At 39.5% G+C, this 144,179-nt stretch overlaps 1 protein-coding gene and 1 pseudogene across 2 annotated transcripts; one reads left to right on the forward strand and one right to left on the reverse strand.

Annotated features, from left to right (window-relative positions):
• Window positions 1-1,408: 1,408 nt before the first annotated feature.
• Window positions 1,409-11,274, reverse strand: LOC100580421 (annotated as a pseudogene).
• On the forward strand, window positions 6,687-119,781 carry ADGRG4 (adhesion G protein-coupled receptor G4). Of its 2 annotated transcripts, XM_003272569.4 has the most exons (26): window positions 6,687-6,724; window positions 9,737-9,811; window positions 10,458-10,626; window positions 14,365-14,443; window positions 27,680-28,294; window positions 48,030-54,077; window positions 55,095-55,189; window positions 56,997-57,061; window positions 59,803-59,842; window positions 61,378-61,430; window positions 62,972-63,135; window positions 65,132-65,264; window positions 67,155-67,273; window positions 75,010-75,226; window positions 76,584-76,746; window positions 91,186-91,320; window positions 95,681-95,800; window positions 96,978-97,023; window positions 98,835-98,938; window positions 101,302-101,423; window positions 103,250-103,518; window positions 106,648-106,726; window positions 109,103-109,383; window positions 115,653-115,754; window positions 117,039-117,206; window positions 119,346-119,781. In XM_003272569.4, exons 4-26 carry the CDS (start codon window positions 14,374-14,376, stop codon window positions 119,381-119,383), a joined length of 9,246 nt encoding a protein of 3,081 aa, XP_003272617.2. In that variant the 5' UTR covers window positions 6,687-6,724; window positions 9,737-9,811; window positions 10,458-10,626; window positions 14,365-14,373; the 3' UTR covers window positions 119,384-119,781. The 2 variants fall into 2 exon arrangements, with proteins under 2 accessions (XP_003272617.2, XP_030662675.1); XM_030806815.1 differs by lacking the exons at window positions 6,687-6,724; window positions 9,737-9,811; window positions 10,458-10,626; window positions 27,680-28,294 and adding an exon at window positions 11,623-11,763 and having other exon boundaries at window positions 119,346-119,563.
• Window positions 119,782-144,179: the final 24,398 nt, after the last annotated feature.

Here is a 144,179-nt window from a genome sequence, read left to right on the forward strand (position 1 = left end):
CGCCATTGCACTCCAGCCTGGGCGACAGAGCGAGACTCCGTCTCAAAACAAACAAACAAACAAACAACGGCCTGCAAGCCCCTGTGTGATTTGGCTTTTTATCATCTCTCTCACGTCTTCGCTCACCGTCTTCCCCTTAGCTTGCTCTGCTTCTGGCACATTGACCTCAATACTGCCCTTAGAAAGGCTCTAAGCACCCTGCAGTGCTCAGGTTATATCCTCCTGCCCAGAACACTCTTTCTTCAAGTATCCCCATGGCTTATTCCCTCATTTCCTTCAGGTCTTTGTTCAAACGTCACTTTTCAGTGAGGACATCACGGATCACCCTATTTAAAATTGCATTCCCGGCTGCGTGCAGTGGCTCATGCCTGTAATCCCAGCACCTCGGGAGGATGAAATGGGTGGATCACCTGAGGTCAGGAGTTCAAGACCAGCAAGGCCAACATGGCGAAACCCCATCTCTATTAAAAATACAAAAATTAGCCAGATGTGGTGGTGCACGCCTGTAATCCCAGCTACTCAGGAGGCTGAGGCAGGAAAATCACTTGAATTCAGGAGGCAGAGGTTGCAGTGAGCTGAGATCATGCTGCTGCACTCCAGCCTGGGCCACAGAGTGAAAATAAAAATAAAACTGCATTCCCCACCCTCCTTCCAGAAATCTCTATATCCCTTTCCCACTTTGCTTTCCTCTATGGCTTTTTTTCACCTTCTAATATGTTACATGCTTTATCTTTTTTTTTGTTTGTTTATTGTCTGTCTACATCCAGTAGAACATGATTTCTAAAAATTGGTTAGTTAATTAATTTTAATTTTATGAACCAAAACTAAATAGAAACACAAAAACCCCAAAACTGTTAGAGACTTTTCTTTACATTTTTTTTTTTTTTGGCCTGTCGAATATTTACTCCACTGACATTATCTACAGAAGCACTTGGCCAGTTTGTACACCGAAAGGGTCTCCGCAAAAATGACACTATATACAAATCTGTACACCCATCCTCCAGAGCAATTCTCCAGCTCCCAGAGGGAGTTATCAACTTAAAGCAGGATATTTGAGGTTTCATGTCTTTAGTTGCCTTATCATGATCCCAAATATACATTTCAGGATTTGTTTCAGTTTTTAAAGACACTTTCCTTGAATATGTGCACTATGGTTAAAATTAAAAACAAAAGTAATAAAATAAAATGATTGCTGGAAGGAGCTGACCCTCCCCACCCATCTGGGAGACTTCATCTGGCTGCGGCACAGCGAGGACTGTGTGTGTCCCTGGACAGGCGCCCGGCATTGGGGTGGCCCCCGGTGGCGCACCTCTTCAGTGGAGTCAGCGAAGGCTCTCATTGACTTTTAAAAAGGAGGAGGTTGAAGAAGAAAAAAAGGAAAAACAAAACCCCAAATGCCAAAGGAATTTCAGTGGGATGAAGTTTCTCCACCACTTGGAGAATATCTGTGGAGCCGCTGCACCAGCCGGGCCACCATGGTGTCGGAGATGCCGGGGCACACCTCCTCCACCGGGTAGATGGCCCCTCGCAGCTCTTCAGTGGACCCCAAGTTCCCTCCGCACGCCTGGTTCTTCTTCAACTCTGCAAACAGAGGGAAAATAATTGTAGATAAACACTGAGAGAAAGCCCTCTTTGGGATGTCTTTCATCTTATTTCTGTCTACATCCGATGGCTGAAGAGCTCCATTCTCAAGATTCTTGGGATCTTTTTCTCGGATTGTGAAGATCCAGTCCCCAGAATCGCTGCCCCACTGAGGCTTGGCCATCTGCTTCCGAGTTGGAATCCTCGGAGCTCGAGTCTTCGTGGCTCTGCCTTGCCTTCCATCTCTTATACCTGTCTATGAGCTCGGTCAAGTAGGAAGTTTTCTTTGCTTTGCGTAGTATAAACTTGTGCTTCAATAACTCCTTAGCAGTGGGTCTAAAGCTCGGCTCTTCATTCAAACAGGCTTCCACATACTCCTTGAGGGGTTTACTGTAGTTTTCTTCCAACGTTGGTGGGTTGTTCTTTGGAATGAGGAATAAAACTTTCATGGGATGCAGCTTGGAATGAGGTGGTTCCCCTTTTGCAAGTTAAATAGTTGTTATGCCCAGGGAACAGATGTCTGCCTTCGAGTCACAGGCCGACTGTTTGATGACCTCGGGTGCTATCCAGAACGGTGTGCCCATGAAAGTTTTCCTTTTGGTCTAGGTGTCTGTCAGCTGGCTGGCCATGCCAAAGTCCGCCAGCTTCACCTCGCAGTGCTCAGACAGCAGGACGTTGGCCACTTTAACGTCTCTATGGATTTTCTTCTCCGAATGGAGGTAATCAAGTCCTTTCAGTATTTCTCTTAATATAGTAGTGATCTGGGTTTCATCTAACGGGCCAGGTTCTAACAGATCTAGTGTGGAGCCTCCATCAGGATATTCCATTATTATCCATACTTTTGTATCTTTCATACATCCTTCATGTATCCATAATATTTGGTTACGTATGGACTGCCACACTGACTCAACACTGTAATTTCTTGTTGAATGTCCTCTATCTCATCTTCAGCTTCTTCCAGATTGATGATGTTTATGGCAACCACTTTCTGAATCTGACTGTCAATGCCTTTGAACACCTCGCCAAAGGAGCCCTTCCCAATGTTCTCTAGTTTTGTAAAAAGCCTTTGTGGCTCTCTGTTTGGCTGTTATTGGTGTATAAGAATGCTTGTGATTTTTGCACATTGATTTTGTATCCTGAGACTTTGCTGAAGTTGCTTATCAGCTTAAGGAGATTTTGGGTTGAGACGATGGGGTTTTCTAGATATACAATCATGTCATCCTCAAACAGGGACAGTTTGACTTCCTCTTTTTCTAATTGAATACCCTTTATTTCTTTCTCCTGCCTGATTGCCCTGGCCAGAACTTCCAGCACTATGTTGAATAGGAGTGGTGAGAGAGGGCATCCCTGTCTTGTGCCAGTTTTCAAAGGGAATGCTTCTAGTTTTTCCCCATTCCGTATGATATTGGCTGTGGGTTTGCCATAAATAGCTCTTATTATTTTGAGATACGTCCCATCAATACCTAATTTATTGAGAGTTTTTAGCATGAAGCGTTGTTGAATTTTGTCAAAGGCCTTTTCTGCATCTATTGAGATAATCATGTGGTTTTTGTCGTTGGTTCTGTTTATATGCTGGATTACATTTATTGATTTGTGGATGTTGAACCAGCCTTGCATCCCAGGAATGAAGCCCACTTGATCAGGGTGGATAAGCTTTTTGATGTGCTGCTGGATTCGGTTTGCCAGTATTTTATTGAGGATTTTTGCATTGATGTTCATCAGGGATATTGGTCTAAAATTCTCTTTTTTTTGTTGTGTCTCTGCCAGCCTTTGGTATCAGGATGATGCTGGCCTCATAAAATGAGTTAGGGAGGATTCCCTCTTTTTATGTTGATTGGAGTAGTTTCAGAAGGAACGATACCAGCTCCTCCTTGTACCTCTGGTAGAATTCGGCTGTGAATCTGTCTGGTCCTGGACTCTTTTTGGTTGGTAAACTATTAATTATTGCCTCAATTTCAGGGCCTGTTATTGGTCTATTCAGAGATTCAACTTCTTCCTGGTTTAGTCTTCGGAGAGTGTATGTGTCAAGGAATTTATCCATTTCTTCCAATCATGAGTGAACTCCCATTCACAATTGCTTCAAAGAGAATAAAATACCTAGGAATCCAACTTACAGGGGATGTGAAGGACTTCTTCAAGGAGAACTACAAACCACTGTTCAATGAAATAAAAGAGGATACAAACAAATGGAAGAACATTCCACGCTCATGGGTAGGAAGAATCAATATCGTGAAAATGGCCATACTGCTCAAGGTAATTTATAGATTCAATGCCATCCTCATCAAGATACCAATGACTTTCTTCACAGAATTGGAAAAAACTACTTTAAAGTTCATATGGAACCAAAAAAGAGCCCGCATTGCCAAGTCAATCCTAAGCCAAAAGAACAAAGCTGGAGGCATCACGCTACCTGACTTCAAACTATACTACAAGGCTACAGTAACCAAAACAGCCTGGTACTGGTACCAAAACAGACATACAGACCAATGGAACAGAACAGGGCCCTCAGAAATAATGCCACATATCTACAGCTATCCAATCTTTGACAAACCTGACAAAAACAAGAAATGGGGAAAGGATTCCCTATTTAATAAATGGTGCTGGGAAAATTGGCTAGCCATATGTAGAAAGCTGAAACTGGATCCCTTCCTTACACCTTGTACTAAAATTAATTCAAGATGGATTAAAGACTTACATGTTAGACCTAAAACCATAAAAACCCTAGAAGAAAGCCTAGGCATTACCATTCAGGACATAGGCATGGGCAAGGACTTCATGTCTAAAACACCAAAAGCAATGGCAACAAAAGCCAAAATTGACAAATGGGATCTAATTAAACTAAAGAGCTTCTGCACAGCAAAAGAAACTACCATCAGAGTGAACAGGCAACCTACAAAATGGGAGAAAATTTTCGCAACCTACTCATCTGACAAAGGGCTAATATCCAGAATCTACAATGGACTCAAACAAATTTACAAGAAAAAAACAAACAACCCCATCAAAAAGTGGGTGAAGGGCATGAACAGACACTTCTCAAAAGAAGACATTTATGCATCCAAAAAACACATGAAAAAATGCTCATCATCACTGGCCATCAGAGAAATGCAAATCAAAACCACAATGAGATACCATCTCACACCAGTTAGAATGGCCATCATTAAAAAGTCAGGAAACAACAGGTGCTGGAGAGGATGTGGAGAAATAGGAACACTTTTACACTGTTGGTGGGACTGTAAACCGGTTCAACCATTGTGGAAGACAGTGTGGCAATTCCTCAGGGATCTAGAACTGGAAATACCATTTGACCCAGCCATCCCATTAGTGGGTATATACCCAAAGGACTATAAATCATGCTGCTATAAAGACACATGCACATGTATGTTTATTGCGGCACTATTCACAATAGCAAAGACTTGGAACCAACCCAAGTGTCCAACAACAATAGACTGGATTAAGAAAATGTGGCACATATACACCATGGAATACTATGCAGCCATAAAAAATGATGAGTTCATGTCCTTTGTAGAGACATGGATGAAGCTGGAAACCATCATTCTCAGCAAACTATAGCAAGGATAAAAAAACCAAACATTGCGTGTTCTCACTCATAGGTGGGAATTGAACAGGGAGAACACTCGGACACAGGAAGGGGAACATCACACACCAGGGCCTGTTGTGGGGTGGGGGGAGGGGGAAGGGATAGCATTAGGAGATATACCTAATGTTAAATGATGAGTTAATGGGTGCAGCACACCAACATGGCACATGTATATATATGTAACAAACCTGCATGTTGTGCACATGTACCCTAAAACTTAAAGTATAATAATAAAAAAAAGAAAAAATACCACAAAGCAGAATTCATAATATAACTGTGGTTATATATATATATAATATGTATTTTAGGGCTCTTCCTTGAAATAATTAAGAAAGTATTGATACAACCTTTTGAGGAGAGTTTTAAATTTCATTTATTGGATATATCTTCCTCTAGGTAATAATAAGAATACATAAAAGAAAAATTCATGTATTTTGGTCGTTACTGCAAGAATTAAAGAAAGAGGAAAGAAACATGAAAGGTGGCTTGCCAGTTAAGACAGGTTTATTTTAGAGAAAACAAACCCGAGAGGAGTCTTTTGGCTGAGTTAGGTTAGAGGCACACTTTTTTACAGACTAAGAATTTTTAAGGATTCAGGGTGGGAGAGTTTATTAGAGGCTTGGACTGCTTCTGTGTTTCTTTGTTGTGTTTATTTGGGAGGGAGAGTTGTGTGTTTGTTCCCATACATATTTTTTTGCAGCTGCAAGCATACCCCGCAAGTCTGCTTTCAGTTTCCCTATCTTAGTGCACCTGAAGGGAGAGGAAAAAAAAAAAAAAAAACCTTTCTGGATCTGCCTTTAGGTTCTGCATGCCACGCAGGCCCGACTGCACAGGGAGTGAGCCGTGACGCTCAGGACGTCCACTTCCTTGGACAGGACAGCCGGGTCATGGATCCTCGGGAGCCGAGAGGCCCGCCAGCCGTGCACAGCCCTCGGGCGGCTGGGCAGGCCAGAGCCCGAGGCCACCCCGGGCTCAGCGGAGAGTGGCCGGCCGGGTCTCCATGCACCATGCCGGGAGGGGCTGCGGGGGGGCGCCGGGCCTCCAGAGAACTGCCGCCGCCACTGCCTTGCCACTGCTGCTGGGCTGGAGCGGCTATGCCTAGACCTGCCTAGAGCCTTTTCTTTTCTTTCTTTCTTTTTTTATTATTATACTTTAAGTTCCATGGTACATATGCACAACGTGCAGGTTTGTTACATATGTATACATGTGCCATGTTGGTGTGCTGCACCCATTAACTCGTTATTTACATTAGGTATATCTCCTAATGCTATCCCTCCCTCCTCCCCCCACCCCACAACAGGCCCTGGTGTGTGATGTTCCCCTTCCTGTGTCCAAGTGTTCTCCTTGTTCAATTCCCACCTATGAGTGAGAACATGTGATGTTTGGTTTTATGTCCCTGCGATAGTTTGCTTAGAGTGATGGTTTCCAGCTTCATCCATGTTTCTACAAAGGACATGAACTCATCATTTTTTATGGCTGCATAGTATTCCATGTTGTATATGTGCCACATTTTCTTAATCCAGTCTATCATTGATGGACACTTGGGTTGGTTCCAAGTCTTTGCTATTGTGAATAGTGCCACAATAAACATATGTGTGCATGTGTCTTTATATCAGCATGATTTATAATCCTTTGGGTATATACCCAGTAATGGGATGGCTGGGTCAAATGGTATTTCCAGTTCTAGATCCTTGAGGAATTGCCACACTGTCTTCCACAATGGTTGAACCAGTTTACAGTCCCACCAACAGTGTAAAAGTGTTCCTATTTCTCCACATCCTCTCCAACACCTGTTGTTTCCTGACTTTTTAATGATGGCCATTCTAACTGGTGTGAGATGGTATCTCATTGTGGTTTTGATTTGCATTTCTCTGATGGCCAGTGATGATGAGCATTTTTTCATGTGTCTTTTGGCTGCATAAATGTCTTCTTTTGAGAAGTGTCTGTTCATATCCTTTGCTCACTTGTTGATGGGGTTGTTTGTTTTTTTCTTGTAAATTTGTTGGAGTTCTTTGTAGATTCTGGATATTAGCCCTTTGTCGGATGAGTAGATTGCAAAAATTTTCTCCCATTCTGTAAGTTACCTGTTCATTCTGATGGTAGCTTCTTTTGCTGTGCAGAAGCCCTTTGGTTTAATTAGATCCCATTTGTCAATTTTGGCTTTTGTTGCCATTGCTTTTGGTGTTTTAGACATGAAGTCCTTGCCCATGCCTATGTCTTGAATGGTATTGCCTAGGTTTTCTTCTAGGGTTTTTATGGTTTTAGGTCTAATATTTAAGTCTTTAATCCATCTTGAATTAATATTTGTATAAGGTGTAAGGGAGGGATCCAGTTTCAGCTTTCTACATATGGCTAGCCAGTTTTCCCAGCACCGTTTATTAAATAGGGAATCCTTTCCCCATTTCTTGTTTTTGTCAGATTTGTCAAAGGTCAGATGGTTGTAGATGTGTGGTATTATTTCTGAGGGCCCTGTTCTGTTCCATTGGTCTATATCTCTGTTTTGGTACCAGTACCATGCTGTTTTGGTTACTGTAGCCTTGTAGTATAGTTTGAAGTCAGGTAGTGTGATGCCTCCAGCTTTGTTCTTTTGGCTAAGATTGACTTGGCCATGCGGGCTCTTTTTTGGTTCCATATGAACTTTAAAGTAGTTTTTTCTAATTCTGTGAAGAAAGTCATTGGTAGCTCGATGGGGGTGGCATTAAATCTATAAATTACCTTGAGCATTATGGCCATTTTCACGATATTGATTCTTCCTATCCATAAGCATGGAATGTTCTTCCATTTGTTTCTGTCCTCATTTATTTCATTGAGCAGTGGTTTGTAGCTCTCCTTGAAGAGGTCCTTCACATTCCTTGTAAGTTGGATTCCTAGGTATTTTATTCTCTTTGAAGCAATTGTGAATGGGAGTTCACTCATAATTTGGCCTGAAGTCTCCATAATCTGATAAGTAACTTCAGCAAAGTCTCAGGATACAAAATTTATGTGCAAAAATCACAAACATTCTTATACACCAATAACAGACAAACAGAGAGCCGTATCATGAGTGAACGCCTAGAGACTTTTCCACCTCCCCCAGCTGCAACATTAAATGCGGAATCTTTGCTTACTGGGCTCATATCTATTAATGTGACCCGTTCCAAGTTTAAAACAGAAACTTTCTGAGGGGAGATAGAGTTATCTGTTTTGTTCGCTGCTGAATCCTTAGCATCTCAGAATGTTGCCTGTACACAGTGGGCACTCAAATGATTGCGGACTGTATGAATACTGTTATGCTTGAAAAATTAGTTTCAGAAGAATAGGTAATAATAGCTAATACTTAATAAAGCATTTATTACGTACCAGGTAGTGTTTTAAGTGCTTTACATATATTATCTCATTAATTTTATACAAATAATAGAGGTGGATACCATCATCACCATTAACTCATCATCATCATCATCATCATCATCATTTCCATGTTGCAGATGAGGAAGCTGAGGCAGTGAGACATTAGGAAAACCACGTAGTCTGGCTTCAGAGTCTGTTTTATTAGCTACTATGGTGTACTGTCTCTCTTGTGGTGTGACCACTTTTATAGTATGTTTAAAAGCATGAGCCTGGTGCAGTGGCTCACACCTGTTATTCTGGCACTTTGGGAGGCCAAGGTGAGAGGGTTGCTTGAGGCCAGGAATTTGAGGCCGTATGGGCAATATAGCAAGATGCTATCTCTACAAAAAATACAAAAATTAGCAAGGTGTAGTGGTGGATGCCTGTGGTCCCAGCTACTCTGGAGGCTGAGGTGGGAGGATTGCTTGAGCCTGGGAGGTGGAGGCTGCAGTGAACCTTGATTGCGCCAATGTATTCCAGAATGGGCAACAGCCAGACTCTGTCTCAAAGGAAATACAGACAGACAGACAGACAGACAGAAAGAAAGAAAGAAAGGAGGGAGGGAGGCAAATTTATGTGATGTTTAAAAACATGTAGTATCACTATGCAAAATAATACTACACACTGTTAAGGAATGCCCACATATATAGTGAAAATATTAAGGAATGCATGGGAATGACAATGAGCAGGTAATCATTGGTAGTTCGGTGGTAGTTTTTAAGTTGGCAATCAAATATAAGTGAAATTGTCCTTCAAAATCTCTTAAGGAGTTGTTAGCATAGATTATTTTTCCTCCAGCATTGGACCCTTTTACTGTTTCTATGGTTGAGCCCCAAATTCAATAGCTGGCTTGCTATTCCCCACCAATTGGCCTGGTGGGATGCTCACACCAGGAAAGGGAGAGGGAATGAAGATGGCTCGGACCTTCAACAGATTAAGGGTCTTTTCTAGTGTTAGAAACAGGGACAGAGTTGCAACAAATCAATCAGCTCAGCCCTCTCTGTGGGAGGACAAGTAAATCAGCAGAGCCATATGGCTATCTAGGCCTTTGAGTTTCCAGGCATGGATGGCTCATAATATCCCGTGATAGCCTTTTCTGGTGCTTATCAATTCCTATTGTCAATAATGACTTATTTATATCTAACTCACATCTCCCACTGCAATTTCAGCCAATTTCCTACTTCTCTGTAGATATGGAGAGCAGATGGTCAACATTCTCCTTATAAACTTCCAGGGAATGGAAGATACCTGTTGAAGCCCTTCCAGGTGACAAATGTTTTCCTGACAAAAGAGTTCCAATTTCTTTTTTTTGTACAAATTTAATTTTCTAGTCAATTATTTCATTTGTGCTATGTTGGATTTTTAACAAAACATAGTGTTTTTCTTTGAAAAAAATAACACATGCAGATGATTACAATTCTTACAGTACAAAAGCATGTTCAGTGAAAACTGAGGTTCTCTCCCACCCAAAACCCCTCAGTTTCCATCTCTAGAAGCAACTATTCTTACCAGGGTCCTTTTCCAGAGATATTTGATGACATATCTAAGTGTATATAAATAATTCTCCTGTAAATTCTTTTCTTCATTTCAGCAAACATTAATTAAGCACCTACTATGTGTCAGGCAGTGTGCTAACTCCTGGGGCAGGGCACAGAAAGAACAGGATGTGTTTCCCTGTCCTCAGGAAGCTTACACTCTAGTAGGGGAGAAAGGCATAGTTTATGAAGTATTGATTGAGCGCCCTCTATGTGCCAGGCAGCATGCGAACCACTGGAGAACATGGAGTTCCTGCCCTACCAGAGCTTAGTGTTGTGAGGGAGACAGATCAATGAGCAGGCATGGTGTGAAATATAAACACATGCCAGGGAAGTGTCATTATGTTTCTTGGTAATGGCTCCACATCTTCTTGTAGGCTGTGTGACCCCACGTTGGGGATAGGTCACAAAACCTAAGCCTTGTGCCTACTGGAAAGGAGAAGCAGTGGAGTCCTAGACAGGAGCAGTGGTGCTGGAACCTGGTGCTAGGTGCTGGGCCAAGCACTTTACATACTGTGTGTTATGTAATCTTCACAGCAATATGAGGTGAGTTCCATGGTCAGTATTTTACAAACGAGGACACTGGGGGCTCCAGAGATGTTAGGGAACTGGCCACAAGTCACACAGGTGGGACTCAAACTCAAGCCTGTCTTTCCGCAAAGCCTGGGTTCTTATTCACTACCCTGATCACAGTTTGTGGGTTTTGGGGTGAATCATGGATGATTCCAATACACCTCCTCCTTCTCCGTTCCCCTGTGAAGAATCCTGGCCTTAAGCTGGGTTGACTCAGCCTCCTATTAGACTGACTTTTCTGTTGAAGATATGAGATGAAGAGGAAAATGCACTGGTTTGGTAGTCAAGACACCTTGGTTCTGGCTCCTGCTTTACCTTTCACAAGCTCTATGACTTTGGACGAGTCGTTCTACCCTTGGGACCCCAGGGACCTCACCTGTGAAGTTCAGAGGCTGACAGGGATCATCTCTGAATTCTCCATGGGATTTGGTGGTATTTCTGTCACCCCTAAGGGGCTATAATGACACCTTCTGGGACAAAAACAACATCCCCTTCTTGAGATGAACATAAAGCCAGTTCAGTAAATCTATTTACTTTAGAGGCAACTTGAAGAATAAATGTCCAGTGAGAGTAAATAGCTGGCTTCACCTTACTGATGGAGTAAGATGTGAACATGTTCATGCCTCTTTGGCCTTTGCTTTCTGCTCATAGTTCTGAACACTACACCTCCTCCTCCCCACTTTCTCAATAAAGTGAAATGAGCCTTAGTCAAGTAAACAAGTACCCTTTTAATATATCCAATTTAATTAAAGCAATAATCAACTAGGAACTGAAGACAATCCTTAGTGAAAACTGGGAAAGAGGCTTCAAATTATTGGGTTATTGCAGGGTTGTAATAATCTGAGAACTTTGCCCATGCTGATTTTATGCTCAGGAGAGCAGCCCCATGACGTGCTACAAGCCGCAAAAAGAGGATCTACCCGGATCAATAAGCCCCATAAAGCTAAGAGCAGAGAGGCTGGTTTGATGCAGAAAAGAAGGTGACTGAGGCATGGACAGCAGAAAATGAGTCTCCTGTTTTGTGCTTCCTTCATTTCACATCAAACATAGGAATTTAGAGACAAGATCTGGTCAGTTGGGGGTGGGAAGTTAAAAGAGTCCAGTTCTCAGGTAAGTGTCTTTCTTCCTCCCTTCCTGCTTCCCTCCCTCTTTCCTTTCCTTCCTTCTTTCCCTCTTTCCCCTTCTCTCCTTCTTTCCCTTAAATTTTTCTGAACCACAAAATTAAGAAATACGCATCATAAAATAACCAAATTGCTTGAAATTGTGTGAGGTATAAAATTCAAGTCTTTAATCCTCACCCTTTCTTTCTCTTTTTCTTTACTTTTCCTCCTTCCTTCCTTTTATGTTTTTTCAAAATTATGAAAGTAATGTATGCTCATTGTAAAAGCAAACAGTACAGAATCACAGGAAGTACAAAGGAAACATTTAATTCCCATTTTTCCTTCCTATCTCTTTCCTCCCCTTCCTATCTTCCTTACCTTCCTCTCTCTCTCCCTTTCTTCCTTTCTCCTTTCCTTTGATTTTTAAAATTATGTAACTAATTTATAATCTTTGTAAAATAACCAAACAGTACAGAACAGTATGGAAAAGTCCTCAAGCCCCACACCCTTTCCTCAACCCACCTTTTCATGCCTTATATATAGACTTACCTTATTCCTTTTTTTTTTTTTTTTTTTTTTTTTTGGAGACAGAATCTTGCTCTATCGCCCCGGCTGGAGTGCAGTGGCATGAACACAGCTCACTGCATTGTCTGTCTCCCAGATTCAAGTGATTCTCATACCTCAGCCTCTCCAGTAGCTAGAATTATAGGCATGCGCCACCATGCCTGGCTAATTTTGTATTTTTAGTAGAGACAGAGTTTCACCATGTTGCCTAGGCTGGTTTCGAACTCCTGGCCTCAAGCGACCCAGCTGCCTCAGCCTCTGAAAGTGCTGTGATTACAGGCGTGAGCCACCATGCCCAGCCTTTATTCCTTTTAATGGTTGCATAGTATTCTGTTGTGTAAATGTCCCATGATTTATTTATTGGGCACCAGGTTAAGTTTCTGAAACATACGTTGAAGTTGTTATAGAAGTTTAGAGGAAATGGAATAAAAATATAAATTGGATTATTTGCTACTGAAAATCCCATTTTATAGATAGCAATCATATCCATTTCTATAGCACTTTATGCTTTGAAAATTGCCTTCGAGGTATCATCTCATTTGATCCTCTTTGAGAGCAGCTCTGGGAAATAGGCAGATTATTATCTCCATTTTTACAGATAAGGAAACTGAGGCCAAGGGAAATTAAGGAACAGAAATATGTATGGCCTCACAGCCAGTTACTGATTCTCAGCCTAGTCCTCTTATAGCCCTATAAATTTAAGCTGCATTTCATTTTGCAAGTCATAAAAGATTTAGACACCCCCTTACTTCTAAGCTCATAGTTTAGAAAATCCATCCAACTCATACAAATTCCCTTATTATTCTAATGAGAATGGTGGTAGAATCTTTGGTAAATATGAAGAGCCTGATTAATGGCTGGTGTTCATAGCAAGCTCAAGATTCATTTGACTTCCTAATTGGCTTCTGTTACATTAAATGTAAAGTGGGTCTATTCATTCCAAATCCCACTTGGAGGTAGAAAGAAATACAATATGTTGCATTATCCTATAGAAAAGGAAATGTTTAAATCAGTAGTAAATCATCCAGAAGTATATTTTATTTAAAATCAGAAATGCCCATCAGCACCCTACTGCCAATTTTCTGTAACATGTTTCAGCAGGATTTGCAGTTTTAACACCATTTTGTTTGGAGAAAAGAGGGTTTTCAGTGCATTTTCCACATAAGACACTATAGTTACAATTAATTAAGGAGAGAAGCTGGGTGAACGTAATGAAATGGTGATTAGATTTCTCTAAACAGATCTGCTTTAAAACTACAAATGATTTGATGAGTTACTTTCGTCAACAAGGTCTTCTTGCATAACATTTCTTCAAGAAATTTAGGATCATTACAACTACAAGTAGTTGAAGTTTATGCATTAGGGTTGAATGTATCACATTTTGGCTTTTTGTTTGTTTGTTTTTGAGACAGAGTTTTGCACTTCTTGCCCAGGCTGGAGCGCAGTGGCGCAATCTCGGCTCACTGCAACCTCCACCTCCCGGCTCCAAGCAATTCTCCTGCCTCAGCCTCCCGAGTAGCTGGGATTATGGGTGCCTGCCACCATGCCTGGCTATTTTTTTTTTGTATTTTTAGTAGTGATAGGGTTTCATCATGTTGGCCAGGCTGGTCGCAAACTCCTGACTTCAGGTGATCCACCCGCTTTGGCCTCCCAAAGTGCTGGGATTACAGGCGTGAGCCACTGCTCCTGGACTCACATTTTGTAATTATGCATTTAATGTCTGTCCTCCCCATAGGGCTAACTGTCCTATGATGGCATATATCTGTGTGTTGTCTTCTCAGCACTGTATTCCCAAGGAGCAACACAGTGTCCAGCACATAGAAGGGACTCAATAAAATTTATTGAGCTAGTATATAGATAAATCCATCAGTGAGGTTTCAGCCAGGCTGGATATCTCTGGTAAATGCCTATCGTGGTTGGCTGACATGACTTTAAGCAATAGGAAAAAAACCGTAGGTGGTATGCAAAGGAGAAGTGTGGTCACACACGCTTAGAAATTGTCTTTTCTGAATCTGAGCTGGGCATATTTTTGACTTTTTAAACACAGACTTAGACAATGAAACAACACATCATATATCAGAAGCTTTATGGATTGATTCTCATGTCGAGTTTTATCTTTCTCTCAGGTAAGAAAATGTATTCTTATTATCTCTTTCAATGTCTCGTGTATAGTAGGTTATAGAAATAAACCATTTGAAAAATACTACCAGTGGAGATTTGCTGGGCTGCCTCTTAATGGTCACCTTTTGGTCAATGTGGCTACAGAAGAAGCTGAAGCGTCAGTAAGTGAATTCATTCATTCAGTATTCTGTACTACTGGTAGAGAGCTGGCCTCAAGCAGGCAGTAGCTTGGACTACTGCCTTTGACATTTCTTAAAGCAACTCTGAAATGCCATTTGGCGGCTAATGCACACCTAACAGAAGATTTGGGTTTTCTTTTGGGCTGTTTCCTCTCCTCCATAATGCTTTATTTAAAGCTCTCTGAAGCATTGTGATATCATCTTTCTGTCTCCATTATATGTATATGGCAAGAATCATAGAGTACAGATGGGGAAACTGAGGCGTGCAAACAACTGGTAACAGATTCATAAAGCAATGAGCATATATTCAGGAAGCACCCAGCCCTTCCCTAGACTCTGTGACAGGAATGAAGATAATTTGTCTCTATTTTGCAGTAGATAATTAAGACAATTCACTGAAGTAGCTGGTAATTTAGAGACTTCAGGAGAAGGTCTTGGTAAACTGCAATTTTGTCCATATTAAGTAAATTCAGTTGGTAACATTGCTTATTTAGCACGTAAGTACTTAGCTAAAAGGTCATAAATGCCAGTGAGTGACAATGCCTGATGAAATTGACCTGGATTTAATTTGAATGGTCCTCAAGTGTAAGAGCTAATCTGCAAAAATACCAAATCATTATCACCATTAAGAGCAAACACTGGCTTCTTGCTGCATGCAGAGCCTGATGGGAAACGATGTTTCTTATAATAGAGATTGAAATGGGGCCTACGGGGTACAGTGGCAACTTTGTCACCTGGCCTGGCCTGCCTGCTAAAAAGTTGATTTATTTTTCCTCTACCTGTTTCCTCAAGGGCAAGAAACTGTATTTTCCCAATTTCTTTATCCAAAGCATCCAACACAGGCCTTGACACACAGTTTAGGCACTTGGTTCATATGTGCTGATTTAATGAATTCGTGCAATTTGAAATGATGAAAACTTTCAACATCTGTGTGGTGTGGGGTACATGACAAAAACTCCATTGGGTTTTTGTGAAGGGTATGGTATAGAGCAATCTAGAATAGTGGAATATGGGAATCTAGTGTAGTCATGGAATAAAAAGTGAAGAGTGTGTGGTACTGAAAAGTTTGCATGGGTTTGCGAGGAACGTCACTGGTCAGTGAAAATTATTATTATTATTGTTATTATTATTTTGAGACAGAGTCTCGCTCCGTTGCTCAGGCTGGAATGCAGTGATGCAATCTTGGCTCACTGCAACTTCTGCTTCCCAGATTCAAGCAATTCTCCTGCCTCAGCCTCCTGAGTAGCTGGGATTACAGGCGTCTGCCACCATGCCCAGCTAATTTTTGTAATGGTCAGTGAAAATTATGATAGATGTGCAGGTCCTCAACCTGCAGAGGTCAATTTAAGGCAGTCACAAGGTTTTCCAGACTGTTTAAGTCTCAAATTCATGAGTCAAACAAGTTTTTTTTTTGTAGGTTATCAAACATTTAATTATAATTGTTCTTTGATTACCGAGAAATTCATTACTTTTTTCTTGGAAAAAAAAGACCCTGTCCTTGGAAATAACAGCATAACTAAGGTTCAGTTCCCTTCAGGCTCCACATGAGTCACCAGCCTCCCAACTGTGAGGGTCATTACTGGGGAGAGATTAAGGCCAGATTAAGCAGAGGGTGACTCAGAGATGCTCTAACTGGGAGGAGCCAGAGTGTGGAGCAAAACTGTCTCCATAGAAGAATATCAAGGGTTGAGAAGGAGAAACCAAATCTGTATTAAAGTCTATGGGGTGGCAGCAGAGCCAGAAAGAAGAGATGAAGACTGAGGTCAAGAGCTGAATAGTTGAAGAATGGAGCAGGAGGTAAAAAATAAGGCATAAATGAGACAAGAGGGCCTAGGACTTAGGCTGTATGTGGGACTCGATTTCCTAGTGTTCTGTCTTAGTCTGCTCAGGATGCCATAACAAAATACTATAGATTGGATGATTTAAACCATGGGCATTTATTTCTCATGGTTCTGGAGGCTGAGGGTTCAAGATCAAGGTGCCAGATGATTCAATTCTTGGTGAGGGCCCTCCTCCTGGCTTGTAGACAGCTGCCTTCTCTCTGTGTCCTCGCAAGGCTGAGAGAGAGAGAGAGAGAGCTCTGCTTTCTTCCTCTTCTATAAGGGCACTAATCCCAACATAGGGGCTCCACCTTCATGCCCTCATGTAAACCTAATTACTTTCCAAAGGCCACACCTCCAAATACCAACAGCATTAGAGGTTGGGGCTTCAGCATAGGATTTTAGGAGAGGGGGAAACAAACATTCAGTCCATAACATGATTTTCCTCTTAATGGCGCTGGCTATTGGCTGTGTAATGGGTATGGTAGGTTTGGGTTGAAGACATAGGGCTATAGTAGTTGTCCTGAGGTCTTGCTCATACCATGTATACACACACACACACACACACACACACACACACACACACTCACACCCCAAGTGGAGTAGGACAGGCTTTGCTGGCTGAAAGAGTGTAACGTGTTCTGGAGCATTCTTGAGGTGGGAGGCTGGGTTTTTGAGGCACCTAGCCTCTACAGTCAGTAACTTTTGCTCCTATATTGGATAGGCAATTAGTCAATCTGGGCCAGAATCAACTTTCCTGAGAAGTTGTCACATATGCAAGAGACAACCTGACCAGAAATTCTTTTGACACAAGAGAGCCCCAGAGCCATGTCAGAAAATCAGCCCTTATGCTATAGAGACAAACTAGGTCAGGGCAGTCAGGACACAGTAGGAGTGTAGAGGTAAAGAAGTTCTTCTTCTGAAAGGTGTTTGTGTAGCCAGGGTTCAGGAAAAGCCCTATCTTTTCTTTTTTGAAAAAAAATTATTTTTTAAATTGTAAATAGACACAGGATCTTGCTGTGTTGCCCGGATTGGTCTTGAACTCCTGAGCTCAAGTGGTCCACCCACCTCAGCCTCCCAAAGTGCTGGGATTACAGGCGTGTCCCACCCTGCCTGGTCTATCTTTTCTTGAGAAACTAATTCCACGAGAAAGGAGAAGTGGAAGATAAACTTTGAGCAGAAACTAAATTTCTGTATGAATTCAAGAGTTGAGCTGTCCAATATGGTAATTACTTGCAACATGTGGCTAGGTTTTAGTTAATTAAAATTAAGTTAAAAATTCAGTTCTTAGTAATACAAGCCAGGTTTTAAGTGCTTAATAGCTACAGGTGGCTGGTTGCTACCATATTAGGCATTGCAGATACAGAATATTTCCATATCACAGAAAGTTTTATTAGACAGCACTGTTCTAGAAAGTTGTACAGACTGGCATTTGAGAAAAGACATTTGTTTTAAACAGCTTTATTGGGCTGGATGTGGTGGCTCATGCCTGTAATCCCAGCACTTTGGGAAGCCGAGGCAGGTGGATCACTTGAGCTCAGGAGTTTGAGACGGCCTTGGCAATATGGCAAAACCCCGTCTCTACTAAAAATACAAAAAAGAGCTGGGCATGGTGGTATGCATCTGTAATTCCAGCTACTTGGGATACTGAGGCGCAAGAATCGCTTGAACCCAGGAAGTGGAGGTTGCAGTGAGTCAAGATCACGTCATTGCACTCCAGCCTGGGCAATGGGAGTGAAACCCTGTCCCAAAAATAAAATAAAATAAAATAAAATAAAATAAAATAAAATAAATAAAATAAAATAAAATAAAATAAACAGCTTTATTGAAATATAATTTACATACCATACAGTTCACCCATTTAAAGTATACAATTCAATGGTTTTCAGTATATTTAGAGTGGTGCAACCATCACTACTATCTAATTCCAGAGCATTTTTATAACCCCCAAAAGAAGTACCATACTCTCCGTTCCTCCCCCAGCACTCCAGGCCTTGGCAATCAGTAATCTGTTTTCTGCCTCTATGAATTTGCCTATTCTGGACATTTCAAGTAAATGGAATCATACGATAGGCAGCCTTTTGTGACTGGCTTCTTCCACTTTACACAATGTTTTCAAGGTTCATCCATGTGTAGCATGCATCAGCAGTTCATTTATTTTTATTGCTGAACAATATTCAGTGGTAAGGATATGCCTCATATTTTTTTCCGTTCACCAGTTGATGGACATTTAAATTGTTTCTACATTTTGACTATTATGAATAATGCTGTATGAACATTTGTGTACAAGTTTTGTGTGGACATATTCTTTCATTTCTTTTGTGAATATACCTAGGAGTGGAATGTCAGAGTCAAATGTAACTTTATGATTAACATTTTGAGGAGCTCGCAGACCATTTTCCAAAGAGGCTGCATCATTTTACATCCCCACTAGCAGTGTATGAAGGTTCTGATTTCTCCACATCCTCACCAACACTTGTTATTGTCTATCTTTTTGATCATAGCCATCCTATTGGAAATGAAGTGATACTCCACTGTGGTTTTGATGTGCATTTCCCTATGACTATTAAGCATTTTTTCAAGTGTAAAAACAGACATTTTGTCTAACAATACTCAAAACCTTTCACCTGGGAAATTATGCCTTCTAGACTCTGAAGCATAAGTTCTTTCTTTTTAATTTTTTCAGATACATATTTCCTTGAGTTGGCACAGGCATAGCACATTTGTCCAGCATAGGACAGATGAAGAAGGCTCATATGATAGCCTGTTTGAGCTTGAGCATATCACTTAGGAGGGTAACTGACCACCATATTCTGTCTCAGGCTAGTAAGTTGTGCAAATTTCCTTCATCAACAGTAAAAATATTGGTAGGGAATTGCATAGGCTGAAAAGTAGGTCTGAAACAGTTTTCCCCATGTTGTTCATCGCCCAGAGGTGGATGGGCTTCTAGGATCCTTGGCTTGGATTTTTGTTACCTAGGTACTTTTGAGTTGGTCTATCAAGGTAGGGCTTATGGGAGCTGTTAGCATCACAACATAGAGACCTTAGTAGAGGGCCCAGTAATTCCACTGCCAGGTAATGATCAGTAGTCTTTCCTCTTCTGGAAATGGCTCCTCTGCACACACCATTATGCAATCTTGGGGGCTATCTTTCATTCTTCCCTTTCCCTCACCCTCCACATCTAATCCATTGAGTCTTGTTCATGCCACCTCAAAAACACATCCTAAATCTGACCGTTTTCTTTTCTTTTCTTCTCTCTCTCTCTTTTTAAATCATTTTAACTGCTTCCGCCATGGGCTGAGCCACCATCATTTTCTCTTGCCTGACTCCAGTAGCCTCCTAATGTTCTCCCTGCTTTCACTCTTGCCCTGCTACAGTCTATTCTCCACACAGCAGCCAGAGTGATCCTTTAATACATCAAGTCAGATCATACCACTCTTTTACTCAAAACTTGCCAATAAGTTCCTATCAAAATTAGAATATAATTCAAACTCTTTAATGAGACCTAAAAAGCACTACATGATCTGATCTCCCACTGCCTCTTGGGCTTCACTTACTACCATGCATCCTCTTTCTCCCTCTGCTCCAGACACACTGGCTTCCTACTATTCCATAAACACACCAAGCACAGTCCCACCAAAAGGCCTTTGCACGTACACTTACTCATGTCTGGGTCACTCTTATTCCACATCTTTGTACCCTGGCTCTTTTTTCATCCCTTGGGACTAAGCTAAAATGACTCTTTCTCAGAGAGGCCTTTCTTAACTATCCTACATAATGTAGACATTTCCTTTCCCCTCATCTCTGCTTTTCCCGTTACCTAACTCATCAACCTGTCAATTTCCTTCAGAGTACTGTATGTAATTTGTGTTTTTTCCTTTACTTGTTTATTGACTGCATCTGTCCCTGGAATGTAAGCTGACGAGCTCAGGGACCTTGTGTGTTATGTCTACTCTATTACTGCACTCTAACACTGATACATAGTCAGTGCTCAGTGACCATCACTGTTGAGTAAATAATTTTTTTCAGGGAGCTTCTGGCTTTATGAGTAAGGACATCTATTTTTTTGGGTGAGACATGGGCCTTGAATCCAAGATTTGAAGGAACAATCACATGACCTATGTGAGGATAATTCCTCTGTCTCCTATGCCAAGAACTCTTGGCAGGCCACATACGGAGTCAGCAGCCTAGGTACTAGAAGAAGGGATGTATTGGACAACTCTGTGGCTGGCGATTGGTGACAGAAATGTGGATGAAGGTTGGACGCTTCTATATCTGGTAGGCCTGGTTTATCTAAGGATTAGCCTGGTTACAAAACCAGTGGAAAGTGTGGGCAGTGGGTGGCAGATAGTAACTCTGATTCTCTGTGGTTGTGCACACTATGGCCATGGTGATGTGGGTAATGGAGCTCCCCAGTATCAGGCACCTATTGATTATATCTACTCAGACAGTCATGGGGCTGCTAGACCAGGGCCTGGTCTACAAAGTTTTTCAGTGCTCCAGAACGTTGAATTCCAAGGATTTGTGATTCTAAGAGCCAGATGACTCCCTGCTCAGGTGAGTATCTGCTCACCTGCCCTTTTATGATTGGGTAGTGACACTTCCAAGATAAGGTAGGCATGGAGTAGCCTTGGTAGAATGCTCACTCTCAGAGTGGCCAGATTCTTCAAAGTACAAACACAACTGATGCCTCTGGTGGGCCCTTTTCCTCAAATCTGCTCTGCAGCCTCACCTTGCTCTCATAGGTATTACCAGGTGGTTAGCTGGGTTCTGAGCCCTACACAGTGTTGAGTCAAGTTGTGTCTTCCCAGCATTCATATGTTGAAGTCCTAACCCTCAGTACCTCAGAATATGATCTTCTTTGGAAATAGAGTCATTGAAAATATAATTAGTTAAGATAAAGTCATACTGCAGTAGGGTGGGCCCCTAATCCAATATTACTGGTATCTTTATAAGAAGAAAAAGTGTGGACACAGACATGCACACAGGGAGATCACCATGTAAAGATGAAGGCAGACATCGGGGTCATGTGCTTATAGGCCAAATAACACCAAATATTGCCACAAAACCACCAAAAACTAGGAAAGAGGCATACAACAGATTCTCTCTCACAGCTCTCAGAAGGAACCAACCCTGCTGACACCTTGACCTTGGACTTCTAGCCTCCAAAACTGTGAGGTGATACATTTCTGTTGTTTAAACCACCCAGTATGTGGTATGTTGTTATGGCAGCCCTGGCAAACTAATGACATGGACACTGATGATCTGGCAGGCTCACTGGGTTAGAATTAAGAAGAGGAAAGCAGGTTACCTCATGGGGAAGAACAGTGACCAGATCATGCCCAAAGTACCTGACCATGGAAGAACCTCATTTGTCCTTTGCCCTGAAGGTAGTGCAGGACAGTGGACCTGGAATCACAGTCCCCCAAACTTTGAAACACTTGAACATTTTAAGGAGAAACTTTGTCTTCTAAGAAAGGGTACAAAAACCTGTATAGGATATGTCTGATGTTACTTAATGCTGTCATAAGCAGAAAACAAAGGGATTTTGCTGAAAAAAAAAAAAAACCATTCAGATTGTCTATCTCTTAGAGTTTTAAACCGTTTACTCTCTGACTTTTTATTTTATTTGTTTATCTATTTTTGAGACAGAGTTTTGCTCTTCTCGCCCAGGCTGGAGTACAGTGGCATGATCTTGGCTCACTGCAACCACTGCCTCCCGGGTTCAAGTGATTCTCCTGCCTCAGCCTCCCGAGTAGCTGGGATTAAAGGCATCCGCCACCTCGCCTGGCTAATTTTTTTATTTTTAGTAGAGATGGGGTTTCGCCATGTTGGCCAGGCTGGTCTCAAACTCCTGACCTCAGGTGATCCAAGATTGTACCACTGTACTCCAGCCTGGGCGACAGAGCAAGACTCTATCTTAAAAAAAAAAAAAAAAAAGAAAAGAAATGAAATGAAATGACACCAAAACCAAAAGCATGAGCAATAAAAGAAAAGAAAAATTCGATACATTGAATTTCATTAAAATTAAAAACTTTTACACATCAAAAGACACTATCAAGAAAGTGAAAAGACAATACAGAATGGGAGAAAATATTTGCAGGTCATAAATCTGATAAGGTTCTAGTATCCAGAATTAAAATGGGCAAAAGACTTGAATATGTATTTCTCCAAAGAGTCTATGCAAATGGCAACAAACATATTAAAAAAAAATGCTCAATGTCATCAGCCATTAGGGAAATACAAATCGAAACCACAATGAGATACCACTCCATAACGTCTAGGATGACAATAATAATAGTAAGTGGAAAACAACAAGTGTTGGCTAAGATGTGGATAAATTGGGGCCCTCATACATTGCTGGTAGGAGTATAAAATGGTACAGCTGCTGTGAAAAACAGTTTGGCTGTTACTCAATAAGTGAAACATAGAGTTACTATATGACCTAGCAATTCTACTCTTACGTTTATACCCCAAATAAATGGAAACATGTGTTGAAACAAAACAAATGACATGCATGTTCATAGCAGCACTATTCATAATAGCCAAAAGATAGAAACAATCCAAATGTCTATTAATGTGAATCAATAAACAGAATGTGATATATCCATATAATGAATCTTATTAAGCCATGGGAAAGGATGAAGTACTGATACATGGTACAACATGGATGAACATTATGCTAAATGAAAGAAGCCAGACATGAAAGGACACACATTGTCTAACTCCCTTTATATAAAATGTCCAGAACAGGCAAATCCAGAGACAAAAAGCAGATTAGTAGTTGTCAGGGGCTGGAGGGGAGGGGTAAATTGAGAGTGAGTGCTTAATGGGTACAGGGTTTCCTTTTTGGATGATGAAAATGTTCTGGAATTAGATAATGGTGATAGTTGCACAACATTGTGAATATGCTAAATACCACTGAATAGTAGACTTTAAAATGGTTAAAGTGGTAAATTTTATGTTATATGAAATTTCCCAGTACAAATAAAATGGTGCTTGGCACTCCTAGGGCAGTAACAGCCATTTAAGTGAGATTTATGATGAGTTTTTCCTAACACGGAAAACACTTATGCTATGAGTGAGAAAAGCAGGGGACCCAATTTTCCTTACAATATGATCTCAGCCTCACAAAAACAAGCAAAGCCTGTGCACAGAAAAAAACTGAGGAAATATACCAAAATGTTAATGGTGATTATCTCTGGGTAGTGGGACTCTCTGGCTGGCTTTGTTTTCATCTTTTTACTTTCTAATACTTTTCAGTTTTTCTTTAAGAAAATATGTACAGTATCACTTTTATAATGGAAAAAACACCTTAAAAACAGTAAAGAAGACAATAAATGTCATTTAAAATAAAAGGAAACAGTGGATAGAGGCAAAGAGACACAGAGGAGCCAAATCAAGAGAGAACACGCTTCAGGGGAGCAATCATGCAATTTGGACTTGAAAATTGCCAGGGAACAGATGGCAGCATCTAAGCAGACATCTGCAATAGATAGCGAAATCATATGCAAAGACACAAGTGGCCTTTGAAGCAGGCCCTTGAGAGGCCCAGCAGAGAATGCTGCTTGCCTGGCCAAACAGAAGGGCAAAGCCCCTCTCCACCTTGTCACAATCTGGCCTCCTCAGAGCCCTGCTGGAGGCCCAGAGGCTGCGGTGGGGCTCAGTTCAGTTGGGCTTCCATGTGTGAGGGTGCAAAAGAGGTTGTGGAGGAAGGAAGAGGCTTCTGATAGTGACCTTGGCAAACACTGCAGCTGACATTTACATGGGGTTGCACAGTTTATAAACATTCTCACACACATAACCTAAATGTTAGTTATGATTGCATCATCTTTTATCATGACCCTATGAGGTAGGCAGTTATTATTCCCATCTTACTATGGAAGAACGAGGCACGGAGAAGTGATATGAACTATTTATTTAACTTTTATATAGTGTTCCCTATGTGCCAGACACTGTGCTGAGAGCTTTCACAGGCATCTGTTGCCTTTGTTCACACAGCTAGTGAGAGACAGAACTGGGACTCAAATTTGGCTTTTTAGACTGCACTACACCACACTTCTGCTTATGTCTAAGCAGAATTTACCTATATCTGCAGAATCTTAAGGCCACAGTGATTCTATCATCCATCTATCTATCTATCTATCTATCTATCTATCTATCTATCTATCATCTATCATCTATCTATCTATCATCTATCATCTATCTATCTATCTATCTATCTATCTATCATCTTATTATCTGTCTGCCTATCCATTCATCCATACATCTCTCCATCCATTCATCTATCTATCCATCCACCCATCCATCTTTACTTTTTCTGATTATAGGTGTAATACATGATTGTTTAAAACATGCAAATATGCTGAAATAAGTAACATAGGAAGTAAAAAATTTCCCTAATCTCACACCTAAAGATAATCATTCTTAACTGTTTAATATGTGCTCTTCCAGACTTTTTTCTATGGGCATCCTACCTGCATATTTTTCTTTTACTTTTTAATAGGATAATACTGCACCTGCACTTAATGTTAACTCCCATTTCACACAATAGTAAGCCTTGAAAAACTCTCCATGACTATAGAGGCCTATCTTGTTTGTTTCACTATTCCATTGTATAGAGGTAGCAATTTTCCTAAATAGTCACTTATTGATAGACATACAGGTTCGTCAATTGTTCTTGATTATAAACAATGTGGCAATAAATATCACTGTACTCTCATCTTTGTCTATCTGTATGTTTGTCTAAAACGAATTCATAGAAATGAAATTGCTGGGTCAAAGGATACACACAATTATATACAATTAAGATTGCCATAGATAATGGCAAATTGCCCTTCAGAAAAATAATACTTAATTGGCACTCCCACTAGCAGCGTGTAAGAGTGACTCATTTCCCCACAGGCTTGCCAACGCTGAATATTCTGTCTTCTAAAATTCTATCAACCAAGTAGGCAAAAATGGTGTCTCCTTATTGTTTTAATTTGTGCTTAAAAATAGTAAGGTGGCATCTTTTTATAGTATTGGCCTTTATATTTCTGCTTTTGTAAATTGCTTTTTCCCTTCTTGTGGCAACTGGTTTTAAATTAGTATACTGCAGGCTGGGCATGATGTCTCACACTTGTAATCTCAGCACTTTGGGAGACCGAGGTGGGAGGATTGCTTGAGCCCAGGAGTCCGAGACCTGACCAGCCTAGGCAACATAGTGAGATATCATCTCTAAAAAGAATTCAAAAATTTGCCAGCCATGGTGGCATGCACCTGTGGTTCCAGCTAATTGGAAGGCTGAAGTGGGAGGATTGCTTGAGCCCAGGAGGTCAAGGCTGCAGTGAACCATGTTCATGCCACTGCACTCCAGCCTGGGCAAGAGAGTGAGACCCCCTCTTAAAATAAAAAATCAAAAACTAAATTAGTATACTGCAGAGAGGAGAGGCCCTTGTAGACCATATGAGATTATGATACATTCTCTTTTAAGGTGCAACTAAGCCCTGGAGGTTTATGCTCACCGTGAAACCAGTTCTTAAATGTATTTGACGTCATTTCAGAGGGCTGAACAGAAAGGCAGTTAACCAACAATAATTGAGATTTGGGTTTCATATCACTTATTGTCTTCTGGGATTAACTCTTGATTTATTAGCCACATGAAAGATGATAAAGTAATATAATCACAGAAGCCAGGGACAGAAATAAGCATTTGCTCATTCATCAATGGATAGTTCAGAAATAACTCCCTGGCAGGTGGATAGTATGAGTTCCTGCACATGGGAGTGTGTGATGCAGGTGGAATGTATATGAGTGTGTGTGGGGGCAGGCATATGCATGTTATTGTTTGCTTTTGGAGAATGTCCACTAGAGGAACGGAGGGAGAGAATACTATATGGTCAGAGAATATCTGGAAGCTTTCATTTGGCGGCATCTCCCAGAAGCAGAGAAGTATTTACTTCCTGCTAGCCTCTGTAGTGCTCTGTTATGGCTGTCACTATTTTAGAGTGGTGGTCCCAACGTTACAACTCTAATTCAGGGGGTGGTTACAATTCCAATTCTGCCATAGAGCTCTTTATCTTCTGGCTTAGGCTGTACTGGCACTGGAATTAGGTTGATAATTAGATAATCCTCAGATATTTACCTAGTAGACTGGGGGTATAAGGTTTGTAGTGGTGATAGTATCATCACTCATCTGTAGCTTCTTGTGAGACAAAGGGCATATCCAATGTAAAGTTTCAAAGACACTGCCGAATTACTTACCAAAAGACCGTACCCAATGGACATGTCCTTCAGCAATGTTTGACAAGGTTTTGCATACATCATCTCACTTAATCTTCAAATAATCTTGTAAAGTCATCAGGGAGAGGCTATTATCTGGCATAGACTATAATGTGAATGGTGGCCCTTAAAGTTGAACGGGCATACAACGCTGTGGCCCCAAATCTCCATTTTACTGAAGCAAACATTGAGGTATCAGGAGGATGAGTTACTTGCTCAAAGTTCCACAGCCGATGAGTGTCAGGGCATGGATTTCAACCCAGGCTGTCTGACTCCAGAGCCAGTGGTAACTGGGGTCTATGGCCATCTTGAAACCACTGCAGCGCCCTTGGTGAGGAGACAGAAGGAGGTCATCAGGATACACTCAGGGCAGTCCCATGTCTTCCATTCCTGAGTACAAACAAGTCCCAGAGTTTCAGTATCGTCCAGCTGGTCATTCTTCAGGCCTTTGTCAGTGCCTTTCAGTGAGAAGCAGTCCCCAGAGACAGAATAAATCAGATCATTTGGCTCAGGAAAAGGCATTGGAGAAACAAATTGCTGTTGCACCATGAATATAATAAGGCAGTTAGGTGGGCGGAAATAGTTCTCTTTTGATTATATGAGTGAGGATTATGTGTAGCAAATTTGAATTCCAAGCTGCCTTTTCCCTGGCCTCTTCCCTACCCTTTCACTAGCCATACATTTCTAACTGCCTCTCCAAGCTGTCCAGCTGGTATGTGCTCTGGGAACACTAATCTAACTTTTCATATTAGTCCAGGCAAAATATAATTAGGAAGAAACTCTTCTGCCAAAACAAAAATCACATGCTAATGTCAAATAGAGATGATTTTTTACATCTACTATTTTTGTTTATTTGCACCAGTATTGACTCATAATTATATTGTATAATCCAGATTTGACTATATTGCCAAATACAATAAAACAATTTTTAACAGAAACTTCATTTGTTTTCTCTTTCCCCTCCCCCAAATTTGGACAGATACACTTTCACTAAAAGGAAAAAAGCTGGATTTTTTTGGAAGAGGTGACACATATGTAAGCCTGATAGATACCATTCCTGAACTCAGCCGATTCACAGCATGCATTGATCTGGTATTCATGGATGACAGCTCAAGGTATTGGATGGCCTTCTCCTATATTACTAACAACGCCCTCCTGGGCAGAGAAGACATAGACCTTGGACTTGCAGGAGACCATCAGCAGCTAATACTATACAAATTGGGAAAGACCTTTTCTATCCGTCACCACCTGGCTTCATTTCAATGGCATACAATATGCTTGATATGGGATGGTGTGAAGGGCAGATTAGAACTCTTCCTGAATAAAGAAAGGATACTGGAAGTAATGGATCAACCACACAACCTGACACCTCATGGGACTCTGTTCCTAGGGCACTTTCTCAAGAATGGGAGCAGTGAGGTTAAAAGCATGATGCGTAGCTTTCCTGGCAGCTTGTACTACTTTCAACTCTGGGACCACATCCTGGAAAACGAAGAGTTTATGAAGTGTTTAGATGGAAATGTAGTTAGTTGGGAAGAAGACGTTTGGCTTGTCAACAAGATCATCCCAACTGTTGACAGGACACTGCGCTGCTGTGAGTAACTTATCAACTTTTTTCCTTAGCAAGGGTAGTGTTGACACAGTACTCCTCTGCTTGCTGTGGCCCCAGGTTGCTAGTTTTGTCATCACTTTTTAATGAGGAGCTCATACTGTTTTCTTTTATCTTTATTTTGATATGATTTCAAACTTATAGAAAGATTGGAAGAATAGAAGAACACACACACACACACACACACCACTTATTTGTTTCTAAGTCATTTGAGAGTAAGTTGCAGGCATAATTCTTTGTTACCCCAAAATATCTCAGTGTGTATTTCCTAAGAATAAGGAATTCTCTTACTTAACCACGCTATAATGATCAAAATCAGAAAAGTTGATGTTGATACAATACTAATATCTAATTCACATTTCACATTCATATTTAGCCAATTATCCTAGTGATTTCCTTTATAACTATTTTTTGCTTGGCCCAGGATCCAACTCAGTATCACACATTACATTTATTTGTCATGTCTCTTTAGATTAATTTGGAATAGATTCTCAGCCTTTCCTTGTCGTTCATGACCTAGACATTTTTAGCATACAGTCCAGTTATTTTGTCTCTCAATTTATGTTTGTCTAATATTTCCTCATAATTAGATTCAGGCTATGAATTTTGGTAAGAATACCACAGAAATGATGTTATATTCTTCTCAGTGCATCACATCAGTAGACACACGGTGACAATTTGTCTCATTATTCATAATAACTTTGATTACTTGATTTTGGTGATGTCTGTCAGATTTCTCCACCATAAAGTTATTATTTTTTCCTTTGTAATTGTTGAGTAATTTCTGGGGAGATATTTGGAGGTTATGTAACTATCCCCTTCTTACCATACTTTCACCCAATAGGTTTTACATCTATTCATGATTCTTGCCTGATTCACAAATCACTATGATGTTTGCAAAATAATGATGTTTAAAATTCCATTTTTTTACATTTATTAGTTGGCATTCTATTGTAAGAAAGAGCTTTTTCTTCTTCCATATTTATGTGTTTATTTATTTAAGACACAGGGTCTCACTCTAGCCAAGGCTAGAGTGAAGTGGCATGATCATAGCTCACTGTAACCTCTAACTTCTGGGTGGGCTCAAGTGGTTTTCCTGCCTCATCCTCCCAAAGTGCTGGGATAACAGGTGTAAGCCACCACACCCAACCTTATTTATGTGTTTATTTATTTGAACATGAACTCATGGATTCTCATTTTATTCAATGGGTTACAATCTGTTACTATCATTTATTTTGATGTTCAAATTGGCCCAGGGTTGGTCAGTGAGAGTTTTTCAATCTGGCTCTTGTGTCCTTTTGACACGTTCCCCATCATTCTTTGAGCATTTTCTTACTCTCTGGCACAACAAGATGTTCCAGGCTCTTCTTGGACGTTTTCTGCTCAGCCCAAGGAGCAGTCATTTTACTAAGGCGTCCCTGTTCCTTTTAGTGGGGAATGATATTTATAAACCAATTCATTTTTTCTTCTGAGAGCAATTATGATATTGGAGAACTCTTTGGAATGGAGTTCTTGTAAGGAAACTGGCTTCTTGGAATTACACCTGTATTTGTCTCCTCTAGAATTTGGGGAAGGAAAGATGAGATTGTTTTTCTCTGCATAATCCCACTCTGCTCTCAAATCCAGTCCTCTCCACTATCAGCAGCAGCAGTCTTTAGCACAGGTAGTCAGTGATAATAGCATCAAGACAAGATTGTTTTGCATTTCCCGAAATACTCACTTATTCTTGAAGGAGTATTATTGACTGTTCTTATGGGTTTTTTCTTTCCAGGAGGAAGCTGTTAGGAAAGGAATAGGGGCTAGATCCATGCCTAAAAGGGCTCTCTCAGACTAAGGGGATATGTTTTCACCAACAGTCTGGATGCTGTTTGAGTTAACGGCAGAGGCACATTCCAGGGGATTTCTGTTTCTCTGAGATTAGACCAATGCAAAGGAACAGGAAAGCTATTCCTTTGTGCTACTACCCAAAGATATTTGGTTTTTCTCTTTCCTGGGGCCTTAAAAGCAAAACAGAATATTCCTAGCTGGCTCTGATTACAAAACTGAGCTAGAGACTAGCAGATTAAGCCTGAACAGCTCACCCAAAGCAGTTTAAAGTAACTTTATCTTTGATGTAAGGAACCGGAAGTATGGCCTTATATCCATGTGCTCAGCAGTGGTCTTTTAAAACCACATCTGGCCAGCGAGTGGCCATGAGTTTTCCTACCACTTTGTGGGTAGATAGCTAAATCTAACCGCTGTGTTAAAGTACTAGACAACCCTCTTTTATTTTGCTCTTTTGTACTCTTTTTTTTTTTTTTTTTTTTTTTGAGATGGAGTCTCGCTGCGACACCCCCAGGCTGGAGTGCAATGGTGCCATCTCATCTCACTGCAACTTCTGCTTCCCGGGTTCAAGCGATTCTCCTACCTCAGCCTCCCGAGTAGCTGGGACTACAGGCGCGTGCCACCACGTCTGGCTAATTTTTGTATTTTTAGTAGAGACGGGGTTTCACCATATTGGCCAGGCTGGTCTTGAACTCCTGACCTCAAGTGGTCTGCCTGCCTCCCCCTCCCAGAGTGTTGGGATTACAGGCGTGAGCCACTGCATCCGGCCTGTTTCATACACTTTTTAATGGATGACCATTCTCTGGGTCTGTTTGAATCATGGTGGGCATAATGCACAATCTAACGTAACAAACAAGGAAATTATCACCTCAAACAAACAAAAAAGGTAGTAAATGTTCTCTCTACTATTCAGATCTCTTCAAGTATTCTTTCCAAACCTTGGACCAAGAGTTCCTAATCTAGGGGCCAGAATGGCCTTGAAGGAGTTGACAAAGCCCCTGAAATTACAACACCCTAAAAATACAGGGCAGATTTTTTTTCAGAGGATGCAGTCTATAGTTTCCATCACATGCTAACATATTATGGTAATTGGTGCCTTTTACTAAGTTCTTATTGTGTGCCAGGCATTTTATAGAAAAGGAAATAGGGGCTCAGAGAGGTTGAGTAAATTGCCTAATGTCACCAGTGAAATAAGTACTATAGCTGGGGTTTGAACAGATTGGTCTGGTTGCAAAGCACATTTTCTTTTCACCTCCCACCGTACAGGACTATCTCAAGTGAGTCTGTGGCCCCCAAAATGTTATGTTATATTACTATGTCTTAGAAGCTTCCTTTGGAGGTAATGGCTGGTTTGATAATTCACCTGGGGAAATTAGGCTACTAGCTGCAGTCATTGCCTGCCTCACCACTGAAGGATCTGTAAAATACCATAGAATTTCACCTATTTCGATTTTGGCTGTATGATATCTGGGACAAACGGGGCAATATATGAATAAATATGAGTGATTACAACATGTTTAGCTTCAGCTTTTGCCTAATAAATTGATATTTATGGTCCATAGAAGGATTATGACCTTTAAAAAATAAATTTTAATGAGTACATTGCTAGGTTACAAATCTCAATAAATCTATTTACACATAAATTATATATATATATATTTATATATTCATGAGAACAAGGCTTTTGGGGAACATTGCCTGAAAAACATGAACCCTACTTGGGTTTAATAAACAAGTATTCACTATAGTTGGAAATGTCTTGGAATATTAAACAACATGGTGACAAATAATAACAGTGAAATTTCTAGTCATTAGAAATTTAGTTTTCAAGTCGTTTTTAAGCACCTTTTCTTTATTTTTAAAAATTACAAATGTAATGCATGTGTTTGTGAATAAAATATATTTAAACAATACAAAAGCGTATGAAATATCAAGTAAAACTTACCCTTCACTATCCTCTTCACAGAGGTGTCTATTAAAAATTTTTTTCCATGGGTTTGTAATAAGTGTGTGCATGTATGTGCATGAGTGTGTACAGTTTTTAAAAAGGGATGGCATTGGGAGATATACCTAGTGTTAGATGACGAGTTGATGGGTGCAGCAAGTTGTGTAACAGACCTGCAAGTTGTGCACATGTACCCTGGAACTTAAAGTATAATAAAATAACATAAAATAAAATAAAATAAAATAAAATAAAATAAAATAAAAAGGACAGAGTGGGAAATAAAATAATAATAATATATACGTACATGTCGTTCTGCAACTTGATATATTTTAACTTAATACTATCATGGACAGACACAGAGGTATATTTAGATCTGTTTTCAGGGCTACATATATTCCATGCAACATAATTTACATGTAACATAATTTATTTAACTAGCCCATCATTGATGGCCATTTAAGTTGCTTTCAATTTTTTGCAATTACAAATAATGATACAGTAAATTTCCTCATACATACATCTTGGTACATTTAGGTTTGCAATTTTGTAAGACACGTTCCTAAGGGTAGAATTTCTCAGTAAAAGCCTATAAGCTGTTACAATTTAAATAGATTTATCATTTTTACTAGTTATTTTATTAATGTAACTATTCATTAAAAATTAATTGAGCTCTAAAAGTAAAATTACTAGATATATACGGTAAAAGATTTAAAAATACATAAAAGTACAAATCTAAAGTCTCCTTTCACTTCAATCTTTTACTCTATGTGTCTCTCCCCAAAAGCAATGATTGTTAATAATTTCTTATATATCCTTGTGGAAAAAATGTAAAACTTGAATTTATATGCAAATATATATTTTTTTCTTTTTCACAGTTGGGTTCATCATTATATGCATCATTTTCTGCATCTTTTAAAAATTTAATATTTTTGGAGGCATTTTCATATCAGAAAATATAGAGCTATCTGATTCTTTTTTGGGGAGGCTGCTGAATAGTATGAAAGAAAAGGGGTATGCTATAATTTATTCAACAAGCTCTGTTTGAAGGACTTTTAAGTTGTTTCTAGTTTCTAGCTATGACAAAAGTCTACAGGGCTTTTAAAAGTAGTGGGTGGTGACAGAAATATCTTGAAGCAACCGTAAAGAAATTGCCACAAGCTAAATTTCCTCTCAAGATATGGCCAGCATAATTTCCTAATCTCAACTCAGACACATGATCAAACAAAGGAATTTTTTTTGACCTGTGAATGTATGAAGAAAAAGAATCTTCCAAAGACATGCAGATTAAATTCCTTTTAGATCTGCATTTAAGAAATCCCTTCTATTGAAAAGAATGAAATAACCTGAACTGAGTTCATCCTGGGAAATCTACACTGTATCAAAGCATAGCATCCCTATATCTGCGGGGTCATTGATTTGCTGAGGTTTGTTAATTGGTCTAATGCTCCAGCTTCTTTGAATTAGTTTATGAATTGACTATTCTTAAAATATGCAGAGATGGATTATATAGTCTATGTCCTTTATAAAGGCCTTTATTTGGCTCACTATTACTTCCTCTATCCAATTATCAGCTCTGATAGGAAAAGTTCCATGGTGATGGGCTCTACTAGCTAAAAGGCAATTTGGTCTTGCCCTCATACATCAATTCTCTGTACTACCCTCCTTCCTCATCACGAAAGGTAAGCATGAGCTGTTTGTAGTTCACTCAAAGCCTTCTTATTTGTATTCTCCTTCACAGGATGACATTCTCCTGTAGACTCAGAGATAAAAGCTCTAGCTTGTCTGTCTATTGCAGCATTCGTTTTTCATGCTTTTGCCTGGAAACTGAATGCAGACACCACTTTGAAAAAAAAAAGTTTCCTTTTCAACTTAAAGATACTCATTTCATATTTTTTCTACCCCACAGGCAGATCTGTCTGTGGCAGTTTCTGGTCACCATTATCTCTCACAAATCTAATCAACATGCTGAATTATATTTATAGAAGTCCTGACTGAAAGAAAAACCAGATGTGCTATGTGGGCTAGAACGACACATAGATTTAATATGAGGTGATATACCCAAATCACAACCAGAATTTGGTACCTTAGAAAATGTTCTACTTAACATTCTGTTGGCAGGTACATCTGCAAGAAAATGACTCATAAATATTCAGCTACTCTATACCTCTGTTCTCCAGCTCCCAATGATTACAATAATACAATTTTGTGTAGAGTGAAAGAGCAAATGGCAATTAAGCCCACAGACCCCTGTGAATTAGCATGGATTATCTCCACTTTAAAATACAGAGACAGCAAGGCTTATGCAAATTATTTGTGCAGGTGATCACTTGTTCACAAACAGGAACAAAGTGAATATGGCAAATCATGTTTACGAGCCCTCCAAGGATGGAGGTCTGACCTCATGGCTTCTGTCCAATGTGAATAGATGGATATTCAGTGATTGCTGAAGCACAGTATCGGCTTTTGCATTTGATTTTTTTTTTTTTTTTTTGAGATAAGGTCTCACTCTGTCGCCCAGGATGTAGTACAGTGGTGCAATCAGAGCTCACTGCAGCCTTGACCTCCTGGGCTCAAACCATCCCCCTGCTTCAGCCACTCCCCCCAAGTAGCTAGGACTACAGGTGTGTACCACCATACCTGGCTAATTTTATTTTTTATTATTTTATTTTATTTTATTTTTTGGTAGAGACGGGGTTTTGCTGTGTTGCCTAGGCTGGGCATTTACTTTTTATTAACTGAATTTTTAATTGAGAGATAATTGTAGATTCACATGCAGTTGTAAATTCTTGTACACTTTGTCTAGTTTCCTCTAATGGTGACATTTTGCAAAGCTATAGTATAACAAACAGAACATTGACATTGATACAACCGACCAATCTTATTCAGATTTCTCTAGTTTTTATTATATTCATTTATGTCTGTGTATTAAGTTCTATACAATTTTATCACCTGGGTAAACTTGTGTATCTACCAGCATACTGATGCTGAACAGTTCTAACACTAGTAGGATCCCTCATGCTGACCTTTTATAACCACACCTACTTCCTTCCCACCCTTTCCCCCTACCCTGCTTCATACCTAACCCTTGACAACACTAATCTGTTCCCCATTTCTAAAATTGTGTCATTTCAACAATATTATATAAATGGAATCACACATTATGTAAACTTTTAGGATTACCTTTTTTTTTTAACTCAGCATAATTCTCTGAAGAGCCATCCGGGTTGTTGGGTGTGTCAATAGTTTACTCATTTCCATTGCTGAGTAATATTCCATGGTATGGCTATGTTACAGTTTATTCAATTATTCACCTGTTGAAAGACATTTGGGCTGATTCAAACTTTTTGCTGTTATAAAAAAAAATCCCTGCTATGGACATCTGTGTACAGGTGTTTTTTTTGTGAACATAAGTTTTTATTTCTCTGGGAAAAATGCCATGGCTTGGCTGTATGGTAGTTGCATATTTAGTTTTTTTCTTAATTTAAAAAATAATTAAATTTCTGTGGGCACACATTAGGTGTACATATTTGTGTGGTATATGAGATGTTTTGATACAGGCATGGAATGTGAAATAATCATATCATGGTACCCATCCCCTCAAGTATTTATCCTTTGTGTTATAAACAATCCAGTTATACTCATTTAGTTATTTTTAAATGAACAATTAAGTTATTATTGACTATAGTCACCCTGTTGTGCAATCTAATAGTAGGTCTGATTCTTTCTAACGTTTTTTTGTTCACATTAATCCCCTCCTCCCCCTCCCCCATGTCCCTCTCTACCCTTCCCAGCCTCTGGTAACCATCTTTCTACTGTCTATATCCATGAGTTCAATTGTTTTCATTTTCGTAGCCCACAAACAAATGAGAACATGCGATGTTTGTTTTTCTGTGCTTGGCTTATTTCACTTAACATAATGACTCCCCGTTCCATCCACGTTGTTGCAAATGACTGGATCTTATTTTTTTTGTGGCTGAATAGTACTCCGTTGTGTATATGTACCACATATTCTTTATCTGTTCATCTGTTGATGGACACTTAGGTTGCTTCCAAATCTTAGCTATTGTGAACAGTGCTGCAATAAATATGTGAGTGCAGATATCTCTTTGAAATACTTATTCCCTCTCTTTTGGGTATATACCCAGCAATGGGATTGCTGGATCATATGGTAGCTCTATTTTTAGTTTTTTTGAGGAAACTCCAAACTGTTTGCACATTTAGCTTTATAAGAAACTGTCAGACTGTTTACAGACTGTCAGACTGTTTTACAAAACTGTTTTGCAGTTTTACAAAGTAGCTCTATCACTTTATATTCCACCAGCAATGTATAAGGGATCTAGTTTCTCAGCATCCTTGCCAGCATTTGGTGTTGCCACTATTTTTCATTTTAGTCATTCCTGCAAATTTGTAGTGATATTTTATTGTGCTTTCAATTTGCGTTACCCTGATGATTCATGATGTTGAACATCTTTTCCTGTGCTTATGTGCCATCTTCATGTCTTCATCAGTGAAATGTCTGTTCATGTGTTTTGCCCTTTTACAAAAACTGGATTGTTTGTTCATTTTATTGTTGAGTTTTGAAAGTTAAAAAATTATTCTTTTTTTTTTTTTTTTTTTTTTTTTTTGAGACGGAGTCCGGCTCTGTCGCCCAGGCTGGAGTGCAGTGGCGTGATCTTGGCTCACTGCAAGCTCTGCCTCCCGGGTTCACACCATTCTCCTGCCTCAGCCTCCCAAATAGCTGGGACTACAAGCGCCCGCCAACATACCCGGCTAATTTTTTGTATTTTTTTTTTTTTTTAGTAGAGACGGGGTTTCACAGTGTTAGCCAGTATGGTCTCGATCTCCTGACCTTGTGATCCACCCACCTCAGCCTCCCAAAGTGCTGGGATTACAGGCATGAGCCACCGCACCCAGCCCTAATATATTCTAATTTTTTGTTGGGTATATCTTTTGCAAATATTTCCTTCTAGTCTGTAGATTTTTTAAAATTCTTTTTGTATGGATTACAGGCATGAGCCACCGCACCCAGCCCTAATATATTCTAATTTTTTGTTGGGTATATCTTTTGCAAATATTTCCTTCTAGTCTGTAGATTTTTTAAAATTCTTTTTGTATTTATGTATTTATGTATTTATTTATTTATTTGAGACAGAGTCTTGCTCCGTTGCCCAGGCTGGAGTGCACTGGCACGATCTCAGCTCACTGCAACCTCCACCTCCTGGATTCAAGTGATTCATGTGCCTCAGCCTCCTGAGTAGCTGGGACTACAGGCACGTGCCACCACACCCGGCTAATTTTTGTATTTTTAGTAGAGATGAGGTCTCACCATGCTGGCCAGGCTGGTCTCGAACTCTTGACCTCTTGACCTCAAATAATCCACCTGCCTTGGCCTCTCAAAGTGCTAGGATTACAGCATGAGCCACCACACTCGGCCTAAAAATTCTTTTTATATGGGCTTTCACAGAACAAAACCTTTTAATTTTGTTAAAGTCTAGTTTATTAATTAATTTTTTTAATGAGTCATGCTTTTGGTGTTCAAGTTTAAGAACTCTTTGCTTAGCCCTAGATCCCAAAGATTTTCTCCTGTATTTTTTCTAAATATTCCATAGCTTTGTACTTTACATTTAAGTCTGTGGTCCATTTTGAGTCAATTTTTGCATAAGATGTGTGAGGTGTAGGTTGAGGTTCATTTTCTTTCTTTCTTCTTTCTTTCTTTCTTTCTTTCTTTCTTTCTTTCTTTCTTTCTTTCTTTCTTTCTTCTTTTTGTCTATTGATGTCCAATTGCTTCAGTATTATTTGTTGAAAAGGTTATCCTTGATTTATTGAGTTGATTTTGTACCTTTGTCAAAAATCAGTTGAGCATATTTTTATGTGTCTATTTCTGAGTTTTCCATCTGTTCCGTTCATCTACATATCTATCCCTCTGCCAATACCACACTATTTTGATTGCTGTAACTTTACACAAAGCCTTAATATTGGGTAGAGTGATTCCTCTCACCTTATTCTTCTTTTCAAAAATTGGTTTAGTTATTCTAGGACTTGTGCATTTCCATAAAAATTTTAGACTAAGCTTGTCTGTTTGCATATAACCTTTATGGAATATTGATAGGAATTGGATTATATCTGTATATCAATTTGAAGAGAGCTGACGTCTTTACTATGTTGATTCTTCCAATCCGTGAACACAGCGTGCTTCTCCATTTTTAAGGTTTTCTTTGATTTGTTTCATTAGCATTTTGAGATACACATGCTTTGTTAAGTGTATACCTAAGTATTTCATTTTCATTGGAGCAATTGTAAATAGCATTGTGCTTTTGATTTCAGTTTCTGCGTGTTCATTTTTAGGACGTAGAAATGTGATTGCTTTTTGTGTGTTGATTTTGTATTCTGAACTCATTTATAAGTTCTAAGTTCTGGTAGATTTTTTTCTTGAAGATTCTTTGAAGTTTTCTATCTGGACTACTGCATAATCTGCAATGCCTTAAAAAATTTTTTTTGCCTTGTTGTAGTGCCTCTAACTTCCAGTACCACGTTGAATCATACTGGTGAGAGTGGACATCCTTGCCTTGTTCCTGATCTTAGCTGGAAAACATTCAATCTTTCACCATTACAGTTGATGTTAGCATGATGCCCCTTACCATGTTGCTAAAAATCCCCTCTATTCTTAAGTTGCCCAGAGATTGTATCGTGAAGGGATATGAGTTTTTGTCAAATGCCTTTTTTGGATCAGTTGATATGATCTTTCTTCTTTATCTTGTTGATATTGTGGGTTATATTGATAGATTTTCAAAGGTTTAGCCAGCTTTGCATATTTGGAATAGATCCCACTTAGTCATGGTATATAATTATTTTTATATATTGTTTCATTTAGTTTGCTCATATATTGTTGAGGATTTTTGTATTTAATTTCAGGAGAGATATTGGTCTGTAGTTTCTCTTTTTTTTACTGTCTCTGTCTGATTTCAGTATCAGGATGACACTGGCCTTATAAAATGTGTAGGAAAGTGTTTGTTCCTCTTTTCTGGAAGAGATTCTATAAAATTGGTGTTAATTCTTCCTTGGCAGCAAACTCCAGTGAAATCATGTGGGCCTGGAGATTCTTTTGTGAAGGCTTTTAAATTAGTAGTTCAATTTCTTTAATAGCTATAGGGCTATTCAGATTGTCTATTTCCTCTTGATGGAGCTTTGGTAAATTATGGGTTTTGAGAAGATGTCTATTTCTTCTAACTTGTCGAATTTGTGAACATAAAGTTATTCATAATATTCTCTTATTATCTTTTTAATTGCTGCAGAATAGGTAGTGATATTCTCTGTTTCATTTATGATATTGGTGACTGACTTGTGCTTTTCTCTTTTTACTTTCATCAGTCTTGCTATAGGTTTATCAATTTTATTGACTTTAAAAAATCATATTTGCTTCATTGATTTTTCTCTATTGTTTTCTTATTTTTAATTTCATTGAGTTCTTTTATGATCTTGATTATTTTTTTCTTCTGCCTGCTTTGGCTTTATCTTGGGTTTTTTTTTTTTTTAGGCTCTTGAGGTGGGACCTGAGATTATTGTTTTGAGATCTTTCCTCCTTTTAAATGTATGCATTTAGTGCTATAATCTTCCCTCTCAGCACTGTTTTAGTTGCATCTCCCAAATTTTTAAAATTAAATTTAATTTGATTAAAATAGTTTTATCTAATTCAATGTTTTAAATTTTTTTTGTTAAAATGTCTTCTTTGAGTCATGGGTTATGCAGAAGTGTGTTGTTTAGAACTTTTCTATGGTCTTTCTGTAATTGATCTCTAGTTTGATTTCATAATAATCAGAGAAAACGGTCTTATAAATTCAGTTCCTTTAAATGAGGTTTGTTTTATGGCCCAGTATATGGTCTATGTTGGTGAATATTCCATGAGTGCTTAAAAAATATATGTATTCTGCTATTGTTGAGTGGAGTGCTCTATATCAACTAAAGTCTGTTGATTGTGCTGTTCAGAACTTCTACATATCTGCTGATTTTCTGTTTAGTAGCTTTATCACTTGTTGAGACAGGGATGTTAAAATTCCCAACTATAATTATGGATTTACTATTTTTCCTTTCAGCTCCATCAGTTTTGCTTCATGTATTTTGAGGCTCTGTTGTTCGATATGTATGCATTTAGGATCACCATGTCTTCCTGGTGAAGCAATGCATTTATTATTATGTAGTGTCCTTTCTTGAGTCCAGTAATTTTCCTTGCTCTGTACTCTAGTGAATATTATTATAGCCATTTTTACTTTTCTTAAACTTACTGCTTGCATGGTATAATTTTTCCATTCTTCTACTTTCAGCCTACCTATATAATGATATTCAAAGTACATTCTTTTGTAAACAGCAACCTATGGGTTACTTGAGCATACTTTAATATTCCATCTTGATTTATTTATGGGGTTTTGAGTTTCTCTTTGCATGGTTTTCCTAGTGGTTGGACCTGGTATTACAATATGAAAATGTGACTTACCATAGCCTACTGTTGTCAACATTTTATCAGTTTGAGTGAAGTATGGAAACCTCACTTCCATTTTGGTCCTTTGACCTTCCTCACTTTTTAGATTTTTTTTTGAAGGGATCTCATTCTGTCATCCAGACTGGAGAGCAGTGGAGTGCAGTGGTATGATCATAGCTCACAGCAACCTCAAACTCTTGGGCTCAAGCAATCCTCCTGTCTCAGTTTCTGAAGTAGCTGGGACTATAGGTGTGCACCACCACACCCAGTTATTTTTTAAAAAAATTTTGATAGAGGTAGGGTCTCACTTTGCTGCCCAGGCTGGTCTTGAACTCCTGGCTTCAAGCAATCTTCCTGCTTTGACCTCCCAAATTTCTGGGATTACAGACATGAGCTGCCATACCCAGCCACTTTTAAATTTTGTTGTTTTAAATATCAGATGATGTTACAATTTTTGTCTCAATCATCAAATATGATTTATAAAGCTCATGAGGAAAAGGATCATCTATTTTATGTACTCATATTTTTGTTCTTTCCTTTGCTCGTTTTTTCTTTCTGATTCTCCGAGATTCTTTAAAAAAAAATTCTTTCTGTTTGAAGTAATTCCTTTAGCTAAACTTTTAAAGATAGGTCTGCTAGTGACAAGGTATCTTAATTTTCCTTCATCAGAGAATGTTTTCATTTCCACTTTATTCCTGTAAGATAGCTTTGCTGGATATAGAATTCATGGTTAACAATTATTTTCTGTCAGCTTTTGAAAAATATTATGACAGCTTCTTCTGGCCTCCTTAGTTCTGGATGAGAAATCTGTCATTTAAGTTGTTGCTGTTCTATAAGCAATGTTTGTTTCTTTCTGTCTGTTTTCAAAATTTTTTGTCTTTTAGTTTTCAAAAGTTCAATTATGATGTGCCCTGCCACAGATTTCTTTGGCTTTTATCCTTCTTGGAATTTGTTTAGCTTTTTGAATCTCTAGGTTTGTGTCTTTTGTCAAATTTGGGAAGCTTTTAGCCTTTATTTATTTTTTTTTAAATATACATTCAGCCCCATTGACTTTCTCCTCTCTTTTAAGGCTATGGTAATATGAATGTTGGATATTTTGTTATTGTCCCACAGGTCCTAGTGGCTATCTTCATTTTTCTTTTCAATGCATTTTCTCTATTGTTTAGATTGGGTGAATTCTATTATTTTATCATTATGTTTACCTGTTCTATCTTCTGTCATCTCTACTCTACTATTAAATCCATCCAGCTTGTCTTAAAAATTTGGTTTTGTATTCTTTCATTCTATAATTTCCATTTGGTTCCTTTTTTTTTTTTTGGTACAGAGTCTCGTTCTGTCACCCAGGCTGGAGTGCAGTGGCGCGATCTCGGCTCACTGCAACCTCCGTCTCCTAGGTTCAAGGGATTCTCGTGCCTCAGCCTCCGGAGTATCTGGCACTCAACACCACATCTGGCTAATTTTTGTATTTTTAGTAGAAATGGGGTTTCTTCATGTTGGCCAGGCTGGTCTCAAACTCCTGGACTCAGATGATCCGTCCGCCTTTCCTCCCAAAGTGCTGGGATTACAGGCATGAGCCACCATGCCTGGCCCCATTTTTTTTTCAAATAATTTCAAAAATTTTAAGTTCACGATTTGCAGGTTTGTTACCCAGGTAAATGTGTGCCATGGTGGTTTGCTGCACCTATGAACCCATCACCTTGATTCTTTCTTAACAATTTTTATTTCTTTTCTAAGATTCTATTTTCTTCTGTTCAAGAGAATTTGTAATTGCTTGCAGAATTATTTATATGATGATTGTTTTAATATCATTGTCAGATAATTCCAGTGTCTGATTCATCTCGGTTTTAGCATCAGTTGATTATCCTTTCTTACTCAAGTTGTGATTTTGTTGCTTCTAAATATGACAGGTAATTAAAAAAAATTGTATCCTGGACATTTTGTCAATTAGGAGATTCTGGCTCTTATTTAAATCTTTTATTTTAGCAGTCAGTCATTCTGCTTAGGCTTAGCACACAGGTCTTGGTCCATTTTTGTGGGCTGTGCTTCCAAATACAACTTAAGTTTTAGAGTCTTTGTGATGTTATTTCATCTTGCTTGGTTTATCTAGTACCCCTAAGGCTTCCACCTGTCTCTGCTGGTGCTTCTTGGGTGGGGAGCAGAAGGCATCTCCTTAGGCCAGGCCTCCAGCTGTCTCTCAGAGGGGGATGGATGTGGGGGCATCCCCCTACCAATGTCTCTTGGCTTCCACTTGTCTCCGGACAGGAAAGGAATATCTTGGGCTAGTTTTCGTAGACTTGGCCACCTGCTGCTGGACAGTCCCTTTTTCTTGTTTCCCCTGCCTGCCTTCATGTCTCTGGGTGAGGGAGGAGAATCTCAGTACTGCAGGGACAAAGAGACTTCCTGGATCAGGCCACTTGCTATTACTGGCTCCCTTTTTCCTCTTATGCCTACTTGCCTTGGTTTTTCTGAGTGGGCAAGGAAAACCTTGGGTTGGCAAAAACAATAGTCTTCCCAGACTGGGTTATGTTCAGCCAGTGTTTTTTGGTGGAGAGGGGAGATTCAGGCCTGGTAGGGAAGGAGAGTGCTTCTCTTAGTTGCTTATTGTTAGCAAGGTGCCCAGTCAGTCCCCCTTGCTGGAGTATCCCACTTGCCTGAAGTTGTCAGAGGGACTCCCATTTGATCCAGAAGGGGAATGAGCCTACTTGGACTGATTTCTGTTGCTAGATTGGGGATTAGGAAGCATAGGGCCTGGGCCGCATTTTTATGTTGGGTTTGGTGAGGGGGAGAAGATAACTGCCACTATGTTGTTCCTTTACTCTTGGGGTCCCAAACCAGTTTGTTTTATTCTTAGCACCTTTCATAGTTCTCCTTTGGTTGTCTCTTACACCATTTCCAGGATTTATAGTTGTACCTTTTGGGGAGGATCAGGGAAAAGTGGATCTATGCCATCTTGTTCAGTTGAGAAGTCTGCATTTGCTTTTAACATCAGTTCTTGGGCAGTAAAAGCTCTTGAGTGTGTATGCGTAGACAGATAGTGTGCAACAAAATGACAGAGATAATATCACTGGCATTGTAACTACCTTACTCACTTACAACATTTTCTTTTCTGAGAAGGACAGGCATTAAATTCAATGGAGATAAGTGTGCCATTTAGGATAAAAAAAATCCCTACCACATATAGGGAAAAGAGAAAGATTGATGAAGCAGAAGTAAAGTGAACCTCAATCATTAGAAATGATAGGTGCACAGAAAGTCTGAATTACTGAATTTAAGAAAAACAAAAGTATGTACAGATTAAGACAATAAGGTCACCAATAAACAAATTAAGTTATAAAAGAAATTTATATTCAGTATCAGCCTACATTATACAAAATGAACTTGAATGTTCAAGATCATTTTCAATGCCAACCCATTGTAATTAACTAGACTTAAGGTTTATAGGAATCTTTAATTCCAATGGATCCTGATTCTAAAAAGCTACTGATTGTTTGATTGAATTGTCTTTATCTGGGATATGAATGATTATTCAAGGCAGATATTATATCAGGGAATGTCCATAATTTGGGATCCCCAATGAGTTTTGATTCCTGGGCCAGCAAAGTCTCCTTGATGTTTTAGTTTAGCATTGCAATGCTGTCCTCTAAAGTTTGTTTCACTGTTTTGGGTGATTGCTGTTTCTTGCAGTGTTGAGCACTTGCAGAACTTGGCATTTAGTATCTAACTTTGTTTCTCCTTGGTACCTTCCGAAAAAGTCTCTTTCTTTCTTTGTTTCTCCTTGGATTGGGGTGTTTCCATGTAAATTGAGGGCATACATTTATGAGTGCTGGATAATTGAGGCATTGCTACATACTGTCTAATTTCTTCTCTAAATCTTTCATCTGTGAAAATCTCATCTCAACACTGCCCTTCTCTGGGCCTCATCTGTAAATGAAAGGATTGAATATAATCTCCAAGTCCTGGCTCTAAAATTCTGGGATTTTAATGAATGAAGACTTAGTCTTTATTAATACAGACTTTAGAGGAAAAATTTGATACAGCAGTCCTTCTGGAAGAAACCTTGCATCTGAAAGGTTTAATGGAAGGTTTGCTGAAATATACAAACCCAGGCTTTAGGTTAAAATGGAACAATGTAAGACGCATTATTTCTTGAGATCTCTGGTACTTAAAATGCCACCTGCTTGGCAATTTAGCTCAACTCATTTGTTTTTATCTTTCTAAATCTTATATTCCTCCTTGAGATGCTTACTGGAAGTGTTAATAACAATTGCTACATCTATGGCTCAGCCCTCTCTGATAAAATACCATGTCTAACTCCCATTCCCCGTCTTCTAAAAGAGTTTTCCACTACTTATGGATTACTCCAATAGTGCTCTTTGAATGCTGCATCAAAGAAGGTAACTTAGACTTTTATGGTATTTAGTGTTTTATTGTTTTCCTAAAAAGTGAATGCAGTTCAGTCATTAACCTTTTGTAAAGGAGAGGGAATTGTGAACTCTTCTCTCAACAATTAGTGCATTCATAGAGTGATTTCAGGCTCTAGGATGCCACACTCCTCAAATGTGCTAGAAGTGACACTTTCACAGAGGTTTGCTAAGCCAGTTGGCTGGTGTAAACCCATCTACAAAATTGGAAACGAAGATCCTGACAATTCTCCTTTCACGTGAAGTTATGGACAAATTTGAAAGCATAAAGCTTGAAATACACATTTGGCTGCTGAAATATACCAGTTTCTTGATAAGGCCTAACATAATGTGCATCTGTGATAATTGGAAAAATGTCATAAAATTAAGTGAAAAAGTACTTTTTATATAGCTTTGACTTTTCCCCTTATAAACGTGTGTACTTTTATCAACTCATCTATACAGTCAATTGGAGGATTGTTATTCATTCTACTTGCTAATGACCACAAAATCCTGAAGAGCATCCTACACACACCTCAAAATTTCTGGATATGCAAATTATAAGTAATTTTAATGCTCAAGACAGTGAAACAAATCAGTAGATTGTCTACTACCACAATTATTCCTACATCATAGGTAATATGCTTCTCAAATGGATAAATTCAAAATACTAATTTTGCTAAGGTAAACATGGATGTTTGGGTGATTTCAATTGGAGAAAGATCATGACTCAGTCTTGAATTTTACTATGTACCATTTTCACTTGGATATTCACTATCATCCTAAATTCCACTTATCCACGTCTGAACTGGGTGTTTTTCTTCTGAGTGAGGCTGCCTTCCCAATTTTTCTGTTTTTATGAATATTACCACTATTCTCCGAGTTGCCCAGAAGCAAACTTTGAGTTCTCTGAGATTTCTCTGTCTTCTTTATCTCTTAAACCTCTTTGTTATTATACCCTGTCAATTCTTACTTTCCAGTAGATATAGGGATAGGAATCTTCACACTGCCCTCACATCATTCCAAGACTTATTCAGTTATTCAATTAGCTTACAAATAGATACTAAACATCTACCATGTGCCAGGCACTGGGATAGACACTAAAGATACAATGATGGGCAACAAAAGATGAGGACTCTGTCTATGTGGTCTAGCGAGGAAGAGAGACATTAAAAATTACATGCAAACAAAGGTAAATATCCAACTATGATGCATTACATGAAGAAGAGGTATGAGGTGTCATAAGAGTCTAAAATAGATTGGTGTGAGCTAGTCATGAAAGTCAGGGAAGGTAGGCTTCCCTGAAGAGGTGATGCATGAGCTGAGAACTGAAGGATTGGCAGAAGTTAATCAGATGAGGAAGGTTGGGAAGAACATTCTAAGTAGAGGTTACAGCAAATGCAATGGTCTTGTAGTGGGAAAGAACCTGCCAAGTATTAGAGAACTAAAAAGAGGAAGAGTAAAAAAAAAACAGAGGGGACTTAGCACAAATTGAGACTGAAGAGACAGAGAGGGACCAAATCATGCATAGCTTTATATGCTTTATTAAGAAAAAATTTTCTTTTTATCCTATGAGGAATAGAAAGCAACTAAAGAGAGCTCAGTGTGTGGGGGGGCGGGGGGCGGGGAGGAAGGGGATCAGGTTGGCACTTAAAAATATCATTTTGGTTGTATTATGGAACAGATTAGAGGGGGTCCAAGAGTAGTGGCAGACAATTCAGTTGGGAGGCTACTGCAGTAGTCCAAGTGAAAGATGATGGTGACTGGTTAGGGTGGTAAGTGATGGAGATAGAGATAAGCTGGGGTGAGCCAAGAGATATTTAGGAGCTATGATCAATAGGACAAGATTATGGACTGGCTATGGCAGGTGAGAGAGAGAATGAAGGAGACAGAGGGAGAGAGAGAGAGAGTTGGAGCTTGCATAATTTAATGTATGATAGTGTAGGGCCAGTCACTGAAGGAATACCAGAAGAGGACCCAGTTTGGAGAGAAGCTAATGAGTTCAAGTTGGAGAATGTTGAGTTTGAGGTGTTAATGAGATATCCAAGAAATGATATCAAGTAAACAATTGGTTATATAAATGTGGAGCTCAAAATAGAGATCTGGTCAAGAGATATAACTGAGATTTGTCTGTGTATAGGTGTAAATTGAAATCATAGGTGTAGAGAAACTATACAGCCAAATGAGAAGAGGTCCTGGGACAAAGCCTTGGTTGGGTAAAATAGGATGAGTCTAAAAATGAGTGGACAGAGAAGTAGGAGAAAACGCAGGAGTGTGTTGTGTAATGGAAAGCAATGAAAAGAGGATTTTCAACTCATTACTTCTACTAAATAAGTGTTAATTTGGGAGTTCCAGATTAAAACATTTTCAATCTAGTGTTTAAGTGATCATAGAAGTTTGACCAAGTGAAAGTCAACTGTTTTTTGAGCACTTACCCTGTATAAGAAGCTATGCTAAGTGTTTTATGCACATTAACTGACTTAATCTCATAACGATTTTATAGAATAGGTGTTATTACAATCCTCATATTATAGATGAGGAAACTGAAGCACAGAGAGGTTAAGCAACTAGTCCAAGGTTATGTAATGGATGTGAAAGTGATGGAGCCAGCATTTAAAACTAATCCATTTGAATCTAAGGTTGATTTTTCTTTTTGGAATATTTTAAACTACACAATTCAATTTCTTTAATAGATATAGGACTATTCAAGTTATCTGTTTCTTCTTAACTGAGTTCTTATAGCTGTATCTTTCAAGGAATTGTATCCTTTCCCAAAGCTAATCTTCTTAATCAATGCACTACTGTGGCATGCATCCCTCTTTCAGGAATGTTTATATATTTTATGAAGATACTATGAAATGGATGTCTTCCTACCAGTTACTCAACCAGGGTGTTATGAGTGCCATATAGAGATCTTAGAGAGTAGAAAATTATCTTAAGGAAAATCAAGTGATCAAGTGATTTGATTATATCTGTGATACTTTCTTACAAAATGAAAAGAAATTATAGAGCTCTTTCTAATTGTCTCTAATTTCCAAAGCTGAATCCAAAATAACACATTCTTTCTGATTTTTTTAGTTGTTCCTGAAAATATGACAATTCAAGAAAAAATTACAACTGCTTCACAACAGATAGATATGACCACTCCTTCCCAAATTACTGGAGTAAAACCACAAAAGACTGCACATTCCTCTACACTGTTGTCTCAAAGCATACCTATATTTGCAACTGATTACACAACCATATCATATTCCAATACAACATCTCCACCTCTGGAAACAATGACTGCACAAAAAATCTTAAAGACACCGGTAGATGAGACAGCTACATTTACAGTAGATGTTTTATCAACTTCATCAGCCATCTCTCTGCCTACCCAGAGTATATCCATAGACAATACTACCAATTCCATGAAAAAAACAAAATCTCCATCTTCAGAAAGCACAAAGACAACAAAAATGGCTGAAGCCTTGGCTACTGAAATCTTTCAACCACCTACACCTTCTAATTTCCTATCCACATCCAGATTTACCAAGAATTCAGTTGTATCTACAACTTCAACAATTAAATCTCAGTCGGCTGTTACGAAAACATCTTTATTTTCAACTATTGAGTCAACATCTATGTCTAAAACACCTTGTCTCAAACAAAAATCCACAAATACTGGGGCACTCCCTATCTCCACAGCTGGCCAGGAGTTCATTGAATCTACAGCTGCCGAAACTGTACCTTGGTTTACAGTGGAAAAGACTTTACCTGCATCTACTCATGTTGGGACTGCATCAGCATTCCCACCTGAGCCTGTGCTCATCTCCACAGCTGCTCCAGTAGATTCTGTATTTCCTAGAAACCAGACAGCATCTCCATTGGCAACAACTGATATGAAAATAGCATTTACAGTCCATTCATTGACTCTCCCAACTAGGCTTATTGAGATCACACCTGCCCCAAGGACAGCTGAAACAGAGTTGACATCTACAAATTTTCAGGATGTCTCTTTACCCAGAGTGGAAGATGTCGTGTCTACTTCCATGTCTAAAGAGACCTCCTCTAAGACCCTTTCTTTCTTAACATCCTTTTCATTTACTGGGACTGAGAGTGTACAGACAGTTATAGATGCTGAAGCTACACGTACAGCCTTAACTCCTGAAATCACACTTGCATCTACAGCGGCTGAAACTATGCTTTCCTCCACAATCACAGGACGAGTTTACACCCAGAATACACCTACAGCTGATGGACATGTGCTTACTTTGATTTCCACAAGATCAGCTTCCACATCTAAGGCAACTGAGTCAGGTCCCATATCCACAACTGATGAAGCTGCCCATCTGTTCTCCAGCAATGAGACCATTTGGACTTCCAGGCCAGACCAGACCCTGCTGACATCTATGAACACAACCACCATACTCACATTTGTGCCTAATGAAAATTTTACATCAGCATTTCATGAGAGTACTACTCATACAGAACATTTATCCGCAACTACCAATATCACCCCACTGAAAGCATCTGCAGAGGGCAAAGGTACCACTACCAATGATGCTACTACAGCCGGACATACAACAGCTGTATCCAAATTGACATCACCATGGTTTGCTAATTTCTCCATAGTTTCTGGAACCACATCCATAACCAATATGCCTGAATTTAAACTTACCACTTTACTACTAAAAACAATACCTATGTCTACAAAACCTGCAAATAAACTTCCTTTGACGCCAAGGGAGACTGTTGTTCCATCAGTAGATATAATATCTACTCTTGCTTACATTCAACCAAAGTTTTCTACTGAGGAAAGTGCTTCTGAGACCACACAAACAGAAATGAGTGGTGCAATTGTATTTGGAGACACAACGACCCCTGTACCAAGGTCAGCAACAACACAAAGATTAAATGCCACTGTGACAAGAAAAGAAGCAACTTCCCATTATCTTATGGGAAAATCAACTACAGCAGCAGTGGCTGAGGTTTCTCCATTTTCAACAATGCTGGAAGTGACAGATGAATCAGCACAAATGATGACAGCTTCTGTCACTGTTTCCTCTTTTCCTGATATAGAAAAGCTAAGTACCCCATTGGATAATAAAACTGCAACAACTGAGGTGAGAGAAAGTTGGCTTTTGACAAAATTGGTGAAAACCACACCTAGGAGTTCATACAATGAAATGACAGAAATGTTTAATTTTAACCACACCTATGTAGCACATTGGACTTCAGAGCCATCTGAGGGAATTTCAGCTGGATCTCCCACTTCTGGGAGCACACATATATTCAGTGAACCCATGGGTGCTTCTACCACAAGGATGTCAGAAACCAGTTTCCCCACTACCCCTACAGACAGGACAGCTACGTCCTTGTCTGATGGTTTCTTACCTCCACAGCCTACAGCTGCTTATTCCTCAGCAACCCCTATGCCTGTTACACATATGTTCTCATTGCCAGTTAATGGCAGTTCTGTGGTGGCTGAGGAGACTGAGGTTACCATGTCTGAGCCTTCTACACTGGCCAGGGCTTTTTCTACATCTGTGCTCTCAGATGTCTCAAATCTATCGTCAACTACAATGACCACAGCATTGGTGCCACCTTTGGATCAGACTGCTTCCACAACCAGTGATATTGTGCCTACCCATGGAGACGTGATTCGTACCACTTCAGAGGCCACAGTAATCTCTGTCAGGAAGACATCCATGGCAGTTCCTTCTCTGACAGAAACACCATTTCCTTCACTGAGACTCTCCACTCCAGTGACAGCTAAGGCTAAGACCACCCTTTTCTCTACCTCAGTTGATACAGTAACCCCATCTACACACACTCTTGTCTGCTCAAAACCTCCCCCTGACAACATTCCTCCTGCGTCCTCCACTCATGTGATCTCAACTACGTCTACACCAGAAGCAACTCAACCCATATCTCAAGTAGAAGAGACTTCTACCTATGCTCTCAGCTTCCCATATACTTTCAGTGGTGGTGGAGATGTTGCCAGCTTGGCTACTGGCACCACAGAGACCTCTGTTGTTGATGAGACCACACCCTCACACATCTCTGCCAATAAGTTTACTACTTCGGTAAACAGTCACATTTCTCCGTCTGCCACACATCGTGTACACACACCAGTGTCCATCCAGTTGGTGACTAGCACCTCTATCTTATCTTCCGACAAAGACCAGATGACCATATCCCTGGGAAAAACCCCTAGAACTATGGAGGTGACAGAAATGTCCCCATCAAAGAATGCTTTTATTTCATACTCCCGGGGTATTCCATGTTTGGAAATGACAGATACAGGATTTCCTGAGACCACAAAAATTTCCAGTCACCAAACACATTCGCCTTCAGAGATTCCACTTGGGATTCCCTCTGATGGAAATTTGGCTTCATCTCCCACTTCCGGAAGCACACAGATTACACCTACCTTGACCTCAAGTAACACAGTAGGTGTTCACATTCCAGAAATGTCTACCAGTCTTGGGAAAGCAGCTCTCCCCTCACAAGCTCTGACAATCACCACTTTTTTGTCTCCTGAAAAGGAAAGCACGAGTGCCCTTCCAGCATATACTCCCAGGACCATGGAAATGATAGTAAACTCCACCTATGTGACTCACTCTGTCTCATATGGCCAGGATACTTCATTTGTAGATACCACAACTTCCAGCTCAGCAAGAATATCAAATCCTATGGACATCAATACAACTTTTTCACACTTGCATTCACTTAGGACACAACCTGAGGTGACTTCCGTTGCCTCTTTCATTTCTGAAAGCACACAGACTTTCCCTGAGTCCTTGTCTCTTTCCACAGCTGGACTATATAATGACAGTTTTACAGTTCTCTCCGACAGGATCACTACAGCCTTTTCTGTTCCAAGTGTACCTACAATGCTTCTTAGAGAATCCTCTATGGCAACGTCCGCTCCTATTTACCAGATGTCCTCATTGCCAGTTAATGTAACTGCCTTCACCTCCAAAAAAGTTTCTGACACTCCCCCAATACTGATAACTAAATCTTCTAAAACAATGCATCCAGGTTGTTTGAAAAGTCCCTGTACAGCCACTTCTGGGCCTATGTCTGAGATGTCCTCAATGCCAGTTAATAACTCTGCTTTCACACCTGCAACAGTCTCTTCTGACACTTCCACAATATTTGGGTTATTCTCTACTTTACTGTCTTCAGTTACCCCCAGGACTACTATGACCATGCAAACATCTACATTGGATGTCACACCTGTGACATATGCTGGGCCTACTTCAAAAAACAAAATGGTTTCCTCTGCATTCACTACAGAAATGATAGAGGCACCTTCCAGGATCACACCTACAACCTTTCTCTCTCCAACAGAGCCAACTTTGCCCTTTGTAAAAACCGTTCCCACCACTATTATGGCTGGGATAGTGACTCCATTTGTAGGCACCACTGCCTTCTCTCTACTCAGTTCTAAGAACACTGGAGCTATTTCCTCCATTCCAAAGACCACATTTTCACCATTTCTATCAGCAATTCAACAGTCATCACAAGAAGATGAGGCTACAACTTTGGGCATATTATCTGGGATTACTAACAGGTCCCTATCTACTGTGAACAGTGGCACAGGGGTAGCTCTCACAAATACTTATTCCAGAATCACTGTTCCTGAAAATATGCTTTCACCTACTCATGCAGATAGTCTCCATACTTCCTTCAATATTCAGGTTTCCCCATCTCTGACTAGCTTTAAGAGTGCTTCTGGATCCACAAAAAATGTTAAAACGACCACCAATTACCTTTCTTCTAATACTAGAAAGATGACTTCCTTGTTAGAAAAGACTTCCTTAACAAACCATGCCACATCTTTGAATACCCCTGTTTCATACCCTTCATGGACCCCATCCAGTGCAACTCCACCCTCTTTGACATCATTTCTTTATTCACCTCATAGTACTGAAGCTGAGATCTCTACTCCAAAGACCTCTCCTCCTCCCACATCCCAAATGGTTGAATTTCCAGTTCTGGGAACAAGAATGACATCTAGTAATACCCAACCTCTGCTTATGACTTCCTGGAACATACCCACAGCTGAAGGTTCTCAGTTTCCAATTTCCACCGCTATTCATGTACCTACATCCAATGAGATGGAAACAGAGGCTCTACACCTTGTTCCTGGGCCTTTGTCAACATTCACAGCCTCTCAGACTGGTCTAGTATCTAAAGATGTCATGGCAATGTCATCAATTCGTACGTCAGAAATTCTTCCTAACCATGGGCTTTCTGAGAACCCTTCATTATCAACATCTTTAAGAGCTATCACTACCACATTGGCTGACGTTAAGCACACATTTGAGAAAATGACCACATCTGTAACTCCTGGGACCACACTCCCATCAGTTCTTTCTGGTGCCACTTCAGGATCTGTAATTTCAAAGGCTACTACTTCACCCATTCTGACATGGCTCTTATCTAGTCTCCCTTCTGGCTCCCCTCCAGCAACTGTATCTAATGCCCCTCATGTTATGACTTCCTCTACAGTAGAGGTGTCAAAATCAACATTTCTGACAACTGACATGATGTCAGCGCATCCATTCACTAACTTGACAACACTACCCTCTGCTACCATGAGCACCATACTCACCCAAACCATTCCTACACCTACACTGGGTGGTATCACTACTGGCTTCCCAACTTCTCTCCCTATGTCTATAAATGTCACAGATGACATTGTGTACATTTCCACACACTCTGAGGCATCCTCCAGAACCACAATAACTGCCAACCCCAGGACTGTGCCTCATCCTTCATCCTTCAGCAGAAAGACTATGTCACTTTCTACAACTGACCACACTCTATCTGTTGGTTCCGTGCCTCTGCCTAGCTCTACAATAACATCTTCATGGAGCAGAATTCCAGCCGCATCATCACCCTCTACTTTAATTATTCCTAGGCCCACACTGGACTCCCTTCTAAATATAATGACTACTACATCCACTGTTCCTGGAGCCTCATTTCCACTCATATCCACTGGGGTGACATATCCTTTTACAGCAACTGTGTCTTCACCAATATCGTCCTTTTTTGAGACGACTTGGCTGGACTCCACACCTTCCTTTCTATTTACGGAAGCATCGACTTCGCCTATTGCCACCAAGTCCACAGGTACTGCTCCATAATGCATGTGGTGTAGCCCCAACAGAATTCATGCACTATGGGTCATGTGTTCTCCTAAGTGGCCCATTGTTGGAAGGCAGAAAAGAATGAAGAAGGGTGCAGGTGTTTCTTATCTCCTTCAGACAATGGGTACAGTGAGTACCTTGTCCAAATACAAAATTCTCTAGCCATCTTTCTTGTCTTTGCTTTACTGAAATATAATGTAAATGTATATTTTCACTCAGCATGACAATTTCTAAGCCTACTTTCTCCACCCGTTTTATTCTTGACGGTCTGACTCTGATTCTGCCAATGTGCACATGGACTACGAACCTCACCCCTTCCCAGTAAGAGAATCATATGGCCTTAGGTCTGAGCATGCTGACCACACACCAGAAAACACCAGAAAAAACACCAGAAGATATCTTATCTTGCCTTTTGGATTCCTTTTTGCAGGTCTCAGCCTTCTCCAATCCCTACCTGCAGCTGGCTAGGAGTGCTTGTCCAAGGCCAGGGAATATTTGGCTTCCATATTGTTCAAATTTTGAATGTTCCTGCAACTTTTAACATTCTACAATAGAAATTTGATAGGATACACAAGAGCAAAAGGGAAAAAAGGAGAGAAAAACCTAAAGCAGAAAGCAAGGCACAGGAAGAAAAAAACAGTTATTTTCACACGGAAAGTGATCTTCTGAGATAATGTTCAGTTTAGCCGTTGAGCGGACTGAAAGTCTGTTGGCCAATGAGAGTGGATAATTGGTGGGATTTGTGGAGTGTCTGTCAACTAGAAATCAAGGAAGTGCCCAAATAATTAAAGCAAAATTGGGATGGTAACATCCTGTTCTGCTTTTTGATATGGAGCCAAAAGTGTTGGTTCTTGACCTTGGAGTTAAATTAAGCTAAGTTCAGGCATGAGACATGATTATTTGGTTTACTTTAAAACAGAGAACACTTTTCACCAAATTTACAGAAGTCAAATTTCTTGAACTAAATGAATAAAATTAACCTCCTTATTTTTAGTTACAGTTTCTTTCTACAATGTTGAAATGAGCTTCTCTGTCTTTGTTGAAGAGCCAAGGATCCCTATTACCAGTGTTATAAATGAATTTACGGAAAATTGGGTAAAATAATCTTTTGCATATTTATGGCATATATAAATATATGTGAATATATACATGTATATATATGACAGAGTATATTAAAACTAGGCTTTACTTTTTTCTACCAATAATAAATTTCACAGCTAAGTAGTTTTGATTTTTTTTTTTTTTTGCTGCAAATCTGTCTACTCTGTAAGCAACATCATGAGAATGTATGCAATCTCTCTTTCACAGTGCCAATGCTGAAAGCTTTTATGGAACGTTATTATTTTCATTTGTTGAGATCTGTACATTTCCCTTTAGTGACACAAATTCTGAGTCTTTGCCAAATTTTCCTATTTGGGGGAAGTGGGAGAGCAGTGATAACAAAATGTATACTTAAATACAATGGTATTTAAGTATTATTGTTTTCTGCATTTTATCTTTTTCTTTTTCCAACACAATGAATGTTTTACTTATCCTTAATTTTTTTCTTGATATGACTAATACATACTCTCTGTAACAAAATCAGACATTGACATCAAAAACCCAGAAAGTAAATGTCCTCTCTAATACTGCTCTGTGCATTAACTCCTCTTAATAGTTTAAGGTACATTCTTTTAGATTTTTTTCTGTGCATATTATAACATTGATGCATGTGTGTTCTTTTAAAAAATAATTGTAATTGTACTAGTTATGCTATTTTTCAACTTGCTCCCCCTCCTCTGCACTTAACCATGTATCTTTGCACATATTCATGCTGGTAAATATAAATCATACACTCTAACAGATGCGTAGGATTTCACTACATGGTTGTAGTATAGCTTTTTTTTTTTAATCCATTGGTGGACATTTAAGTTGTTTCTATCTTTTTCTCTATTTAGAAACAATGCTGGGCTGGGCACTGTGGCTCATGCTTGTAATCCTAGCACTTTGAGAGGCTGAGGCAAAAGGATTGCGTGAGCCAAGGAATTTGAGACTAGCCTGGGCAACATGGCGAGACCTTGTCTTCTTTAAAAAAAAAAAGAAGTTTAAGAAAGAAACAATGCTGAAAACAATTCCCTAGAAATAAATTTTAGGGCACTTAAGTATTTTTATAGGATAAATTCCTGGAATTGGAATCAGTAGATGAAAAGATGTGAACCTTTCACATTTAAGTAGCTGTCACTAAATGGCCTCCCAGATAGGTGACACCAACTTGCACCATCTCCCAACAGCAAATAATCATATCTGTTTCCCTTCTTTCCCTGTCAGCACTCATTTTCAAGTGTCTATGGCTTGGTTATAAATCCTTGAAAGTGGGTGGGTGTGTCTTCTCAGGCTACCATAACAAGATACCACAGACTGGGTGGCTTAAACAACAGACGTTTATTTTCTCACAGTTCTGGAATCTGGAAGTCTAAGATTAAGGTGCTGGCGGAGTTAGTTTCTGGTGAGGCCTCGCTCCTTGGTTTGCAGATGGCCATCTTCTTAACTGTGTCCTCACATGGTCTTTCCTCTGTGCATACGCATCCCTGGTCTCTCTTTTTCTTCTTATAAGGACACTGGTCCTATTGGAGTAGGGCTCCACTTTTATGATCTTATTTAACCTTACATCCCCAAAGTCCTTATCTCTGAATATAACCACATTGGGGTTAGGGCTTCAACATTTGAGTTTTGGAAAGACACAATTCAGCCCATAACAGTAGGTAAAATGTAAATTGAAAAACTTAATGGAGCAGATGGAAATGTTGAGCCAGCTGAAATAATGAGTGCAGCTTAATGATCACACCATCCCAGGTGATTTTGCTGAGTTAAACTAGAGGAGCAGAATACTAAAACTGAGTTTTTTTTTTTTTGTCTTGTACAGTTGAATTCTATATTTCAGAACAGTGAATTTTCTCTTGCTAATCTGGAAACCCAAATTAAAAGCAGGTACGTGAATGACATTTACTGTGGGTCAAAGGGCAATTTGAGGGCATTTTGGGTCTGTTCCTATCTGGAGGGGATGTCCTATGTTTATGTCTGAGATTTAGGGCTGCCACATTTTTAGTTGCATTTTCCTTCCTGAGTAGGTTCTTTTTGGCATGAGGAAAAAAATTGTATTCCTATTGTAGGGTATAAAGCTAATGGGAGAACAAAACAAAAGAAAATCAATAGGGGAAGTCGTGCAGTTAGACTGAGTTACCTCTAATGCCCCTTTCATCTCTAAGATTCTATGAATCTGTGACTTATACAAAAATCATACCTTGAAGTGCTGTGTATGGACAATGCACGAGGATTTATAAGGCCTTTTATTTTGGAATGATTCACTTTCAGAAAAGAAAAATTCCAAAGTGAACTTGAAATGTCTAAAGCAAGAATGTTGACTAATCCAAGATTTGCTTGGGGCACAAATTTCAAAAGGTGATTGCAGTGAAATGGGCAGGCACTGAGTAGTATCATGGAAGCTATGGCAAAGGCAATTGCTCACCTGAGAAGTATTTCCTGTATTCTTTCCCTGCACATATACTAGTCCTCTGTAAAGGGACACCCCGCAGAAGCTCTTTGAAAAATAGGCATGGCTCTGTTAAGCCATGGCAAACTGATTTTTAAAACATAAAATGCTACTGCCTGTCTTCTGTACGTTGGGACTTTGGTTTCTCTTACATATCCAGGTATTAATTATTAATCAAGTATTAATTCATATAAGTATTAATAGGTTCAAGAAAATTCATATAAATGAATGGAGGTAAATCTATGGTAGGTTATTGTCTTAGTCAGTTTTGAGTTACTATAACAAAAATGCTATAGACTAGGTGGCTTAAGCCACAGAAATTTATTGCTCACAGTTCCGGAGGCTGGGAAGTACAAGATCAAGGTGTTGGCAGGTTCAGTGTCTGGTGATGGCCCTCTTCTTGCTGTGTCCTCAAGTGGCAGAAAGCAGAGAGACAGAAAGCTCTCCTGTCTCTTCTTATAAGGGTACTGTTTCAAAAAAATTCAAACTGTTTTTTTTCCTCTGTTGTCATACCAACACAACAATCAATATAGAAGACTTCTACTACCAAACGTGTGGGGATTTTCCCCCAACACACCAAGCAGCTGACACCAGCTGGTTGTTCTCTACTTCAATTCTATTCTGGTGCTATCCTCTCAAAAATAGCTTCAGATCTCACAGGTCCCCAAGACTGCCCCTCACCCCAGACACTAGTCAAAAGTCCAGGCCTCCAGAACTTCTGACTAATTGACTTCAACTTGGGGTTCCCGTGACCCACTCTTTGAGCTTGATTAATTTGCTAGAGCGGCTCACAGAACTCAGGGAAATACTTATGTGTATTGGTTTATTATAAAGGATACTTCAGAAGATACGAATGAAGAGATGTGTAAGGTGAGATAAGGGACAAGGGGAATGGAGCTTCTGTGATCTCCCTGGGTGCACCATCCTCCAGGAACCTCCATGTATTCAGCTCTTGGGAAGCTCTCCAAACCCAGTCTTCTTGGGATTTTATGGAAACATCATTATGTCAGCATTCCTTTCCCAAGTCTCATATGAGGCAAGACTCTTTCTGGAGAGGGTCTTAAGACTCACAATCAGAAAGGTGAAGAAAGATTAGAGTTCCGCCTTGGGGCAGGTGAAAGGAGGGTGGGAGAAGATCAGAGAGATTCTGTTTGCTGAAGCCAGCTTCTGAGGCCTAGCACACCTAACATTATAACAAAAGACTGTAACAAGGGCTATGGGAGTTATGAGCCAAGGACTGTGGATGAAAACATATGTGTACACACACACACACACACACACACACACACAGACACACATATAACACCCCAGGCACCGATCCCATTCATGAGATCTAATTACCCCTCAAAGGCCCCGTGATCTAATTACCCCTCAAAGGCCCCGCCTCTTAATATCATCACATTGGGATTGGACTTCAACATTGAATTTTGGGAGGACACAAACATTCACAACATTTAACCCACTAAAACAAAACTAGAGATGTCTGGGGGTATACAACATTCTTTTTAAAAACTGTGTCTATTATTTTTCCTTATTACAAAAGTAATATGTGACCACTGTAAAATCTTAGAGCTTTACAGAAATATATGTATATATATATATAACACGGACTGTAAAAATCTCTGAATACTTGCCTTCCCCCACCCCTCCAAGAACTCCTGTTAACAGCTTATTTTATTGATTTTTCTAGATTTGTTTTCACGCATTTACTAAGAGAATAAGATCCTCCTCTACATACTGTTTGACAACTTTCTTTTCATGCTTTATAATACATCATGTATGCCTTTTCAGGCCAATACATGCAGATATAGCTCATTTGTTTTAATAATTGTGCAGGATTCTTTTATATGGTATGCCATGATGTTTTCCTCCAATTATCTAATGATGGACACTTGAGTAATTTCCACTTGTATGTCTATTTTTATGCACTTTTGCTGGTACCATTATGGAATAGATTCCTGGATGCAAGGTTAATAAGTCAAAGGCTTGCCACCATTTTGGTATGCATATAATAAGCAAGCCCATTGGAAGCGTTCCTCTGGAGCCTCAGCATTATTTGAATTCCAGGCTGGGAGAAGTCTACTGTTCTGCCTCAGTGTTGCCTTTCTCCTGATCTTGTGCCCTGTGTACTTGGTACTATATTTCATTTTCCCATAATTTTGTAATGCTTTTGATACAGGGACATTTCAGAGGAAGAGATGGTCATGGATCGAGCTATTGTAAGTAATTTTTCAAAATGAATCTACTTGTGACCTATCCTATGCCTGATTAGATGTAAGTCAATAGCTCTTCCACCCAAGTGTATATTATCAGGCGAAGCTCTGTTGTGACAATTGGGGGTCAAATTACATTACTTCCTTTGGGATTGGCACAAAAAGCCATCAATAAAACCATCCCCTTCTTTTTTGAACTATCCCTGTGGCAGGTTTTTGAGGCACATTTTCTGGTCTACAGGGATTGTAAATGGTAAGTGAATTTCTTGGTTATAGATGTCTTGCAAAAAAAAACCTAGCTCTTCCAGGAGTGACACAATTGTTTGCAAGACTGGCATTCACACAATAAATCCACCCTCTATATGTCCAGATTTGAAGCCAGAGTGTGATAAAACTATCTCCCATCATCCTCGCCCCAATTCTCAGTTCTTGTTCCATTGCCTCAAAGCTTTACAACAGCACACTCTAAAATGAGTAGCAAGCACATAGCTTTCCAGGTATTTAAGTGTGAGGTAAGTATTTGATGATACAGAATACAATGAAGCCCACAGTACAGGGGCCAGAAGCAGTGACTCACACCTGTAATCCCAGAGATTTGGGAGGCTGAGGTTGGAGGATTGCTTGAGGCCAGGAGTTCAAGACCAGTCTGAGCAACATGGGGAGACCCCATCTCTACAAAAAATAATTTAAAAATATTAGCCGGTCACGGTGGTGCATTCCTGTAGTCCCAGCTACTGAGGAGGCTGAGGTGGGGGGATCACATGAGCCCAGATTTCAAGGCTGCACTACACTATGATTGCACCACTGCACTCCAGCCTAGGTGATAGAGCAAGGCTCTGTCTCAAAAAACAAACAAAAAAGTATAGTGCATAGTGCATTCCAAATTATCCACTATCATTAAAAATATTTTCTGTAAATAGCTGAGTCAGGAGTTTTGATGTATACACATTATAGCATGATCTAACTAAAATTCCTGTTAATAACAGGTGTAAAATCCTTTTGGTGATAATGTGGTCAAGCTGCCTGGGTTGGAACCCCTGCTTTTCCACTTCCTGACTATGAGACCTTGGGCAACTTAATTAACCTCTCTGTGCTGCAGTTTCCTCATCTGAAAGATGAGGACTGTTGGAAGGATAAAATGAGATAATCTATGTTAAGTGTTTAACACTGGGCTTAGAACATAGTAAATGTTTGATAATGTTTACAATTGTTAACAGCATGTTAATATCTAGATCCAGAAGGCTTAGATTCTGCTCCTAGTTCTGTGACTTGTCAACTGCGTGATACTGGGAAGACCATTTAACTTCTCTGTGACTCAGATTCCTCATGTAGCAAACAGGGTGACAATCCCTGCATTGCCCATCCTACAGGGTTGGTGTGAGGAGTAAACGCATTGATGTTTTTGAGGGTAGTTTGTAGATGGCAATGAGTTACATAAATATAAAGCATAATTATATAATTGTTGTTAACAATAAGCCCTGTACTCAGTTATGACATTTGTTTAAAGATTTCAGTGACTATATACTTTTCTTTTGCATTAGTTGGAACAGAGAGAAGGACAAGAAATGGCTACAATTTCCTATGTACCATACAGGTAGGAAGTAGGAACTGAGTTTATTAATAGCTGGCACATTTAGTTCTGATTTTCCTTCCATTTAATTCCGTATGTGCGGCCAGTTGGCCAGAGTTGTCAGAAGAAGATCAAAGTACCCAGTGATTATTTCACATATGCTGTAATTAAGCCCTTGCCTTCATGAAATATGTTGTTTCGGTTGGTCACGGCACAGGCTAGCAGCCAGCCTGCTGCCTCTTTGTAGTGAAGAGAAAATGGGGTGGTCATAATATGGGACGGGGGAGTGAAGTGTTTGTTGTGGTCAAAAAGGTCCACAAAATACTTGGCAGGGAAATTGGAAACAACAACAACATGCAAAGTAGCTTTGGTTCTGTTCAGACTCGTGGTCCAGCTCCTCCTGGAATGCTGGCTATTGTTGGTCTGTTTGATGCACATCAGGAAGAACATATAGACAAAAAAGGCCCATGAAGAGGTCTTTGAAATGGAGTAGAGGGTCTGTCGCAAGCAGGAGGAGAGGTTTAAAATGAAGACTCCTCTTCGGACTGGAAAGATGAAAGCTGAGAAGAGCTAGGCTCCAAAGGAAGGAGATAGGATGAGCAGGGACTTCACCAAATATAGATCAAGGGAGGAGCAGACATCACTTAGATTAGACATGGAGATAAGTTTTGAGCAAGTACAGGTATGTCCAACTTGCAACAGCTGGCAGGAAACTTAGCAAATGTCTTCTTCAAAAAGCCGTGTCTACAAATGGAAATGGAAAAAAGATATAGGTAAGTTTTTGCATCTGAAATGTGCTTCCTAATGGAATATTAGAGGAATTCAGAATATTTGAGGATCTTGCTGTAGAGGATAGAGGATGAAGTCAAGGACAGCTCTATCCTTTCATCAGTGATCTTTTAGTGGACATAAATACTGAGTGAGTCTTTGTGACCATGGGAAACGTTATTTCCCTGAGGCTGAGTTCCATCATCTGTATTATGGGAATAATAATAGCATTACCTCATACGGTCGTTGTGGGAATAAAGTGAATCAGAACATGTGGAGGAAGGGTTTCACAAATGTTAGCTACTATCATTATCATTATCATTATCATCATTATTACTTATTATAGAAATGAGCCTTCTTCAGAACACTTCTTTATAGACTAACTGAGCATCATATGCCTATTTGCCTGATTTCAGTAATGATGGGTAAATTGGAGACCAGAAGAATAAAAGGTTCTCTCTGAAATAATAAATCCTGAAAACCCCATCTTCTCTATTAATTATTACAAACTCTTAGAGAAATCTCAAGGCTAGCAATTGCAACACAATGCATATGTTACTGACCATTCTTTTGAAAATAGGTTTTGCATTGTCTGTTTTGGATAAGAGAAAATTTATCAGAACATTTCAGTATGCTGTCTTCCATCACTTCTTAAGATTGGCTGCTTAATAGCTGTAAAATGTTTGACATTTATGAACTACCAATTAAATCAGCTGTACAGAATTTCTGCATTGCAGGCCAAGTTGCACTCCCTTGACATAACTGCAACAATCTTTCTTTTTTATTCTGCTTTGTAGTTGTGTTTGTCAGGTCATCATAAAAGCCAGCTCTTCCTTAGCATCCTCTGAATTGATGAGCAAAATCAAAAGTAAAATACATGGCAACTTCACGCATGGAAACTTCACACAAGATCAATTGACGTTATTAGTAAACTGTGAACACGTTGCAGTGAAAAAACTAGGTAATTTTTTTGGGGGGGTGGATATTGCAGTATGAACTTACTCCTTTATTATAAAACTCATAATGCATACTTGGTTAAGGATTCTGAGTTCAGAAAGGAGAGAAGTCATCTTTATGTTTTTTTCCATATTCTTGGTACCCACTTGATCCGATGACCTTTCTACCTTTAAGAACTTATGGAAGAGCAGAATGCTGGAGGAGTTACCAGAGACTGCTGGTCAGCTCTGGATATTAGCAATGGTCAATCCGTCAGTGGAATGGGAGGATTTTCTCTCTTGCATAAATACCCAGAGACCTAAAGAGCTTCCTCATTAATACACAATAAATGCCCAATAGATATTTGCTAATTTATTGATTGATTCAGCCATCTTATTCATCTTGGCAAGCGATAAGGGAACTGTCCCAGATTTCTCTCATGGGGGCATTCTCTGATTAGCAAAGCTTTACTGGTAAAAGTGCAAGGCTGCCAGGCCACTCCACCTCATTCCCAGTGCAGCTTTGTTCCTTTTCCCCAATAGACTGCTGTAGAAATCATTGAGCTCACACAGCTCTAATGCCAGATAACACACACAGGCATTAGAGTGCACAATCCTTGGCAACAGACTAATTAAGTATCAGAGGGCAGCCTGTGATGGGTGCAGGGGTGTGAGTGAAATGGAGGGCAGAAACGTGTTGAAGCCACAGGCAGAGCCCAACATGTAAATGACACTAATGAATGTGTCCTAAGAATGAGAGGAAGGCACCTTTCACCCTCACTCAGAATGGAGACTGTGATAGCTGAGCAAAGCTGGCTGGGCCACTTCTCACAGCATTCTCTCAACACCTGAGGGAAATATTTCCAGAATCAGGGTCATGAAACCCAGTAAGTGCTCAGAAAAAATTGAGAATTTATCATATAGACTCAGCCCACGTCACATCTCCTTTCGTGTGACAGCAAAACCTTGCCTTAACAGCCCTATGTGGAAGTTTGCCCTGTCCCTCAGCACCAACATCAAAAACAGAGCTCTAGGCTGCGTGCAGTGGCTTACGCCTATAATCCCAGAACTTTGGGAGGGTGAGGAAGGAGGATCACTTAAGGTCAAGAGTTTGAGACCAGCCTGGGCAACAAAGCAAGACTCTGTCTCTACAAAAAATTAAAAAATTAGCTGGACATGGTGATGCATGCCTGTAGTGTCAGCTATTCAAGAGGCTGAGGCAGGGGGATCACTTGAGGCCAGGAGGTTGAGGCTGCAGTGAGCCATGATCACACCATTGCGCTCCAGACTGGGTGACAGAGTAAGACCTCATATAACAAACAAACAAACAAACAAAACAGAGCTCTCCTGTCTATATTGATCATGTCAGATACACTGAGTTTACTAAAACGAAATTCATCCCAGAGTCCATTAAGAAGGGGGCCAGAGAGAGAAGTTGGCCTATAGTCTCCTGTCTTTGGGCATAAAACTGATAACAGCGAGTATCTCAGAAGCTGGGCAATTGGTAGGTGGGAACTTTTGACTTTTGACTCTACACTCCACCATGTGGCTTGAAATTTTTCAATTCATATGTATTGTTTTAAAAACAAGACAGAACAATGTCAGGTGAGGTGGCTAATGTTTATAATCCCATATCTTTGGGTGGCTGAGGTGGGAGGATTGCTTGAGGCCAGGAGTTTGAGACCATCCTCTATAACACAGCAAGACACTGTCTGTACAAAAAATTTTAGAAAAACCTGTATCATCAATTGGTTGTTTCAATGAAAGGGACTAAATATGTGGTTATGCTGGGTGGTTTGTTATTTAAAAAAAAAAACTCCATATAATGATATTTTCAATAAGGCCTGGTCCAAATGGCTAGGTAGAAAAAGTTTTCTTTTTTACTTGCTGATCTTTACGTGCAGTGTAATAATGACATTCATAATAATATATAATATTATATTATTATATAGTAATAATAATAATGGATGTTCGTAATACTTTTAAGTGCCTCTTTAAAATGTGCATACATTTTCTCTGTAGAGCCTGGAAATTGCAAAGCCGATGAAACAGCCTCTAAATACAAAGGGACCTATAAGTGGCTATTAACCAACCCTACGGAGACAGCCCGAACTAGATGCATAAAAAATGAGGATGGAAATGCCACAAGATTCTGGTGTGTACAGGTCAAGTTCTAATTGCTGATTCAGATATACAAAGATCTGACTAATTGGGGACATGTTTCTATGTCATTTGTCTGAGCATGCTCCCTTCCTCCACCTCTAGTGCCAGTCTTTCTTTCTATTACCTTTTGGACCTGTTTAAACATATGCATGCAACATAATAAGAAAAATTTTAAAGGAGAAAAAAGATAAAAGTTACCCATCATCCCAGAAGAAAATTCAAGAAGACAAAAGAGAAAAAAGTCACCCATAACCCCACTGCCTGAACAAAGCTCTTTTTAGGTTGGCATATATTTTTTTCATCTAACCTTTCTCTGTATGTCTTTAAGTTTTATGTAGCAGTAATCACTGTCCTTGTATCAATAATGTAATTTACCATTTCATTCAATGGTTTATCAAACATTTTCCATGTTTTACATTTATTATCTTAATGTTCATTTCAAAAAACGACCTTGGAAACTTTCTCGTTGATGGGCTATAGTAATTTACTAAATCACTCTTCCATTGTTGACTTTATCATTTTCCTTTTTAAAATAATCAGCTCTCTTTTCTTACTCTCGGCTGTTCATGGTTTATGCCATTAACTTAAGTGGGCAAAACCAGAGGGGCAGCAGGTTTTGACAGAGGCTTAAAAGCACTCTTTTAGAAAGCAACATTAGGGGCTTTCCTTTTCCTCCCTGTGTCTAATCAGTCGGCAAGTCCTGCAGCTTTGACGGTCATAGTCAGAGCCCACATCTAGCCTTTCCTATCCAACCCCACTGCCACTACCCTGGTGCAAGCCCTTATTGCCCACTATTAGAGCGGTCTCCTTGCCATCTAACTTAACAGTACCCCTTACCCGCCTCCGCCAACTATATTCTACACTGCTGCCAGCATGATTTTCCTGAAGTATGGCTGCTATCATGCCACTGTCGTGCTCCAGCTCCACATTGCCTCAAGAATTAAGTCCAAACCCCTAAATATAGTCCTGACCATAGGCTTCCTCTCCTGCTGACTCACTCAGCATTCTCCCTCCCTTTATCACGCGCTCCAGTCAAAATGACCATTTGCTGTTCTGGGCTCAATAGGCGCTTCCTGGTGTCTCTTTCTCTGCCTGTGCTGTTTGCTCTTCTTGGGGTTGGGGGAAGAGATTTTTCTCTACCTCTGTCCTTTCAGCACACAGCTCAGCTCAAATGCTGAAAGTAACATCTCTTTCCTTGGTAGTTTGATAGATTCAGTTTTGTTTATACAGCATTTCATCTTATATTTGCCCTAAGTTTCGAGTAGTTACACTTGGAGTTTTAAACCCCCTAATTACAAGTTTCTTGAGGGAGGGATGAAGCCCTGCCCTGTTTGTGTGTGCTACCTATTACCATTCCTGGAACCGAATGGGTGCTCAATAAATGTGTTAGCTGACTTGAAATGAACTGGTTTGAATTGGGTGAGGCACAGGGGAGGGTGGATGATGAGGGCCAATGGGCTATCCAGGGCTCTATATTAATTGTCTTAAGTTAATATGCTGAGATAGAGACCACATTCCAACAGGAATTTCCCCTTAAAAGAGGAGTAAGAAGGGACAGTGAGAGGAAAGAGTCATGTCTAGAGGGCCAGAATCTCTGTCTGGACGCTTGGTCAGCAGGACAGTGCCATGCCCCATGCCCAGCTCCCTTACCTGTTTATACACTCCTCTTCCCCCTTCCCACATGTTGACCCTAGATTCACTTGCTCCCTAAGAGCAAAATTTCTTCTTTTCACAAAGAAGTACTGGGCTCCCACCTTTGCTATCTATGCCAGGAGGCTTGGGGCAGGCGAGGAGAAGGCATGCTAAGGATACACCCACCATTTGCTTTAAGACTATCTTTGCCTCATCCTCTGATGAGAAAGCTCTTTCCTCTCTTTTTCAGTTCAATCAGCATCAACACAGGCAAATCTCAGTGGGAAAAGCCAAAGCTTAAACAATGCAAATTGCTTCAAGAACTTCCTGACAAGATTGTGGATCTTGCTAATATTACCATAAGTGATGGTAAGATTGTTTTGTACATATAAGACAAATTATGGAACTTCAATTACTTTGCCTACTTGACCCCAAACCAGAGAGAGTATAGGCAAACCCCACTTAGGAAAATCTACCTTACGACAATCCAATTTCAGAACAAAGGTAATTAATGTTGGTGGAGGCGGTGGTGGGGCATGAGATGTTAGGACTATCAGTGTTTCTGTGATTTTTGTTTGTTTTTGCTACATATATATATATTTGAGATGGAGTTTCACTCTTGTTGCCCAGGCTGGAGTGCAACAGCGCGATCTTGGCTCACTGCAACCTCTGCCTCCTAGGTTCAAGCACTTCTCCTGCCTCAGCCTCCCTAGTAGCTGGGATTACAGGTGCCCACCACCACGCCCGGATGATTTTTTCTATTTTTAGCAGAGGCGGGGTTTCCCCATGTTGGCCAGGCTGGTCTCAAATTCCTAACCTCAAGTGATCCACCTGCCTCAGCCTCCCAAAGTACTCGGATTACAGGTGTGAGCCACCACGCCCTGCCTTATTTTACTTTTTTGGCTAATTATTGTTTTTATTTTATTTAAATTTTTAAAAAGTTTTAATAGGTAATACTTCACTGACTTCAATATTCAAAAAACAAAAAGGGTATGTGTAAAACATCTCCCTCCCACTGCTGACCTCAGCCATTCAGTTACTATCCACAGAGATATTTTATGGATCCATAATGAAATGTGTATACACATTTGTGTATGTGTATGTTGTATACACACATATACTTGCCCTCACTTTTTGTACACAAAGTGGAGCATGCTATACACACTATTCTTCACGTTGCTTTTTTCTCTTAACAATATATTGAAGAGATTATTATATCAGCATATAAAGAGTTTTCCCATTCTTTTTTCCCCCTCTGCATTGTATTATATATATCACAATAAATGTGCCACAATTTATTTAACCTGTTTCTTAAGGATTAGTATTTAGGTTGTCAGTAACATTTTTCTTTGAAAACAAGACTGTACAACTATTTTTGTGTTTTTTTCATTGTAGGGAAAATACTATAACATATTTAATAAAATTTTCACATTTTTGATAGTGTATAAGATGTTTTAGAGTTGGTATTGTCTAAGCAGCTGATATAGAAGGCTGCATTTCTTTCAAAAATACATTTGTAGACCATATTAGCTTTTATTTTTGTTTGTGACACTGTTAGCATAATTCATATTATTAGGTAAAAGAGATTCAAAATAAAGAGTACCTCTTTTAAAAAACCACTGCTTCAATGACTATTACATATATGTCACAATTTTGAGAAAGTAGGGGTATACCTAAAGCATAAATCCTTGAACGTGGAATTGCTGGGTCAATCATACTTTTGATGGTGTCAAAATGCTCTCTGTAATAGTTACAGCAATTTAGATTCCCACTTGCAAGTTATGAAAAGTACCTTTTTCGCAACTCCTTCATCAACACAGCATGTTTGTTATCAGACTTCTGGATCTTTTTGCGATATGATAAGCGGAAATTGATATCTCAATGTAGTTTACAAACTTTTTAATGGAGATATTCACATATCATAAAATTCGCTCATTTAATGCGTACAGTTTAGTGGGTTTTTAAAAGCATATTCACTTGATTGTGCAACCATCATCACTAATTCCAGAATGTTTCATCACCCCAAAAAGAAACCCTGTACCCATTAGCAGTCTCTCCATTTCTCCCCCACCCCAGCTCCTGGCAACCACTAATCTACTTTTTTGTCTCTACGAATTTTGCCATTTTGGGGCATTTCATGTTTCTGAGGTTCATCCAACGTTGTAGCATGTATCATTGCTTCATTCCTTTTTATGGATGCATTATATTCCATCATATAGATATACCACATTTTGCTTATTAATTCATCAGTTGATAGACATTTCTTTTCCATCTTTTGGCTACTATTAAAAATCTAGCTGTGCACATTTATGTACAGATTTTATGTAGACATATGTTTTCAATTTTCTCGAGTATACATTGAAGAGTAGAATTGCTAGGTCGTATAGTAACCCTATGATTAGCTTTTAGAGGAACTTCAAAACTGTTTTCCACAGCAGTTGTGCCATTCTACATCCCTGCCAACTCTGTATGAAGGTTCCAATTTCTTCACATCTTTGTAAACACATTACTATTGTCTGTCTTTTAGATTATGGCTGGTAATAATGCCCCCCAACACACCTTTATTCCTAATTTTAGTAATTTGTGTCTTCACTTTTTTTATCTTTGTCAGTCTAGCTAAAAGTTTTAAAATTTTGTTAATGTTTATAGACTTTATTTTTTAGAGCAGTTTTAGATTCACAGCAAAATTGAGTGGAAAGAACAGAGCTCCAGCATATGCCCTCCCCCAACCACATGCAGACTCCCCCACCATCAACATCCCCCACCAGAGTGGTATGTTTGTTACAATTGAATGTACACTGACACATCGTTATCACCAATAGTTCATAGTTTTACACTAGCGTTCACTCTTGCTGTTGTACATTCTGTGGGTTTGGACAAATGTATAATGACATAAATCCACCATTACAGTATCATATGGGATATTTTCACTGCTCTAAAAGTCCCCTATGCTCCACTTATTCATCCCTCCTTCCTCTCAACCCCTGGCAATCACTGATCTTTTTACTATCTCTGTGTTTTTGCTCTTTCCAGAAGGCCATATAGTTGGAATCTTGCAATATGCAGCCTTTTCAGATTGGCTTCTTTCACTTAGTTATGTGCATTTAAATTTCTTCCATGTGCCTTTTCATGGCTTGGCAGCTCATTTCTTTTTGGCACTGAATAATATTCCATTGTCTGGATGTACCACAGTTTATTTATTCATTCACCTACTGAAGGACATCTTGGTTGCTTCCAAGTTCTGTTAACTACGAATACAGCTATTATAAACATCTGTGTGCATGTTTTTGTATAGATGTTAAGTGTTCAACTCATTTGGGTAAAGAACAAAAGGTGTGGTTGTTGGATTGTGTGATAAGAGTATGTTTAGTTTTGTAAGAAGCTGACAAATTGCCTTCCAAAGTGGCTGTACCATTTTGCATTCTCATCAGCAATGAGAGCTCCCGTTGTTTCACATTCTTTCCAGCATTTAGTGTTGTCAATGTTTTAGATTTTGGCTATTCTAATAGGTGTGTAGTGGTATCTCATTGTTGTTTTAATTTGCAATTCCTTAACAACATATGATGATGAATAGCTTTTCATGTGCATATTTTCCATACTTATGTCTCCTTTGATGGGGTGTATTCTATAGGCTGAATGTTTGTGTGCCCCAAAAATTCATACGTTGAAATTCTAACCCCAATGTGATGGTATTTGGAGATGACGCCTTTGGGAGGGGTTTAGGTCATGAGGGTGGAACCTTCATGAATGAGATTAGCGCCCTTATAAAAGAGGCCCCAGAGAGCTTCTTTGCCCCTTTCACCATGTGAGGTTATAGCGAAAAAATGGCGGTTTATGAGCCAGGAAATGAGTTCTCACCAGACATTCAATCTGTTCTTCATAGACAACTTGCCAGACATGGTTCTACTGCATAAAATGGGTCCCTCCCATAGTGAAATGTCAGAAATTGAGGCACAGGCATTCCAGCGCCTCGCAGAAGGGCCAGGGAATTGGCCTTGAAGCAGTGAACTTCTCAGATCTGTTTTCCTTGCAGATGATGCAAGTTTGAGATCCTTGCTGAGGACTATCTAGAAGAATTAGGAAAGCAAGCACAGCTCTGATTATTTCTAGGTCAGAAACCAAGAGTCAGGGCAATAGGAAATGTTACAGCTTGAAGTGAGTGGGCAGAAAGTTAGAGGGTTTGTGTTTCACACTGACCTCCCTCCTTCTGAGTGACACATTTTTCTTTAGACATGCTAATAGAATTTTCTCTTGTGGAAGAAAAAGTTAATAAACAGTCATAACAACAACAAAAACACTGCACTGGGTTGGGATTTTTAGAAAATTGACTGTGAGAAGTCATTTTATATATATAAAAAATCTACTGCGGAGTAAAGGAACAGTTGGATGATGATTATAATGTATATAACTGAAAAGTAAACTATCAAGTTTATTATCTTTGGAAGAATCCTTCTATTCTACTTGTAAATTAGGGGCTTAATGAACAATGAATACAATATAAAGGAAAGAAAAATGTATTCACTTTGAAACAATTTATTTTCTTTTGCTTTCAATCTTGCTGACAAGCATTAGATATCTTGGTTGAAGAAAAACTCTTCAGCTCTCTCACTTAAATGCTCCTTTTTCTTAACTCTTTAATATCAGAGTTAGAAAAGGTACTTTTATTTCAAAGTTCTTTGGGTTCTCTTCTGTGCTCAATGTTTGTTACCTCCATGATATTAAAGATGCATCAGGCTCTAGTGAAGTTGACTAGAACTTTTCAGAAAACTTTTTCCTGTCTGTGTCCATTCCACCATCAGGGCAGGATAGTGAGCGCTGAAGAGAAAACAGTGGTATTCCCAGGAGGTCAGGTAGAAAGACTGCAAAGCACAGCTGTTCCAACCCCCAACACGGTGGAGAAAAGGGCCAAAGGCACAGATGCTGTAAAAAGTGATATTGAAGAGCTCAAGCTTTGGAGTCAGCACTGGGTTATAATATTTCAATGTTTTAACTTCTTAATCTATATAAAGAGGATAATGTGAGTACTTTCATGACTAATACAAAGGTTATTGTGGTGAATAGATGAGAAAATGCACATATAATGCCTTGCTGTTGTATCCTATCTCCAAAATGCCCACCGACTCATTCCCTCTTTGTCAATTGGGAGTTGAATCGGGGCTGGCTTGTGACTGCTTAGCCCAGTAGAATTTGGGAGAAGCGACTTTGCCAATGATGGGACTAATTTTTAAGGGGACTGGAAGTTTCTGCAACCTTTCTCTTGGTACACTCTCATTTGAGATGCTTCCTCAGAGCCAGACACCATGTTGTAAGAAGACCAAACAGTGGTGTGCTGAAAAATATTTAAAAACCAGCTCTACCCAAAGAAGGTGCTGATTTGTAGCTTTTGCCAGTTTTCATGATATAATACCCTCTCCTTCATGGCTGAATGCAAACTACAGTGTAATGTATAGTGACTGAACTATACAGTTGGTAAGAGATGCATGCACAGATACATTAGATATGTAAATAATCACAAGAGCATAGATTAGTAAAATGTAGCAAAATAATTAGAAAGTGAAGAGGTTTCAGTATCATTTTAAAATATAATTTATGCAATTATAAGTTTATATAATTTAATTTTTAATAATGGCCATGTTTAACAACTCGTGCACAGAATTCCTGAAAATTTAACAATTGGTTCTCACCAACTGGTAAAAGTTGGCTCCAGTACATCACAAGCCAGACCCAGCACACTACTGAGCCCACACCACTGGGGGAGGCCATGTGTAGGGAGTACAGCCAACAGCCTCAACTGACCAGTCAGCATCAATTGCCTGCCATGTGAGTGAGCCCTCTTGGACATCCAGCCCAGATTAGCCTTCTGATGTATTCAGCATCAGCTGCTACCTGACTTCAAGTGTATGAGACAATCCAAGTGAGAACACTCAACTGAGCCTAGTTAACACACAGAACCATGAAGGATAATAATACATTGTTGCTTTAAGCCAGTAAGTTTTAGGGTGATTTGTTATGCAGCAATAGATAACCTGGAACACTGGCTCATAGAAATTGCTCAGTAAATAGCAGATATTATTATTTTGAATGTTGCAATTACTGGCAGATTAACTGTAACAGTATTTCAAGGAATGAGGATCAATTTATTCTACAACAAATAATGGAGAAGTCCCTTTATTACTTTTGCTTGAGGACCAGGAATTTTTACACGATGAGTGTAATTTAGCTTGAATTTTCCTTAAAAACTATACAACTCCAGAGAAAAAGTCTATAATTACTTTCCACAGTATAGTTAGTCTCCCATTGGCCTGCTGTTTACTTTCATTCTGCCACAGCAGGGACTATGTGAAAGTGAAATTGTACCACTGAAGCCCAAAGAATCATGACTAGGCAGCTCTTGCTATTCCATTTTCAGCAAAGTCTGAGCGATTTAATAAGAGCAGTAGAAAGGTCCATGAACGAGCTTACTATCTTTTTCTATCGTGCCTAGTCTTAATATTTTCTCAGCTTCTTTAACTTACCAGAAGATAGATGTTAACTGGGACAAAATGTTAATTGAGAAACAACTACAACCTTGTTTAATCTCCTCTCTTCCTCCCATCTCCTCAGGGAGAACTCTGTCTTTGCTAGTTCTTTTCCTATGTGAGCCATTGTTGGACAAATTGGGGTAATGGTTGGGAGGAATTGAGAGGATCTCAGTTATGATTGCTTAATTTACATTGATGAGAACAGAAAGTTGTTTGCAGGAAAAAAAAGAGAATAAAGAAAGAAAATGAAGAGGAAAAGGAGAAAGCAAAAAGTAGCCTGTGTAGGCTTTTGAAGGTGTTAAGTTGTGGGGAGCTTGGGGTAGGAGAAAGATTTGAGGAGATGCTGGTAACTATGGAGGTCATTGAAAGAGAGGGAGGAAGAGAAATACAGACAGAGAGAGGGGATGAATTTTATGCTGAATTATTTTGTTTTCTGAAACAGAGTTGACTATTTGTAGTATAACCTGGGTTAAGTGTGTTATGAGCGTTAGCTCTCTCTGGAATTTTTCTTAACAAATGGTATTTTTTATTATTTTCCTTTATATTTTGGTTATTGGAGTTGAATGTGAGTGCTTTAAGCTAGGAAGACACGACAAGAAAGCTCAGCTTTATACGTGTTATATTCAACTAAAATCGAATTTGTGCTGTATTCATTTAACAAAGCTCTTCACTTTAAAAGTGAGTCATGATTCAAACAAAACAACTATTTAGAAGAAGCATTTATGAGATAAGAACTTTTGGGCACCGACAGGATATTTGATGATTTTGAATATTATTGCTAATTTTTAAATTTAATTTGTTATTGTGGTTGTGACATGTAAAAATCATTTATTTTAGAGATACATACTAAAGTATTTATGGATAAAATGATATCATATTCAGGACTCGCTTTGAAATAATATGGGGTTGGGGAAAAGGTGAGTGGAAGTGTAGAGAAAATGAGATTAGCCATTCATTGACACTTGTTGAAGTTGGGTTATTCATGAGGAACATGGAGATTCATTATACAATTCTTTCTACTTTTGTGTATGCTTGCAAATTTCCATAATAAAAAGTGAAGAAAAAAGTGGGCGAGTTAATATCTATTGTTCTTACTCTCTGGAAAATCTGAATTAACTGCTTTTTATTATGACGTAGTCCATATTTGCTTTTTTTTTCCTGTGGTTTGATGGTTCTTGACAGGAAAATGTAACCATCACCCTTAATTATGAAAACATAGACTGAGTGTTTGCTGATATTTGAGTATAAGGTGGGATCTACTTAACACAATCCAATACTAAAAGTCTCAATTTAATTAGAATCAAATTTCAAGATAATTCTTCAGGGACAAAACGATTTCCCTGGTGCATTCGAAAAAGGATTTAATGAATGAAAACTTTTTAATGAATAAAAACTTGACTTATGTTCTACTTTCTGGGACTACACCTATTGTAGAAACAAAGGGCCAATATTTTCCTTCTGTAAACATGTTACCTTGGTAGGTATTCTCATCTCACCCTCTTTACTCTTTAAAGGGAAAGAAGCACACCAGAATGGCAGAAGACTAAGTCATGCAGCTTTTATGTCTCAACTTTCTTTCCCCAGAGAATGCTGAGGATGTTGCAGAGCATATTTTAAATTTGATAAATGAATCCCCAGCCCTGGGTAAAGAAGAGACAAAGATTATTGTTTCTAAAATATCAGATATTTCACAATGTGGTGAGATAAGTATGAACCTAACTCGTGTTATATTACAAATAATCAACGTTGTTTTGGAAAAGCAAAACAATTCCGCCTCTGATCTGCATGAAGTAAGCAATGAGTAAGTACTAATACTTTCGTGAAAGACATTATTTATAAAAAATTTAAAATGCAGTTGGCCCTCTGTATCTGTGCATTCTTCATTTGTGAATTCAAACAACCACAGACTGAAAATATCCTTAAAAAAATCTTGCATCGATACTGAACAAGTACAGAATTTTTTCTCATTATTCCTAAACAATACAGCATAACAACAATTTACATAGCATTTATATTGTATTAGGCATTATAAGTAATCTAGAGATGATTTAAAATATATACTGATGTGCATAGGCTATACAAAAATACGACCCTATTTTATATCAGGAACTTGAGCATCCGTGGATTTTTGTATTCATGGAAGTCCTGGAACAGATCCCTCAAGGATACGAATGGATGACTGTATATATTACCAATTTCTTGGCATATAGTCATCATAAATTTTAAAAGTCAGGTAGCTACACATTGAAAGCTCAGTGAGTACAATGCAATGGGGTCACTTTACTTGAATGTTCATTGTGAAAGGATGTATTCGCATTTGAATTGAATCTTAGTGATAGCAAGCTTTCAAGTACACAGTTACCCCAAACCAAACCCCCAGTCTATTCCCCCAACTTTTGTGCTCCCTCAGTGTTCTTAATGTCTATAAAATGTATCCAACCAGTGCTAAAGTGGAAAACTTGAGAATAGTACTAGTTAACTCCCTCTAACTCACAGCCAATTAATAACCAACTCTTATATGCGGCACTGGACATCCATTTTTAAAATCTCTTAAATATTTCAGTGGAATTCATTTACTTTTCTCCATCTCCACCACTACCACCCTATTCCTAGCCCCGTTTCTCTCACCAGACTGTCTATAATAACCTCCTAAATGGTCTCTCTGCCTCCATTCTTGACCCTCTATGGGTCATCTTCTACATAGCACCCAGAGTAATCTTTTAATGTATGTATCAGATCATGTGCTTACTTTACTTTAAAACCACTCGGTGGCTTTTCCATTACACATAAAATAAAATCCGAATGTCTTTTAAAGTCCTACGAGGCCCTGCAGGGTCTGGCTCACGTGTAACAATTTCATTAATTTTCACAACAATCTTTAGAGATGAGTGTAATATTACTTTTGACTTTGCAGGTGAGGAAACTGAAGCTAAGTGAGATTACTTTATTTGCCCACAGAGTTAGAAATTAGGGGAGCTAAGATTTAGATGTCAACTTGTCTGATTCCAAAGCCAGTGCTCTTATTTAGTAATTCCTAAATGATATAAAGATAGTGATTAAAACTCAAAGAAAAGTCTTGCAATGAGGAAATCTTGCAAGGAGGATGGGTTTTACTTTTAAAAGGTAGGATGCTCTTCTCCATCTGTGGTTTCTTGCAGAATTCTGAGGATAATTGAGCGTACTGGTCACAAGATGGAGTTTTCTGGGCAGATAGCAAATCTGACGGTGGCCGGGCTGGCTTTGGCTGTGCTGCGGGTGGACCACACGTTTGATGGCATGGCTTTCAGCATTCACTCCTATGAAGAAGGCACAGACCCTGAGGTGAGTGCAGCTCAGGGAACTGAGAGCCAATCAGCCAAGCAGTTTCAAGTCTTCATTCATTTACTCCTTGGGAGAGAGAGGGCGCTCTGTTACTGTTTTAAGGGGACCTTATGGAAATACAGACATCCCAGCGAAGATTCATATATAATCTTTAGTAGGCTAACGTCTTGGTTGGAATGGTGTCTGGGAATTGTGCAATGATACCATCTTTGGCCCTGTGACCCCAAATTATCTCAAATGTCAGTTTATTATTGGCCACCATTTAAGGAACACATTATATGTTGGACATTGTGATACTGTCTCCTTTGTGCAGATAAGGAAACAGAGAAGTAATTTGCCCAAGAACACATAGCCTAATGGCTAAGCCAGGATTGAAACCTACATCTGTCTGGCTTTAAAGCCTGGGCCCTTTCCACCATATCATATTACCTTAGCCTTTGGCATGTTATAGGCTGCCAACCCTACTCAAAACAATTTCAGGGGTTAGATTTTTTTTTACAATTAAAAAGTAATAAAATGTACATATAAGAAAATGCACAATTCCTAAGTATACACCCTCTGAATTTTGACAAATACATACATCTATGTAATCCAAACCCCTATTAAGATATAGAATGTTGGCCAGGCGCAGTGCCACACCCATAATCCCAGCAGTTTGGGAGGTCAAGGTGGGAGGATCACTTGAACTCAGGAGTTTGAGACCAGCCTGGGCAATATAGTGAAATCCCATCTCTACAAAAAAATTAAAAAATTAGCCAGGCATGGTAATGTGTGCCTGTGGTCCAGCTACATGAGAGGCTTAGGCGGGAGGATCGCTTGAGACCAGAAGATCAAGGATGCAGTGAGCCCTGACTGCACCACTGCATTCCAGCCTAGGCAACAGAGTGAGATTCTGTATTTTTAAAAAAGATATAGAATATTGCTATCACCTCTGAAAGCCCCCTTGTGCCCTTTGCAAGTGAAGCTCTGAAACTACTACCTGCAGTGGCAATCACTGTTCTTATATTTTTCTGTGATTGTTTCTCCTGTTCTACAACGTTATATAAATGAAATCTTATAATATGCACTGTTTTGTATAAGGTTTCTTTCATGTAGCATAATGTTTTTTTCATCATCCTTTTGTTTCAGTAGTTTGTTCCTTTTTATTGCTGAATAATATTCCAACGACTGGGTACACAACAGATTCCTTGTCTATTCTCCTCTTGATGGACATTTGGGTTGTTTCCAGTTAGAATATTATGAATAATCCTGCTATGAACCTTTGTGTATAAGTCTTTATGTGATCATATTATTTTTATGTCTTGGATAAACACCTAGGAATGGAATTGCTGGCTCATAGGTACATGTTTATAATTTATTTATTTATTATTTATTTTTTGAGATGGAGTCTCGCTCTGCCGCCCAGGCTGGAGTGCAGTGGCACTATATCTGCTCACCACAACCTCTGCCTCCCAGATTCAAGGGATTCTCCTGCCTCAGCCTCCCATATAGCTGGGATTACAGGCACTCACCACCATATCCAGCTAATTTTTGTATTTTTAGTAGAGACGGGGTTTAGCCATGTTGTCCAGGCCAGTCTCAAACTCTTGGCCTCAAGCTATCCACCCACCTCGGCCTTCCAAAGTGCTGGGATTACAGGCGTGAGCTACCTCACCCGGCCTGTAGGTATATGTTTAAATGTATTAGAAACTGTCATAGTGTTTTCTAGAGTGATGTGGAGTAATTTTTCATGTTCATATTTGTTATTTGTATGTCTTTGGTGAAATATCTGTTAAAATGTTTTGCCCATTTTTAAATTGGGTAGTTTTCTTTCTTTATTGCAATAGTTTTTGGGATACATGTCGTTTGGGGTTACATGGATAATTTGTTTAGTAGTGATTTCTGAGATTTTAGTGTACTCGTCACCTGAGCAGCATACACTCTGTACCCAATATGTAGTCTTTTATCCTTCACCCCCCCACCACTCTTTCCCTTGAGTCCCCAAAGTCCATTACATCATTCTTGTGCCTTTGTGTCCCCATAGTCTAGCTCCTACTTATAAGTGAGAATATATGATATTTGGTTTTCCATTCCTGAGTTACTTCACTTAGAATAAGAGCCTCTAGTTCCATCCAAGTTACTGCAAAAGACGTGATTTTGTTCCTTTTTATGGCTGAGTAGTATTCCATGGTGTATATATACCACATTTTCTTTATCCACTTGTTTGGTTGATGGACACTTAGGTTGGTTCCATATCTTTGCAACTGTGAGTTGTGCTGCTTTAAACATGTGTGTGCATGTGCCTTTTTCATATAATGACTTCTTTTCCTTTGAGTAGATACCCAGTAGTGGGATTGCTAGATAGAATTGTAGTTCTCAGTTTAGTTCTTTAAGGATCTTCATACTGTTTTCCACAGTGGTTGTATTAACTTACATTCCCACCAGCTGTATAGAAGTGTTTCCTTTTCACCACATCCATGCCAACATCTATTGTTTTTTGACTTTTTAATTATGGCCATTCTTGCAGAGTAAGGTGGTATCTCACGGTGGTTTTAATTTGCATTTCCCTGATGATTAGTGATATTGAGCATTTTTTCATATGTTTGTTGGGTGTTTGTCTATCTTCTTTTGAGAATTGTCTATGTATGTCCTTTGCCCACTTTTTGATAGGATCATTTGATTTTTTCTTGCTGATTTGTTTGAATTCCTTGTAGATTCTGGATACTAGTCCTTTGATGGATGCATAGTTTGCAAATGTTTTCTCCCACTCTGTGGATTGCCTATTGACTCTGCTGATTATTTCTTTTGTTGTGCAGAAGCTTTTTAGTTTAATTTGATCCCATTTATTTGTTTCTGTTTGTGCATTTGCTTTTGGGGTCTTAGTCATGAATTCTTTGCCTAGGCCAATGTTCAGAAGAGTTTTTTCCAATGTTATCTTCTAGAATTTTTATGGTTTCAGGTCTTATAATTAAGACTCTTATATTTAAGACTTTGATCCATCTTGCATTAATTTTTGTATAATGCGAGGGATGGGGATCCAGTTTCATTTTTCTCCGTGTGGCTTACCAATGATCCCAGCACCATTTGTGGAACAGGGTGTCCCTTCTCCACTTTATGTTTTCACTTGCTTTGTCAAAGATTAGTTGGCTCTAAGTATTTGGCTTTATTTCTGGGTTTTCTATTCTGTTCTATTGGTCTACATACCTATTTTTATACCAATACCATGCTGTTTTGGTAACTATAGCCTTGTAGTATAATTTGAAGTTGGGTAATATGATGCCTCCAGATTTGTTCTTTTTGCTTTGAATTGCTTTGGCTATGTGGAGCTTTTTTGATTCCATACGAATTTTAGAATTTTTTCTAGTTCTGTAAGAATGATAATGATATTTTGGTGGGAATTGCATTATCTATAGATTGCTTTTGGCAGTATGGCCATTTTCACAGTATTGATTCTTTCCATCATGAGCAAGGGATGTGTTTCCATTTGTTTGTGTCATCTATGATTTCTTTCAACAGTGTTTTGTAGTTTTCCCTGTAGAGATCTTTCACCTCCTTGATTAAGTATATTCCTGGGTATTGTATTGTATTGTGTTGTGTTGTGTTGTGTTGTGTTGTGTTGTACTGTATTGTATTGTATTGTATTTTGCAGCTGTTGTAAAAAAGATTGAGATTTTGATTTGATTCACAGCTTGGTTGCTGTTGGTGTATAGCAGTGCTGCTGATTTGTGTACATTGATTTTGTAACCTGAGACTTTACTGAATTCATTTATCAGATGTAGGAGCTTTTTGAATAAGTTGTTATGGTTTTCTAGGTATACGTTCACATCATTGGTGAACAGCACCAGCTTGACTTCCTCTTTTCCAATTTGGATGCCCTTTATTTCTTACTCATGTCTGATTGCTATGACTAGGACTTCCAGTACTATGTTGACTAGAAATGGTAAAAGTGGGCATCCCTCTTATTACTGAGTTGTAAGTGTGCTTTACACATTCTGGATACAAGCAATTTATCAGATGTATGTTTTGAAAATGTTTTCCGTATGACTTGCCTATCTATTTTCTCAATAATGTCTTTCGATGAGCAGTTTTTTGCTTTCTTATTTTCTTTCCTTTTTTTTTTTTTTTTGTTGTTGTTTGAGAGCGAGTCTCGTTCTTTCACCCAGACTGAAATGCTGTGGGTTGAACACAGATCACTGCAGCCTTGACCTCCTGGGCTCAAGCAATCCTCCTTCCTCAACCTCACATGTAGCTGGGGCCACAGGCACGCACCACCATGCCTGACTAATTTTTTAATTTTTTGTAGAGATGGGGCTCTCACTTTGTTGCCCAGACTGATCTCGAACTCCTGGGCTCAGGCAATCCTCCCACCTTGGCCTACCAAAGTGCTGGGATTACAGGCGTGTGCCATTGTGCTCACCAAAAGTTTTAAATTTTCATGATGTCTAATTTATCGTTCTGTTTTCTTTTATGAATAACCATATATGACTTGTCTATGATACCTTTGTCTATCAGGAAGCCATGAAGACATTCTCTTATGCTTTTCTTTAAAAGCTTTATGATTTTAGCTTTTATGTTTAGAACTCAATTAATTGATTTATGTATTTCATGAGGTAGGAGTTGAGGATCATTTTGTTTTACGTGGATATCCAGTATTTCCACCAGCACCATTTGTTGAAAAGACTTTTCTTTCCCCATTGGCTTGCTTTGGTACCTTTGACAAAAAGTCAAATAGTTGTACAAATGTAAGGCTATTTCTGGACTTTCCTATTCTGTTTTTTTTTTTTAAACTCGTATGTTATTACCAGGTCCTCTTGGTTCCTGAAGTGTTGAAGTCAGGTAATATGAATACTTCAACATTGTTGCTTTTCAAGATTGCTTTGGTTATTCTAAGCCTTTTGCATGTCCATATAAATTTTCAAATCTGCTGATCAATTTGTATAAAAAACTTGTTGAGATTATGATTTAGATTGAGTTGAAGTTATTGGTCAATTTTGGGAGAATTTATTTCTTAGTAATATTGAGTCTTCTAATCTAGGAACATTTATTTAGTTCTATTTACATTTCTCTGAGCAATGTTTTGTAGTTTAGGTGGGGAGATATTGCATGTCTTTTGATAAATTTATTCCTAAGTATTTTGATTTTTGATACTGTTGAAAATGGAATAGTTTTAAAACTAGATATTCCAATTATTTGCTGCTAGTATATGAAATGCAATTGATTATATATGAAATATTATTTATATTATATGCTATAGATATACACATTTTGTTTCTTATGCACTTGCTAAATTCACTTATTGCTTCTAGTAACTGTTTTAGAGATTCTTTAGAACTTTCCAAGTAAGCCAACATCATCTGACAGTAGAGAGTTTTATGTATTCTTTACTGATCTTTATTTCTTTTATTTCTTTTTGGGGGCCTGTTCTGATGTTTAATACTTCCAATAAAATGTTGAATAGAAGTGGTTGAAGTGGGCATCCTTGTCTTATTTTTAATATTAGGAGAAAAGTATTCACTGTTTTTCCATTACTGTGATGTTACCCATGTTTTTGTTTTGTTTTTTTTTAAGGATGTTCTTTATTTGATTGAGGTAGTTACCTTCTATTCTTGGTTTCCTGAAAAAATTTATCACAAATTGTTGTTGAATTTTGTCAAAAGCTTTTTCTGTATCTCTCGAAGTAATCATTTGGCTTTCCTCTTTATTCTCTTAATATGGTAAATTATATTGATTTTAAAATATTAAGCCAATCTTGAATTCCTGGAAGAAACCCTACTGGTCATGATGTGTCATCATGTTTATGTATTGCTATTTTCTAAGTGCTTATGTTTTGTGAAGTATTTTTGCCCTTACATTCATGAAGAGTATTGGCCTGAAATTTTCTTTTTTTTGTGATTTCTTTGTCAGGCTTTACAAAGATTTTGGCAACATTCTAAAAGTGAGTTGGGAAATGGTCCCTCTTCTACTTTCAGAAAGAGTTTGTGTAACATTGCTGTCATTTCATTAAATGCTTGATAGGGTTCACTAGGAAACCCTCTGGGTCTGAAATTTCTTTGTGGAAAGTTTTTTGATATCAAACTAGATTTATTTAGTGGATAGAGAGCCATTCAGATTTTCTGATTCATCTTGTGTCAGTTTTTGGATAGCTGTATTTTTCTAAGAGTTTATTTAATCTAACTTGTCAAGCTTATTGGCAATAATTTATAATATTTTCCTATTTTTTTAACATCTGTAGGATTTATAGCAGGAGTCAGCAAAGTTTCTGTAAAGGGCAGATAATAAATATTTTAGGCTGTGCAACCCACAGGTGGTCTCTGTCTGCTGAATGTTCTTACATGTTTGTTTTTGTTCTGCTCTCTGTTCCTCTTGCCCCCGCCCTCTTCTCTCCTTCTTTCTCTTCTCTCTTCTCCTTCCCTCCTTTCTCCTGTCTTCTCCTTCCCTCTCTTCTCCTCTCCTCTCCCTCCCTCTCTTCTCCTCTCCTTTCCAGCCCTCTCTTTTCCTCTCCTCTTCTTCCCTTGCTTTCCTCTCTTTTCCTTCCCTCTCTTATTCTCTCCTCTACCTCTGCTTCTTTCTTTGTGCAACCTTTTAAAAATGAAATGTATGTTGTGCAACTGTCACCACCATATGTCTGCAGAACGTTGTTCATCTTCCCAAAGCTACTGGAGAGGTCAGCCTCCCCAGTAGCCAGTGCATTGAATAACAAGTCCCCATTCGTCCCTCTCCTAGCCCTTGACAATCACAATTCTTCTGGTCCCTGTGATTTTGACTACTCTAGGTACCTCATGTAAATGGAATCATACCATATTTGTCCTTTGTGACTGGCTTTTTTCACTTTGCAAAATGTCTTCAAGTTTCATCTATACTGTAGCATGTTAGAATTTGCTAATATTTTAAGGCTGAATAATGTTCCATTTTATGTATTTACCGCACTTTGTTCATCCATTCATACAGGGGTTCTTTTGGAAGTGATGGAAATATTCTAAAATTGATTGTAGTGATAGTTGCACAACTCTGAATGTGGTGAAAGCCAATGAACTGTATACTTTAAATGGGTGAAGTATATGGTATGTGAGTAAAGTCTCAATAAAGCTGTTACCAAAAAAAAAGAAACTTAAAAGTGACATGTAAAATCTATTCTTAGCTCAGAGCAATATAAAAACAAGCCTTAGGAAGGATTTGGCTTGCTGATTCATTTGTCAACTTCTGATTTATAGTAATAAATCCTCCTTCATTTTTGATATTGGTAATTTCTTTTTTTGCTCCTTTATTTTTGATAGTATAGGGATTTTTCCATTTTGTTGATCCTTCTAAACAACCTTTGGCCTTGTTAATTTTCCCTATTACTTGTTTTCTACTTTTTGATATCTGATTTTATGTTTATTACTTCCTTTCTTGTACTTATTTTGGTTTTACTTTTATCTTCTTTACATAGCTGCTGCTGCTGCTGCTGCCTCCTCCTCCTCCTCCTCCTCCTCTTCTTCTTCTTCTTCTTTTAAAATGAGGTCTCTCTGTCACCCAGGCTGGAGTGCAGTGGTGTGACCATAGCTCACAGCAGCTTTGAACTCCTGGACTCAAGCAATCCTCCCACCTCAGCCTCCCCAGTAGCTGGGACTACAGGCACGTACCACCACACCTGGCTAATTTTTAGATTTTTTATTTTTGTAAAGACAGGGTCTTTCTTTGTTGCCCGCGGGGTCTTGGACTCCTAGCTTCAAGCAATCCTCCTGCCTCAACCTCCCAAAGTGCTGGGGTTACAGGTGTGAGCTACCACCCCTGGCCTGTCTAGCTTCTTAATGTGGATCTACATATCATTCATTTTAGACCTTTCTTCTTTTCTAACATAATCCTAAAAAGCTGTAAATATCTTTCTAAGCACGGCTTTAGCTGTAGTCCACAAATTTTTATATGTTGTATTTTTATTATATCAGTTCAAAATGCTTTCTATTTTTTTTAGTCTGTGGATTATTTAGGAGTGTATTGTTTAAATTACAAGTATTTGGGGCTATCTAAGATATTGTATTATTATTTTTTCAGACAGGATCTCACTCTGTCACCTAGGCTGGAGTACAGTGGCACAATCACGACTCACTGTAGCCTCAGCCTCCTGGGCTCAGATGAGCCTCCTGAGTAGCCTCCTGGGCTCAGATGAGCCTCCCGTGTAGCTGGGACCACAGGTGCATGTCACCACACCTGGCTATTTTTTAAAACATTATTTGTAAAGATGAGATCTCGCCATGCTGCCCAGGCTGGTCTCAAACTCAGCCTTTCAAAGTGTTGGGATTGCAGGCATGAGCCACCCCACCAAGCCTAAGATATCTTATTGTTATTGATTTCTTGTTTATTTCATTTTGGTCACAGAATATACTTAGTATAATTTCAATCCATTTACATTTGTTGAAACTTATTGTATTAGTCAGAGTTCTCTAGAGGGACAGAACTAGTAGGATATATATGTATGTATATATATATGTATATAAATACACAGACACACATATATATATATATATGAGACTTTATTAAGTATTAACTTACATGATCACAAGGTCCCACAATAGGCTGTCTGCAAGCTTGAGGAGCAAGGAGAGCCAGTCCGAGTCTCAAAATGGAAGAATTTGGAGTCTGATATTCTAAGGCAGGAAGCATCTAGCACAGGAGAAAGATGTAGGTGGGGAGGCTAAGCCAGTCTCTCCTTTTCACGTTTTTCTTCCTGCTTTATATTTGCTGGAAGCTGATTAGATAGTGTCCATCCAATTAAGGGTGGGTCTGCCTTTCCCAGCCCACTGACTCAAATGTTAATCTCCTTTGGCAACACCCCCACAGACACCAGGATCAATACTCTGTATCCTTCAATCCAATCAAGTTGACACTCAGTATTAACCATCACAAGTCCATCCCTTTTCAAGTTGAACCCATATACATTTCCTGAGACCATACATAATCTTCAAATAAAGACAACAATAAGGTCATAATTATGCCTAACATAATACAACTATCCTTTGTACAACTGGAAATGCACAAATCCCCAACACAAATACTATTACATAAAATTATCATACTTAAATGCTGATATGAAGTCAGTAAATCCTATGTCACATGATAAAGGAAAAAAGAAATAAAATGAAGATATTTTCTTAGTACAAGTGTATACATGCACAAACATGTTTTTAACAAAAGAAGGAGGAAATATTCATGACAATTACAGTCTCCATTTTTGTAGCTGGTCACGTGGTCGTAGCTGGTATTGATGTCTACCTCCTTCTGCTACCCATTCTCTATTCCCTTTGCCTTCAGCAAGCACCTCTGCAGGTCGTGGTTTTTTTTCTGGTGGAGTGACCCAAGCCTTCATTTTTGAAGGGTCTGGCCATTTGTAGTGCTGCCTGGATTGGGCTATTGTAGTTTCCCATTGACCTTAATCACAGGGCGTGGTAATTCTAAGAGATGCCCTAGTGGATCTCCTGTATTCCATGCATACCTTACCTCTGTTGTAGAGTAGTAGACTGATTTCATCTTGATAGTCAGGATCAATCACCCCAGCCAACACTGTAACTCCCTTCTTAGCCTATTGACTTAAAGGCGGGAGGAACCCAAAGTGTCCAGCTGGCAATCTTAACTTCCAGTTTAAGGAGATCGATGTTATGTCTCCTGGTGGCAGCGTTCCTCCCTCTGGAACTAAGACCTCTAGGCCAGCAGAATGTAATGTCGTGGGAACTGGAAGCAAAAATTTTGCTAGTGGATCATTAGGGGTGATGGTGAGTGGTGCCACTTCCACTTCCAACTCTTGATTCCTGGAACTGTGAATCCTGGCTATGGGAAAAACAGTACCATATATTGGACGCTGATTTAGAGCACTTATTTTATATCCCAGTGTGTGATTTATTTTGATGAATGTTTCACATGGACTTCAAAAAAAATGTGCCTTCTACAGTTGTTGGATATAAATAGCAATTAGGTCAAGGTGCCAGCAGTGTTGTTCCAATCATCTTTGTTCTATCCTAGTTGTTCTCTAATTGAGAAGGGTGTTAAAATCTCTAACTTTGTGCAACTGTCTATTTCTCCATTTAGTCCTTTCAAATTTTGCTTTGCTTATTTTGGGGCTCTTTTACTAAGAACGTATACATTTGTGTTGGTTTGTCTTTCTAATACTAATCCTACCCCTAAACATATTTATCATTATTAAATATCCCTCTTTATCTCTGATAATACTGTCTTGAAGTTATTTTATCTGGTTTTAATATAAAAAACCAAGTCATCCAAGCCTTCTTATAGTTACTCTAAAAGGTATATATGTATATTTTATATTCATTTGCTTCCTAGCTGTCTTTATGTTTAAAGTGTACCTCTTGTAGATAGCATACAGTTTGTGTTTTATTTTTTACCCATCCTGATAATATCTGACTTTTAATTGGAGTGTGTAGTTTTTCAATATTTAATGTAATTATTTATGTGGTTGGATTTGAGCTATCATTTTATTTTAATTTCTGTCTATCCCTCTGGCTTTTGTTCCTCTGTTCCTTCTTTCCTGTTGTCTCTTGCTTTATTTTAATATTTATTATAGTTGCTTTTTAATTGTTTACTGACTCTTAATTATATATATTTGCCTGCCTTTCTTTCTTTCTTCCTTTCCTTTCCTTTCCTTTCCTTTTTTTTTGGAGTCTCCCTCTGTCACCCAGGTTGGAGTGCAGTGGCACGATCTGGGCTCAGTGCGACCTCCACTTCCCGGGTTCAAGTGATTCTCATGCCTCAGCCTCCGGAGTAGCGGAGACTACAGGCATGTGCCACCACGCATGGGCTTTTTTTTTTTTTTTTTGTATTTTTAGTAGAGACAGGGTTTCACCATGTTGGTCAGGCTGGTTTCAAACTCCTGACCTGAAGTGATCCACCAGCCTCAGCCTCCCAAAATGCTGGGATTACAGGCGTGAGCCACCATGCCTGGCCTGCATTGTTTTCTTAATGGTTGCTCTAGAGATTATAATATACATTTGTATATTTTTTTTACAGTCTACTTAGAGTTAACGTTGGACTGCTTCATGTAAAATGTAGAAACTTTAAACCAGACATGTCAATTTATACCCCCTGTTTTTTATGCTATAATTGTCACACACATATTTTACACAAGAAGATTATAAACTTCACAAGACAATGTTATAGTCATTACTTTAAAAAGTCCTATGTTACTTAAAAAATTGAGAGAAAAAATGGTTTTTTACATTTACCTAGATATGTATTATTTTTTATGCTCTTCACTCCTTTCTGAAGATCAGAGCTCTATTTGGTATCACTTCCCTTCAGCTCAAAAAAATTCACTTATGATTTATTGTAGTGCAGGTCTGATGATGATAAATTTTTTGAGTTTTTAATTTATCTGAAAATGTCTTTATTTCATCTTTATGCTTGCAGGATATTTTTGTTTGCTATAGGATTCAGGATTGGCAAGTCCTTCCCCCAGCCCCCAGTATTTTAAAGATGTCATTCCACTCTCTTCTGGGCTTTATGTTTTCTGAAGAGAAATCAGTAATCATCTGAGTTCTTGTTTTTCTGTATATAATGTGTAATTTTTATCTGGCTTTTAAAAATATTTTCTTTGATATTCTGCAGTTTGACTATTATATGCCTGGGCACTTTTTTTCCTTTGTACTTATCCTGCTAAGGGTTTGCTGAGCTTCTTGAATATGTAAATTTATACCTTTTACTGAATTGGGGGAAATTTTCACTGTTATTCCTTCAAATACTGTTTCCTCACCATTTTCTCTTTCCTCTCCTTTTGAGACTCCAATTACTTGTATATAAGACCTTTTGATACTCCCCCACATATCCCTGAGACTGTTCATGTTTTTAATCATTTCACTATCTATTCTTCTGAAAGGATCATTTCTATTATCTACCTTTAAATTTGCAGACATCTGTTGTTTTCGTGTTACCATTGGACCCATCCTGTGCAATTTTTTAAATTGTACTGTTTTTAGAATTCATGCTAAATGAATAAATTTTAGCTACTCTTGCCATAAAAACAACAAAAAAAGAGGTAACTATGTGAGACCATGGATATGTTAATTTGCTTCACTATAGTAACCTTTTAACTCTCTATATGTATCCCATAACATCATGTTATATACCTTACACACAATAAAGTTTACTTTTTAAAAATTTCAATATTATACTCAAAGTTTAGAATTTCTATTTTGTTTGTTTCTGTTTTTTAACTATTATTTCCTCTCTCCATTAATTGCAAGCATATTATCTTTTAAATACCTCAGCGTAGTTATACTAGCTGCTTTAAAATCCTTGTCTGCTAATTCTAATATCTGGATAATCTCAAGGTTTAACTTCATTGATTGTCTTTTAAAAATGGGTCACATTTTTTCTTCACATATTGAATAATTTTGGACTATGTCCTGGGTTTTATAAATGTTATATGTGAACACTCTAGATTCTACTCTATTCTTTTGTAGATTATAGATTTTTGTCATAACAGGCAATTAACTTGGTTGGACTATACTGTAGACACCATCTCTTGATTGGCAGTTCAAATCTCAGTTAATTCCTTTATTCTTAGTGGAAGTCTGTCCTGTACATATGTGGTCCAGAGGTCAGGCATATATTTGGGCAGAATTTATACTTAGAATTTTGGATCCCGCTTTCCATTCCAGATGTCCACCACAACCCCCATCACCTCCCAGTGGCTAAGGTTGCCCTGGGTTTTGTTTCTGGTTCTTCATTCCACAAAGACTGCAATTAAAAAAAAATCAAAGTTTTAGATGTCCTTCACAGCATTAGTTTCAGCCTGCCATCAGGCTACAAGATGTAAAAACGGGTACCCCACCTTATGATGTTACCTTTTTCCAAGTGTTTACTCTTCTCCAGAAACTGTCTGCTTTTGGTAATTTTCCAGTGCCTTCAAGTCTTTGTTACTTTGTATTGTTGTTATATGCAGGATGGTTGAGTTTATTAGGAGCTACTTAGCCATACTGAAACAGAGGTTGAATTCCCAGTGTATTTTGTTTACAATGGGGTTTTCTATCATAAATCTTGGTGGAGAGACAAACCAAACAACACCAGTTGTATTGTTGGTACCAAACTGCTTACATATTGAAGCTAAATCATGACCTCTCCATGGTACTTGATTGCCCTAGCAGAGTTCATTTCTGCTTAGCAAAGAGCCATATGGGTTTTGGGACTACAAGTCATTTTTAGAAATATTATTCACTTTTAACCTCCGTTATACACCCAGCTAGATAATAGCAACTTGAGAGGCAGCATAGATAATTTTTAAAAGTGGGCCAAAATCGCATATATCTTTGTTCACCCACATCCCAGTTGTGTGATCCTAAGCAATTCACTTAATCTTTCTATGCCATTTCCTGTTGCCATAATACAACGTACCTCTCAGAGTTGATAGAGAGATTAAATGGGAGAATGCAGGTAAGTGTGTCCACATATTCTGTTTTGTATAGGAGAATCCAGATTTATGGCTGTGGACTTAGTGTAATTATTACCAAAGCCCTTTTGACTGTCAAAAATGTTCCAGTACTTGTCAAATACTATTACCAATCAACTCAGCAAATACTTCTAATAGTGGATGTCTTATTCCATTTTGTGCTGCTATAACAGAATACCACAGAATGGATAATTTCTGATGAACAGAAATTTATTGGTTCACAGTTCTGGCGGCTGGGAAGTCGAAGATCAAGGGGCCACCCGCGGTGAGAGCCTTCTTGCTGTGTCATCCAATGGCAGATGTGCAAAGAGAGGGAGAGAGAGAACAAAAGATTGAACTCACAGCCTCAAGCCCTTTTATATTTGGCATTAATCCATTCAACAGGGTGGAGCCTTCATGACCTAAACATATCCCATTGTGCCCCAGCCCCCATTATTATCACATTGGTGATTAAGTTTCCAGTACATGCTTTTGGGGGGACATATTCAAACCATAGCTGCGAGCATGCAGCAGAATTGCTAAGCGCTAATGCCTCACTTCCCTGCTTCAATTTTTAACCAAAACATTGCTCCATAAACTATGAGGAAAGTGCCTAATATCATTGTATTGTGTTTTTTGTTGTTGTTTTGTTTTTTCCTTTTAACATATGGAGGAAGGTAGCCTGATTTCCAAGACTGGTTTTTATTTCTGATAATCAGGGCAAATGACCTAATTTGTCATTTCCTTCTTATCTCTACTATTACCCAGGTGAAAGGAGATCAAAGGGAGAGAACCTCAGCAATAGGCTTAGAAAGGAAAAGATGATGTGTGTTTGTGTCTATGTCTGTGTGTACCAGGATCATATCTTGGCCTGTGATTGTGTGTGTGTGTGTGTGTGTGTGTGAAAAGTATCTCATCTCTTATGGAGCTATTTCCCACCTTTCAGTCCTTTGAGTGATATTCTGAGGCTGAGCTGGGGTGGGAGGTGGGCAAGACTTCACTATGATGAATGAAGACCCCAATTTTCATTTTTTGGCTTTTCTTGGCAGATTTTCCTAGGCAATGTCCCTGTGGGAGGGAATTTGGCTTCCATATATTTGCCTAAATCACTGACGGAGAGAATTCCTCTTAGCAACTTACAAACGATCTTGTTTAATTTCTTCGGCCAGACTTCACTCTTTAAGGTAAATTCTTGCCCGTGGTAACTGTGATGAACTGGCATATGGTGACTCATTGTAATTATGAACTCTTGCTATTTTCATGATGTTCTGCTTATTTTAGAATATGCTGATTGATTCCACAAGTCTTCCAACACAACCCCTGCCCCTTAACATGAATCAACGTCTACTTTAATGATGTTCTACAGTTTTTAATTTTCACAATATCTCAGCTTTGGAAGGAACCTTAAGGATTATCTGGTGGCTAAACAGAGGCCTCAAGATGTTTCAAAGCCAGAAAAGAACAGCGAGTTCTCCTGATGAAATGATGTTTCGGCTTATCGGTGCTTTCCTCCCAAATCTCCCCTGCTCCTCAAAGCCAACATGTCCACTATTCTTGGCCAAGTCCTCTGAAGTTGGCTGGTATCCAGAAGGACATTTGCCTGCAGGCATTTGTTGCTACTTCCCACAGCCCCCACAGAACTTTCTCTGAAGGCTGCAGTCCTCACCCACTAGAAAACAGAGGCAGCATGATGTGATGCTGAAGAGTGTGGACTCAGGGGCAGGCTGGTTGAATTAAAAGCTGGCAATGCCATATTCTGCCTGTGTGCTCTCAAGCAAGTTACTTAACCTTCATGTGCCTTAGTTTCCTTCTCTGTAGTATAGGGTAATAAGAATTCCTTATAGAGCTATTGAAGGATTAAAGGAATTAGTGTATTTAAAGTGCTTACAATACTGCTTGGCGCACAAGTACCATGTTAAGTGTTTGTTCTACTATTATTATTATTATCCTGTCTTAGGTCTCGGCCTAACAAAAGGCTCATTCGTTTAGACCACTCTGTCTCGTCTAGCTATTGGGAAGACAGTAATCAGAGTTTGCATGAATTTGAAGATAATGAACACTATTAATTGTTAATATTTATATTTATTATTTCATCTACTTCTCATGAGAAGCTGATACTCAAAAAGGTTAAGTAATTTTTCCCAAGGCCACATACCTAAAAAGTGGCATAGCTAGGAATCAAACCCAGGCTATCTGACTTTAAAGTTCATGTATTTAAGAGGTCAATACATTAATTTTCCCAGATGTGTTTGTATTTCTAAAGAGGTTATCCAAAGTAATGAATTTCTAATGGTCAAATATTCATATTTCTTTTGTGGGAGGTTGTACTGGGCCAACTCAAAATATAGCACATACCCATACCACACGCCACCTCAAATATACCACGTCACCTCCAGCTATGTCTGTAAGACTTTCTGTTCCCCTGGAGTTCTCTAGCCACTCCTTTCTCTATCTAAATTCTATTTGTTCCTGTGGGCTTAGCTCAAATCCCACCCAGGATGGCTGCCTGGAGTAAGTGAGTCTCTGCTCTGCTTCCTGCCTCCTGGGCAAAATATTTAGTGGGCAAAACATTTTAATAAAAATTAAAAATATGATCCATAACACTTTGACCCTTTTGGTAGGCTTACAATTTCTCTTTGTCACCTGAAATGCCATTATTTTGGTCTTCATTTCTCTCCTTTTTTCAGAGGGCTGTGCTTCTCTCATAGAATAGGAGATAAACTTGTTTTGCATAGATTTCACACTTAATAAGTCATTTTTATTCACTAACACTTTCTACTGGAAGAGATTAAAGATCTTTGCCAAAATTAAACAGCAAACGTCATAGTACCAGACGAAGAAGGATTATAACTAGCCTGCTTCAAATTCAGAGTCGAAAGGGCCCTCCTAACTCATATCATCCCATCTATTCATTTTACCATGGGTAAAAGTAAAATGGATATTGAGGACCTCAACACTCAGAGAGGGGAAAGAATCTGCTGAAGGTGCCACAATTTATTCATTCATTCACTCAATCATTTATTCATTCAGCAAATATTTATTTAATTCCTACTGTGTGTCTTATATGGTGCTGAATGCTGAGGATGCAATGCTGAGCAAGATACATAGTGCCTGCTCTCATGGAACTTCCAGTCTGCTGGAGGAGAAAAGAGACCTAAATGTTTTAACATCGAAGGGGTGACCCTTGGCTGGGATCTGTGCCACTGGTTATGGGGGAAAGAGTACTTACAAAAATGCTGCTTTTTAATTCTATTTTTCTTGAATCCCCGAGTATCACAGCCTTGCTTTCACACTACTTTCTCTAACATTTTTTGATCAAAATCTTAAGCCATTATGACATATAACCTTAGAAATTTATTTGTTTGTTTGTTTGTGTCTTTTAAAGACAGGATCTCGCTCTGCCATCCAGGCTGGAGTGTAGTGATGCAATCACAGCTCACTGCAACCTCGAACTCCTGGGTTCAAGAGATCCTCCTGGCTCAGCCTCCCAAGTAGCTGGGAATATAGGTGCTCACCACTGTGCCTGGTTAATTTTCGTATTTTTTTGTAGAGATGGGTCTCACTTTGTTGCCCAAGCTGGTCTCAAACTCCTGGCCTCAAGCCATCCTCCCGTCTCTGCCTCCCAAAGCGTTAGGATTACAGGCGTGAGCCACCATGCCTGGTCCACAGAAATTGTTGATAAGGCACCACTCTTGGATAATATGTGTCTCCTCCTCTACACCTCCACTAGCTGTGATTCTCAGGGAGACGGACAGGCACTAGGCTGTTACAATATGGCACAGGGGCTCTGGGTGCATAGAAGAGGGAATCTACCACTCATCTGGAAGATCAGGAAAGTGCAGTGAGAGAAAGGTCTCAGCGGAGCCCTGAAGTTGAGTAGGAGCTCAAAGATGAAATAGGGCAAACAGAAGGAGGGAAGAGAGTTTCAGATAGAGGGAATAGCTTGTCTAAAAGTTCAGAGGTGTAACAGATAAAACTTGAGCCTACAGTGCAAAGGATGGAACGATGAGGAAGTTTCTGTTCCTTTCATGGCATAGCTACTGTTTTGTAGTAAGGGAAATGAAACCAGAGAAAAGGCTAATTAAGTCTTGGATCATAGTGTGTGTCTCATCCTTCGGCCTTTTCACTACAGAAAACTGTGTCTCTTAGACTAAGTTGGGAGGATCATTAAATAACATCTAGTCTGCCATCTTTCCTAGTGTCACCAATAGACCAGGAAGGGGTAATAGGGCTTAGGAGGAACAAGAGAGCTAGGGTTAGCACTTGGCCTTTTGAGTGTCAGCAGGGCCCTTCCCATTATATGTTGCTGCTGGCCATCTCTAAATCAGGTTGCTCCAGGCTGGCTTTGAATGAACAGAACAGGTCAGAAACAGGAAGTAAGTAGAGTCCTAGTGGAGCCCCAGGCTGAATTTGCAACTACCCAGGCTGCAGGGCTCAGGTGTGTAGGGTAGGTAGTAGGGACTGCACACTGTTTCTTCAGAAATATGAAGCCTTGGCATCTTCTAAAAGTGGCCCAGCAGGATCTCCAAGGAATATCATCTGGGTTCACGTCCTCTAGGCTTTTGTGCGGAAGTCCTCAGATATTTTTCTTCCTCTCCCTCTTGTCTGGTATCACCAGCCCTACCTGTGGCCTCTTCACATGTGCCTGTGCCCCAGAACAGGCAGCATCTCAGCTGACTTGCATCCTGGAGCCTTGGCCTGGGGTACTTCGGCACTGTTAGTTAGCAAGCCCCACTTCTCAACAGATAAATTCTAGTTTGTTGCCTTTAAACCAATATTTATTAAGCATTCCTGCCCTGTCATCCACTAGCTGAATGACCTTTATCTATTTAGGCACTGAGCAACTCAAGCCTCAGTTTATCTGAAAAATGCTTATATGGCTTCAATGAGGACTGCAAATGGCATGTGCATGAAAAGCACATAATAAGTGGCTCACCGTGGGCACAAGACACCTGCTGTGTGCTAGGATATGTGAGGAACACCAGGCTATACAATGCCTGGGCTCTGGCCTCAGAGCTCACAGTCCCCTAAGAAGGCGATGGCTGTCCTCTGAAATTTGTTTCAAACTGGGTGTTGATCAACCTGCTTCCATCTCTGTCAGAATAGAACAAGAAGTGGTTTATAACTTACACATGATAGATTTAGGTTTCTTATAGAGGAGCTCCCTAAAAGTAAGCAAGGATGGTTGAGAGTTAGAACTGGGATAAATTGTGAAATGTCAAGGTCCAGAAAGTTATCAAAATAGAGAATAGTTTCATTTTGTTGCTAGTGCAGTACTGAGTAGCAGGTGCAAAACAAATGCGTGCTAGATACACATTTGGTTGGATAGATGGATGGATTAATGAATTGTTCTAGCTTGGTATAATGGAGACCTTATGTGAAGACAGGAGATGAGCTGAATAACCTTTGACCTTAGCTTGCAATTTTATTTTCCCCATTTCTGTACCTAATGTTGTGTGTAGCGCTTCAAAATTCCAGATCGATTATTAATATGTAAGTAATTAGAAATTTAGGTCCTGAACTCCTCTTTTGTTTCATCTGCAGACCAAAAACGTCACTAAAGCATTAACCACATATGTTGTGAGTGCCAGCATTTCAGATATGTTCATTCAAAACTTAGCTGACCCAGTGGTTATCACTCTGCAGCATATTGGAGGAAACCAGGTAATATATCCATTTTCAGCTCAGAATCAAATGGCCTCAGGAACTCTGCACGATTTTTCTGTTAAAAGTAATTTGTTAATTAATAGATGTGATTCTAACACTTAATGAAGAATGTCTTATTCCAGGTAGCAAAGGTATGTTATAATTGGAACCTTCTAGAAGTAATGCCTTATCCTAAAGTGATAGGGAATGATGGGCATTCTAGCACTGTGACAGATTGGTGGGGCAGTGACTGGATCTTTTAGATGTCCCATCACACTAAATGACATGTGATTCCATTTATTTTTGAGTGAGGCAAGCAACTTCACTCAAAATTATTGAATATTTGTATTACTTGAATTTCCATAAATAACATTAAAATGTGTATGAATTATCACCAAAGAACTAAAAGCATAGTCATATGGCATAACATAAGGTATACATTACTAAATAATCAAATTTAGCCTAAGTACAAGTGTGAATGACTATTCCATTATTTGACATTAATGTATGGCCAGTGTGACATCTCAATAGATTTCTCAGTTCCCAGTCTAAAAGACCATGTAGTTCAGCATACTTTTCACTGGTCCTAATTCTAGAAGGGAAGAAGAGAAGGAAGAGAGGAAGAGGAAATTTAAAGAAACAAATACCAAATGAATCATGTTAGACAGGTAAGATCTCTCAATTTGGTCTGGGCTACAGCACTTCAATTATCCCCAGTAACTAATTGCTCCTTGCCTGCAGTTTCCTGGAGACTATAGGAGCTGGTGACGTCTTAGGAATGTTCTGTAGGCCTAATGATGGGGCAGATCAAATTTCTGTCCATAAGCCTTGATCTCAGCGGTGAGCCCCGAATGCCAAAGCTCCGGAAGGAACACATCAGCCCTGCATTGACTATCCATAGCCTTGTACCAGAAGGGCATGGCAATTTTTAATACTACCAGATATTTTAAAGGACATATCAGATCATCAGCCAGTGACATGCTGTTTTCTCACTTGTAAATCCAGAGTTAGTTGGAGTTAGTCTAAAAGCCAATTCACAAATGGCCCAAATGTGTATGTGTATGTGTGTGTGCATGTGAGTGTGTGCATGGCTACCATGGGAAAAAATATTGAGAAGAAAACACTTGTGTGTATATGTTACTATATGGTAAATATCACAAGGCAAGATGTTTACCTCTGATTTCTTTTTTTCCAGAATTATGGTCAAGTTCACTGTGCCTTTTGGGATTTTGAGAATAATAGTAAGTATTTTTGTTAGCAACTTTGACTTTGCCCCGGACCATTTTCCCACTTGGCAGTTAAATGGGAGGGGGTTGTGCTGAAACTACTGTCTTATCAGACCCTACAGAGCATTCTGAATGACCAAGATACAGGATATGATTTTTATATCAAATTAGGGCATGGGAATTAAGACAATTTTCCTTTTTGATAGGGAAGATCTCTCAATTTGTGCTGGGGCTACAGTGCTCCAATCATGCCCAATAACTAATTGCTCCTCACCTGCAGTTTCCTGAAGATTATAGGAGCTTATTATAAGTATCTTAGGCTCCAAAGATAATTATTTGGGAAATCAGAAAAATTACATAACTCGAGGGTAAGCAAAGTTGGAAGAAAGAAATTTGGAAGGCCCAGCGCAGAGTAGCCTTGAGCTGTTTGAAGAAAGTTGAGGAAGGAATACCTGGTTCTCTATCTGTGCTTTCCCACAGGGTTTTGCAAGATCTGTGATCTCCTTCCCTTTTTGTTCCCTCACCTCTTTTAGACTGACTGTGTGACCTTGGGTAGACAATTTACCCCCTCTGAGCCCCAGTCTTTTTATCTTTTCATTGAGGAGATGAAACTTCTTGGTTGGTCTCTAAGGACCCTGCTTGCTTGAATAAGCGTGAGTCTTTGGAGACAGACAGTAGAAGACTGGGAATGGTCATAGCTGACTGGGTTGCTCTTAGGATTGCCATCTTCACTGGAAATATCCAGGGTTATCACCAAATCTCAGAGAATTTCCACACAGAATAAATTTCCCTAAGAACGCCAGGAGTGGCTAAGTGAGGAGTCCTTCTGCCTGTGGAAACTCTGCCTGGAACCTTTCCCTTTTTCACTATCCTTGGAATTCTGGGACAAAATGGAAATTCTCTTCCCATTCAGCTCCCCAGAGTATAAGAATACTACTTCTTTCTGGCAAACAAAAATAACACTGCCCTTTCCTGATCCCCTCCAAGTCTCTCAGGATAAAACTCCTATAAAGTGACCAGCTTTGTCCCCTACAAACTCAATACGTTGATCTCTATGTTCATTAACGCAAATTGCTGGGGTACTCCCAGGTCACCCTTTGCCCCTGCACCTCTGCCCCGTGGATCTAGAACCTCTGGAATCTATGGCATTACCCCAGATGGACAAATGTTGACCAGACTTAGCTGCCTGACCGGGGATAACCCCTTTGGTCTAGTGCCACTCGGGAAGTTCTACTCTCAATCTGATCTAGTACCTGAGATCTACAGGTTATGGAGGTATGAGTGTTAGTTCTAAACCCTGAGTGTGCTCAGAAGAAACTAGCCAGATGTCCAGCAGAGCAGAGGCTCTAATTGGCCCTGCAGAGCCCCAGACCATGATCTGACTTTGATTGAAAGCACTTGAGACCCTTTGAATTGCGGGTTCAGCTGGGTGTTCAGATGTCTATTCCAGTCCCTCTGAGTAAGCTCAAGTGCCAGCTTATATTCCATACATCTATGTCCTTAAAAAGATTCTAGATCTGCTTGCTTCCTATTTATTGGCTACTTTAAAAAAAAGTTCACGGTTAGAGTCTGTCCTAATTTATAGAGGTATGGTACAAGAACAGGAAAAGGGAGAGCCAAAGAAGTTATGCCATTTATGAAGTCCCCAAAAAGTCAATTTAGTCTATTAGACTTAATTTAATTTCAGTGTTCAATTATACCCCTAATCTTGCTGTCTTAGCAAATAATATTAATTATAACACACGTTTGGATAGTGAATATAATGAAAAGTTAAATATTTCTGAGAAAAACAAAATTGCTTTGAAATTTCCTTCTGTCTCCTACAGATGGGCTGGGTGGATGGAATTCGTCAGGCTGTAAAGTAAAGGAAACAAACGTAAATTACACAATCTGTCAGTGTGACCACCTCACCCATTTTGGAGTCTTAATGGTGAGTTGTCTCTTAGTCACTCCTCGATGGAAGTTTGACAATTTTTATTAGACCAGTAATATATGTGTGAACTGTTATTAAAAAATGGTATGCATTTGGAAAAAAAAGCCCCCTTCCAATTTGTTCATCCAAAGTAGATCAGATTGAGACAAATATTTATTTTTTCTCCTTATAAAATTAATGCTTGCTTCTCAAATTTCAAACAGTACAGAAAAGGTCCCTGTAACCTCCCTCCCAAGTGATCACCACCTTTAACAGGCTAACATGTATATTCATTTAGGTTCTTTTCCTGTGTGTATAGGAATGTATGTTTTTGTTTTATAAACATGGTATCAAATTATTCGTACTGTTTGTACCAATTGCTTTTTTCATTTAACAATATATATTGCACAACTTTCAGGCAAATGTGTATGTATCTATTATACTTCAATTTTTAAAATACCTTTATAGTATACCATTGCTTGGGTTTAACACAGTAAATTTAACTAATCCCTGACTGGCGGACATTATAGCTGTTGCTGTTTTTCTCATTATGAATATTGCTGTAATACACATTCTTACTCATGTATCTTCAAACATTGGTGTAAGTATTTTTGCAGGATAAGTTGACAGAAGTAGAATTGCTGGATTAAAGGGTCTGGTCATTAAAATATTTAAATTTCAGAAGGATCATAAGTATTTGCTGAGTTTTTCTTCCAAATGACTCTCAAATGTATTCCTTTTTCTCTACCCACATCAGAATACTTTCCTGGATTTCTTAGGTAACTTTATTACATACTGTTATCTGAATGTGTCATATGTTACTTGTTCCTACAAAGAACGGTTAGCTTTTTGAGGGCTGTGGGTCTGTTTTATATTTGTTTATTTTACATATATATATATATATATATATTTTTTTTTTTTTTTGAGACGGAGTCTTGCTGTGTCGCCCAGGCTGGAGTGCAGTGGTTCAATCTTGGCTCACTGCAAGCTCCGCCTCCCTGGCAGAGGTGGGAAGAATCACCTGAGTCCAGGGAGGCTGAGGCTGCAGTGGGCCATGGTCAGGCCACTGCACTCCAGCCTGGGCAAAAGAATGAGACCCTGTCTCAAAAAAAAAAAAAAAAAAAAAAGAGAGAGAGACCAGGGTTCTTGTTCCAGCTCTGTCTGTAACTAGCTATGTGATCTTGGTCAGGTTGCTTCCCTCTTTTGAATCTTAGATTTTCTTCTGAAATGTGAATGACTGGAGTACACTAGGGTTTCTCAATCTTGGCACTATAGATATTCTGACCAAATAGTTCTGTCTTTTTTTTTTTTTTTTTTGACGGAGTCTTGCTCTGTCACCAGGCTGGAGTGCAGTGGCGCAATCTTGGGTCACTGCAACTTCTGTCTCCTAGTTTCAAGTGATACTCCTGCCTCAGCCTCCCCAGTAGCTGGGATTACAGGTGCCCACCACCACACCCAGATAACTTTTGTATTTTTTAAGTAGGAACGGGGTTTCACCATTTTGGCCAGGATGGTCTCTATCTCCTGACCTCGTGATCTGTCCACCTCAGCCTCCCAAGGTGCTGAGATTACAGGTGTGAGCCACCCCGCCCGGCCCCAAATAATTCTTTGTCGTGGGGGGTTGTTCTGTGCATTGTGAGAAGTTTAGCAGCATCCTTGGTCTTTCCCCACTAGATGCCAGTAGCACCCTCCCCAGTTGTGACAACCAAAAATGTCCCCAGATACTGCCAAATGTCCCTGGGAGAGGAGTAAAATCACTCCTGGTTGAGAACTACCAAAGTAAACACTGCTTCTTAACCTTTTATGAGTCATGAATCTCTAATCAACTGATGAAAGCTATGGACTTTGTTCTTAGACCAGTGCACACATATATTCAAATAATTTTGCATGTCATTTCAGATCTTTAATGGTACTTAATTAATAAATTACTGAACTTTGTGATCTCTAAGGTCCATTTTGCTTGTTAATTTTGTGAAGGCTATTTAAGGTCTAAGGAAAAGGACTTTTTTTTTTTTTGCTGTTCTGTGTAGTGTTTTGAGATGCTCAGTTCAGATAATTATTCACTTTGCATCCCAAATTCACATCTCTCAGCTTGGTTATATTTTAAATATAGAACATGTTAATGATGATGAAGCCAAGGACCAAATGTTCTTCCAATGCTATTGATGTCTCCCCATGCCCTGTACACAGTCAGTTGGACTAGGCACACTCAACAAACAATATTTGGTCTTATCATATATCCATTCACATAATCTGGTTTTAGAAGAGCTATGGCAGAAATGTTATACATTCTGGGAACTTCCCGTTAGTGAACACTGGAAGCATTTTGCCATAAACTTGCTCTGGTGTATGTGTAAAACACAACACATTGTGTTCTTTAGGATTTATCCAGGTCTACAGTGGATACAGTGAATGAACAGATATTAGCGCTTATAACATACACCGGATGTGGAATCTCCTCCATTTTCCTGGGAGTTGCAGTGGTGACATACATAGCTTTTCAGTAAGTTGATACAGCCTTGCTCTGAGCATATTTAATTTGGTTTGATGGATGCTATTACCATTGTAACTTTGTTAATTTCATGAACACATCACAATAGGAAGAAGTCAGATCCATTAGATTATGAAGTGGACAAGTTAAAAACAAAATATCAAGGCTCCTCTAAAAATATTTTAATTGGATTTTTGTAAAACAAGGGAGTTGAGATAGGAAAAGATTTCTGTATAGGATATAAGAACACCAACCCTTAAAGAAAATTTGATAAAGTAGACTTTATTAAGAACTTCTTTAATCAAAAGACACAATTCAGATAGTGAAAGGCAAACCTTACATAGAGAGAAGATATTCACAATGCATATATCAGATAAAAGACTTGTATGCAGAATGTATTAATAACTCTCACAAATCAAAAAGCAAAAGACAATAAAGTTTATAAATGGACAAAAGACTTGAACAGGCACCTCACAAAAGAGAATATCCATGCCTAAGCCTAACCTTTACCAAATGGCCAATAAGCATATGACAAAGTTCTTTACATCATTACTCATCAGAGAAATCCTAATTACAACCACAGTTATGTACTTCTCTGCACCCACCAGAATGGCTAAAATTAAAAATAATGACAATAGCAAGTGTCAACAAGCATGTGGAACAACTGGAACTCATACATTTTCTAGTGGGAATGTAAAATGGTTCAGACACTTTGGAAAATTCTTTGGCAATACCTGTTAAATATAAATATACATCTCGCTGTTGACCCAGAAATTTCACTCTTAGATATATACTCAAGACAAATGAGTACATGTATCCACTGAAAGATATGTACAAGAATATTTATAGCAGCTTCAGTCACAGTAGCTTCAAATTAAAAACAACTCCAATTTACATTAACAGTTGATTGGATGAATAAATTGTGATGTATTTGTAAAATGGAATGCTACACAGCAGTAAAAAATGAATTACTTCTATACAATGCAACATAATATCTAAATCTCATAGACATAGAATTGAGCAAAGGAAGCCAGAAAAATAAGACAACATACTGTGTGGTTCCATTTACTAAAAGTTCCAAACACACGTGAAATCTATGGGGATAGAAGTGAGAGTATTGGTTACCTCTGATGGGTGATATTGAATGAGAGAAGCATGAAGGAGCCTTCTGGGATGTTGAAAATATTCTATCTCTTGATCTGTGTCGAAGTTCCACAGGTATATACATATGTAAAGATCCATCAAGTTATATTGTTAACACTTGTGCACTTTACTATTGATCTCAGAAAAAAATTCACACAAAATGAAAACAGCAAAATTTAAATCAATGAATATTTAATAACAGTGTAAAATAATCAAAGGGGGTAATACATATTTTTTTATTTTGAAAAATACTGGGTGAGTTTCTGCAAAGTAAAGTTGCAATCACTTATTCCATGAGGCCTTATGTCGGGATCTTTAGAACTATCCAAGTAGCTCTACTTGGAATCGTTTCCATAGTCATCCTGCTATTTGGTAATATGTAGCTCCAGCCTGCTAAAGCAGTGGTGATAGACTCACAATACCCAGGAAACTCCTTCCTTCTTTCTAAAAGATAAAAAGAAAAATAATAGCCTCTCTCAACTGCGTAGTTGAGAGAGGCTATTATTATTTCTGTTAGTTAAGGTCACTATATTTATTATGCTTTGACTCTACCTGGAAAGAGAATGAGGGACTTCAAAGTATAAGCAAAGATGAGTAATTCTTTTATTCTTTCACATATTATGTAGATAAGATGTGGCAATGTTTAATTAAAAAAAAACAGACTTTACCTAACAACATTGTACTTTCTCTTTTAGCAAACTTCGAAAAGATTATCCTGCCAAAATTCTGATCAACCTGTGCACAGCACTACTGATGCTAAACCTGGTATTTCTGATCAATTCTTGGTTGTCATCATTTCAGAAAGCGGGAGTTTGTATCACAGCTGCAGTGGCACTTCATTACTTCCTGCTTGTTTCTTTTACTTGGATGGGCCTGGAGGCAGTCCACATGTATTTGGCTCTAGTCAAAGTCTTCAACATATACATTCCAAATTATATCCTTAAATTTTGTCTAGTTGGTTGGGGTAAGTATATCTGCCATTGTTTTTGATATTTATGTCTTAAGCCTGTCTTTCTAATTCTAGCTCTGTTAGATTCTGTTAATATCATAGGTCAAAAATTAAGGATCGCTTTGCTGGTGTTTGGGCATGCATCTTTTTTTTCTGCCTGTATTGCTCTATAAATTCAATTTTTAACCTTTATGGCGAGGAGTTGGTGCAGAAATATTTATTGAGCACTTATTGTGTGTTGTGCTAAGTGCTGGCTCTACAGTAGTGAACAGATTTTATCTCTTCCTTTACAGAAGTTACAGTCACAACAAATACTGATAAAACAGCTAACACTTAGGTAGCACTTACATGTGCCAGATGCTATTCTAAGTGCTTTACATACACATTTAGTCCTCATAATATCTCCACGGGATAGATTCCATCATTATTCCCATTTAATAGATGAGGAGACTGAGGCACAGAAAGATGAGGTAATTTGCCAAAACTCACTCAGCTAGTAGGCAAGAGAGCTGGGATTTGAGCCAGGAAGTTTGTCTCCATAGTTTGGACTTGTAACCTCTATGGTCTTTCCATATTGTTTAAAGAATAGGGAAAAGACTTGAAATGGGTGAAAGAGTGCTGGGTCAGCCAGAACCTGACTCTCATCACACCTCATGACTGTGACGATCACTGCTGGCCTTGGAAGAAGCCAGGAATGGTCCTCAGCATAGATCTGTCTGAATACAAATGTCATTTCATTGGCTTGCTTTCCTGTATTTCTGACTAACATGGTCAGCTCGGCTCCTTTCCTCTCTCTCCCTTGTGTATTCAAGGCAGATTTTGGGTTCAGAAAATGTGTTCGATGTGTAGGAGATGTATATTAAGTAGCATACCATGGGTACATAGGAACACAGATTTTATCTTCCACTGCCTTTGTGAAGACAATACCCTTCTAATTAGCTACTCATCCCTTTAATGAGTTCATTAACATAGTACATGCTTTCACTGGATACACAGTCAGTGCTATTATCTATGCTAATATGGGGAGCAGAGACAGGCAAATACTGAACAGATCATAATCTAAAAGCTTGTTTTCGTACACTTCGGAATCCATCAGAAACACAGAGACAAAAGTAGTCGATACACTCCCCTTAGTGCCTTGTGTCCCTCATCTTGATTCAATTAGAGGATTGAAAAATGTGGAAGAGGCTTCATGAATAATCCAAAAAGCAGATAACCCACGTATGGCCCATTGTGAAAGGGCTGTAAATATCATTTCATCCTGGCTTTCCTTCTCCCTCATCATCACTCATTCCCAGCTTCTTTTTTAAACCCTTCCTCCAGGACTCACTTCTTATCTCTTTGATCTTCTAATTTCATACACATTTCTTGGGTTACAAGGAGAGGCAGGAAAGGCTAAAGCTTGGTACTTGGAAGCAGGAAAACTTTAGTTACACACACAAGCTAAGAAGTCTGACTGGCTTAATCAGTAAAGAAAGATACAATAAGCCACTCTTACGTTCAGTTTATTACTTACATAAACTGTGAAAGGAAGAGTACCTAAAAGTGCCAGCTTTCACATTCTTGTCCCCACACTAAAAAGAACAACCCCAAAACAAAGGGAATGGATGACTGCCACGTGAGTTGTAGGATTCCTGGTGGCTGAGGAGCTAGTTTTAAATGGAAGTGATGCTGTTTCCTATTCTGCAGCCCTATTCTAAGGGGGCAGGGTACAAAGGCCCACACCTCTGCAGAACCCTGGGAGATGATGAGAAGCTGTCTCCTGACAGCCTCCTGGAGGAGATAGGGAGGTGAGTAGAAGATGGTCCCGGAGCACCTCCTCACAGGCCTCTCATCTTCTCGAATTTGTGGAGGCCCACAGGGCACACCGCCCAAATTCAGATAAGCCTTTACCTGTGTGGTCTATGTGGATACATGCAAGGTCACCAGGGAGCCACAGCTGAGCTGTCCCACTACAGGGAGTTTTGGAGCATTTCAATATTCGACAAAAGCAATCAACTGTAAGGAAAATAGATATTAATATCTGTTTATGTTTGAAGCTCTGCCTTATGAATGCCAAAGCAACCTGTTGGAAAGGTTTATTACTTTTAATGACAAAAACCACAATTACTTTTGCACCAACTTAATGAATCCCTGTCCAAGACAGTAGATTTGTTTATATTTTTAAAATAACAACAGAAGGGATCTTTTTTTTAATTTTCAATATGTAAACACAGCTTGAAGACTGCTGCACAACTTCCATCCTAAATATGAGGCCTTCCCCTGTCTCTCCCTTCCAGCCTTCTATTTTAAAAAACATCTGCAGCATTCTAGGTGCTGTGCTTGGGGTGGGCTATACAGATTTAAAGTGACCATCCTGTTTATCACAGAATGGGACAGTGGAGGATTTTTCAAGATATTTGGCATTCTGGGCTTTGGAACAGCTTTGGGAAGCATGTAACAAAACCCCTAAAATGTATGTAGGTGTATGCGCTTAGTCTAGGGGAAATACAACTGAGAGATAAAGAAATCATTTTTTTTTTTGCAAATGTACAAGAAATTGGATTTTTAAACCCTGTGTCTACACTCTCCTCACGTTTGACCATTTTGACTGAACTGATTGCTTTATTATAGTCTGACTGAATTGAGTGGTTGTTAACTGGTCGATCTAGTCAAAATGTCAAACTAGTAACGAGTGTGGAAACAGTTTCCCTGTCAAAAAAGCACTGAAGGCTGCAGCTGATTGCCTGTGCCCTTCTCCTAAGGTGACCTAGACAAAAAGCTATTGGGAACGAAGGGGCGATGTGAAAGGGAGTAAAAATTAGGGGCTCATCATCTAAGAAGAAATGCTTGATGCGAACTTGCATTCCAATCAACTAGATACTTCTTTTGCCAAGTTGATTTTCTGGCACTTGAACTATTTTTAATAACTAGTGGGCGTTGTATTGGAGCCATTGGCATGCTGTCTAGTTTAGCAGATTGGAGAACTCCTTGAAATGTTTAACTTGGAAGAATTCACAAACATTTTGCAAACAATAGTATTTTGATGCCCTCACATCTGTGGCTCATTTAAACAGTGTCTTAATGTATCATCACCCACAGTCATTGATTAGGTTGCCTCCCTGCTACCTGATGAAATGCCTTTGACTTGCTTTCCCGCTGCAGGAATCCCAGCTATCATGGTGGCAATCACAGTCAGTGTGAAAAAAGATCTGTATGGAACTCTGAGCCCAACAACTCCATTGTAAGTACCAGCATCTCTGTTTCTCTGGTGGTGGGGCTGTGGCCCAGCAGGGTATGGTAAAGTGTTCTTGGCCTGGGATTGGTCTTGACCCTTGGCTTCAGGAAGAAATCAACCTAAGTCCTTTTGCCCTAAACATAGGCCACATTTATGTGATGGTAGTTGCCCGGGTCCTCTATGACCTTGGGCAAGTTACCTTACCTTTTAGTTCAATTTCCTCCTCTGGAAAATGGGGATAATAATGTTTTCTCTTAATGTCCTGTGTAAATTAAAATGATATCATGTATGTAATGTGCTCAGCATATTGCCTATTCTATGGCAAATGCTGTGTAACTGGCACGTATTATGATTACAAAGCTCACACATCAGGTCATTGCAAAGAGTGGCCACTACAAGAAAATTCTGAGATGATTTGGGAAACATTTTTTACCTTTCAACAACAAGGGTCTTCCCTGAAGAACGCTGAACAGCTTTCCTTTGTAAACGGCCTCGGCTTTGTTGTTCTCTTGTTTCTTTCCATTTTTTTCCTTTTCTCCCATTTGATGTATAAGCTCATCTCTTTAGTTCTCTCAACCACAATCACACGAGAGTAGCAATTCACTTCACCCCACCTCTCCAGAACCTTCTTTTACAGGCGTGTAGGTGTGTAGATGGTTGCCCTGTAGTCCTTTAGGCTGCACAATCTCATTTTACACTTCTGATTGTTCCATTCTTTTTATCATTGCCTCTCAAGTTCTCTTCCACTATAGATTTCCTCTCCCACTGGACTGGAATTAAATGTAGAAGGTCCTGCTCCAAGACTCCCCCATCTTTCATACTGAGATGACAGTTACCAGGGAGTCAAAATTATTTTGCCCTTTGCAGCAGATGCTTTCTAATTAAAATTCCTTGTTATGTTTTCTTTCTCTTCCATTTTCTCTTCCCTTCCTTCTCATCTCCCCCTCCATCCTCCCCCTTTGCCTGTTTTGTGACTTAAAAGGTCCCCAGTGTCTACCTAATGGTGACCCTTCTTGAACCATCAAAAGCAAGAGCAAAAGCAAAACCAGAACAAAATCAACTCCACTTTTTCCCAAAAGAGACTTTTCAGATGTGACTTGGTTAGTAAGAGGCCAACTGCTCTAATAGTTTTTTTTCAAATTATATTTTGAAGAAGTAATTCATGCACATGGAACAAAATCCAAACGTACAACAGGGTAGAGGATGAAAAGTAAGCCCCACTTCCAACCCCTAGCTACCCAGTTTCCCTCCTGAGGTAACTCTTATTACCAATTTGTTACCAATGATCACATTTGTATGGCTATTTTCTTGCATACTTTGTTACCCAAGTGGTAGATATACACCATTTGGCACCTTGGTCTTTCCACTTAACAATATATCTTGGAGGTGATTCTCTACCCAAACATATAACACTATCTCATTTTAACAGTTTTCTATAGCGTCCTTTAAGGATGCTGATGATATTCAGGGAACTCTAGGTGTCAGAATCTATTAGGAAAATTAAATGTTTTTTAACATGTTTGCAACACACACACAAACTCACACATATGTGAAAGTATCCACGCCAACATAAACAATGTGACCAAAAGAGATTTTCCTGGTTTTAGAAAAGAGAGCTCAGCTAAGTTGACACACATTTAAATTAGTCAAGCTTCTCTGTGTTCAAAAATCAGGGAAAATGCCTCCAGTAATTGCAAATGTTATTAAATGGAATATCTGTTCATATGAATCACTGCATATTTTTTCTTTAATAAAAATTGTAGAGTCGTTAATCAATCCAGTAGCCAGTGTTGCCTTTGTCTTCCAAATACATCATATTTTAAAGCAGTACACCTAGAGCTCTTCTCTTTTTGTAGCATTTTCATTAACTTTCATAATTTCACCATTGTTTGATATAGCTTTCAGAAAAGCCATTCATTGCTCACATCCTTTCACTGTGATATTTATCTTGTAAAGTAGAATTAATCCTGCAAATAAGAGCCTAGATATAAGGTGGTGGCGGGGTGGGGGGCGTGCGGGGGCAGTGTGGGGAGCACGGCGATGGAGAGCCACTTTGGGGGAAAATGTATCATTCGTTTTTCTGCTGTTAACGAAGAGAACCGTTTCCTAGGGAATTGGACTGACAGGTTTCTGCATATGTAGGGCAGAAACATCCTCTAAGATTTCTGACTTAGTGTTGGAAAGAACCCTGAACTGGGGCTCAGGAGATTGAAGTTCTTGTCCCAGCTCTGCCTCCAGTTGGTATGAGTGAACTCTGTCCAGTTCATTTCTCTAGGGCAGATGCCCTTAGGGTGAAATACAATTCACTAGATGATCTTCAGTCTCTGAGAAATAGGACTTTATGTTTCCCTATCTCATGATAGTCTTCTTTGTTTCTTACAGTTGTTGGATTAAAGATGATTCGATCTTTTACATCTCAGTGGTGGCTTATTTTTGCCTCATATTTCTCATGAATCTCTCCATGTTCTGCACTGTTCTTGTTCAACTGAATTCTGTGAAATCCCAAAGCCAGAAGACTCGGCGGAAGATGATCCTGCATGACCTCAAAGGCACAACGAGCCTGACTTTCTTACTTGGCCTCACCTGGGGGTTTGCCTTTTTTGCTTGGGGACCCGTGAGGAACTTTTTCTTGTATTTGTTTGCCATTTTTAACACTTTGCAAGGTAACTGCTGCTTTTTTGCCTTTTCTGTGGCCAGCTACACCTCCAGCAAAGCTTTTGTTGCTTTGGAAAATAATCTCACCTGTTGGAAACATTAACTAGATGTTAGTCTTCATTAAATGCACATACAGCCCACTCTCTCTTGCTCAGTGGTATAGGGAGAAGCCCAGATAGGTAACCCAACTTTAGGTAGTTGGAAATGTCTATATCAAACACTGATTGGCAATACTTCTTATAGTGTTCATTGTATCAACACATTGTGATAGAAAATGTACAGATTCACACTCACGTTGACATTTTGAAGTACACAATCCAGCTAAATATAGCAATTAACTGGAAAGCAGAAACATTAAATTTTAACCCCATAGGCTCTATCTGCATCTGATATCCTAATATTTTGGGAAAGAGCCAGGCTAGACTATCATAGAATCATACAGGAATGAAGGTTAAAAGCAAAGGGCTGTGGGAAAGGCCAAGGTTATAGCCTTGAGTTTGCTATAAAACAGCCTTTAAAAAAATTACAACAATTGGTTGAATTAGATGATCCTAAGCTAAAGGCCCTAGAGTTCTTTTAATTATTTTCCTTTATTCTGATGAAATGAACAAATAATCAATGAAGTGATGAAATGGTAGACAAAAGATGGCATGAGAAGTAAAACTAGGGGCAAGGTATGATGGCTCATGCCTGGAATCCCAGCACTTTTGGAGGCCGAGGCAGGCGGATCACTTGAGGTCAGGAGTTTGAGACCAGCCTGGCCAACATGGTGAAACCCCGTCTCTACTAAAAAATATAAAAATTAGCTGGGCATGGTGGTGTGTGCCTGTAGTCCCAGCTACTTGGGAGGCTGAGGCAGGAGAATTGCTCAAACTCTGGGAGGCAGAGGTTGCAGTAAGCTATGATCGTGCCACTGCACTCCAGCCTGGGCAACAGAGAGAAACTCTGTCAAAAAAAAAAAAAAAGCTAGAGATCTGGTTCATATAACTCTGAATAATTGCTGATGTTCATTTTAACTTGATTTTGCCTATTAAAAATATTGGGGGGAAGAGGCATGCAAAATGATTTTGTCTGAGTCTCTAATTCTACCCCATACTTTTATCCTCAAGTGTCGTCCAGTCCATTTGGGCTACTGGGACAGGCTGAGAGTCAAGTTGGCATTTCATTGAGTTAGAGTCTCCCTTCATGCTCTCCACTATTTTTTTTTTCATTCAATAAACCCTTATTTTCCATACTGAAGCCCACTGATGGTACCATGGGATGCTCCCACAAGGAAAAAGTTCTATGGTCAAATAACTTTGGGAAATGTGGCAAATTACATTCTCCCTTTCTTGGAATAGCACTGTATACATTAGCATGGTAAAAGCTCTATTTTAAAATGCCTTTAAAAACTTGTTTTAATGTAGTGTCTTAAAAACCTCTGAACCTTTTATTGTGGTCATTGTTAATCCTTGAGGAACCTTGAGAAAAATAAATTGACATGCAGTCATTACATGACAGGCACTTGCAAAGTGCTGCGGAGTCGGGGGATGGGAAGCAATGTAGCAGAAGGCATGGTTTTTTATGTTTTAGGACTCAAGAAACCATCTTATTTTAGAGCAATGAGGTGGATCAACGGAAACTTTTTGTCCCATCAGATCCTGCCAACCATATACAGCCATGTTCTAACTGGAATGTAAGAAGTCACAAAATGTGTTGCTCTTCCTTCGCACGCCGTTTTTATTGCCTCTGGTAGTAGGAATGGAATTTTTAGAAACTCTCAATACCACCCTCGCTTGGTTCCCTTTGAGGCTACTGGCACTTGGTTGAATTCTAGTGTAGAACTGAAGGTTGTATTCTAGTGTAGGACTGAGGCCCTGGTGATGGTTCTACACTTTTTCTCTGGATAGAACTGTCTGGCCCCACACTACAGTATTCTAACTCGATGCTCTAACCTCGAGAACTAACCAGTCATGGTGTAGAATGTCCACGGAAACGGTTTAGAACCCAGGTGCCTGTGAAGGCTTCATCCACGGTGGTAACTCCAGGCTTCTCTTTGGCTCAGTGATTCTGAGGAGAAATGTACTCACTCTGTGGAAAGAGGGGTTAAAGGAAAGCTGGCAAAAGATCAAGAAAGCAAGGCAATTTCTAGCTTAAAAGGGAGGGGCAGGGGTGTTTTCAAAACCATTCTTAGGGTGGAAAGTAGCATCTAAGGAAGGAGCCTGCATGGATAGAAGCAGAATTTAATAGGATATTTCTTTTCTTTTCAATTTTTATTTCAGATTCAGGGGGTAGATGTGCAGGTTTGTTAGCTGGGCATATCATGTCATGTTGAGGCTTGGGGTATGAATGATCCCATCATCTAGGTAGTAAGCATAGTACCCAATAGTTAGCTTTTCAACCCTTACTTTTTCCCTCTTCTCCCCTCTAATAGTCCCCAGTTGTCTACCGTTGCCATCTTTATGTCCATGTGTACCCCATGTTTAGCTTTCACTTTTAAGTGAGAACATGCAGTACTTGGTTTTCTGTTCCTTCATTAATTCACTTAGCATAATAGCCCCTAGCTTCATCCATGCTGCTGCAAATGACATGATCTCATTCTTTTTTTATAGCTGTGTAGTATTCCATGGTGGCTATGTAGACACTTCCTTTATCTAATCTACCTTTAATGGGCACCTAGTTTGATTCCATGTCTTTGCTATTGTGAATATTGTTGCAATGAACATTAGGGTGCATGTGTCTTTTTGGCAGAGTGATCTGTTTTCTTCTGGATATATACCCAATAATGGGATTGCTGAGTCAAATAGTAGCTCTGTTTTAATTTCTTTGAGAAATCTTCAAACTGCTTTCCACAGTGGCAGAACTAATTTACATTCCCACCAACAGTATATAAGTGTTCTAACTGGGTATTTCTTGAAAACTAAAATCAAAGTCCCATAGATCCAGCACCAAAAGAGCCAAGCTGTTTCTGTCTGTCAGATATGCCTTATGTCCATCAAGCACAAAGTCTTGCCAGTCCTGCCTAAAAAGACTGCAAGATAGCATGTGCCATCTTGTAGCAAGGGAGTTTTCAGAGCTCAGAGTTTCAAATTCAAGACACACACACACACACAACCCGAATAACCCCCAAAACAAACGGTGGAACGAGTGAACAAAGTAGTCATTTAAAAGACAAATGACAAGCTTGCAATGCTGGCTGAAGGGGATGGGGGTGACCTGTGGTCAAGTGGGAAAAAATTATGCTCATGATGAGCTATTTGTGAAGGAGGAATGCACAAATAAAAATGCAGGTGACAAAAACCTGACATCTTCCCTCATGCCTGTGTTTTCCTAGTGAGTAAGCAGATCAATCTGTTATGGGAAAGGAAAAGGAAAGCTGTCAGGCAGAGGGGGAGAGTTGGCAGGCAGCTCATTGGAATTCACAGAATAACCTTTTAAGTCTGAAAACTAAACTCCATGCAAGAAATCAGAGTAGTAATAGGTGCTTGATGTCACTGTCACCCCTTGTACATGCTGAAGTTGGAGGAGTTTTGCCTGCTCTGAGACTGTGGTTTGCTCTCCTCGGGGTGCTGCACCAACTTCCAGGTGGCTGCTGCTCAGAAAAACAGCGAACACTGCTGAATTCATCCCCGCAGTTGTTTGGTTACACATGGAGATAGAGCCCTTGGGAGAGTTAGCGAGACATGCCATTCCATTTAGCCTCCAGATTGCTGCCTCCCACCTGGAATCCGAGTCTCAGGGCTGGGGCTAGGGAGCCAAGATCTTCCCAATCAAACTTCCTATCGAGTGATAGGAAGTCACTTGCCTCTGCCCGAAACTTTCCAGGGACTAAGAGCTCACCATTCTGTAAAGCAAAGCATTTAACTTCTTATCAGCTCTGATGTGATACCAGTTTTCCTTACCTGAGGCTAGTATAGTACAGTAGTTAAGCCCTTGTGTTCTATAGTCAGACTGCATTCAGAGCTGGTGCTGCCAGCTTAATGTTAGCTCTGTGACCTGGGTCAAGTTTACTAGACTTCTTGGACTCCGAGTTCCCTCAACTATAAAAATGAGACTAATAGTATAATACCTATCATATACTAATTGCTAAATAAACACTAGCTGTGGTTTGTTAGTACATGTTGCTCTGAAACTTTCTTCCATTGCTCCTGGTTCTAACCGGGCAACTGTACAGATACAAGCCTAATTTGTCCTTTTCATGACAGCCCTTTCAGATCTGTGGCTAAGTAAGCATCTCTTCTCACCCTATGTTTTCCACTCCAAGTTTTTTTTTTAATCTAGATACAATATCCCAACTCTTTCAGCTTTTCTTCACTATCCTTCTTCACTGTATTCTTGAATACTTCTGTTTATCATCTTCCTCTTAAAACAAAGCCTTCCAAACTGAACATGGTGCTGGTGGGAGGTATGGTCAAACAAGGACAGAATATGGCAGGAGACTGTCACTCGCCTCAATCAAGATTCTTTACTTCCAGTAGTGCTCAAGCTGAAATTTGCTTTGGGACATTTACAATAGACTGGTGCTCAGTTTACAATGGGTTAAGACCTCTTTGATACTAATCATTTACCTTCAGGACAACCGGCCAATTTAGAGGCAAGGTGAACCTGTATAGAGAATAAAGGTTTCCAAACTGCACTTGGATCAAAATAAATATTTTGAGGCTCAAGCAGTTATCACTATGTTGTAGGTGGATGTGAGAGTTTGTGTATCAAGTGTCTTGGAGTTCAAATCAACATACATTTATTGAGCTGCAGCACTTAGTGTATTAAAGACAAAAGGCAAAATGACATAAATATGAAAAGGAAACATATCTCGGCCCTCAAAGACTCAACAGCTAGGTGGAGAAATGGGAAATAGATGAATAATTGTATGGCTACATATAGCAAATAATACAAGAAACAAAATGTTATGAGAGTTCAGAAGTGGGAAAAATGAGTTTCAGTTTGAGGCATCTGGAAAGATTTTGTGGATAAAGACTTTTTGTAGTGGACCATAAATATAAGTCAGGCTATTGACAGGAGTTATTTCTGCCAATCCTACCCCTAACTGCAGGAAATCTAATTGGTCCTCCAGGGAATTTGCAATCAAGATAATGTGTTTTTTTTTTAAGACAGAGTCTTGCTCTATCGCTCAGGCTGGAGTGTAGTGGCTCAATTCTGGCTCATTGCAACCTCCACCTCCCGGATTCAAGTGATTCTCAGCCTCCCAAGTAGATGGGATTACAGACATGTGCCACCACACCCAGCTAATTTTTGTATTTTTAATAGAGACAGGGTTTCTCTATGCTGACCAAGTTGGTCTTGAACTACTGGCTTCAAGTGATCCACCTGCCTCTGCCTCCTAAAATGCTGGGATTACAGGCGTGAGCCACCACGCCTGGCCAAGATAATCTTAAGTCATATTTTTATCTTTCAAGGACATATTTTAGAGGGTGGGAACAAGAAATGGCCAGCACTGCTGGCAAAGACTTTCAGCCCCTCCCTCGCCATTGCAGGACAAAATCAGGGCTGGCATTAGAAGTTGAGGGTCAAATCCATGGTTTCCACATGGTGTCATTATGCCAAAAAGCATGTGTAATAGTTATTTATTGCTATATAACACATTAACAATTTTTACCAGCCTAAAACAACAAAAATTTATTATCTCACACAGTGTCTGAGGATCAGGAATTCAGGAGCAGCTTAGCTGGGTGTTTCTGACTCAGGGACTGTCGTGGAGTTGTAGTCAAGCTGTCATTGGGGCCTGCAGTGATCTGAAAACTTGACTGGGGCTGGAGAATGTGCTTCCAGGGAGGCTCATCCACATGGTCGTGGACTGGAAGCCTCAGTTCCTCACCATGTGGGCCTCTCCACAGGGATGCTAGGATGTCCTCAGGACAAAATTCTTGGCTTCCTTCAGAGTGATGAGAGAGGGCTCGCTCTTTTATAACCTAACCTTGGAAGTGACATGCCATCCCTTCTGCTATATTCTATTGGTACAATGTGGAAGTAAACTACACAAGGATGTCAGTGCCAGGATGTGGGGATCATTGAGAGCAATCTCAGAGAGGGGCTACCTTACGTCTCACACTCTAGGATGAACAGCAGCCCAGGGGCAAAACAGTAGTTGACATGAAGTCTTGATACAGACATTTTTGCCTTTGGGAGGGAGTCTACAAAGACAAGATCAGAAAGCCAGTAATGGCCCTGGGGTTCCTTGAAAGTAGTATCTCTCGTGACAGGAGCAGGCCTGAATCAGGGCATTGGTGACAGCTGGTGAAAGAAACCGAAAAAGACTGACCTTCTTCTCCTGGCTTAGGATTCTTCATTTTTGTGTTTCACTGTGTGATGAAGGAGAGTGTGCGGGAGCAGTGGCAGATACACCTCTGTTGTGGGTGGTTGCGATTGGATAACTCTTCTGGTAAGATGTCAGTTTGGATGAAGTTTTGAATTTTACATGTTTTACAAAACTGATCAGATTAATTTGTCTCTTAACTTGAGTACTTACAACATATCAGCATCAAAACACAGGCTGTTTCCATGTCATAAAAATGATTTGTGCTTTTGAGCTGAGATGAATGAAGTCAAGTGAAGACTGTGACTTGGGCCATATTTTAAACTAGGGATGCTTTTGTTTTGGCCCAGATTCCCTGGATTGCTTACCCTCACTGTCACATCAGTCTCAATTCAATTAAAAGAACACTGAATGCGTGCCTACTGTGTTCCAGGCACTGGGTCTCAGGGATTTCTGGCTGGTAGCCAACAGTGTGTTGAGTGGATGTAGGAAGCAAGGAGTGGTGGTGGAGATGGCGAGAACTTATAAACATTCCTAAGATGCCTGGCCAGTGGGCTGCACAGGTGTACTGATGGCCCACAAACTGGGGGATGTAGTGAACTCAGATGTTTCCTCTTAGCCCTGGTGCTTCCCTTGAGAATGTTTCCAGTGCAGGCAAACTGCTGTTCTATGTATCAAAAGGATCTTCCATCCAATTCAGGCAGCTTCTCTCGGTCTCAATACAAAGCCTAATCCATTTTCTTTAGTGAAGGCAGCACTTGAACTCTAAGATTCTACAAGTAGCACTGAGATTCCCCCCATTCCCCACTTTATGTTGGCCATATCAGCAACCTGCTGGTCCTTGTGCTCTGGGAAAAGCAGGCATCCTTGGTATGTGAATTGTCTCTTCCTATACCACACATTACCGTACAAACCTACTTCTTACAACTTCATAGAAAAGCTGACTCCTTCAGGTACCCAGAATGAACACTGTGCATCAAGCTTTGGTATTTTGTTTTGTTTTGTTTTGAGACAGAGTTTTGCTCTTGTTGCCCAGGCTGGTGTGCAATGGCGTGATCTCGGCTCACCGCAACCTCCGCCTCCCGGGTTCAAGCGATTCTCCTGCCTCAGCCTCCCAAGTAGCTGGGATTACAGGCATGCGCCACCACTCCCAGCTAATTTTGTATTTTCTAGTAGAGACGGGGTTTCTCCATGTTGGTCAGGCTGGTCTCGAACTCCCGACCTCAGGTGATCCGCCCGCCTCGGCCTCCCAAAGTGCTGGGATTACAGGCATGAGCCACCGCGCCTGGCCTAAGCTTTGTATTTTTAAACTAGATTATTGAAGTGTAATTTATATACCATACAATTCACTACTTTAAGTATAGAATTTCATGAGTTTTATATTTGTAACTTTTCTTGGTATCATTTCAGATGGGAGCAGCCGGTGTCAGATAAACGTTGGATATAAACAGGAGAGACTAAAGAAAATCTTTGAGCACAAACTGTTGACACCATCTCTCAAGTCAACTGCAACTAGCTCCACTTTCAAATCTTTAGGCTCTGCACAAGGCACACCTTCAGAAATAAGCTTTCCAAATGGTAAGAAAAAAAGGCTGTGTTGTCTATATTTATATTCCAGAGATACTGAATTAACGTGAGACCACATACTGGGTCTTGGATGATACTTCCTCTTCAAAACTAAATGCACATGTGGGTGTGTATACCTCGACTCATTCTTGGCTGAGAAAGTGTGTATAGAAGCATAGAAATGTGACAGAAGTGTGTATAGGTGTTTCTGTGCCTAGTAAATTTAGTAAGTATGAATGTGTTATTAGACTAATAGAGGAAAGAAGAGATGGGAGGTTAGAAAATTCATAAGTAATTAAAAACAATTGTCACAGACCGTTAAAACCAGAAGGAACCTTAGACATTGTCTAGTCCAATCCCTTCATTTTATAGTTGAGAAACCTCAATCAGAGAAAAGGAAAATGCCTTATTGACAGTCACTGAGCCCATCCTTACCATCCAGTAGAACTGGGGCCAGTCACTTAGCCCTCAGCCCTCAGCCATCCAGCAGAACTGGGGCCAGAATTCAGGTCTTCTGGCTCTCAGGGCTAGTCCTATCAAGAAAACTCTCAGAGATACACATCACTCTTAGATGCTGAGCTTCTTCCATAGGAAGCCATATTTCTAAGCTGAGACAGATGTTCAGTTGGGAATGGGGCATTGTACCTAATTATGTAAAAAGAGAAAGTGTAGGAAAAGGATTGACCTACAGGCTTAAAGTAAAGAGAAAGGCAAAGTGAGCAAGAACTTAAGAACTTCAGGTTGATACTGTGATGATTCTGCATTGTGTGCTTCTAGTTAGATGATAATGCAGTGGTCTTTGGTTGCCTTTCTTTAAGACCAAAGTATACTCCAGTTCACACACACTTTGGTGGCCTGGATGTAGTCATTCTCCTGCCTTCTAAGTGCTGGAGGTAGGGGACTGCCTCATTCGCTAGTATTTTTCTTTATGTTGGCTCCAAAAACCAGTTCTATGTCCAAGGGCTGAAGGCAATCTGGAAGCAGCACGGTGGGTTAAAAAAGCATCAGACTTGGAGTTGGAAGGCTTTGGTTCAGGTTCCAGTTCTGTCAGTCACTCTGCGACCTTGAGCACATCACTTCTCTGCTTGGAGCTACATTCTTTCTACCTTTAATATGAGGGGACTAGAATGGATAATCTCTTGAGAGCCCGCCAGTTTCAGGACCATGTATGGGGCAACGCTATTTTCCAGTTTAGTCTGGTTGACTAGTGTATAGCGTCTCAGTCTCCCATCTTTGTGTGGGAAAATTAGTGATGCACATGAGAAAAACCTTTCCCTGGCCACAAGCATTTATCAAACTCTGGCCAACTAACCTGTGGATATGTCTTGGTGCTCGTATAAAGTCACTGGGGTGCCACGACATAGACAAGCCATGGGTTGTGGAAGCTCCTTAGTAGATAATAGTTGGGGCTGGTTGGGAAATAACATTTTTCAAGAGGGTTATTTAGCATTGGATTTCTTGATGTCCCTGGGGACTATTTAATTAGCAAATATACAGCCCAATGTGTACATATTTTGCTTCAGAGGATCAGTAGCAAATACCATATCCAGGATATTGATGTTGTCTTACCAAGCAATTGACCTGGAAAACCAACACTAAAGTGCTCATCAGTTGAGAGGAACTGAGCCAGTGGGGCAGGTAGACCTGCCACAGGTTCTAAAACTGAAATCTGGGTCCTTCCATTGTACTAGTGGCAGCCAGAAGCTTGATTCTATTGGCAGAGAGTGAAAAATCATGCCCTCTGTACCACCAGGTATTCTCAAGCTTGAGAATTAGCCAAACTTTCAGTGCAAGAATATCAAATCCGTAAGGGATATAAATGTGTATATTCACATTTTATGTCATCTTCTCTTGAAGGCCTCCAAGGTTTGTACATAAATATCCTCTCCTAGGTTAAGGTTAAGGTCAATAATGCTGCCTCTTATTCACAACGTAGGAAGAACATATGCACTGGTTGTCCAAACGGTGCTGTCAGGATGAATTAATTCACCCCAGATTTTATATAAAATGGTCCAAAGAAAGCACCATATCCTTCCCTTCTCTTCTAATTGCTTTATTTTTTCCTTCATTTGATAAAATTTTCTTATGCTTCTACTATGTGCAAAGTCCCTGATGCCACAGCTGAAAATTTTCTTTTTTTCTTTACTGCAGATGACTTTGACAAAGATCCTTACTGTTCGTCTCCTTGAGTTGTGAAGTTGTGCCTAATTATGTAAAAAGAATATAATACCTGTGGAAATAAAAATGAATTCCAAGTGTATACTTGCTCGGGTGATGGGTGCACCAAAATCTCACAAATCACCACTAAAGAATGTACTCATGTAACCAAATACTACCTGTTCCACCAAAACCTATGGAAATTTAAAAAATTAAAAATAAAAAGCAAAACAAAAATCCCAAAATGAATTCCATTCACAAACAGAATTTTTCAATAAATCCCAGTAGAGATACTTGCCTCCTCCCAACCCCTCATTGGGGAAAATGTTGAATTTGTGAAACAATTTGCTCCAACCTTCTATTTTAATTATTATTTTGTAAGGGAAAGAATAACATTTGATAAATATTAAAGTCAGAATAATTCTCCTATTTGTCGTTATAGTTATTTCTTTTTTGGATAAGATTTCAGGCTATCATTATGATATATTAGAGGAGAAATTTCTACAGCATTGGAAATTTTGTTTTAAAAGCTTTAAGTGTACACATCCTTAAAAAATAAAAATCAAGACCAGAATCCTTACTTCTCTGCCATGGGAGCCAAACAATTTCAGGTGGTCAAAGTTTCAGGATGCCCAGTTGGCCTGAAACCCACAGAGGCAGTAGATAGGAAGAGCCACAAGGTCATACATTTTGGAAAAATACTCTGCCCTGTTGGCCTGTCATGACAAAGCACCTGAGATCCCCATTATTCAACTCACACTTTTGATTGAAGCTCTTATTAAAATGTAAACACGTTTTGTGAAAAGGGTGGGTCATCAATCCACAGACACCCATAAATTCCTTAGTAAGGATGAATTTTTCAGCCAATACAGCCCCTCAAGGAATAGTGAGCAGAGTCTTGAGGAATAAAACAGAACAGAAACTGTTCAAAGCTGGCGGTTCTCTCTAGGAAGGAAAGGCCAGGTTGGGGTGAGCAGAACAGTAGAGGGATGGAGTGCAAAAGGGGCCACCCAAAGGCAACGGAGTGATCAATGAAGACGAATTTTGCCAGCTTTGCCTTCTGTGGCTTCCCAGTCAGGTGTGCTGCTCACATTTGTCCTTGGATAGAAATAAGTAAAGGAGGAGCATTCTGGAAGGTTACACAAGCAACTGGTATCAGTGGTTGCCTTCAGGAAGGGTAACTGGGTGTCTGGGGGCAAAGGAGGAAGAGACATTTACTTTTCACCCTATACCTCTTTGTATCTTTTGAATCTTGTATTGAGAGAATATATTACTGCTTGGAGCAATAAATAAATGAATACATAAATAAATAAAGATAACCAGACCCTTCCAGTGAGAAAGGTAAACACCTACATTTCAATACTAAAAATCAAGTTCCCCAGGACTCTTGTGAATATGCATGATGCCGTGGGCTGTGGAGACAGCAGAGTTGGGTTCAAATCCCAGCTCTGTCACTTTCTAGATGTGCGACCTCGTGATGTAATAATGATCATACATGCATCCTAAAATTGAAGTGAAACTGAAATAAGATGAGGTCTGAAAATGTTCTAGCACAGTGTAACAGAGTATATCTTCACTTCTTTCTCTTTCAAACCCCCATCAGCTTACAACTCATCCCCTCATGGCCCCAACCTACCATGTCTACCTCATTAAAGGTATCACATTGATCTTCTAAGCAAAATTTAATGCTGACTACCAAACAGACTACAGCACTGGTGCCAGTCACTGGTATAAAACTCCTAGGTCTCCATTGTTCCCCCTAACACCTCACATAATGTAAAAATTAGGTTGGCCCTTAGGCCCCTGAATATCTGCCATCAGAGTCAAATCCATTGTTCCCCATGTGGCTCCATGTGTACTTTTTTGGTAGGGGAAGGTGAGTGAGTGTGTGTGTGTGTGTGTGTGTCTGTCCGTGTGTGTGAAGGGACTAACATGAATAATGATCAAAGTGTCTTGAATGTTACATGCCTTTGAACCGAAATATTAAGTCACTTTCACTCAAAAATAGATTTAAGGACAAGACTTGGTTGCAATTAGCACTTTTGCAAATAAATGCATTTTGCAAGTGGTTTGATTTGGGGGATCATTTTGGCTGTTAAAATGCCCATGATTATATTTATTTTCAACAAGTAATAAAACCTTGATTGTTCTGCTGCTGCTGGAGTGATAAATGTACAGCCTATCTCTAATGACCTGACAGACTGTCGAGAACAGAAACGTTATTTGATAGAAAAGTTCATAATTCCTATCATGACACCCCTTGCTAATTAGGAAAACACAGGCTTTCTGCAATTTCAAAGGCAGTTTGAAATTGCAGGGAAAACACTGATATCTTACTGGCACCCTTTGGCTTGCTTTTCTTGGGTGCACAAAATGACACTTGTGTGAAGGTGGACCCAAGTAATTATGGAAAAAAGACCCTAGAAACTTTGGACTGCTTTCAATCAACAATCAACTCCCAAGTATTCACAGAGTCCTGACATGGAGGGAAAGATACAGACACATCATACTTAGGCCACTACCTCCAGCAGCTTACTGTGTACTTGGGGAGACCAGATGCACACACTGGAATAGTGAATGATTAGAGCAAGGATATGATAGAAAAAAGTGCTTTATAGGTAGGAAGTCACAGAGGATTTAGTCAGGCTGAGAGTAGGGTATTCCAGGTGGAGCCAATGGTGGTGGAGGGTGGACATTTGAATAAGACAGGACTCTATTTCTCAATACCACAGGCAAATTGTCTTTATTAAGCATTGATCAGCAAATTTACAAAGCCCCCTGGAGCCTCAGGGCATGGACTTTTCATTCTCTGCTGCACCCTGGGTACCCTGTGGGCAAGTGGCAAACACTGAATGGTACTAAACTCTCTCTGAGGCATGTCTGAGGAAGATCCTGCCCAGAATCCTAATCCTTATCATTTTGTCCAAAGTCCCAAAGATGACAATGACCATCTGTGATGGCCCACTTCCCCTGCACCCAGGAATATGGGAAGGTTGGGGAGGGAGCAGAAAGCTAAGAGGAGGTAAGGCTTGCCTCTCTAATAGCTTAAGCCTATGATGTGTTTCTGGTCCTGACCTTCAAGCATTTAGGGTACACAAGGAGCTTGGAGCAATGAAGGAAGGACCTAATTATACCTGTCTTAATTAGGCAAAACCAGTGGAATGGATTAAATTTATACTTATAATGTCTGGTAACTCATAGACACTCCATAAATATTTGTCACATGCCTGAGTGCATAAGTGGTCTAAAATACATGAGCATAGGAAAGCAATGGCTGACTTTTCCTAATCTAGGGTTTGTTATCTTAGTGCTGAGTAGACCTATGCTTTCCATTATTACTTAAACTCCATTAGGGCAAGAACCTTGTTTGTATTGTTTACCATTGTACTCTAAGTACCTAGCACAATGTTTTACTCTAGGTTCTTTGGTTGCCAGCCACATAAACCAAATGTCTTTGAGCTGACATTATTGTCAGTTCTAACTCACCAAGGGGACTTGTTGAAAGTGTTTTGGGAATTCAAAACATTTATGGGAAAGTTAAAGAGGAGGGCTAGACATTGTGGAAGACAGTGTGAAGATTCCTCAAAGACCTAAAGACAGAGCTACCATTTGACCCAGCAAGCCAATTACTGGGTATATACCCAAAGAAATATAAATCATTCTATTATAAAGACCCATGCATGCATATGTTCATTGCAGCACTCTTCACAACAGCAAAGAGAGGAATCAACCTAAATGCCCATCAATGATAGACTGGATAAAGAAAATGTGGTACATATACACTGTGGAATACTATGCAGCCACAAAAAAGAAGGAGATCATGTCCTCTGCAGGGACATGGGTGAAGCTGGAGGACATTATCCTTAGCGAAGTAATGCAGGAACAGAAAACCAAATACTGCACGTTCTCACTTATAAGTGAGAGCTAAATGATGAGAACACATGGACACATAGATAAGAACAAAACACACTGGGGCCTTGCAGAGGGTGGAGGGTGGGGGGAGGGAGAGGATCAGGGAAAACAACTAATGGGTACTAGGCTTAATATCTGGGTGATGAAATAATCTGTACAACAAACCCCCATGACACAAAGTTACCTATGTAACAAGCCTGCACTTGTACCACTGAACTTAAAAGTTTTAAAAAAAGAAAGAAGAAAAAATAACAGGGCTTGAAAAAGGACAGGAGTCTACAAAGCAGGAACCATAGTGATTGTCTCCTAACAGGGAAGTAGACTCATGCGTGCACCATTACTGGGAAGAATAAACAGTAATTTCTATGCTCATGCTACTAGCTTAAGACTCAAAGTCCTGTGAGCCTGTATCTAATCAGCTGAGCTTAAATTTTGTGCTATACTGAGCAGTGAGAGGAGGGATGTGGCAGAAAAAATCTTCAGGAGCACTTTGGTTTTGATAGTGGTAGAAGTATGAATTTACCATCCCACCAAGAATATCCACAATGGGGGAGAAGTCATTCTACAAAAATAAAGTAGGGTGTTAGGAATGAATGAGTAGGTAGGAAAAAACCCCACATGTTCACCTCGCACAATATAGGAGTGGATATACTTTGGTTGAATGATGACTAATTCAGTAGCATCCTTCTTCAGTGAGGGTGGGATAGTGCTAAGAAGAATAGATCTCTCCCCTACTCTGAGGCCTCATTCAGGTGAGAGGTGAAGCCAGCTGGACTTCCTGGGTCGAGTGGGGACTTGGAGAACTTTTCTGTCTAGCTGAAGATTTGTAAACGCACCAATCAGCACTCTGTAAAAACGCATCAATCAGTGCTCTCTGTCTAGCTAAAGGTTTGTAAACACACCAATCAGCACTCTGTAAAAATGCACCAATCAGTGCTCTGTGTCTAGCTAAAGGTTTGTAAATGCACCAATCAGCACGCTGTAAAAACGGACCAATCAGTACTCTGTAAAATGGGCCAATCAGCGCCCTGTAAAATAGACCAATCAGTAGGATGTGGGCAGGGCCAAATAAGGGAATAAAAACTGTCCACGTGAGCCAGCAGTGACAACCCGTCGGGGCCCCTTCTAGGCTGTGGAAGCTTTGTTCTTCGATCTTAGCAATAAATCTTACTGCTGCTCACTCTTTGGGTCTGCACTACCTTTAAGAGCTGTAACACTCACTGCGAACGTCTGCAACTTCACTCCTGAAGCCAGTGAGACCACGAACCCACCGGGAGAAACAAACAACTCCTGACGCGCCATCTTTAAGAGCTGTAACACTCAGTGGGAAGGTCTGCGGCTCCACTCCTGAAGTTAGCGAGACCACGAACCCACCAGAAGGATGAAACTCCGGACACATCTGAACATATGAATGAATGAATGAATGAAACATCTGAATGAACATCTGAACATCTGAATGAATCTGATGAAACTCCGGACACACCATCTTTAAGAACTGTAACACTCACCGGAGGGTCCGCGGATTCATTCTTGAAGTCAGCTAGACCAAGAACCCACCAGAAGGAACCAATTCCAGACGCACAGGTATTCACTAGTTACCTTTTAAGGCTAAGGTGAATCAGGATGTGCTGAGAGAGCTGAAATGTTAAAGATAAGCGTCCCAGAATGATAGATAAGAGTGCTATTAGAAAAGGTGATCTTTAGAGATACTGGGTACACAAGTTGGCCTCACTCTAAGGAAAGCCAATATATGAAAATGAGCTTCATTGTTTGTCTACATTGTCACCTTGCCATGTCTCTCCAGACAGGCACCTTTTCAGCCCCAATACTAGGAAATATTCCCCCAACCTCCATTCTGCAACCTAATTACTTAGGCACAATAAAGACCCAGATCATGCAGGCTGGGAAAGTGTGATTCATTATAAAGTATACCTTTATGTCTCTACACTTGAAAGGGCATTTTTAAAATTACACTTTTTGAAGGTGCTTCACCATAAAGCTTTTTATGAGTTCCCTTAAATATTTGAAAATATATTTTGATCCCAACTTCCAGGACCTTTCAGCTCTGATTAAGGAGTGCTCTGTTGTCTGAGAAGGAAAGCTAGGAGGAGTGTTACTTCCATTCTCCACCTTACCAGGCTAATGGCATTATATTCACAAAGTGAGATTCCTAAAAAGGGAGAGGCAGAAGAAATCAATAATAAGTAGTAACTTCAAATACTGAAAAAATTTCATCTCATCTAAATGCGTAAGAAAAGTACAGATGTTTCCTTGGTATATGCAGTCCTATGCAAATGACTATGTAAATTAAACAAAAAGTTGGGACTGGCAGATTCCCAAGTTTGCTAAGACTTACTTATGTTAGCCTAGAATTCATCACAGAAACAAGGGTAAGGATTGTTGTTTACATCTCCTTCACTTAGATGTGAGGGGAGGCAAGATTGAAGGATATGCTACCTTAATAAAGTGAAGACACTCAAATCCGGGGACATGCTAGATAGATGGTTAGATGAGTAGATAGACAGTTTTCACCTTCAAAATGTTAGCCAACTCATTCATCATGCTCAGTTGGTTGTGGGCAGCAATGGGACTAGAAATGGAAATGAATCTGAGTTGGAGTGAATTTTGATGAAGTCCTAGTTCATGCAAGAAAGACTTTTTTCTTTTTTACATCCTCAGCTCACAAATTCCCAGAGGAATGGAGAACTTTAGAGACAGTTACAGGGGAAGAATAAAGACCTAGTGTAACAAGCTATATCAAATCTTCATGCACTGGCCCTTTCAGAAGGCGAGACATAAAGATATACTTTATCATGGATCATTCTTTCCTACCCTGCATGATCTGGGTCTTTAGTGGACCTGAGAAGTCAGGTTTCTTAGGTTTCTAACTATAGATAGTAACTAACTATAGATAGACAGTTAGGTTTCTAATTATCTATAGATAGATAGATGAATGAGCTGGCTAACATTTTAAAGGTGAAAGCTATCTATCTATAGTTAAAAACCTAAGAAACTGGGGCTGGTGGCAGTGCAGATAGTGAGGGATAGAAGAGAATTTTTCTCTTCTCTCTGCCTCCTTTAGACCTGAGTCTAGAAATATGAGCAGGTAAAGGTTTCAGAGAGGCTTGGCAGTCTTTGAATCTGGTAGCTCACTAAGTCCGGCATGCTAGTCATTACAGGCACTTCCTCTGTGCCCGTTTCTATGCTAAGCTCCATAGAGGATACAATGAAGTAAAGGCCACAGTCCTACACACATAAAAATGGGGTAAAGGCCACAGTCCTACACACATAAAAATGGGCTGTCCTTTGTGTAATAAAACATCCATACCTACAACAGTTTGTCCACAGTAATGTATGTTAGTTCTTAAAATGGTGTGGTAGAGACCTTGAAGCATAACAAATAGTAATTACTTAATTACTAGTCCAATTCCACAAATATTTATTGAGAATACTCTATACTTAATGCACTGAACAAGACAGTTCCTAAACTTGTCTGGGGAGACAATTAAGTGTGCAGTAACAATACACTATTTGATACTTTCATATGGTAGGAAGTTTCAATTTATACAACTGGCAGAAGGGCAAACAGGTATAGCCTGTTTGGAAAACCGTTCTGTAGTTTCTAAGAAAGTTAAACACACCGAATGACCCAGCAATTCTCCTAGGCATATACACCCTAGAGAAATGCAAACGTGTCAACCAAAATATTTGCACACAAATGTTCATAGCCACATTATTCATAACAGCCGACATGGTGGAAACAACCAAAACGTCCATCAACAGGTGAATGGATAAACAAATTATGGGACATTCATCCAATGGAATACTATATAACAGTAAAAAATGAACTATGCACACACACGACAACATGGATAAATATAAAACATGTTGAGTTAAAGAAACCAGACACAAATGAGTCTGGCTTCTTTGATGGTACAATTTCATTTATATGAGCAGACAAAAAGAATCAATGATTCTAGAAATTGGAATAGTGATGATCTCTCAGGGAGAAGTCTGTACTGGGAAGGTTTAAAGAGAGCCTTCTGGCCAGGCGCGGTGGCTCATGCCTGTAATCCCAGCACTCTGGGAGGCTGAGGCGGGCAGATCACGAGGTCAGGAGTTCGAGACCAGCCTGGCCAAGATAGTGAAACCCCATCTCTACTAAAAATACAAAAAATTAGCCAACCATGGTGGTGGGTGCCTGTAATCCTCACTACTTAGGAGGCTGAGGCAGGAGAATCTCTTGAACCCAGGAGGCGGAGGTTGCAGTGAGCCGAGATCACACCATTGCACACCAGCCTGGGCGACAGTGCGAGACTCCATCTCAAAAAAAAAACCAAAGAAAAACAAACACACACACACACACACACACACAGCCTGGGGGGAGCCTTCTAGGAGGCTGGAAATGTGCTTTTATAGCTAAATACACATATAAAAGTTCATTCAGTTGCACACTTAAAATAATGTACCTTATGCATCTCATTGTAGTATGCTGTCTCTCAACTGAAAAGTAGAGGGAAAACCCCATTCAAGCTATTGAGCACACTTTACCAATGTCTCTCCAAACTTCAGTGTATATAAACTTAGCTCAGAAATTCCACTTACAGCATTCTATCCTAGCTCAACAATTCAAAAATTTATGGGCAAGGTTATTCAGTGCAACTCTGAAATAGTGAAAACTGGAAATATGTTAAAGCTTTTAAATATCAGAAGGGTTAAATAAACGTGGGCTACATATAGCATGGAATAATATGCAGCTAAGAAGAAGCTATACCAATTTGATTAATAATTCAAATATATCCACAATATATTTTTCTGCTATAAAGAAATTTGCATGACAGTACATGTAGCATGATAAAGTATGTGTAAAAACAAAACTTTGTGTGTGCATGCATGTCCATAGTTACACAGAAAAAAGTAAAGACACACTCCTCATTGTTAATAGTGGTTTACCTCTGGGGAGAAGTATTGATGAGGCTTTCACTTTGTATTTTACATACTTCTGTATATGTTTAATTTTTATAGAGTATCTATAACTTTTGTAATTTAAAAGTTTAGTAATAATAGGAATATATGCAGTGTGATGAATTTCCCTGAGATGTAACAGTGAAAATGATCAAAGGGTGTTTGTTGATAAAGATGATAAATTCAGTCTTGGACATCTGGTTTTGAGATGCCTGTGGGACATTCAGGTGGAGATGTCTAGAAGGGAGTTGGATATGTAAGTCTGGAGGAGAGAATAGTGGTTAGGGATGGAGATGGAGATTTTGGCAATGTCAATGGTAATTGAAGCCACCTTAGGAGTGAATGCGATTCCCAAGGGGGAGTACACAGAGGAAGAATGGAAGCAAGTAGGCCCAGAAATGAGGAGCACTGAGGGCCAGGCATAGGCGGATCATCCTGCAAGGGACATCCTGAAGGAATGGTTGGAGAGGGAGGAAGGAAACCAGAACTATGAGGTCCCATGTAAGCCAAGGAAACTTTGGTGAGATCCAAGAGGTTGAGCAGTGAGGAAGGAAAAGAGGGCAATGTAGCTCTTTGAATAAATGTAGCCACTAAGTTGCAAAAGTTGGTGGAGGGGTGGAGGTCACTGGAGGAGACTGAGGTTGAGAAAGGTTTTTAAAATGTAGTGTTAAGATAAGAGAGAGATGAACACATTTACATGGTTAAGGGAAGTAGCTAGCAGAAATGTAGAGGTTGAAATATTGAGGGGGGACATAATTTAGCCAATAGAACAAGGAAGGAAGGGATGGGATCCACGGCACAGATGGAAGGATTCCTCTTAGACAGAAGGTGAGGCACTCCATTGTAACAGGAAGGAAGGTGGCAAGGGTGGGTGTGGACCCAGGCAAATATATAGATTTGGTAATCGGAATTTAAGGGAGCTCTCATCTGATAGCTTCTATTTTCTCTGTGAAGTAGGAGGTGAAGCAACCTGCTGAGAGTGAGAAGAGACTGATAAGATGGAGAAGGTTTAAAATAGCTGCTATCGAGAACAGGAGGAAGAGCTAAGTAGCAAAGCAGAAAAATTTGTAGGTCTCCTTAAAGATCCACTTGAGGTGAGAGACTATGGTCTGCATAATTTGGGGGGATTGTGTGGGATCATCCCCTGGGAGAGAGGGCAGAGGTGGAGCATCTACAGTGTCAAAATCCCTCATCAAATGGGTTAACTGATTCAAATAACTAGTCAATTCAGTGAAGAAAATGTAGTAGCACAATTACTTGACACAAGAGCCCAACTTCTGATTAGTGCCCCAGCTGAAGCATTTGGATTTAATTCCATTACCCAAGGTTCTGCAGCATGCTGGAGAAAAGGAAACCCTAACAGTAGCATTTCATCATTCTAGTCACAGCTCAGAAGCAGCTCCCTATTAGCACCCTCACCTACAATTCTTTTTAAAATGGAATGCTTCTCATTGCAGCAATATTTATGGTGACAGAGAGATGAAGGCAATCCAGCATCCATCACCAAGAGAGTGGAGAGGCAAATGTGGTGGACACACATTCTCGAGTAGTTTGCAGCAATTGGAAATAAGAGATTAGTTGTACACAGAGAAACATGTATAGATTTTTAAAACAGTGCTGGGTAAAAAAAAAAAAAAAAAAGAATAGCAAGAAGCAGAATAATATATATAACACAATACCACAATACACAGTTTACGGAAATTTCAAAAGACATTCATTCAAACTGATAACACACATTTTGTAAGAACACATGCAAACAAAAATAGCTTAATTAAGCAGAAGACAATAGTTGCTAATGAGGGAGGGAGGAGAATTTGAGTGAAGTGTGGGGATGACAGGGAATAAATAAATCAAGCAAGTTACCAATGATGATAAATGTGCCATGAGCTGAGTTTGATTAACTCAACCCTCTGCACCTAAGGCACTAACTAAATACAGAAATAAATAAATGAATTGAAGTGCTTTTCTAACCTCTTGTACATTTTGTTTCAGGCAACATCTTTATCTTCAACCTATAACAATTGGCCCACATAGGATCAGTGTTATCTAGGAGCAGGTTATCTAGGGCTGCCCCTCACCTCATCATTTGTGGGTTTTCTTTGCAGCTTTATCGAGGTATAATTGATAAATCAAAATTGTATATATTCAAGGTGTGCAATGTGATGTTTCAATATATGTATACATTGTAAAATGATCTCCACAATCAAGCTAATTAACATACCCATCATCTTACACAGTTAACTTTTTTGTGTGGCGAGATAGTTAAGATCTACTCTTAAAGTCTACTGTCTTATCAAATTTCAAGTATACAATATGGTATTCTTTTTTTTGGCTTCCTTTTTTTATTATACTTTAAGTTTTAGGGTGCATGTGCACAACGTGCAGGTTTGTTACATATGTATACATGTGCCATGTTGGTGTGCTGCACCCATTAACTCGTCATTTAACATTAGGTATATCTCCTAATGCTATCCCTCCCCCCTCCCCTCACCCCACAACAGGCCCCGGTGTGTGATGTTCCGCTTCCTGTGTCCATGTTTTCTCATTGTTCAATTCCCACCTATGAGTGAGAACATGCGGTGTTCGGTTTTTCGTCCTTGTGATAGTTTGCTGAGAATGATGGTTTCCAGCTTCATCCATGTCCCTACAAAGGACATGAACTTATCATGTTTTATGGCTGCATAGTATTCCATGGTGTATATGTGCCACATTTTCTTAATCCAGTCTATCATTGTTGGACATTTGGGTTGGTTCCAAGTCTTTGCTATTGTGAATAGTGCCTCAATAAACATATGTGTGCATGTGTCTTTATATCAGCATGATTTATAATCCTTTGGGTATATACCCAGTAATGGGATGGCTGGGTCAAAAGGTATTTCTAGTTCTAGATCCCTGAGGAATCGCCACACTGACTTCCACAATGGTTGAACTAGTTTACAGTCCCACCAACAGTGTAAAAGTGTTCCTATTTCTCCACATCCTCTCTAGCACCTGTTGTTTCCTGACTTTTTAGTGATCACCATTCTAACTGGTGTGAGATGGTATCTCATGGTGGTTTTGATTTGCATTTCTCTGATGGCCAGTGATGATGAGCATTTTTTCATGTGTCTTTTGGCTGCATAAATGTCTTCTTTTGAGAAGTGTCTGTTCATATCCTTCGCCCACTTTTTGATGGGGTTGTTTGTTTTTTTCTTAACTATAGTCACCATGCTGTACAACAGATCCCCAGAACTGATTTATCTTATAACTGAAAATGTGTATCCTTTAACCAACATCTCCCCATTTCTCCAACCCAGTCTATCCCTAGATTACCCCCAGGTAGCCACCCTTTTACTCGTTAGATCCTACATATAAGTGATACCATGCAATATTTGTCTTTCTGTGTCTGGCTTATTTCACTTACCATAATGTCTCCAGGTTCGTCCGTGCTGTCACAAATGGCAGAGTTTTTTTTCTTTTTAAGGCCTAATAATATCCCACTGTGTATATATACTACGTTTTCTTTATCCATTTATCCGTCGATGAATGCTTAGGTTGATCCCATATCTTAGCTATTGTAAATAATGCTGCAATGAACATGGGAGTGCAGGTATCTCTTCAACATACTGATTTCATTTCTAGTGGATATATACCGAGCAGTGGGATTGCTGGATCATATGCCAGTTCTATTTTTTGTTTTTACCCCACCACTTACTTTATGAATGAGGAAACTGAGGCCCTGAGAGGGAAAATGACCTGGTTAAAGTCACACATTTAGTTGCAGAGCCTGGATGTCTCCTGGCATCTACTACTCTTTCCCCTGTGTACCATGCATACCTATTCAGGGAAATTTTCACTGGCTTTGTGGTTGTGTTGTTGTTGTTCCTTGCTTCTTAAACGAGTTAAACTCCATTCTATGGTTTCTGCTTCATTCACATTTTTTTAAATTTAGAAATAAAAGCAGGAAAAAGGTGTGTTGTCCTGCCTGGCCTACATGGCGGAAGGGTGGTTAAAGTCAGTAAAGCTTACCTGATGCCAAGGGTGCTCAACAAATTTTTAAACCTATTACATTGGCCGGGCCTGGTGGCTCATGCCTGTAATCCCAGCATTTTGGCAGGCTGAGGTAGGTTGATCACTCGAGGTTGGGAGTTCGAGACCAGCCTGGCCAACATGGTGAAACCCTGTCTCTACTAAAAACACACACAAAAAATTTAGCCAGACATGGTGGCACATGCCTGTAACCCCAGCTACTCGGGAGGCTGAGGCAGGAGAATCGCTTGAACCCTGGTGGCGGAGGTTGTGGTGAGCCGAGATGGCACCACTGCACTCCAGCCTGGGTGACAGAGTGAGACTCCATCTCAAAAAAACAAACAAACAAACAAACAAACCTATGACACAATGTTGAGTACTAGACTTTTTGTTAGTGCACTTCAACAGATTTAAAAAATCTAATAAACAAGTCAGTCTTAATAATAATAGTAATGTTATCTCTGTTGTACTCTAACAATGCCTCACAGGACCTGGCAAAAATTGCTGTTAATCAATACGCCTCAGCCTATGCCTGCCCTAACCATGCCCGCTTATACGCCCATGAGTCAAGAGAACAGGCAGTCTTTCTGCATACCTGTGTGATACTGTTCTGTGACATTTGATTTTTTAAGATTAAAAAAACCACCAATTTAACAGCTTTATTGAGGTATAATTGATACACAAATAACTGCACCTATTTAAGGTGTATAATGTGATGAATTGGAACATATACACACACCTATTTGACCATCACCACAATCAAGGTAATAGACATATCCAGTACCTCCCAAGTTTTTTGTGTTCTTTCTTTTTGTGGTAAGAACACATTTTGTAAGATCTACCCACTTAAGATGTTTTGAAGTGCACAGTACTGTATTGGTAACTATAGGCACTATGTTATACAGCAGATATCTAGAACATATTCATCTAGCATAACTGACACGTTATACCCATTGAACAACAAATCCCCAGTCCACCTCCCTGCTCCTGCACCTGGACACTTATTTGATGTTGCTGCACACCTCTTCCCCCTTACATCGAGTTGAACTTCAGTGTATATTGTATTGAGTGACATATTCAACTCAATATTGTCTCTGAGAGTCATCATAATACTTTGTATGCTTGGCTGTAGCAAGAATATATTGCTTCCTTGGCTTCCAAGAAGGGATCAGAGCACCCCTGCTGAGAACCACTGCTCCATGATCCCATAGGATGAAGTTGTCAAGGGTATTGGCTTTGGTATCAGAGAGGCTGGAGTTTGAACACCAGACCTGTCACTGTGTAAGCAGCCTTTGGTAAGATACTTAAGCTTTCTAATTCAATCCCACAAACACGTATTGGATGTACTCTATGCTAAGTACTGTTCCAGGAGCTTAGGCAGTACAGTAGTGGACAAATAGAAATCCCTGCCTTTATGATGCTTATGTTCTAAGAGGGGGAGATAAATGACAAACAATCAAATAAGTATACTATGATGTGTTAGGAGGTGGTAAGTGTCACGGATTAAAGAAAAGTCAAGCAGGGTCTTCAGACATGGGAATGCTGGGGAGAGGGTACAGGCTGCAGTATCAAACAGGGTGGTCAGGGTATGCCTTGCTGAGAAGGTGACATCTGAGCACAGAATAAAAGGGAACTAGCCACATGGCTATCTGTGATAGGTAGAAGCAGTACTGATGAGATCAAGCAATGGGGAGGTAGCAGAGGATGTGGTGAAGAATGGTTGACTTGTCAATTTTTGAAGGTGGATCCATCCTAATTTCATGATAGATTGGGTATGGTGAATGAAAAAGAAATATCAAGAATATCTACAAGGATAAAGATACTACGTACATCTGAGAAAGGGTGTAATTTGGAGCAGGCTTTCCTTTGTTCTTACCCTTTTAAAAAAAACTGTAAATTGGCAAATTATAATTGTTACATTTATGGGGCACAAAGTGATGTTATGATATATGCATAAAATACTTTCTTACATTTTCATTGTGGGGAAAGATCAGGAGCAGTGTTTTGGACATATCAAGATGCCTATTTGAAATCTTTGTGGAGGCCAGGTGTGGTGGCTCACACCTGTAACCCCAGCACTTTGGGAGGCCAAGGCAGGCAGATCACTTGAGGTCAGGAGTTCGAGACCAGTGTGGCCAACATGGCAAAATCCCGTCTCTACTAAAAATACAAAAAATAGCCAGGCATGGTGGCGCACACCTGTAATCTCAGCTAGTCTGGAGGCTGAGACACGAGAATCTCTTGAACCCAGGAGGTGGAGGTTGCAGTGAGCCGAGATCACGCCACTGCACTCCAGCCTATGTGACAGAGTAAAGACTCTGTCTCAAAAAATAAAATAAAATAAAGAAATTAAAGTGGAGATGATATTGAGTAGGAAGTTGGATACAGAAGTCTGAAGTTCAAGGGAAAAGTCCAAGCTGGGGATATAAATTTGGGAGTCATAGGTATAGAGATGGTCTACAAAGTCATGAGCTCAGATGAGACCAACTGGGAAGTAATAGAGATAGAGAAGAAATCCAATGACTGAGTCCCGAGGCCCCACAATATTAAGAGGTCAGAGAAGAGGCACAACTGGCAAAGGAGACTAAGGAGTGTTTGGTGAAGTTAGGGGAAAATCAAGAGATTATGATGTCCTGGAAACTAAGTGAAGAAAGCGTATTAAGGAGGAGGGAGTAATCCACTGTCTTAAATGCTGCTTCTGGGTCAAGGAAGATTATTACCCCCAAGCACTTAAAAAAACACTTGGCATATAGGAGCCCTCATAAATGTTTGTTGGATTGAATTAAAAAATTTAAGTATCTTGCCAAAAGTTAGGTACATAGTGATAGGTCTGGCATTCAAACTCCAGTCTCTCTCATACCAAAGCCCATGCCCTTGATGACTCCATCATCTGGCAGCACGGAGCAGTGGTTCTCAGTAGGGGTTCCCTGAGCCCTTCTTGGAAGCCAACTTACAGATTGAGAATGAGGAGGTTATTGGTGACTTAACCGGAGCAGTTTTTGTGGACTAGTGCAGGCAAGAGCCTAACTAGAGTGGGTCTAAGAAAGAATTGGAGACAGAGTAGAGACAATGCTTTAGCGATGTTTGCTGTGAATAAGAACAAAGAAATGGGGTAATAAACTGGTGGATGAAGCCTCAATTGTCTCCTACATAAAAAATATATTGGTAGGATTGCTCATCTCTTAGGATTACTGAAAGAATTAAGAAGAGAGTCAATAAAAAGTTTTTGAATACTGTGCTAATACATGTATCATATCTATCACATAGTAGGCACTCAATATATGGTAGCCATTATTTTAATAATGTTTATGCTAGACTTAAAAGCATATTCTGATACCATTTAAAAGCATACATATTTTCATGTCTCAGACAAAGAGATGAGTCATTGTGTGGGGGAGCAAAACAAATCACAAAATAAGTTTTGCTGTAGTGCACATCAAACCACTTCTCACACGATGACCTCCAAAGAACACATCTGCTGAGATTTCTTCACATTTTTGTTCCCTAGGATGCAGTAATTACATGTAACTACCAGAGGCCTAGGAAAAAAAACTTCTTTCAAAAACACAATCTCCTCTCAAAATGAGAGAAGCATCTCCATGAACAAGCATATCTCTTGAATGTGACAGGGCCATAAAGTTTCCTTTTCTGTTTCTTGCATACACATTATTGTTTTCTCTCTCATTCCCCTAATTGCCAAGTTAAATGTCATAGAAGTAAACTGACATGCAAGAATTTTCTCCTGCCCAAACCAATGCTCCTTAAATCTTTTATAGATGGTGAACAAACAATATTACATAAGCTACAAGTTATGAAAACTGAGCAAACTTAAGGAGAGTTTAGTTGTGAAACAAAGCAAAACTTAAAATGAAGTTATTCTGACAAGTATATATTGATATGTATAATTGTTAGGGTGCCATATGTTAATTAGGTGTAAGTGGTAAGAGGCTGGCATGAGAGATTGGAATTATTCTTTTACACAACTGAGCCTGATTGCGTCCCTCCTCTTTGTTAATTATTCAAGTGCTAATATTTCTATTGACAAAGATGTTTTCCAAACAACACATTCTTTAAAAAAATTTTTTTATTTCAATAGCTTTTGGGGTACAAATGGTTTTGGTTACGTGGATATATTGTATAGTGGTGAAGTCTGAGATTTTAGTGCATCGGTCACCCGAGTAGTGTACATTGTACCCAATATATAGTTTTTTATCCCTCATCCTCCTCTCACCCTTCCCCCTTCTGAGTCTCCAAAGTCCATTATACCATTCTGTACGCCTTTGCGTACCCATAGCTTAGCTCCCACTTGCAAGTGAGAACATACAGTATTTGGTTTTCCATTCCTGTGTTACTTAGAATAATGGCCTCCAGCTCCATCTAAGTTGCCACAAAATACATTATTTCATTCTTTTTATGGCTGAGTAGTATTCTATGGTGTGTGTGTGTGTGCGTGTGTGTGTGTGTGTGTGTATATATAACATTTTCTTTATCTAGTCGTCAGTCGGGCACTTGTGTTGGTTCCATATCTTCGCATCGTGGATTGTGGCACTATAAACATACATGTGCATGTGTCTTTTTCATATAATGGCCTATTTTCCTTTGGGTAGATACCCAGTAGTGTGGTTTGCTGGGTCAAATACTAGATCTACTTTTAGATCTTCAAGAAATCCCCATACTGTTTTCTGCAGAGGTTGTACTAATTTACATTCCTACCAGCAGTGTATAAGCATTCCCTTTTCCCCAAATCCACACTAACATCTTTGGGTTTTCACTTTTTAGTAATGGCTGTTCTTGTGGGAATAAGGTGGTATCTCACGAGTGTGGTTGTAATTTGCATTTCCCTGATGGTTAGTGATGTTGAGCATTTTTCATATGTTTGTTGGCCATTTGTATATCTACTTTTGAGAAATGTCTATTGGTATCATTTGTTAACTTTTTGATGAGATTTTTTTCTTGCTGATTTGTTTGAGAAAAACAACACTTTCTATTCTGTTCGTTTCTTTGCTTATTTGTTAATTCCTTCCTGTTTCAAAGGAAAAGGTGTCCTTCCTTTCTAAGACACATCCTTACCTCACCTTCCCAGGGACCTACCTCCATTAATGCCATTTTTTTCTCCCATCACCCAAATCTGTCCTGCTCTGGTCAGCATACCCAAGCTTCTGGCATACTAAAAGTCCTTCCTGAGAATCCGTCTCCTCCTCAAGACACCAACTCATTTTTCTTTCTTCCATCACCAAACCCCTCGTAGTCTTCAGTGTTTCATTTTGCAGCCATTCTTTATTCTCCTAAAACCAGATCTTTCCTCCCCTGTGCCATTGAAACTGCTTTGGTGAAGATCACCAAGGACCTAGTAACTGACTAATCTGCTGATTTCCTTTCAGCCCTTGTCCTCTGCAACCTCTTGTAGCATCCTAAACTCTTGGCAACCCGCTCCATCCTGAACTCTGTCCTTTCTCAGCTTCCTTGATACCACTCTGTCCTGGCTCTTGTTGGCCTTTCCCAGGGTCCTCTCCTCAGTCTTCTCCTCTCCTTTCTCTGTGTTCTCCCTGGGAGATGTAATTCACTTCTGTGGCTTTCATTATAATATGCTGATAATTTCCACATCTATATCTCCAGCCCAAACCCCTCCACTGAACTCCAGCCCTATATTTCCAACTCCTATTGAACATCAGCACCTACATTATTCATAAGCACCTCCAACTCAACATGTTCGTATTCAAACTAATGATCTTCATCCCCTCAGCCCCAGCCAGTGCCCAAACTAGAGATCTGGGAATCATTCTCAATTCTTCCTAGTCTCTGGCCACCCATGTTTAATTTGTTCCTCAATTCCGAAATACCTCTGAAATCCTTCCTTTCCTCTTCTCCATGTTCCATGGGCTTGGTTCAGGACCTCTGCATCTTTTACATGAAATCTCCCCTCCCCTTCCCGGCCCCTACCACCTGTACTGACTTTAACCACACTGAGCTCCTTAGTCTTCTCTGAATGCCCAATAACTTTTTTACACTAAAGAACAGAGTCTAACCTACTTTTCTGAAATGTATTTCTTATATTGCAGAAAATGTCGTCTGCATTCAATTTACAGTATATGCAGACTCCAAGCCAATTATGTGCTATAACTGAATATTCAGTGCATGGAGGCTCTGGGGCAGATGGGTTACAATGTACTTTGTTGCACTAACAGGGCCCAGATGAGCCCCTTCAGGTATCTGGCTCACCTGCTTGTGACCCCCTCCCTCTGTCCCTCTCTGGAAGTATTATGCAGATTATATAAGAGGAAGACTAATGACTGGATTTCATTCGGGAAACTCTTGTCTTGTTCTGTGCAATGGAAATTTGTAAAAAGAAAATGTCCATTCTTTTGCCCAAAGCAAAATGGAACCCCACAGTGAGCTGGAGAAAGCAGGCTTAATTTCCTGGCAGCAGCCTTTCCCGGTTCCCTCCACTCGCCCTATTTGGAGAGAATAGATCTGATTGCAGGCTCTCTCAGCTCATTGTTAAGAATTATTTAGATTTAACAAAAGTGTATTTTTTAAAGTCTCTGTCTCGTTACATTTTTCTTTCAGAAAAGAAACCCTAGCACAGTACACTATTTCTTAGCTCTTTCCCTCATTTCTCCAGCCAGAGCACAACTGTAGATCTTAACCACATAATTCCTGGGAGATTATAAGGTCTTTTCACCTCCCATGGTAGTCTGTGGGACTCCTCTTTCCAAAGCCATTCATTCACTTTTTTTTTCATTCAGTCTGTCAGTTCATCAGTGAGTTAGCAAGCATTAACAGCTGTGCATTGGCCACTGTGGTAGCCCCTGAGACAGGCGAAGGGGAGGGATATATAAATGAAACTAGACCCCCTTTAAAAGGTCCACAATTCACTGAGGGAGATAGACACCTCTGCCTGGAGAGACACTCTTGTCCTCTGTGTGGGCAATTCCTTATCTTTCAACACCTAACTCAAATATCACAGGCAGAGTTGTTTGCTGCTACTCTGTGATCCCCCAGGTGTTTTGCATACATCTTCATTGGGGTGCTTGCTGCATTGGATTGAATGTTCTCTGTTATCTCTAGACAGTGACTTCCTTGAGAACAGGGACTGTGACATACTGAGCTTTAGATGTGTAGGGTTTAGTACATCAGAGACAGCTCAAACCATCTCTGTTGAATCAAGTAATTTAAGAACAGTAAAAGGTGGCCGAGCTCAGTGGCTCACGTCTGTAATCTTAGCACTTTGGGAGGCTGATGTGTGTGGGGGGGTATTGCTTGAGGTCAGGAGTTCAAGACCAGCCTGGCCAACATGGTGAAACTCTGTCTCTACCAAAAAATACAAAAATTAGCCGGGCATGGTGGCACACACCTGTAGTCTCAGCTACTCGGGAGGCTGAAGCAGGAGAATCGCTTGAACCTGGGAGGCAGAGGTTGTAGTGAGCCAAGATTCCACCACTGCACTCCAGCCTGGGCAACAGAGCAAGACCTTGTCTCAAAAAAAAAAAAAAAAAGAAAGAAAGAAAAAAGAAAACAGAAAAGCAAAAGGTAATGTTAGACTGTAGACTGAGTTCCAATCATATTGCCGTTGGAGGGCAGGGGCTCACCTGTCCTCTGAGTGCCCTCTTCTCCAGCCAGGCAAACCTGCTTGCCATTCCACAGCTAATCAGGGATTCACATTGCTCCAGCTCCCAGAGATCCTGCTCTTAGCTTATCTCTCCGTTGGAGCCCAGGGCTTCTCAAATCATGTGGGGGATCTTATTATAACACAGATTCTGAGTCAGTAGGTTTGGAAGTGGGACCTGGGATTCTGTGTATCTAATGTGCTCCCGGGTAAAAGCCGATGCTACTAGTCCAAGAACCACACTTCAGGTAGCAAAGACTCCAGCTAGCTTTTCCTAGTGGGGTCTTCTAGTCACCTAAGTCAGGACCACCATGTATGGTTATGTAGAAATGCTTTGTGCCAAAACACCCAGCCAAGGAGACCAGTGATGGTTGAAATCTAAACCATGCTCACCCCAGCCCTGCATTCTGGTACTGGCCACATCCAATGGGTGGAAGGGGCACATTTCCCCATTTTTTTCCAGTTCCCACAAGGGTTCTATAAGCTACTTGCACCCTCAGGACTATATCCATTAGAAGTAAGCACCTTTTCTAATTCATACAAAGGTGCCATATGGTCCAGCAGCCTTGGCCATGAGTGACACCCCAACCCATCTCACCATTTATCCTTTGCTCCTTTCTGACTGATCCCTCAGGAGGATAGTTTTATATGTGATTTGAGTCAGCTCTGCCTCTTTTATGTGCACACCTATATTTGCTGATACGTGAAAAGTAACAGGATGTAAAAGAGCACTGTACTCTTCATCAAAAGCCTTCTTTTTTTTAACTAACTTCATGACTACAGGCAAAGTACATAAACCCTCTGAGCCTTGGTTTCCTCATTTATCAAATGAGTATTGGTAAGATCTACTTTACTGGCTTCTCTAGGTTATTGTAAGGATCAAAATCAGTAACCTAGGGGAAAGCCCTTTGTAAATTGTAAGGTTCTGTACAAAGTTAAGGATTATTACAAAGGGACTAGATGGCATATCTTTAAATCCCTCTGCAATTCTCCCCAGCTCCAGAGCTCAGTGCCCTGCATGTGGTGGCTTCAGAGCCCACTACTGGTTGACTAACCCAGGCATGAGCACTCTCTGAATTCTTTCTAACAAAGCCCAGCTTACCTTGGTGAATAGTGCTGTGTGCTAACTTCTGTAGAAACTGTGACCCAACTCCATCAGCCTGCATATTCAGCAAGAAGATAACATCTACAATGTGATCATAACAGTTTAATGGGAATTAGGCAGTATAGAAACACCAAAGTAAAGACACCAAATTCCAGATAGATGGTTTCAAGAGTAATCTTTCACTGCTATTTTTTTTTCAGATTTGGAGGGTTGACTCACCTGTTTATATGCTAAAAAGAACCCCCTTATTTTGATTTCTGAATACTTTTTCTCCTAGTAGTCAAACTTATTATGGAATAAAACATTTTGATAATTGCTTTTTAATATGATGAGAGGTTGGAACCTTTCCCAATGACAAGGAAATGAGGGAATATAATGGAATGATGTCTTGTAATTTTTATAACTTCCAAATAGCAAATGAGAGAGTTGTTCATTTATTCACTGAAGTTTCCTTCCAGAATCACAGAATTACTCCTACACAGCAATTAGAAGAGGAAGATGAATGTTTAAGCATTCGCTGTAACTTGTCTTTCTGGGGAGAAGGGGACTAGGGTTTAAGTTATTGGCAATGGGAAAAGTTAATTAACAAATAGAAAATTTTAGATATTACTTATCTATATTCTGAAAAGGTTTTCTAAATTGAGAAACTGAATAAACCTTGACTGTAATTCTCAAAGAGTTTCTTTTAAAAATGAAGCCAAGGTAAATAATCTAGATGTTTGTATTTTAAGTGTTAATATTAGCTTTAAAAAATATGGTTCTTTTGGAATGGGGAGCTTTCCTACTTATCACTTTTCAGAGTCCACAGCTAGGCAGCTCAGTAGGTAGGAGCCACATGTTCAGTCCCCTGTAGGCCTCTCAGCTTCTGTCCATTCTAACATCACAGCCAACCTTGCCAGTGTGTGTCATGGCTCACAAAGGTACTGGCCAAGAGAGTGGGGAGGGCTTCAAACAGAAACCATTCTCACTTCTGAAGAAACAGCTCAGAGTTGATGACTTACTCCCAGTGCCACATTTTCTTTACACAAGGAGAGATTTGTAACCCGTCATGAATTATTTTCTTAATTGCCAGGAAGGCCAGAACGAATTTCAGCATTCAGTTGCGGTGACTTCTTTATCTTTAGTTCCTAGTCCCTTCATGTTTTTCCTTTTCTGATGGAGTTATGGAGTTGCAGATATTTTTCTTATCTTTAACCCACCTGGCTATATTCCTATATTCATTCTCGCTCTCTCTCTCTCTCTCTCTCCCTCACTGTAAGCCGCTTCAATTCCTTTTTAGAAGTTGGTAGCTGTTAGATTTAGGGACAGATGACTCACTTGGTAGTGTATCTCAGTGGGCAAAGGTTACTTCATCTTTTACTTTGAAATTTTATTTCTTTTTGACACTTCTCTTCATCTCTACTTGATATTTTTTTCTCACCTATGTCCTTTATCAGTTAGCTCTGAGAAAGGAATAACAAAAAATGAATGAAAAAGGACAACATGTCTGTCAATATCCTGTGTTTTTAGCTCCTCTGAGAGCATCACTGTTTTGCTGAAGGTTGTGTATTTCTGCTTAGAGTGAAAAAGCAAAAAAAAAAAAAAAAAAGAGCTTTTGAAGATGTATTTTATCTCTTCTTGCTCTAAACCAAGAGTTTAGTTATTACAACAAAGTCACTCATTTGCTATTTTCTTCAAACACCTCCCTAATCCAAATATACATGATTTTCAAGCTACACAATTATTTTTTTCTGGAAAAAGATGGTGTCTAAATAAAAGAGATTTTTCCCCCTGTCTGCTGTTTTAGTGTTTTACATGCTGTGGTTTGTCTCCATCATTTATTCATAAACTCATCCTTCAATAATCATTCATTCATTCAAAAACATTTATCAAGAGCCTCACTTTGTGCTAGGTCCTTTGCCAGGCCCTGAGCACACAAAGATAAATAGGACAGAGATTAAAAGTCCCTATCCTCAAGGAACTGGGTATAAGGAAGAAACAAAAGTGTCCTCAAAGAGTTTACACATCAGTCAGAGATACAGACACAGACACAAATAACTACAATGCAACATATAATTTATGTGCTATGAAGGATATAAGTAAAGTTTATGACAACACAGAGATGCAGTGACTAATGCTAAGTTGGGGAGGATGAGGAAGGCTTCACAGAGGAAGTAGTTTTTAAGTTGATTCCTGAAAGGTGAGTTCATCGTCAAAGTCTGAAGGTATGGGAGAAAGGCATTCCAGGCCGAAGGGGCAGCATAAGGAAAACCTAGAGGTATGGAAGTGCTTGCTGTGTTCGTGTTGTTAGATGAGGGGAGGATGGTGAGAGAGGAGGCTGGGAAAGAAATTGAAGCATTCAGAAGGCCAAGCTAAGGTTTCTAAGGATCAGCCAACACTCAGAGGCCTTCTCAATTGGCTTTCAAACTTCTTTCCATCCTATTCCAGTTGTTGTCTCCCATTTTCCATGCCATTGCTGTTGGTGAGTATAGTGAATAAACTGGATTCCATGGCTTGATTTTCAGTACTCATTAAAGGATTTGTACCTTGGCTTCTTTTTGCTTCTCGCTGCCTTGGGTCATAACTCACTTTCGCCTCCAGCCCTTGGGATCCAAAGCCAACCACCTTTGGCCTGTGTCATGGTTTGTTCTCTGCTCCTATCCCCAATTTTCCCGTATTCCTAAGAAAGGGCATGGAGCAATGTGTTCAGACGGAGTCTGTTCTAGTAGCATGGTGCTATGGAACGCTGACTAGTACAGTCTAACTTGCTGTTGCTAGAGGCTGGGTGTGTTCTTGCACCAAAGATCACCCCAAAAAGCAGAATAAAAGTGAAATGAACTTCATATTTTAGAAAATTGGGTTTTGAAACCTCAAGATTCTATTCATAAGGACAAATATCACAATATCATGGCACCAGTTGCTTCTTGGAAAATAAAATAGGAAAATGTGAATGATTGAGCTGCAATAAAGATGGGCTGACTTTCATCTGAAATATATTTCTTTTATCTGCATTTTTTCGTTATATAGGGTGCATGGAAAAGTTTAAAAGTATGTATCTGTTCAGTACCATAAAGGTATATATCAATTCAGCACTAAATAAAGGTATATATCATTGATATCTTTAGGCATTTTAGTGTAGTAGTTCGTATTTTATCTGTTTTTTTTTTTAACTTTCTTTTCTTTGGTGTGGGTTTGAGTGAGTAAGACAGATCTGGATTTGAATTCAGGTTTTGCCACATACTAGTCATGTGAC

Source organism: Nomascus leucogenys, chromosome X, assembly GCF_006542625.1.
Source record: "Nomascus leucogenys isolate Asia chromosome X, Asia_NLE_v1, whole genome shotgun sequence".
NCBI lineage: Eukaryota > Metazoa > Chordata > Mammalia > Primates > Hylobatidae > Nomascus > Nomascus leucogenys.

Bases quoted from the DNA above. Each gene is read 5' to 3' on its own strand.
- ADGRG4 (XM_003272569.4), top strand. From the start codon at position 14,374: ATGAAACAACACATCATATATCAGAAGCTTTATGGATTGATTCTCATG. The intron at 14,444-27,679 runs GTAAGAAAATGT...AAATTTGGACAG, and splicing joins GAGTTTTATCTTTCTCTCAG to ATACACTTTCACTAAAAGGA. The intron at 59,843-61,377 runs GTAAGTAATTTT...CTTTTGCATTAG, and splicing joins TGGTCATGGATCGAGCTATT to TTGGAACAGAGAGAAGGACA.